Source organism: Carcharodon carcharias, chromosome 11, assembly GCF_017639515.1.
Source record: "Carcharodon carcharias isolate sCarCar2 chromosome 11, sCarCar2.pri, whole genome shotgun sequence".
In the NCBI taxonomy this organism is placed as follows: domain Eukaryota; kingdom Metazoa; phylum Chordata; class Chondrichthyes; order Lamniformes; family Lamnidae; genus Carcharodon; species Carcharodon carcharias.
The window spans coordinates 119,352,229-119,469,289 of NC_054477.1; the positions used below are offsets into that span (position 1 = coordinate 119,352,229).

The window sequence follows — 117,061 nt, forward strand, 5'->3', positions numbered from 1 at the left end:
GAAGATGTGTTTGTGGTGGCATCATGCTGGAGTTGGCGGAAATGGCGGAGGATGATCCTTTGAAAGCGGAGGCTGGTGGGGTGATAAGTGAGGTCAAGGGGGACCCTATCATGTTTCTGGGAGGGAGGAAAAGGCTTGAGGGCGGATGCCTTGGGTCATGAGGACTCGAAACATCAACTCTTTTCTTCTCCGCCGATGCTGCCAGACCTGCTGAGTTTTTCCAGGTAATTCTGTTTTTGTTTTGGATTTCCAGGATCCGCAGTTTTTTGTTTTTAACATTTTGAGTTTCATATGACCCTTGTTCTTCTGCAGTTCTGAAGAGGTTATATTGGATTCAAACTATTAACTCTATCTCTCTCCACAGATGCTGCCAGACCTGCTGAGTTACTCTAGCACTTTGTTTTCATTTCAGATTTTCAGCATCTGCAATACTTTATTTTAATTTTAATCGGATATCCAATCAGTCCGCCATTTCCGCCAACTCCAGCATGATGCCACCACAAACACATCTTCCCTTCAAACCCCCCCCCCCCGGCGGCATTCCGCAGGGATTGTTCCCTCCGGGACACCCTGGTCCACTCCTCCATCACCCCCTACACCTCAACCCCGTCCCACGGCACCTTCTCATGCAACCGCAGAAGGTGCAACACCTGCCCCTTTACTTCCACTCTCCTCATCGTCCAAACGCCCAAACACTCCTTTCAAGTGAAGCAGCATTTCACTTGCACTTCCCTCAATTTAGTCTACTGCATTTGTTGCTCCCAATGCGGTCTCCTCTACATTGGAGAGACCAAACATAGACTGGGTGACTACTTTGCGGAACACCTTCGGTCTGTCCGCAAGCATTACCCACACCTCCCTGTCGCTTGCCATTTCAACACTCCACCCTGCTCTCATGCCCACATGTCCGTCCTTGGCTTGCTGCATTGTTCCAGTGAAGCTCAATGCACACTGGAGGAACAGCACCTCATCTTCCGACGAGGCACTTTACAGCATTCTGGACTGAATATTGAGTTCAACAATATTAGATCATGAACTGTCTCCTCCATCCGCACCCCCTTTCTGATCCCCCCCTTTTTTCCAATAATTTATATAGATTTTTCTTTTCCCACCTATTTCCATTAGTTTTAAATGTATTTCCATCCATTGTTTTATCTCTACTTTTTAGCTTTTCTCGATTCCTTCACCCCACCCCACCCCCACTAGGGCTATCTGTACCTTGCTTGTCCTGCTTTCTACACTTAATTAGCACATTCCTTAGATAATATCACCACCTTCAACACCTCTTTGTCCTTTTGTCTATGACGTCTTTTGGCTATCTCCACCTATCACTGGCCCTCTATCCAGCTCTACTTGTCACACCCTCCCTTAAACCAGCTTATATTTCACCTCTCTTCTATTTTTACTTGGTTCTGTTGAAGTGTCATATGGACTGTGTTCCTCTCCACAGATGCTGCCAGACCTGCTGAGTTTTTCCAGGTATTTTTATTTTTGTTTTGGATTTCCAGCATCCGCAGTTTTTTGCTTTTATCAATCAGTTTGTCTGTTGTGTTCTGTCCTAGGGTAGGTCCCAAATCAGGTCTCACAAACGAGATTCTTAAGCCACTTATTTGGAAGGTAGACTTAACAGGACATGGGGAAAGGGCAAGAGAACAAGATTAGATGGATATGTCTGTGAGAGAGCTGGTACCAGTATGATGGGCAGAGAGGCCTCCAGCTCTTCTGTAAAATTCTACCATAATCAGGAAGGCCATTTCACGTACAAAGTTCCACATCAGGGAGTAAGACGAAAGCCCAGTTAATGTGTTGGCTCAGGGAGGAGTGATGGCCCAGGGCAGCAGGCAAACTCACCGCTCTTCCAATACTTTGCACGGATCTTTAAATCTGCTTGAAAAAGGCAGCACCTTATCTGAAAAGCAGCACCTCCAAGAATGTATCCCAACCTTCCCATTTTTGGCGTGGGATTCTCAAAATCCTTGACTGCATTCTCAATTCATCTAGTAGCCCAAGATGTTAGCTTTAACTTTCAGCTGCAGCTGTCCTCACACTTCCCTAGATCTGTGGCAACACCTGTTAATTCATTGGGCTTTTATTTGTATTCAGGTGATGGTCATTAGCTGGGGATTCTCCCGCACTATAAGACGCAGGCTGAGAATGTGGTTGTTGGATTGGATGGACATGATATGTAATCTGTGTTACCATAATTAAAAGCTTGTATGTGTAAAAAGACCAGGGGCTAGATTTTCCCCTTGAAGATGAAAACAGAGCCAAGTCAGTTTTCCTATGTCAAAAACCTGCCTCTTATGGAAAACTGACTGAGTTTCAGATTTTCCCAGAGGTGAATCCTTAATTAATGTGGAGACAGATTTCCTGTCCAATTGAAGCAAATGAGGACAGGGATGAAGGAGGGTTTCAGACACCCAAGGCAACCATCAGGGGCTACTGGTTGTCCTCAGGGAGGGAGTTTGTGCCAAAGCCTGCACTGCACCCTATGGACCTGAAGTGACACAGGGAAACCAGAGGACTGACACTAATGAGGGAGGCCCTCGACACAGGGGGTGGCAGGGGAAGGCTACCATGTCAAGCAGCAGAGGCACCTCTCAGATCAGTGTCATCTCCCTCTACCTCCATTTCCTCCCCTCTTACCTCCTATTGCTTTTCTGATGAGCTGTTACCTTCTAAATCCTCACTGTACTCAAGGCCCACATGTCTCTGGAGGGCCATGCTATGGAGCACAGTAGACCATCTCAATGACTGAGACTCTTACAGTAAGGTACTGCCAGGCATTACCAGACCACACTGGGCACTGGCCCCTGTGTCTTCTGAGTATGCATTGTACCATCAATTGTGAATCAGATGTATTGTCCATCCTTGGTGAAAAGGCCATCTGTCACCTGGATGATGCACATTGTACAGCCGCTAGTGAGATTCCTCAGAGGACCACACTGACAAGGGCAGAGGTGACCATCAGCCTAGAGAGTTGCAGTCTCCTTCGGCACTGGTTCTTAGTCATCTAAAGTCTCTTTGCCTCTACCTCTAGGTCCTGTGGTCAGGGTAGTGTCTTGTTCTCCTTCATGCTCCTCATTCTTCAGTTCTGGCCTTCCGTTACCTGGCACTCTGCCTTTCCCATGCCAGATTGGGGGTAGTTGGGTCAGCAGGGTAGCTTGATGGATTGGATCATGGGATATTCAGGTTGGGAGGTAATCAGGTTGGTTCAAGGTTTAGATAATATCACCAACTTTAACTTTAACACCTATGTGTTCTTTTGTACTATTGTTGTTGACATCTTTTGATGATCTGCTTCTATCACTGCTTGTTTGTCCCTACAACCACACCCCCACTCCACCTCTCTCTCTCTCTCTCTCTCTCCGCCCCCCCCACACACACACCTTAAACCAGCTTATATTTCAACTCTTTCTTGGACTCGAACTCAAGTTCTGTCGAAGAGTCATGAGGACTCGAAACGTCAACTCTTTTCTTCTCCGCCGATGCTGCCAGACCTGCTGAGTTTTTCCAGGTAATTCTGTTTCTGTTTTTGTTTTGGTTCAAGGGGTAGTTGGGTTGGGTTAGGTGCCTCATCAGGTTGAGTTGTCAGGTTGGGGGAGAGGATAGTCAGTTTTCTAGGTGCCCAGATGTCAGAGTAGGTTTTAACCTGCCTAACATTTCCTGGGTAACTATTCAGGTAAGTACCACAGAACTGTCTGAAGCCTCCGACTCTAACCCAGAGGTACTGGGGAATTGCCCATTGGAAATTGAAACTTCCTGGACAATTCCCATGGCGGTCCATGTATCTGGACTTCCACAGGGTCCTGATGCGCAACTTGGTGTCCGACGATCCGAAGACCAGAAGTTTTGGCCCATAATGTTTCAGTTATTATAGTACTGCCAGTTATAATACAAATCTGCATGTTACCAGTATTTTACCGATCTGTGGAATTTCAGTAAGGTAGCAATAGTTAGTGATAGCTCTAAGAGTGGAAAAACTTTGATTCTATCAGTACCCAACCTTGATAAGGTCAATATAACATTTGTAGAATGTGATTAGCACAAGAGGAAACCTCCAGTAATCCCTCCAAACCCAACAAATCACCACAGCCAGTCCTAGACAGCTCCACATCCAGCTGTTCACACCCCATAAAAACACATCATCTGCTGAAATACCCATGGAGACAACCTTTAGCCACACCCCGTGACAGCGGGTCATAGGTCGACAATGCATACCCGGATGTAATTGTGAAATGACAACTTGTTTGTTGGTGTGCGCTCGGTCTTATTAATATTCAGCTCAGGCTCCGTTCTCGCATTTATTAATATTCAGCTCAGGCTCCGCCCGCCTGTTTATTAATATCCTTTCCCACACCCCCACCCCCGCCCCACTCTCTGTCATGGCGGCATTTGTGCTGAGTCGATTGCGGGGTCTGGTCCGTGTGGGAAGCGCCTTATGGCGGCAGCTACCCTGGTCTCTTCATTCTGTGGGTGAGTTGATGAAGGTTCCTATGGTTGGGCTTGGAGCTGTCGACTGCGACAGGCGGTACAGCAGGGTTGAGAGTTTGTGCTGGGTTTGGTCCCCATACAGTGAGTGTTTTTCAGGAGCATACCCAAACAAATCTAGGGAGGATAGAAACAAAGAAGCAGGAGTAGGTCATTGGGTCCTTGGAACCTGCTGCACGATTCAGTATGGTCATGGCTGATCCTCTATTTCAACACCATACTCCTGCTCTCACCCCACACCCCTTCAGAGTCTAGAAATCTATTTCCTTCTTAAATCTATTCAGTGACTTGGCCTCCACACCCTTCTGTGGTAGAGAATTCCACAGTTCACCACCCTATGAGTGAAGAAGTTTCTCCTCATCTCAGTCTTAAATGGTCCACCCCATATCCTGAGACTGTGACCTCTTGTTTTGGACCCCACCCCAGCCAGAGGAAATATCATCCCTGCATCCAGTCTGTCCAGCCCTGTCAGAATTTTATATGTTTCAATGAGATCCCCTTTCATTCTTCTAAACTCTAGTAAAGACAGGCCTTATTGGCCTAATCTCTCCTCACACGATAATCCTGCCATCTCAGGAATCAGTCTGGTGAACCTTCGCTGGCACTCCCTCTATGGCAAGTATATCCTTCTTCTACGTCAACTCTTTTCTTCTCCGCCGATGCTGCCAGACCTGCTGAGTTTTTCTAGGTAATTCTGTTTTTGTTTTTGTTTTTGGATTTCCAGCATCTGCAGTTTTTTTGTTTTTAAATCCTTCCTTAGGTAAGGAGACCAAAACTGCACACAATACTCCAGTTGTGGTCTCACCAAAGCCCTGTACGGCTGCAGTAAGACATCCTTGATCCTGTACTCAAGTCCTTTTGCAATGAAGGCCAACATACTATTTGTCGTCTTAACTGCTTGCTGCACCTGCGTGCTTGCTTTCAATGACTGGTGTACAAGGACACCCAGGTCCCTTTGTACATCAACATTTCCCAATCTATCACAACTTAAATAATACTCTGCCATTCTGTTTTTCCCACTGAAGTGGATAACTTCACACTTATCCACGTTATACTGCATCTGCCATGTATTTGCCCACTCACTTAACTTGTCTAAATTGTTTTGAAGCCTCTTAACATCCTCCTCACCACTCACATTCCCACCTCGTTCCATATAATAACTGAACTTGGAAAGACTACATTTGGTTTCCTCATCCAAATAATTGATATATGTTGTGAACAGCTTAGGCCCAAGCACTGATCCCTGCGGTACCCCACTAGTTACCCCTGTCAGTCGGAAAAAGACCCATTTATTCCTACTCTCTGTTTCCTGTCTGCTAACCAATTCTCAATCCATGCCAATATATTACCCCCAAACCCATGTGTTTTAATTTTGCACACTAACCTCTTATGTGGGACTTTATCAAAAGCCTTCTGAAAATCCAAATACACCACATCCACTGGTTCTCCCTTATCTATCCGGCTAGTTACGACCTCAAAAAACTCCAGTAGGTTTTTCAAATATAATTTCCCTTTTATAAATCCGTGTTGACTTTGTCTAATCCAGTTGATATTTTCTAGATGTCCTGTTATCACATCCTTTATAATAGACGCTAACGTTTTCCCTACCACTGATGTTAGGCTAACTGGTCTGTAATTAACTGGTTTCTCCCTCCTTTTTTTATATAGTGGAGTTAAGTTTACCACCCTCCAATCTGCTGGGACTGTTCCAGAATCTACAGAATTTTGGAAGATGACAACCAACACATCCACTATTACCATGGTCACCTCTAGTACCCTGGGATGTTGATTATTAGGCCCTGGGGATTTATCAGCTTTCAGTCCCACTAATTTCTCCAGCATTTTTTTTTATAATAATTTCCTTCAATTCCTCCTTCTCATTAGACCCTCGATTCCCTAGCATTTCTGGAAAGTTATCTGTCTTCCTCCATGAAGACAGAATTAAAGTAGTTGTTTAATTGTGCTGCCCCTTTCTTGTTCTCTATTATAAATTCTCTGGTTTCAGACTGTAAGAGACCTAAATTTGTCTTCACCAATCTTTTTCTTCTTACATATTTATAGAAGTATACAAGTTTACTCTCATACTCTATTTTCCCCCTCATAATCAATCACTTGGTCCTCCTTTGCTGAACTCTAAACTCCTTCCAATCCTCAGGCTTGCTATTTTTTCTAGCAACTTTATATAACTCCTCATTGGATCTAATACTATCCTTAATTTCTTTTGTTAACCATTGTTGGGCTTCTTTTTCTGTTGTGTTTTTGCACCAGAAAGGAATAAATAAATATTGCAATGCAGACATCCTTAATTATTAGCCATTGCCTGTCCCCGATCTATCTTGGCCAACTCGACCTCATACCTTCTAAGTTTCCTTTTATATTTAGGACCCTAGTTTCGATTGGACTACTTCACTTTCTAACCTAAGGAAGAATTCTATCATGTTATGGTCATTCTTTCCTAAAGGACCCCGCACAACAAGATTGAGTTAACCCTTCTCATTGCACAAAACCAAATCGAGGACAGCCTGTTCCCTAGTTGGTTCCTCAACGTACTGGTCTAAAAAAAACATCTTGTATATGCTCCAGGAATTCATCTGCCACTATTATTGCTAATATGGTTTGCCCAGTATATATGTAGATTAAGTCACCCATGGTTACTGAAGCACCCTTGTTACATGCGTGTCTAATTTCTTGTCTAATACCATCCCCTACCTTGCCATTGCTGTTTGGAAGCCTGTGGAGAACTCCCACTAATGTTTTCTCCCCCTTGCTGTTTCTCAGCTCCACCCAGACTGATTCTACATTTAGATTTTCTGATCCAATATCCCCTCTCACTATTCTGCTGATTTCATCCTTAACTAACAGTTCCATGCTACCATTATCCTTGGATATTCAGCTCCCAGCCTTGGTCACCCTGCAGCCATGTCTCTGTAATCATCGATTTACGCTGTTAATTCATTTATCTTATTTTGAATTCTCCGTACATTCAGTACTTTAGTCTTGTCTTTTTACACTTTTTTTAGTATGACCCTATTTGCTGTTAGCCCCTATTTCTTTTGCTTTGCACTTTTCCTTTCTACTTTTCTGTCTTTCATTCCTATCTTTGTTTCCCTCTCTTGGGTCTCCCGCTGACGTTCCCATCCCCCTGCCAATCTAGTTTAAACCCTCCCCCACTGTACTAGCAAATACCCCTGCGAAGATATTGGTCCCGGTCCTGCTGGGGTGAAACCCGTCTAGCTTGTGCAGGTCCCAAATTCCCCTGAATCAGTCCGAATGCCTCAAGAATCTAAATCCCTCCCTCCTACACCATTTTTCCAGCCACGCATTCATCTGGTCTATTCTCTTATTCCTGAATTCACTAGCGCGTAGCACTGAGAGTAACCATGAGATTACTACCTTTGAGGTCCTGCTTTTTAATTTATTTCCTTCCTCCCTATACTCTGCTTGCAGGACCTCATCCTTTTTACCTATATTGTTGGTACCGATATGGACCATGACCCCTGTCTGTTCACCTTCCCCCTTCAGAATGTCCTGCAGCTGCTCATCCGTGATATCCTTGACCTTGGCACCAGGGAGGCAACAAATGATCCTGGTGTCATGTCTTCAGCTGCAGAAACGTCTGTCTGTCCCCCTTACGATGGAATGCCCTATCACTATTGCGTCCCACTCTTTTTTCCCTCCTCTCTGCAGCTGAGCCACTCGTGGTGCCACGGACTTTGCTCTCGCTGCATTTCCCTGAGATCCCATCTCCCACAACAGTATCCAAAATGGAAAATCTGTTGGAGAGGGAGATGGACCCAGGGGACTCCTGCCCTACTTACCTAGTGCCTTTACTCTTTTTGGCAGTCACCCATTCACTTTCTGCTTGTGCACTCTTTACCTGTTGTGTGACCACCTCACTGTACATGCTATCCATGAAGATGTCAACTTTGCGGATGCTCCACAGTGACTCCAGCCGCTGCTCCAGATCTGAAAAGCGGATTTCGAATAGCTGCAGCTGGAGACACTTATTGCACACGTGGTCACTGGAAGTGTCCCTGAGTACAAGAGGAGCATTCCACGTGACCGAGCTGCCCTGCCATGACTTAACCTTAAATTACTCCCTTTACATAGAAATTAGGAGCAGGGGTAAGCCATTTGGCCCTTCGACCCTGCTCCGCCATTCATTATGATCATGGCTGATCATCCAACTCAATAGCCTGCTCTCGCTTTCTCCCCATACCCTTTGATCCCTTTTGCCCCAAGAGCTATATCCAATTCCTTCTTGAAAGCATACAATGTTTTGGTCTCAACTACTTTCTGTGGTAATGAATTCCACCGGCTCACCACTCTCTGGGTGAAGAAATTTCTCCTCCTTTCAGTTCTAAATGTTCTACCCCATATCCTCAGACTGTGACCCCTGGTCCTGGACTCCCCTACCAATGGGAACATCCTTCCTGCATCTACTCTGTCTAGTCCTGTTAGAATTTTATAGGTTTCTATGAGATCCCCCCTCATTCTTCTGAACTCCAGCGAATATAATCCTAATCGACTCAATCTCTCCTCATATGTCAGTCCTGCCATCCCAGAAATCAGTTGGGTAAACCTTCGCTGCACTCCCTCTATAGCAAGTACATCCTGCCTCAGATAAGGAGACCAAAACTGCACACAATATTCCAGGTGTGGTCTCACCAAGGCCTTGTACAATTGCAGCAAGACATCCCTGTTCCTGTACTTGAATCCTCTGGCTATGAAGGCCAACATACCATTTGCCTTCTTTACCACCTGCTGCACCTGCATGCTTACCTTCAGCATCTGGTGTACAAGGACACCGAGGTCTCGTTGCACATTCCCCTTTCTCAATTTATAGCCATTCAGATAATAATCTGCCTTCCTGTTTTTGCTACCAAAATGTATAACCTCACATTTATCCACATTATACTGCATCTATCACGCATTTGCCCACTCACTCAGCTTGTTCAAATCATACTGAAGCATCTCTGCATCCTCCTCACAGCTCATCCTCCCACCCAGCTTTGTGTCATCTGCAAATTTGGAGATATTACATTTAATTCCCTCATCTAAATCATTAATATATATTGTGAATAACTGGGGTACCAGCACCGATCCGTGCAGTACCCCACTAGTCACTGCCTGCCATTCGGAAAAAGACCTGTTTATTCCTAGTTTTTGTTTTCTGTCTGCCAACCGGTTTTCTATCCACCTCAATACACTACCCCCAATCTTATGAGCTTTAATTTTACACGCCAATCTCTTATGTGAGACTTTGTCGAAAGCCTTCTGAAAGTCCAAATAAACCACATCCACTGGCTCCCCCTCATCAACTCTACAAGTTACACCCTTGAAAAATTCCAGTAGATTTGTCAAGCATGATTTCCCTTTCATAAATCCATGCTGACTCAGTCTGATGCTGTCACTGTTTTCCACGAGCTCAGCTATTAAATCTTTTATAATGGACTCTAGAATTTTCCCCACTACCAACATCAGGCTGACTGGTCTATAATTCCCTGTTTTCTCTCCACCTCCCTTTTTAAATAGTGGGGATACATTAGCTACCCTCCAATCTGTAAGAACTGTTCCAGAGTCTATAGAATCTCGAAAGATGACCACCAATCCATCCACTATTTCTAGGGCCACTTCCTTAAGTGGGATGTAGATTATTGGACCCCAGGGATTTATCGGCCTTCAATCCCATCAATTTCCCCAACACCATTTCCTTACTAATACTGATTTCTTTCAGTTCCTCCCTCTCATTAAACCCTGTGTTCCCCAACATTTCTAGTATGTTATTAGTGTCCTCTTTTGTGAAGACAGAAGCAAAGTATGTAATTAGTTGGTCAGCCATTTCTTTGTTCCCCATTATAAATTCCCCTGTTTCTGACTGTAAGGGATCTACATTTGTCTTCACCAATATTTTTCTCTTCACATACCTATCGAAACTTTTACAGTCAGTTTTTATGTTCCCTGCAAGCTTACTTTTGTACTCTATTTTCCCCTTTTTAATCAATCCCTTGGTCCTCCTTTGCTGAATTATAAACTGCTCCCAACCCTCAGGTCCGTTGTTTTTTTCTGGCCAGTTTGTATGCCTCTTCCTTGCATCTAACACTATCTCTAATTTCCCTTGTAAGCCATGGTTTGGCCACCTTTCCTATTTTACTTTTGTGCCAGACAGGAATAAACAATTGTTGCAGTTCACCCATGCGCTCTTTGAATGTTTGCCATTGCCTAAACACCGTCATCCCTTTAAGTAACGTTTCCCAATCCATCATAGCCAGCGTAGTTTCCTTTATTAAGATTCAGGACTGAAGTCTCAGAATCAACTATGTCACACTCCATCTTGATGAAGAATTCTATCATATTATGGTTGTTCATCCCCAAGGGGCCTCGCTGCTTACTTAGATCCCAACTCCTTGGCAGAGAAAGCTCTGTAACTGAGAAAGTGGAGTGCTGACCCATACTAGTTAGTTGAGGGCTCTAGCTGACACCCTGTTTTAGTTGTGTAACAGTTTCTCATTATGCAATAGCCAGTCAAGGATGGCCTGTTCTTTCGTTGGTTCCTCAATGTTTTGGCCCAAAAAAACATTCCGTATACATTCCAGGAATTCATCCTCTATGGTATTGTTACTAATTTGATTTGCCCACTTTATATGCATATTAGAGTCACCCATAATTACAGATGTTCCTTTCTTACATGCGCCTCTAATTTCCTGTTTAATGCCATTTCCAATATCACCACTACAGTTTGGGGGCTTATATACAACCCCCACTAACGATTTTTGCCCCATAGTGTTTCTCAGCTCTACCTATTCAGGTTCCTCATCGTCAGAGCTAATAGCTTTCCTCACCATTGCGTTAATTTCCTCTTTAACCAGCAATGCAACTCCGCCGCCTTTTCCTTTCTGTTTGTCCTTCCTAAATACTGAATACCCCTGGATGTTCAGTTCCCATCCCTGGTCACCCTGCAGCCATGTCTCCGTAATACTGACTATGTCATACCTGTTTACATCTATTTGCGCGGTTAATTTATCCACTTTATTGCGAATGCTCCTCGCGTTCTTCCAGCTTAGAGAATATTAAGGTAAGTAGAAATACTCACCAAGTCCTACTTACGAAGGCCGCTGCTCTTCTTTCTGAGGAAAGGCAGAAAATGAAAGGATCACCTCCTTCCCTCTTCACCGAACTCCCTCACTCACCAAACTCCAACTGAAGCACTCAAATGTAGCCCAAGACAGCACTCCTTGCAAACCTGCCTTGTTAGCATTTTATTGCACAATACTGCATCACCTGGTAAGACAACTTTGTTACAGGCCAGTTATTGGTGAAAGAAGCAAACGCTGCTTACTTAGATCCCAACTCCTTGACAGAGAAAACTCTGTAACTGAGAAAGTGGAGTCCTGACCCATACTAGTTAGTTGAGGGCTCTAGCTGACATCCTGTTTTAGTTGTGTAACAGTTTTTACTTTGCTCTCAGTAGCACTGTACCTTTGGAGAAAGTCACCACATCAGATGGATTGTGGTACATCGCTGCTTTCTGACAGCAGATACTTCAATCCAGTTGTGGGCATCAGAATGTGTTTTTAGAATGTCCTCTGTTGTCATAGTTAAGTATTGGCCAGATATTCCTGCATAAGTGGCTACGACAACAAGTTGCACGTGCTTATTTGTTCAGAACAACTACATATTTCCTCATCTTTATCCTTACTATTCATGTGGTAGCATGTGAAATTGTTTGCATTAATACTGTATTGGTCAAGGCAGCTTTGGTTTCTGTAGCTTCTCAGTCTGATTATATAATTGTTTTTGCCTGTAACACCAGGTCCATTAGAATGGTCCTGAAATAACAGGTGCAGAATGAGGCATTGTATTTCTTGATGTACTCAAACAAGCCATATTTGGTGATTGATGATTAGGGCTGGTTGTGCACCATTTGTGCCAAACTACGTTTGTGCCCCTCTTTCTTGAGAATGCCATACTGTGGGGTGCACTGAGATAGGGAACAGTGATTGGCGTGATAGGAGCAATGGCATCAATAGCTAATTTGAAGGAACAGTTAAGCAAATCAGAGATATCAAGGTGACTGGAGGGCCAAAGGCAGGGAAGTTGGGAGTTAGAGTTTGAGAGAACTAACAGAGTTGCTTTGGACAATGAGGGCAATAGGGATGATGGGAGAGAGAGGGTTGTTCATAAAAAAAAAAGAGGCAGCAAGAGGTTAGAGGCCACTTTGTCGATAATTCAGCTTCAAACCAGAGAAACCCCGGAGGATAACTAGGACCTGCCAAGGTTATGTTCAGAGAGTGAATGTGAAGGGTGAGGTTGAGAAGAACATGAGTGGTGAAATCTGAGAAGAGAGGCCTGGAGGAATTAAGGTGTAGGTTAAAATCAAAGGGGAAAAGAGGCTGAAGAAGGAGAGATCAAGAACATTTTGGGAAAGAGGATGACTTTTGATTTGGGAGAACATTAAATTGCGATGACTTTGAATAAGACATGAAGAATAGAAAAGTGTAAGGTGCCTGAATGAAGTGAAGGAGCTAGAAAAATAAAGGACAGCCAGTGGTAAGATAAAGTGGTGATTAAAGCAGTGCAAGTGGTTGAAGAAAGCCAAATGAGGAGACATCAGTAAGACCATTACGGGTGCGGGGGGCTGAAATTTTGATTTCAGATAATCTGGATATGCTGGATTTCTACTTTTTTTTCCCCTTCCCAAACCTTTCTCTTCAAAAATACATTATTGAAAGACATTGGTATGACCTGGTCTGGTAACACTATCTGTGGGAATTTCCTGCAATTCCATTTTACTTAGTTGCACCCTGTGGTACATCTGGCAGAAGTGGGGCTGCTTGTAATTTAGAAGGCCAATTTCCCTATCCCGATTGATTGTGGAAGACTTGCGCGGAAACTAGCAAATTCAGAATCTGACAGTACAAAAATATACACATCTTCAGCCAACATAGCCACTCATCTGAGCTGTGGCAAAGTGCAGCAGTGAAAAAAAATTACCGACCTTCTTCCACCCCTCACTCATCTTTTAAAGTAATGTAGGCATGTTTGTACATTGTGCTCTGCTTACAGGTTTTGAAGGGGGTGGGGTTGGGTGCTGTGGTGGTGGGGGATAGTTGAGGTTTGGGGATATCAAGGATACATCTGAGGTGTGTGGAAGTTCCGATCCACCCCCAAGAGGTAAGAACAAGAATTTCTACTATTGGAAAATTATTTTTTTTTAACATACTTGAATAAATTGTGGAAATATGAATGTTGACTGCCTTTATAACCAGTCAGCACACTGTTAATCTGATAATTTGAGGTGGCTCTTGCTGTAATTTTTGAGTATTGCTTTTTAGTCAGAACGATTATTCAACAGAACTTTAATTCATGTGGATGATGAATTGCCATTCTCTACGCTTTAATTCACTTTTTCTGCTTTATCCATGAATTTCCATAGAAAATGTTCACCTCATTGCACAATCTTTTTTATTGTTTGTATTTCATAAACCAGATTACTATGTTTCCAATGTTTCTGTGCTGTAGGAACAAAGGCAGCTGATGGAAACTCTTGTTAATCAGCCAATTTTCATTAATCACCAAGGAGGCCTCTCCATTGTTGCAAATAACCAAGGTTACATTGTGTTTTAAATAACATACAGTTGCCAAGAATAACACACAGTTGTCAAAAATATAGTCCTAGTGCTATGAAGAGGACTTGTTGTTTCTGATATGTTCTTCCCTTGGAATCTGCAAGTTTGTGATTCAAGTCTCACTAAATATTTGAGAACAAAATTTAGCCTGACTCTTCAGTACAATACTAAAGGAATGCTGCAATGTCACACTTTCTGTTTTTCAGATGAGACATTAAACCAGGGATAAAAACAAAAAAAAAACTGCGGATGCTGGAAATCCAAAACAAAAACAGAATTACCTGGAAAAACTCAGCAGGTCTGGCAGCATCGGCGGAGAAGAAAAGAGTTGACGTTTCGAGTCCTCATGACCCTTCGACAGAACTTGAGTTCGAGTCCAAGAAAGAGTTGAAATATAAGCTGGTTTAAGGTGTGTGTGTGGGGGGCGGAGAGATAGAGAGAGAGAGAGAGGTGGGGGTGGGGGGAGGTGTGGTTGTAGGGACAAACAAGCAGTGATAGAAGCAGATCATCAAAAGATGTCAACGACAATAGTACAATAGAACATATAGGTGTTAAAGTTAAAGTTGGTGATATTATCTAAATGAATGTGCTAATTAAGAATGGATGGTAGGGCACTCAAGGTATAGCTCTAGTGGGTTTTTTTTATATATAATGGAAATAGGTGGGAAAAGGAAAATCTTTATAATTTATTGGAAAAAAAAAGGGAAGGGGGAAAACAGAAAGGGGGTGGGGACGGGGGAGGGAGCTCACGACCGGACTGAATATTGAATTCAACAACTTTAGGTCGTGAGCTCCCTCCCCCATCCCCACCCCCTTTCTGTTTTCCCCCTTCCCTTTTTTTTCCCCCAATAAATTATAAAGATTTTCCTTTTCCCACCTATTTCCATTATATAAAAAAAAAACCCCACTAGAGCTATACCTTGAGTGCCCTACCATCCATTCTTAATTAGCACATTCGTTTAGATAATATCACCAACTTTAACTTTAACACCGATGTGTTCTATTGTACTACTGTCGTTGACATCTTTTGATGATCTGCTTCTATCACTGCTTGTTTGTCCCTACAACCACACCCCCCCCACCCCACCTCTCTCTCTCTCTCTCTCTCTATCTCTCCGCCCCCCCCCACACACACACCTTAAACCAGCTTATATTTCAACTCTTTCTTGGACTCGAACTCAAGTTCTGTCGAAGGGTCATGAGGACTCGAAATGTCAACTCTTTTCTTCTCCGCCGATGCTGCCAGACCTGCTGAGTTTTTCCAGGTAATTCTGTTTTTGTTTTACATTAAACCAGGGTCCTATCTTCCTGCTCAAACAGATGTTGAACCTTCAGCAATAGTCTGTCATCTTCTACCTTCCATAAACCTGAGCTCATCCAAAATTCTTCTGTTCATATTATAACACACACCAAGTTCCACTCACCTACCATCCTGTGCTCAATGACCTACATTAGCTCCCCCATAGTTCACCATGCCTGGATTTAAAATTTTAATCTTTCTGCTCAAATCCCTCCATGGCCTCACCATTCCCTCTCTCTACCCTTACAACCCTTCTAGAGCTCTCCATTCCTTCAAGCCTGGCACCTTGTGAATCTCCTACTTCTATCAATGAAGGAAAATTACACCTTAAAATATAATACATACCTAATAGATATATACTGTTTGAAATGTGCCAATAAGTGGTTTTGCCTAAACAACAATTGCAACCTCTCTTTAACAGTAATGTTTTCTAATTTTTCTTTATTCTAGTACCTGAGCAAATGTGGATAAGACCCTGGTGATTCACATCAAGTATTGTTACACTATCCTAAATTCTAGCATGCAGTGTCAGGTTTCTGAGAGGAAGTCCTTCTGTTCTCAAACTGTATTTGAAGTCCCAGCAGTTTAACAAATACAGAATGTCTGGTACCAGCTGTGGCTCAGTGGTAGTATTCTCCCCTGAGTCAGAAGGCCTTGGGTTCAAGTGCTACTTTGAAACTTGAGCAATAATATAAGCTAACATCTCATTTGCTTCTGGTAGACTGGGAGGAGGAGGCCTGTGATTGGAAGGGCTTGAGGAGTTGGTGGGGGAAGTGAGCTGGCTGTTGAAGTTCAGGGCTGGCAATTGCTGTAGCCTTCCTAGAGGGATCCAGGGGAAGCAATCTAGCTCCTGGCCCATAAATGGTGTTATAAGAACCCGTTACCTTACATTTCACTGGCTAGTTTTCTGAGCCCTCAGGAAAGCCCTAAAGCACCAGTTATTTTGAATTGAGTTCCCAATTCCGCTATAGGATCCTGATTTAAATATGCTAATAAGATTCCTGTCTCCTTGACAGGACACTTAGATGTGCCCGATATGGCATGGGTTATGCATATTTGAACCCCTCACCCCCAACCCTCCCGTTCCTGTTGGGAGTGGAGAGTTCATAGCAAGGCCATTATTTTTGCTGTTGTATACTAATGAAAATTTTCTGCCATGGAAACACTGTTTTCCTTTGAGAAGGCCAAAGAATCCCTTGGAAGATGTCTGTAACTATAAGGATAGCTCACACGGTATGCATTGAAGTCTAGATTGTGTGCTCAAATCCTGGATAAGTCCTTAAACCCACAAGGGTTTGATGCTGAGGTAAGAGTGCTTCCAACTGAGCCAAGCAACGTAAACTGGAGCAAGCTATAACCCCTGTGTCTCAATGGTGAAGCCTGAGGCTTCTCTGATTTTGGACCTTTAGCCTAATTTCAATGAAGTGGGTGAAACAAGTGGGTGTAAGAAGCAGCTAACCAGCAAAATGATGCTCAAGATTGGGTAACTGCTAACATCAAATAAGTCAGAAAATGGGGCCAGTTGATGACTGGGGCAGTGGGTGTTTGCGAGGTGGAGGGTAGATCAGTGGTTTGGTGGGGCTGATTAATAGTCGAGTTATGGGGAACGACCTCCATTCTTTTGTGGAGTCAGTTGGCACCACATTGTGCTATACAGCGGATGGCGAGTGAAGCTCTGGGGCATTCAATTTGTGTAGATCCTTCATTTTAAGTTATTTACGTTTTTGAATGTTCTGGACCTGCATTCATAATGCTAACATAAACACTAGCCAATACAGCGCTGACTCACTTTGTGGGTGCTGCCTAACAGCCATATTGGAGATGGGTAACATTCAATACAGGTGCTGAACAGTTGAATTTCTAGACCCATGATGTAAATTACTAGGAATAGCAGGTTTTAGCGAGAGGTAAACAGAATTTCTTACATTTTAAGCTAGTTTTGTAAATTTCTATATGATGTTACAGATGCATAGACATAATGTTTATTTATTTTAGTATCTATCGGTAAGTTCCAAGCAGATATGTTAAATGTTGCTTGAGTAAATTTGTTATATTAACATGCTTGATTAGCTTGCAGCAGGACCACAGCAAATGCTAGGTATCATTGCACAGAGCACATTTACCTAGAAGCAATACCATAGCAATGTGTATGTATAAATACACATTGCAGCTGTAAAGACAGTGCAACTCAGCATTTGCTGGAATAACTGTGTTAAACTGACAGCAATTTCTGGTGACAGCACTTGCATTTTAAATGTGAAAGTCCGAATTGCTGCCAATGATACTGTGTACTCCATATAGGATGCATTGTTGCAGTCATTGCAGATGTAGTCAACACAGAATCAGTGAATTAATGTGATCACCAACTTTTTACACACTATTGTCACTGCAAAAAACATGTGAAATGCTAAAGCTTGTTGAGTGAGGGGTGACTGAGTTTTAAATGGCATTCTAAGTCATAATTACTTTTGAACAACCTCTCTAGCCCTGAAAAAGTTAATTTTACACATGTATGTAACTCCTTCAAGAACATTAAAAGCTTCCATTAATTTTAAAATAACTTTCTTAATGTTTGTAATAATTCAGCTTCTCCCTTTACCCATATATTTGCCCCAGTTTTTATTTTGCTTTCTGTAAAATGATTAAAATATGAATTATAGCCCTGTTTTTTTTTTACTCCCTCCTTTCTCCCTCTGTTTACTCCTGCCCCATGAGAACTCTTGAGTCTGATTGACTCTGCAGCCTGCCTGCATTGTTGCTAGATGCCACAGGTAATGTCAAATTCAAGTCATGTTGAAGTAGAGGAAATTAACATGGTAGAGTTGTGTGGGAACTTTTCTTGGGTTTCACGGTGAGCACCGTCCCTTGGGCCACTGACTGCAAAGTCCAATCCTTTATGCTCAGTACAATGAGAGAAGAAGAGACTAGGAAGAGAGGAAGTGGGTATTAGAAGTTGGAGATAGTCACAGAGAGAACAATGAGAGAAAGCGTGTGAAAGATGGAAAGAAAGAGGACTTAGAATACAAACAAAAGCCAAGAAGGAAGGAAACTTTAAGGGGAAATAAATATTTTCCTCCTCCATTTTGTGCATGTGTAATGGTCTATCAAGTAATAATAAATGTGGAAAATTCTCCAGCGGTGATTAGTGGCTGCTTAAGGTCCTCATCTGCTGCTGCTGTGATTAAACCAGGGCCAGGAGAGGCTCACACCAAGAGTCCAGCCTGGCAGCTTTCACTGCGCAGGCTGGTGGTGGGCAAGGAACGGGGTTGGATGTGAGGGTGGGGGGAAGCCTCCATAAATGGGTCCATGGATCTCTTGGGCCCATTGAAGGCTTCCCAAGGTTACCTCCTTCCTAGATCCCCTGTCTAGCTCAGCTGTGGGGCGATCTGCCAAAGCTGGGGTGTGTTCACAATGTTTTTTGCCAGGAAGTGGTGACCCCGGTGTCTGGTTAAATCCAGTCCAATGTTGCTTATCAAAGTATTTGAGCTGATTTGTGCCTAACTAGTGTAAAGATTGCCTATGTATGTTGATTCATTTTTTGCTGTTCTAGGATGCCGTAAGAAATCGACCAAATACCTAACTCGTCCAGATCAACCTAAATTAGCATATCAAAAAATAAAAGGCAAAAGCCCAGGAGTCCTTTTCCTGCCTGGTTTTGCCTCAACAATGAAGACACAGAAAGCAATGGCACTTGAGGATTTCTGTAAATCACTTGGCCATTCATTTGTAAGGTACTGTATCGAAAAATTACATTGGAATCTCTTACTGCTGCTTTTTTTAAGCACAATGTTTGTTTACATTGAATGCACGTTATTCCAAAATGGACACTTGGCTAATCTCAATTTACTGTTTGGATACAATATATTTTCCCCTCTGGGATGTATCTTTCCCTCTATACCTTGTTGCAGTGATTTAATTTAGAAATAATGTCTCAAATGTGAAATAAAATCAATGTTTTACAGTATAATTGTGATTTCATTTGCATTTTTTTGCCAAGTGGAAGCAGTGTGTCAGAAACAATATGAATGCAACAAGGTGTCAGCTGTGCCAGCCTCCTTTCTGAATAATTCAGGATTCTGCTTTTTTCAATCCCACTACAAAAATATAAAGATCACTTGTTGCTATACTTCAGTTGTGTGTGCAAGCCAATTTCTTGTATACCTCTAAAACATAATTGCATTTTTTTCTTTCGTTTAGGATTATCATTCCATTTACAAACATTGAGTGCAATCTTATTTTTAATGGGTATCATAGAAACAGCAATAATATCCAAGTCTATTACTTAGTCATTTGGTAGTACAGTACTTGAGTATTGCTGAAAAAAGAGACATGTCTCAGCTTGACGTCTTGCACTCATCAGGACACTCGCAAAAATACCAACATAATGGGAAAACAACAGTTTATACTGTATGTGAAGAGAGTGCTGATTGGCTGGCAAGTGTTGTTGCCATGGAGAATGCAGCACTGATGGTGTCTGACAGTTAACTGGCAAGCATTGTTTAAAATTTAAACCAGGCAGCTTGACCCTGATTGGTCAAGGCATTGCTCTGAGGATTAAGTCAGCAAGTGGCTGTCACTTATTTTGTTTAGCTGAAACAGGCGCAATGTGTATACATGTTCTTTTTGTCTGCAAAGAACAGGGCCCTGTGTATTAATATAGGTAGCTTCCAGTACACAAATGCGCCACACTGCGAGCCCGACTGGCAATGTTAAATTGGTTGTCAGCATAATTCTTAGCACATTAAGTATTATTTAGCATATGTTGCCCAATTGCGGAATCCATCTAATGTTGACAATGTGTTTGGCTTTTGCAAGCACGGGCTGGTTGGATATGGCCTGTACGCTGCCCATTGCGATCAGCGGCTTGAACATGCTGTTTGATACGATCCGCCAGTCTTAGGGGCATACGGCCTACGTACCTAGCATCACACTGGAATTCATACCACCTTATTCATTTGTGTGATAGGCAGAACATCCTTCTGGCTTGACGGCAGCATCCTGGGTAGTGGCGAATACCACTCGTGTTGCAATTGTTTACCAACAGCGTGAAACAGCTAGCTTTACGTGTTGCTCAAATTTTTGAGACACCTTGCCCTTCCAGTGTAATCTGAGGTTGACTGGACACTTTTCAGGGCCAAAAGTGATGGCCGTAGGCCTGTTTATGAGTTTGCGTGATGTACAGCGCAAAATGATCTGATCAGGGTAGCCATTATCCTGCAGGATGCCTTTGATGCACCCTATTTTAACATTAAGCTTGCACGGTGAGCAAATGGCTCGGGCCCTATTTATGATGTTGCCGATAAGACCTAGCTTATAGCGTGTGGAACTGTAAGAATCCAACACATATATTGACCAGCAAAGGTAGGCTTGCGGTAGACTGTGATAGAGAATTCCCTGGCAAATTTCTCAACTAGTACGTCAAAGAAGGGGAGTTCATTTGACTGTTCCATTTCATAATGAAATTGAGCGCAGGATGGAACCCATTAAGAAATGTAAGGAAATTGTTACATGGAGCTGCAGATTTAAATATAGCAAACGTATCATCCACAAATTGGAAATATGCGAGGGTAGGAGGTCGTTGGAACTTGCTGGTCATGTGTAAGAGCGATGAGCTACTGCGTATGTATGGGCTGCCCAAGGCACACAAAGGTGATGTCCCTTTATGCCTCATCTTAACTTTGACCAGTTCTGCATAACATGATTTGGCCAAATTGTTGGGCGAATTGTTACAACCAGTTTTGACCAAGCTTTCCACATACACGGGAAGGACTCCTTCACATTTGCGAAGGCCACACAGGACTTGCATATCAATGGCAATGCTGTGTCCATATGTTCAATTGATATTGCTAGCCTGTTCACCAATGTTCCACTTAAGGAAGCCATAGGTATATACGCTTCTTCACTATATCATGGTGATCTAGACCCGCCACCATTGCGTGAATCCGTATTCATTGAACTTATGAAGTTGGCAACTTGCACAGTTGAATTCAGATTTAATGACACCATGTACGCCCAAATAGATAGTGTTGCCATAGGATCCCCCTAGGCTCAGCTTTTGCAAACATCTTTGTTGGGTTACCTGAAAAATGTGTCTTTGATGGAATGACACCTAACCTGCTGCCCCTTTCATATTTGGGAGAGATGGTTGCATAGTGGTAATATCATTCCACTAGTAATTCAGAGACTCACACTAATGTTCTGGGGAACCGGGTTCGAATCCCACCATGGCAGATGGTGGAATTTGAATTTAATAAAGATCTGGAATTAAAAGTCTGATATGACCATGAAACCTTTGTCGATTGCCATAAGAACCCATGTGGTCCACCTGGTGAAACTCATGTGTCAACATGGTGAAACTACAACATAGGACCACTTTACCACTTGCGTGCCAAACAGCATAAGCTGCATGCCGTAGACAGAGCTAAGCGATCCCACAAATCAATGGATCAGATCTAATCTCTGCAGTCCTGCCACACCAAGTCATGAATGGTGGTGAACAATTAAGCAACTCACGGAAAGAGGAAGCTCCGCAAATGTCCCCATCCTCAATGACGGGGGAGCCCAACACATCAGTTCAAAAGGTAAGGCCAGAAGTGCCGAGTGGATGATGCATCTTGGCTTCCTCCAGAGGCCCCCAGCATTATTGATATCAGTCTTCAGTCAATTCGATTCACTTCACGTGATATTAAGAAACGGCTGAAGGCACTGGATACTGCAAACGCTATGGGCCCTCACAATATTCTGGCAAAATTACTGAAGACTTGTGCTCCTGAACTTGCCGTGCCCCTAGCCAAGCTGTTCCAATACATTGACAACACTGGCATCTATCCGGCAATGTAGAAAATTGCCCAAGTATCTCTTGTCCACAAAAAATAGGACAAATCCAACTCGGCCAATTACCGCCCCATCTGTCTACTCTCAATCATCAGTGAAGTGATGGAATGGGTCATCGACTGTTATCAAGCAGTGCTTGCTTAGCAATAACCTGCTCACTGACGCCCAGTTTGAGTTCTGCCAGGGCCCTCAGCACCTGACCTCATTATAGCCTTGGTGCAAACATGGACAAAAGAGCTGAACTTCCCGAGGTGAGCTGGGAGTGACTGCCCCTGATATCAAGGCAGCATTTGACCGAGTGTGGCATCAAGGAGCCCCAGCAAAACTGGAGCCAATGGGAATCAGGGGAAACTCCCTGCTGGTTGGAGTCATACCTAGCACAATGGAAGATGGTTGTGGTTGTCGGAGGTCAATCATCTCAGTTCCAGGACATCACTGCAGAAGTTCATCGGGTTAGTGTCCTAGGCCCAACCATCTTCAGCTGTTTCGTCAATGACCTTCCTTCCACCATAAGGTCAGAAGTGGGGATGTTCGCTGATGATTGCACAATGTTCAGCACCATTCGTGACTTCTCAGATACTGAAGCAGTCCATGTTTAAATGCAGAAAGATCTGGACAATAACTGGGCTTCGGTTAACAAGTGGCAAGTTACATTCACACCAGGCAATGACCATCTCCAACAAGAGAGAATCTAACCATCACCCCTTGACTTTCAGTGGCATTACCATCACTGAATCCCCCACTATCAACATCTTGGGATTTACCATTGACCAGGAACTGAACTGGACTAGCCATTTAAATACTGTGGCTACAAGAGTAGTTCAGAGACTAACAATCCTGCGGCAAGTAACTCATCCCCTGTCTCCCCAAAGCCTGTCCACCATCTGCAAGGCACAAGTCATGAGTATGATCCACTTGCCTAGATCAGTGCAGCTCCAACAACGCTCAAGAAGCTTGACACTGTCAAGGTCAAAACAGCCCACTTGATTGGCACCCCATCCACAAACATTCACTCCCTCCACCACCGACGCATAGTGACAGCAGTGTGTACCATCTATAAGATGCATTGCAGGAGCTCACTTGGTTTCTTTAGACAGCAACTTCCAAACTCACGGCTGCCACCATCTAGAAGGACAAGGACAGCAAATGCATAGGAACACTGCCTGGAAGTTCTTCTTCAAGCCATATACCATCCTGACTTGGAAATATAATACCGTTCCTCGGTCAAATCTTGGAACTCCATTCCTAACGGATGTACCTAGACAACATGGACTGCAGCGGTTCAAGAAGGCTGCTCACCACCACCTTCTGAAGGGCAATTAGGGATGGGTAATACATGTTGGCCTAGCCAGTGACGCCCACATCCTATGAATGAATTAAAAAATAAATTTGAAAACAAGGTCAGAATTTTAAAATTGAAGCATCGCTTAACTAGGAGCCATTGTAGTACTGGAGTGATCGGTGAATGGGGCTTCGTGAGTCAGATAGTGGGCGACAGAATTTTGTATGACTTCAAGTTTGCAGTGGGTAGCACATCCAAGGCTGGCAAGGATTGTGTTGGAATAGCAAACTCTAGTAGTAACTTGATGGTTTCAGCAGCAGATGAACTGAGGTGGAGGTTGAGTTGGGTAATGTTGCAAAGGTGGAAATGGGTTGTCTTAGTGATGGCATGATATGTGGTTGACAGCTCATCTTGGGGAGAAATATGATACAAGATTGTAAACAGTTTGGTTAGCCCTCAGACAGTTGCTAGTGAGAGAGATGGAATCGGTGGCTAGGGAACGGAGTTTGTGGAGGGGGAGCAATGACTTTGGCTATTTAACTGGAGGATATTTCTGCTCACCTAGTACTGGATATAGGACTAAGTTTGGAGACGATTGAGGGGTCGAGAACAGTGTTGGTGAGGTAGAACTGGGTGCCTTCAGCATACATATGGAAACTTGTGTTTCAGATGGTGTCAGGGACAGCAGGTTGATGAGGAATAGAAGGATGGCAAGGATAAATCATGGGGGACCCCTAAGTAATGGGAAGGAAAGCCATTGCAGACAATTTTCTGACTATGGTTAGAAAGAAAAGATTGGAGCTTGGTGAGTACAGTTCGTCCCAGCTGAACGACAGTGGAGAGACTTTAGAGCAGGATGGTGTGGTCAGCCATGTCAAGAGATGCTAACAAGTTATGAATTGAGAGGCAGTTTACCTTTGTCACAATCCTATGCGACTTTGAGAAGAGTCATTTCAGTACTGTGACAAGGGCAGAAGCCTGATTGGAAGCATTCAGACATAGAGTTCTGGGAAAGAATGGCACAGATTTGAGGGGCAACAACACATTCAGGGACTTTGGGGAGGAAGGGAAGTTGGAGATTTGCTTTGGCTTGCAAGAATGGAGGAGATAAGGCTGACTTTTGAGGAGAGAGATGATGACAGCTGATTTGCACGAATGGGAGACTGTACCTGGGTGGAGAGTGAGCTGTTAACAATAGCAACTAACATGAGAGCCAGGTAGGGAAGTTATCTGGTCCTCCATTTAACGAGAATAGTATCGAGTGAGCTTTAGGTGGGTTTTTTAGACAAGATGAGTTCAGAGAGGGCTAGAGCAGACATAGGAGGAAAGCAGAGAAAGATGCAAGTTCTGGGCTAGGCCAGAGAACCTTGGAGGAAGTTTGGCCAGATGGGCTGGGAAGGGAGGAAGGCAGCTGAGGCAGATGATGCAGGAAGAAACTAGGCATGGTTGCGGCCATTGTTAGGTACTTCTGTTGTGGCATGAAGCGACCACCTCACTGCCACACCTGTCTAACCGACGCAGAGTGCCACTCCTGACACAGGGGCGGGCATTAACAAACAGTCTGCTGTGATGGAACGCTACACTCAACAGCTTGTAAAGCACTAGAAAATCCTCATGAATATCAACCACTTTTTTTTAGCTAAGTTCACAGAATCCAAAGGGCATGTTTGGACACCGACATAATGGTTAGTTGCCACAAGACAACATTTTAGATTGGATACAGGAGTGGGATTGTCCATTCTCTCTGATAACATACCTGCCTGAAACCTGGCTTCCTCCAGCCATCCACCATCTGACTCCATGGCCCAGGGGGCACTCCACTGAAGGTCCAAGCCAGACAACTGCCACTCTTTAATATAAAGGAAGAAAAATGACTAAAGTCCTTTACATCATCAAAAATTGGGAGTCCTCTCTACTGATCCGTGGAGCTTGCACTGATTTGCCTTATTTGCAAGATAGATTGGCTAGGCATTCAAGATAGACCTGACGAGTTCAGGAGAGAAATCTCTAAATTGTTCACTAGACTGAGGAAGCTACAAATAACATATCATATCACCTTGAAACCAACTGCTAAGCCAGTGTGCTATTTGCCCTGCGGAAAGTTCCACACCCTCTCTTATGAAAGGTCAGGAGGGAGATAGATGTCATGCTACACCAGGGAGTGATATCACCTGTCATCCAGCCCATTACTTGCTGCTCTGGTATTGGTGCCTGTAACTAAACCTAACGGTTCTTTGTATATTTGTGTTGACATTATGCAATTGAATAAGGTGGTAGAAAAAGAAATTCACCCCAGTGGCATCTGTGAATGTGAGTTGCCGAAGTTCATGGGCAGCTCAGTCTTCACAAGATTAGATGTCAGCTGTGGCTTTTGACAACTTCCACTGCATGAAGATTCCGAACTCTTAATTACGTTTATCACTCCCTTTAGGTTTTAATCACCTTCCGTTTGGAAGCACCTCAGCATCTGAAAGCTTCCAATGCTTAGAGGGAGTTGAAGATGTCATTTATCATATGGATGACGTTCTCATTCATGGCTCCACCGCGTTGGAACATGATACCAGAATACGGGCAGTACTGTCACATCTGCAGGTCCCTCACTAAACCACAAGTGTGAGTTTTCCAAACTTACCATCAACTTCCTGGGCCATATTGTCACTGCCTCAGGAGTCAAGGTAGATCCCAAAAGACGCAGCCGAAAAGAATTTTCTGCCACACCTTAATGTGACCAAACTCCAACGCTTTATGGGAATGGCAAGTTTCTGCCCAACTGACACACATCAATGGACCTCTGAGATAAATTTTTAAACAGGGCCAGGCTTGGTATTGGGACACACCGACAATGGGCCTTTGACACAACCAAGCACATGTTCATCTCTATCAAAGCCCTGGCCCATGGAACTCCCGACTATGTTTCAGCCGACGCTACCTCCATTGGCTTAAGATCAGTTTATTTCAAACCCAGCGCAATGGCTCCCAGCAGCCAGTCTACTAAGCCTCCAGGGCTTTAACGGATACTGAATGCTGTCACCAAGGAAGTATTCTCGTGGATCTGTGAAAAGTTCTCTGATTATGTCCTCTGACTCAAATTCACCATACAGATGGATCATAAGCCATTAGTAACCTTCATCAATACCAAGGAACTGGCAAGGATGCCACCCTGAATCCAGAAGTTCCGATTATGCCATATGGGCTTTGACACTAGCACAAAATAAGTTTAGAGCAAATTCCAGACCACGGCAGATGCTGTATCTCACATCCCGATGGGCAAGCCTGCATAAAATGGTGCCTCCTTTGTTGTGGATATATCCTTTGTCAACCGAGTTTCTGTCAGCGATCGCTCAAAAATTGGAAAAAATTTGTACAACTCAGAAAGCCGATGCTGAATGCATGCAAATTCAGGACCTATCACTGGCTGGCCTGCATATGTTTCAGCTAATTGTATTTTAAAGCAGTACTTCAAACGTCGTCATCTTAGCCTTCTGGATCACCTGCTAAAATGACCGCATTGTTATCCCCGGTGTCCTCAGGCTAGACATTCTCCAGCACTTAACACCAGGGACAGCTGGGCATTACCAAGTGCTCGGTACGAGCCTGCAACCCTGTCTGGTGGCTTGGTTTATTGAGAGTCATTGAAGACATGGTCGCTATTTGTCTAACATGTGCTATCCATAGGCAAGACTGCAAGGAACCCATGATGACCTCATCTTTCCCATCTTGCCCATGGGAGCGCCTCAGAATAGGTCTGTTTGTCTACAAGGGTAAAACCTTTTTCATTGTCGTTGACTACTATTCCCAATGGCTTGAGGTCAAATGACTACATGGCCCCACCTTGACTTATTGCTATACTTAAGGAGACTTTCACCACACCTGGCATCCAGCATATGGTCATTTTGGATAATGTGCCACAGTGCACTAATGACTTCTTCAAGCACTCCACTGAATCATATGGTTTCATACACATCACCAGCTTGCCTAGAAAGCCACGGGCCAATAGCGAGGCCAACCTGGCCTTGCTTAGTTATCAATGCACATCTTTACACAGTGGTCTGACTCCTTCGAAGCTCCTAATGGGTAGGAGGTTGCGTGTACTCCTTCCAAGTCTCCCAGATACTCTTGAACCAGGTATCACAGACCGGGTTGGATAGAGTCCAGCAGAAGGAGGATCACCATTGTGCAAAGCAGGCTGTCTCCTTTGACCACGGCCATAAGGTGCTGAAGCTGCTAGCATTCCATTCTGTTTGGACCCGGGACCAGAACCGACCTGGCCGAGTTTTGAGTCCAATTGGTCACCCTGTATCTTGCTTAGTCAGCTGAGGCATCCTCAGAAGCAGCAGATTGGCATTGGTATCTGCCAGCAGGTAGCCTTTACAGGCCTGAATTGAGTGCCTTGACAAAGGGGATGATGCCCTGACCAGCATTGTTGACATTCTTGTTCACAGGATGCCTGTGTTCCTACCCCTCTTCCAAAAGAAACGAGGACATGATCAGGCAGATTAAGCCACCTCGTGAGCCCTGACTCGGAGGGCCTGACGGTGACTTTTGGGGGGCGGGGGTGGTGGTGGGCGAGAACAGGATAAAAATATAAATAGTTTGAGTAGCATGAAAGATTTGGGGGGAGGTGTGGTATAAAAAGGTAATAGCTATTATGCTAATAGCTAAAGTGCATTGTCAGTGATGTTAGATGATGCCAGATCACATGTAAACTGGAGACTGAGGGAAGAAGGTTCTAGTGGAATCCTGCTAAAGTCTGTCTCTGTAAAAAGTGTAGTCAATAAATGTTCATTAATTTGCAATAGAATGGTTTCCAGCTCTCTTCTATCGAAGACACCCAGACCCCAGTCATGATAATACATCATCATAGTGAATTTTCTTTGCACCAGGTTAATTTGGGTTGTTTTCTTTAAATGAATTGTGAATCTATCCCAAGATTCCTTTGCTCCCCTCACACTTGTCTGCATTGACATTCATTTGCCATTTACACACTAATTCAGCAAATTATTGACATCTTGTACTCTATTACAGTTTTTCTTATTATTAACTGTGCCACCCAATTTGGTATAATTTATAAATTTTGAAATTATACTCTGATTCCTGAGACCAAGCCATTTTATATAAATGCTACTAAACAACCGTGGTCTCAATGTGAATTCCTGTAGAACCTGACTTTGCACTACTGCTAATATGAATAATTACATTTAACCTCTACCCACTGTGTTCTGTTTTGTAGCCTGCTTGCTATCCATTCGGCTACTTGCCCCCTACACTCTAAATGTTCTGACCTTACTTATGTGTCTATTTGAAACATTTGATAATCCAAGTATATTACATCTACTGCATTACCCTTATCTATAGTTCTTCAAAAGATCAAATAAAGTTGGTCAAGCACGACTTTCCCTTTTGAAATCCATGCTGACTATTCATTATTAAGTTTTTGATTTCTAGGTATTTGCTATTGCATTTTTGAGTAAAAGTTTCATTATCTTTCTTATCACCAGCATTAAGGTCTATGGTTCCTTGGATTTGTTTTATTTCCTTTTAAACAAAGAAAATTACTCCATCGAAATCTTAATTGACAGGAGATTGACCGTGAGATGCTTTGCACGTGTGGGTTAGACATACAGATTTTTACAGTGGAACAAGTGAGTTCTCAACTGGAAAACCCGACTTTTGAAAATCTGAAAAATTATCTACAACAAAAATCAACAAACCAAAGCAGTCTAATGTTCTGTGCAATTTGAACATTGATTTAATTTAAGCAATAGCAAACAGAAATTAGATAGTGTAGGTCATTCAAATTTTAGACGCAAATTTATCCTGAGAGCCGCAATTTCTCAGTAAAATTGAGCTTTACTTACAATCTCACGAGAGGGCTCTAAAATATTGAGATTTTTTTCCAGGCTGTGATGTCCTCGAACAGAGGTGATTGACTGCCTTGATGTCAAGGGCAGTCACTATTTTTAGACCAAGACTGTAATGAGATCAGGAGCAGAGTGACCCTGGTGGAACCCAAACTGAGCATCAGTGAGCTGGTTTTATTGCTGTGTGCGTGCTGCTTGGTAGCATTGTTGATGACACCACTGTCACTCAGCTGATGATCAAGAGAAGACTGATGGGGCTGGATTGGATTTGGATTGCTTTTTGTGGGCAGGACCTACAAGGGCAGTTTTCCACATTGTTGGGTAGATGCCAGTGTTGTAGCTGTGCTGGAACAGCTTGTCTAGGGGCATGGGTAGATCTGGAGCACAAGTCTTTAGTACTACTGCTGAGATGTTGTCAGGGCCCATAGTCTTCGTGAATACTGAAGCTGGAGCAAGATTACTGTTGACATACTTTGTGTGACCATGTGAATAATGGGAAGTTGGGGGTAGGTAGTGATCCAGAATTTGGTGCTGTTGGACCTTGATCTACTAGATCTTTCTTGTTTAAATACCTGATGACCAACTGTACACACAGCATTGGTGCCAAATGTCTTTGAGAATTTGCAGCTTTCTGTAGCATTGCATCCAGGGCACAATGGCCAGAGCCTAATTAGTTTTGAAATAAAAGCTGAAAAGGAAAGGGAACAGTCAACAATAAATGTACTTTACTGGTTCCAAGTTCCACATGCTAAATAGGGCAGTAGACCAGTTATCTTGGAAAGAAAAAATGGTAAAAAGGACAGTGCACAATGAGAGCTGTTTAAACTGGACATGATTAAGGAATGAAGCTTCATGTAATTACAGCTGATAGGGATACATAAATGCACTGACTAATGACACACAGATAAATGCATTTATTAACAACGCACTCACTGGTCAAGTCAGATATCTTAGTGAATAAACAGACACACATGCATGCATTTATAAATAACACACATATAAGTACATTGTTAATTAACACAAATGCTCAGAAAGACATTAAAAATTAAGACTTGCAGCCCAGTTCATCTAAACGTAAAAGATACATCAATCTAACTAACAGATTAATATATAAAAATGCATAGATATGATAATGAACCCTCTTCCTTCAGTACAAAAGCAAAATACTGTGAATGCTGGAAATCTGAAATAAAAACAGACAATGCTCGAAATACTTAACAGGATTGGCAGCATCTGTGGAGAGAGAAACAGAGTTAACGTTTCAAATCTGTGACCTTTCCCCAGATTTTTTGTTGAACGGTCACAGACCTGAAATGTTAAATGTTTCTCTCTCCACAGATGCTCCCTGACCTGCTGAGTATTTCCTGCATTTCTTTTTTGACCCCTTTCCTCTCCCAGGCCATGCTATGAGGCCTGAGTTACACATCCGGTGCCTTTACTTCTGACTCATTGGCCTTGACCAAGAAAACATGACACTGAACCTCTCCTCTGATTGGGCTATTCAGGTCTAATGGGTAGGATTTTTAAAATTTTTTTTTGTAAAATGTTTTAAAATGCATTAATATAGTTTTGTAAAGAGCTCTGGCCTCTTAAAGATTAAATAAGCCACTATTGAGATTTTTAAATCAGTTGTCAATCTATTTACGTTTGAAGAAAAAAATAGCAACTTATGATCTTTATGCCAATCTCTTGATTTTTAAGAGTTTGTCTGATGATTTAGGAGGCGGTGGAGTTGGCATCTCTTGTGGCTATAACTTCCTCTAACTTTGTCTCTTAAAGTGATTCATTAACCTGGTAGTTTGAATCGTTGTGTATTACAACATTTGCTTTGCCTCTACAAGGTTTGATTATACGGGATGTGGTGCTTCTGAAGGATGGTTTGGTGAGAGTACAGTAGGACAATGGAAGAAGGATGTTTTGGCTGTACTTGATGAGCTCACAGAAGGACCACAAGTAAGATTTTATGGCCTAAGTAAATTATTGGGAACAGACTTTCTTTCCAGTAAATTTAGAGATATATAGGAGAACTACCATTGCCTGTAAAGGGAAAATGTTCATATTGCCAACCAAATACAGTCAAATTGGGGGTACAGAAAAAATAATGGCCAACTTCACTTGTGCTTTTGAGTTGATAACTAGGAAAACTGTAAAAACTTCATCTGTTGTGGAGAAAATTAGCTGTTTAACAAATCCCTGCCTTGGATGATCACTACTGTTCATTGATGTAGTTTTCCTGTACCATGTGCTAGAATATGTTGTTCTTCTTCTGAACACATGTTAAACTAGACGATTTGCAACTTGATGTCCTGTTGAGCCCCAAAGTGAGTTTCCTGACTCGCATATCCTCTCCATCTCTCAGATAACCTGTTTCTACTTCAGACCATCAGCTGTTAAAACTACCATCCATGCCTTTGACATCTCTAGACTCGACTGTTCCAATGCCTTTGTGACTTGCCTCCCATCCTGTTAAGTTCAGCTCATGCAATATTCTACTGCATGTATAAAAATAAAGATTTCCATTGATACAGTGCTTCTCGTGACCATCAGGCACCCCAAAGCACTTACAGCCAATGAGTACTTTTGAAGTGTAGTCACTTTTGTAATGGAGGAAACATGGCAGCCAATTTGCACACACCAAACTCACACAAGCATGAGTGTGATACCTGTATTTATGATGTTGATTGAGGAATAAATATTGGCCAGGATACCAGGGATAACTCGGGATGAATGCTTTCAGACTTGAAATATTAACTGTTTATTTTCTCCACAGATCCTGCCAGACCTACTGAGTATTTCCAACATTTTGTGTTTTTATACCAAGGATAATTTCTCTGCTCTTCTTCGAAATAATGTCTTGGGATATTTTATGTCCACCTGAAAAAGTAGACAGGGCAACAGTTTAACTTCTCATCTAAAGGACAGCACCTCCTACAGTGCAGCACTCCCTAAATTTTGCACTAGAGTATCAGTCTAGATCATTGTGTCCAGACACTGGAGTGGTACTTGAACGCACAGCCTTCTGACTGAGGTGAGAGTGCTATCAACTGAGTCATAACTCTATTCCAACCTATACCAATTCCCACTCAGTCTTCATCTCTGCCTTAGAATCATAGAAAGTTTACGACACAGAAAGAGGCCATTTAGCCAGTAGCATCTGCACCGGCTGAAAAATGAACTCCCCAGCCTAATTCCACTTTCCAGCATTTGGTTCATAGCGCTGCAGATTACGGTACTGCAGAGGCATATCCAGACATTTTGTTTTAGTTGAGGCTTTCTACCTTTACTGTCCTTTTAGACAATGAGTTTCATACCCCTGCAACCCTCTGGGTGAATTTTCTTTTCCTCATCTTCCCTCTAATGCTTCTACCAATCATTTTAAATCTACGCCACTTCGTCACTGAGCTCTTTGCTGAAGTAAATAGGCCCTTTCCATTCTCTGCATACAGGTCCTTCACAATTTTGTATATCTCAAACAAATCTTCCTTCAGCTTCCTCTGTTCCAAGGAGAACAACCCCAGTCTATCTAATCTTTCCTCATAGCTGCAATTTTCCAGTCCTGGCAACATCCTCATAAATCTCCAATGTATCCTCTCTAGTGCAATCACATCCTTTCTGTAATGCAGTTACAAGAACTACACACGCTGCTCAAGTTGTGGCTAATAAATGAAAGGATTACATATGCTTTCTTAACCACGTTAACAAACAGTCCTGCTACCTTCAGGAATCTGTGGACATTCACTCCAAGGTCCCTCACTTCCTCTACTCTTCTCTATATCCTCCCATCTATTGTGTATTCCCTTGCCTTGTTTGACCTCCCCAAATGCATCACTTACACTTCTCTGGGTTGAATTCCATTTGTCACTTTCCTGCTCACCTGACCAGTCCATTGATATCTTCCTGAAGTCTACAACTGTCCTCCTCGCTATCAACCCTGCAGCCAACCTTTGTGTCATCTGCAAAGTTCTTGATCATTCCCCCTACATTTACATCCAAATCATTAAAATATACCACAAAAAGTAGGGAATCTAGTACTGATCCCTGTGGAACCCCACTGGAAACAGCCTTCCAGTCATAAAAATACCCATCAACAATTTATCCTTTGTTTCCTGCCACAGAGTCAACCTTGTATTCAACCTTGTATCCACCTTGCTACATTCACCTGGGTCCCATGGGCATTTATTTTTTTAACCGGCCTTCCATGCTGCACCTTGTCAAAAGTCTAGCTAAGATCTATGTAGACCACATTAACTGCACTACCCTCATCAATCCTCATTGTTACTTCCTCAAAAAATTCAACCAAATTAGTCAGACATGATCTTCCCTGAACAATCCATGCTGACTGTCTTTGATTAATCCATGCCTTTTTAAGTGACAGTTTATGTTGTCCCTTACAATTGATTCCAATAATTAGCCCACCACCAAGGTCAGACTGACAGGCCTGTAATTATTTGGTCTGTGCCTTGCTCCCTTTGTAAACAAAGGTACGTTACCAGACCTTCAGTCCTCCAGCACCACACCTGTATCCAGTAATGATTTGATAATGAACCTCTGCTATTTCCTCCTTGGCTTCTTTTAACATCTGGCCCTGGTGATTTATCCACTTTCAAGGATGCTAAGCCCCTTAATACTTCCTCTCTATGTTTACCACATATAATACTTCACACCCCTACTCCTTAACTACAATGTCTGCATTGTCCCCCTCTTTTGTGAAGGCAGATGTAAAGTATTCATTCAAAACCATACCTACATTCTCCAGCTCCACACATAGGTTACCTTTTTGTTCATTTATGGGCCCTACTCTTTTCTTTGTTATCTTCTTACTCTTAATGCATTGATAAAACATTTTTGAGTTCTCAAGTTTGCTTGCCATTATTCTTTCATGCCCTCTGCTTCCTAATTTCATTTTTGATTTCACCGCACCTCTTTCTTTACTTCTCTCAGCTTTCCGTGGTATTGAGTTCTCAGTGTCTGATATAAGCTTTCCTTTTCTACCTTATCCTACTCTGCAAGCTCCTTGACATTCAAGGGGCTCTAGATTTGGCTAACCCACCCTTTTTCTTTGTGGGAACATGTTTACCCTGAATCCCTTGAATATCCCCTTTGTCAGAGCTGTGGGATGCATTCAGTGATTTACCTTAACTGTACTCATCTAACTAACTGGAGAGTATTCCATCGCACTCCTGACTTGTGCTTGAAAATGGTGGACAGGCTTTGGGGAATCAGGAGGTAGGTTACTCTCCACAGAATTCCCAGTGGGTGAATGGTACATGCCAGAATGTAAATGATATTCGGCAATGGTAATACCATTGATTGTCAGATGGAGATGGTTGGATTCTGTCTTGTAGGAGATGGTAATTGCCTTGCACTTCTGAGACACTTATCAACCAAGCTTGAATATTGTTAGATCTTGCTGCATGCAGACATGGACTGATTCATTATCTGAGGAGTTACGAATGGAGTGGTACACTTTACATGAACATCTTCACTTTTGACCTTAATGGGGAGGGAATGTCATTGAGGCAGCTGAAGATGGTTATTGGGTCTCCATTATTTTAATTATGATCCAAGACACAGAGGAATTTTGTAAAATTGTTTGCAAAATTTTTGGAAATCTGAAGTAAGAACAAAAAGGCTGGAAAAACTCAGCAGGTCAGATATCATCTGTGGGGAGAAACAGAACTAATGGTCTGGATTTTCATCTGGATTAATGGCCTGGATTGTTGGTTTGACTCGGAACCCCCTTTAAAAATGGTAGACAGTCCCGATTCCGGGATTCCCAACCCCAATCCTGGGTTGTATGACTTTCGAGAGTGTTTTTAAAGGATGCAGGCTGCTTCCTGTCAGAAGCCCCCATCTGGCACCCCTGACCTGGCCAGCTCCATTGTGGAAATAGGTATCTCCTCCTCCACAATTTCCATGGAGTTTGGCTGGTTTTTAAAGAGCCATGGTTCAGGGAGTCGTGAACTCTAGTGGGGATCTTTTAAAAGGTAAGGTTAAAGGTCCCTCTGATGTTCTCCCTACGTCTCCTCATTCCCCAGTACCAGGTTTGGCCCTTCAACCCACCTCCTACATCCCATCACCCCCCACATACCAAGCTCCACCCTTCCACTCACCCCCTTAAACGCCTCATGCCCCCTGTGCCAAGCTCTGCCCTTCTACCCATCCCCTATGTCTCATCATGTCATCTATGCCAGACCCTGGCACTTTCATACCCATTGATTCTAGAAAGTGTACAATGGGTCAATGAATACCACAGTCTAAAGTGGGATGTGTAAAAAAGCTTTGAAACAATGTAATCCATTGATCACTTTCTCCTATAAAGAAAAGTCTGGACGGCAAGTTAATAACTGTCAATCGTCCAGGCTCTTTCAAGTTTCAAAAACCATAAACACATGAAGCCACTTGTGTTAGGTCAGCAAATACTGTGAAATTGACCGCAGAGATCAGCGAACTTGTGCTGTCAATCAAAGTGTTTTCTGGGAGGGTGCAGGTTTCTATTATTCTAAAAGATATCTGAGCTCTCAGCCAAGCCTCATTATGTACATTTGGCTGAGAGCCAAGCTTTCTGTTAGAATAACAGAACACTGTTTCCTCTGGGGAGCAACTGTTTGTTTCACAACTCAGGCTCTCTAATCTCTGCGGTCAATTCCACAATGTTTGACGACATAACTCAAATGGATTTAAGTGTTTATGGTTTGTGGTTTTTTGAAATTTCAATGGGCCTGGCTGATTGACACTTTTATTATCATATCCAGACTTTTTCTTTCACAGGATAAAATGATCGATGGATTACGTTTTTCCAAAGTTTTTTTTTTACTCATTCTGCTTTACACTACTGTGTTCATTGACCCACTGGACACCTTTTTAGAACCAATGCCAGATCCTGGCATAAGGGCCATGAAGGGAAATGGGGTGGGTGGAAATGCAGAGCTTGGCACAGGGGGACATGGAGTGGGTGAAATTACAGAGCTTGGCATAGGGGATATGAGGAGCCTGAGGAGATGGGTGGAAGGGTAGGGCCTGGCATAAGAGACATAAGGGGACATAGGGGCATTAGGAGTGTTTGGAGGGTGAAGGGGATGTGAGGGGAGAGTGCTGGAGTTCCTTTTTTTTGTCATGGAGACAAAGTCCCATGGTACCGAGGTGGGCTTTTTAAACAGCCCACTTCAGCACCTGGAAACCCCTGTGGCTGCCTCTTCATTTCTTCCCAAGTTGGCTGGCCTGAGTCCAGCTCACACCTGCCCCAGCAATGAAGGTATGAAGGTCCCAGCTTAGCAAGAACTTTCTCTCAAGGCAGGCGGGCCTACCTGATAATTTTCCCGATTTCCCCTTACCTGTCTAGAGGCCAACGTTTCAGGTCGTGACCTTTCATCAGAACTGAACAAAGATGGAAACATGAGTTTTTAAGCCAGTAGAAGAGAGAAGGGGGCAGAAAGAACAAAGGTCTGTGATAGGGTGGACGGCAGGGGAGGTTAAATAGCAAAAGATTTCATGGTATTGGATATAGTAATGACAAAAAGCTTGTGTCAAAATAGATTACAAAAGTAGAGAGGTCATGTTGGAGTTGTATAGAACCTTGGTGAGGCCACAGCTGGAGTACCGTGTGCAGTTCTGGTCGCCACATTATAGGAAGGATGTGATTGCACTGGAGGGGGTGCAGAGGAGATTCATCAGGATGTTGCCTGAGATGAAACATTTAAGTTATGAAGAGAGGTTGGATAGACTTAGGTTGTTTTCGTTGGAGCAGAGAAGATTGAGGGGTGACCTGATCGAGGTGTACAAGATTATGAGGGGCATAGACAGGGTGGATAGGGAGTAGCTGTTCCCCTTATTGAAGGGTCAGTCACGAGGAGACACAAGTTCAAGGTGGGCAGGAGGTTTAGGGGGGATGTGAGGAAAAACAGTCTGGAATGTGCTGCCTGGGAGGCTGGTGGAGGCGGGTTGCCTCACATCCTTTAAAAAGTACCTGGATGAGCACTTGGCATGTCATAACATTCAAGGCAATGGTCCAAGTGCTGGTAACTGGGATTAGGTAGGTAGGTCAGGTGTTTCTCATGTGTCGGTGCAGACTCGATGGGCCGAAGGGCCTCTTCTGCACTGTGTGATTCCATGAAAATAAGGTGTGAATTGCTACATGAAAACCACGTGAAGGGATAAAGAAAGATACAAAACTACACCAACCCAGCAAAACAAAAAAAAAGAAAAAAAACACAGGCAAAGTTGAGGAAAAGGTTATGATCTAAAGCTGTTGAGTAGAGTGCTGATTCGAAAGATAAGGTGCTGTTCCTCAAGCTTTCATTGAGCTTCACTGGAACACTGTGGCAGGCCATGGGCAGAAAGCATGGGAGCAAGGTGGAGAAATAAAATGACAAGCAACCAGAAGTTCGAGATTGTGCTTGCAGAATAAATGAATGTCTAGTCTATGTTTGGCCTCCCCAATATAGAGGAGTCCATCTTGTGAACAGCGAATGCAGTATACTAAATTCAAAGAAGCACAAGCAAATCACTGATTCACTTGGTGGGTGTGGGGTCTTGGATAGTGAGAAGAGAAGAGGTGAAATGGCAGGTGTTCAATCTCTCATACTTACACAGAAAGGTGCCGTGGGGAAGGGAGGGGTTATTAGGGATGACTGAGGAGTAGACTAGGGTGTCGCAGAGGCAGCAATTGATACGTTCATCAATGTACTGTAGAAAGAGATGAGGGAGGGGGCCTAAGTAGAACAGGAACAAGGAATGTTCCACATATCCCACAAAAAGATAGACGTAGCTGGGAGCCATGTGGGTATCGATAGCAACACCTTTTATTTGGAGGAAGTAAGTGGAGTTGAAGGAGAAATTCTTCAGTGAGAACAAGCTTACCCAGGTGGAGAGAGTGTGTTGGTTGGGTCTAGTTGAGCTTCCATTTGAGGAAGACATGGAGAGCTCTGAGACCGCCCTGGTGGGGGAAAGAGGTGTAGCGGAATTGGACGTTGTTAGGTCAATATGACATGAAAAGAAATCCAAAACTTTATTCTTTTGCCATTTAAAAAAAAAATGGACCCTTTGCTGAACCGAAAAGATGGCTGCTATGAGTCACGTAACCACTGGATTGGCCTTTGTTCAGGAAGCTATCAACAGAAGGTACAAAAACAAAAGAATTCTCCTCTCATCCATTGGAATCAGATACCTCATTGCACAGATCTCTTGTAATCAACAAAAGTAGAGGAAATGCAGACGAACTGGCTCCCCAACCTGAACTATCACGGAAGAAAGAGATTGAAAGTCATTATACCAGAAGAGATGCTAATAGCCACCTCGTCTCTTTCCTAATGATTCTCTCAAGAAGCATGGAAACTGATTATTAAGCTGCAATTAACCCATTAATGGGCCAAGTCACATGACCCAAGCCTCTGGCCATTTGGACAGTTTTAACATTACATCTTTGGTCTCATAGGCAGTCTGCTGTTTGATATCCAGTTGGTGAACACCAAGAAGTAGAACTCCAGGCTGAGCAACAGCCTGCCCCTCGAAGCCTGTCTCTGCTGTAAGATTTCCTACCATCACCTGCAGAACTGACGCAGTCTCTGTGGTACCAATTTCACCTTGTGGTATCAGCATCAACTGTAAAGAGAACTCTACAATTCCATTTTCCTACGTGAAAGAACTCCTCATTGGACTCTGACTCTGGACTCTGGAAATCACGTGAACTTATATTCATTTCTGTGCTTCTTGTACTGTTATAAGGCCATAAGATGTAAAAGCAGAAGTAGGCCATTGAGTCTGCTCCGCCATTCAGTGAAATCATGGCTGCTCTGGTAATCCTAAATCCACTTTCCAGCCCTTTCTCTATAATCCTTGATTCCTTTACTGATTAAAAATCTGTCTATCTCAGCCTTAACTATATTTAACAACCTAGCCTCTACAGCGCTCTGATGTAAAAAAAATTCCATAGATTGACTACTCTCTGAGAGAAGAAATTCCTCCTCATCTCTGTCTTAAATGGGTGCTCCCTTACTCAGATTACATCCTCTGGTCCTAGACTCTCCCACAAGGGGAAACAACCCATGTACCCTGTCAAGCCCCCTAAGAATCTTTTATGTGTCAATAAGGTCACCTCTTGCTCTTCTAAACTCACAATGTGTACAGGCCCAACCTACTCGACTTCTCCTCATAAGAGAATCCCTCCATACCCAGGATCACCTAGTGAACCTTTTCTGGGCTGCCTCCAAAGCCAGTATATCTTCCTTAGATAAGGGGACCAAAATTGTTCACAGTATTCCAGGTATGGCTAACTAGTGCCTTGTATAGTTTTAGCAAGCCTTCCCTATTTTTATACTCCATTCCCTTTGAAATAAAGGCCAACATTCCATTTGCCTTCCCTATTACCTGTTACTATCCATAGTTGTAAAACTCTTTTTTTCTACTCCCCCCTTTCTGTGTCTGTGTGTTGTATGTGTGGTGAGAAGTTGCAAAACTCCTTCCCTGGGTTTTGAATGTGAAATAAACTAACTTTTTGAGTTAATCATAAGTTTGCTGTGAGTTATTAGTACATTGGATCACATAAACGGCACCATTGGGAAAACACAGCACACTTTAAAAATAATTCAAAACACCTTCTGCTTACAGACAGTTGGTGAGAGGAAAGAAGTATGGTTTGCCTGTCTCTGTCCTGCCTGTCACTCTGACAAATGCTGCCTTGATGTCAAGGGCAGGCATTCTCACCTCACCTATTGAATTCTGCTCCAAACCAGGGCTTAATGAGGTCTGGAGCTAAGTGGTTCTGGCAGAACCCAAACTGAATATTGGTGAGCAGGTTATTCCTGAATAAATTTTCACTTGATAAAATTGTTAATCACGCCTCCCATCACTTTGCTGATGACAGAGAGTAGGCTTATGAAGTGGTAATTGGCCAAATTGGATTTCTCCTGCTTTTTGTGGACAGGCTATACCTGGACAGTTTTCTAAATTGTGGGATAGTTGCCATGTTGTAGCTGCAGTGGAACAGCTTGGTTGGGGCACTGCTAATTCTCGAGTTCATGCCTTCAGTACTACAGTCTTGAGATGTTGTCAGGCCCCAGAGCCTTTGCTATATCTTGTGCCTTTAGCCATTTCTTGATATTATGTGGAATTAATCAAATTGGCTAAAGACTAGCATCTGTGATGCTGGGGACCTCCAAAGGAGGCTGAAATGGACCATTCACTTGCACTTCTAGCTGAAGGTGATTTAAAGTGTTTCAACCTTGTCTTTGGACTGATGTGCTGGGCTCTGATCGTGATTTGTGTGGAGCCCCCTGTGGTTAATTGTTAAATTGTCCACCATCTTTCAATTGGGTGTGCCAGGATTGCAGACTTTTGATTTGCTCTGTCGGATGTGGGATCACTTAGCCCTGTCTATAGCATGCTGTTTTTGCTGTTTGGCATACATGTAGTCCTGTGTTGTAGCTTTACCTGGTTGGTACTTAATTTTTGGCTATGCCTAATGCTGCTGCTAGCATGTTTTCCCACACTTATTGAACAAGGGTTGTTCTCTGGCTTGATGGTAATTGTAAAGTGAGTGACATTCCGGGCCATGAGGTTACAGACTGGTTAAATATAATTCTGCTGCTCCTGATGATCCACAATGTCTCATGGATGTCCAGTTTTGAGCTTTTGTGCCACACAACACATTGGTGGGCATCCTCAATGTGAAGAAGAGACTTTGCAGCCATAAGGGCTATGCAATGGTCACTCCTATCAGTGCTGTCATTGATAGGTACATCTGCAACAGGTAAATTGATGTGGATGAGGCCATGTAGCTTTTCTCTTTTGTTGATTCTCTCACCACCTGGTGCAAGCCCAGTCTAGCAGATATGTCCCATGGCACTCAACCAGCTTGTTTGGTAATAGTACTACCAAGCCACTCTTGGTGATGGACATTGAAATCCACCACCCGAGTACATTGTGTGTCCTTGCTATCCTCAATGCTTCTTCCAAGGTGTGTTCAATATGGAGGAGTAATGATTTATGGGTTGAGGGAAGGCAGTGAGTGGTAATTAGCGGGATTCCTGGTCTATGTTTTACCTCATGCCATGAGGCTTCAAGTGGTTTGGAACCAATGTTGAGGAGTTCCAGGACCAATCCCTCCTGACTGTATATCACTCTGCTGCCAGTGGGAAGGGCAAGCCCAGGGATGGTGGTGATGGTGTCTGAGACATTGGCTGGAAGGTATAATTCTGTAAGTATGGCTGTTGCATAACTAGTCTGTGGGACAACTCTCCCAATTTTGGCTTATGTCTCCAGTTGCTAGTGAGGAGGACTTTGCAGGGTCGACTGAGCAGAATGTGTCTCATAGCCGGTGCCTTGGTTGATGCCAGGTGGTGCTTATTTGACTTTGTGTAGCAGTTTAATACTTGCTAGGCCATTTCAGAGGCAGTTGAGAAAGAACCACTTTGCTGTGGGCATGGAGACACATGAAGGCCAGGCCAGACCAGGTAAAGAGGCAGATTTCTTCCCAAAAAGACATCAGTAAACCAGATGGGTTTTCATGATGATCCATTAGTTACATGTGCACCATTACAAAAGCTAGCTTTTCCTTCCAGTCTTATTTAATTAATTTTAAATTCCACTTGATGTGATTTGACTCCAGATCACAAGTCAGGTCAGGTCTCTGGATTATTAGTCCAATAACATTACTACTATGCCACCATTCCTGTAAACATTCTCTTGCATTTCCCCAGCATCAGTCATGTATCATCCAAGTTATTCAGTTCATTTATTAGCTCATTTCACATGTTTCCAAATATGTACTGGAAATTGCATGATCTCATCAGCCCTCTAACACAACCTGCCACTGCCCTGACCCCTTTACCCACAAGCTGCCCATAGGCTTCAGTGCCATCTGAAAAGATCATCTTAGCTTTAACTGTAATAATCAGACCTTTATTTAGAAGTGATTCATGAGAAGAAATAGGACTTCACTGAAAAGATCCCACCTTGAAGACTTTTTAAGGGCTCTTAATGCAATGTCACCAGCTGTAAGATGGAATCTGTTGCTCTCTTCTTGATTGTAGCTCTAAACTAAGCTAAGGTGTCCTATAATTGGAGAAAGATTCTCATTCCAGGATCAACTTTTGGGACCGATTATGATGTTGATTCCTCAAGTATGTTTTTGAACTTAAAAAGGTGGTTTCTCATTTGGGTGTCCAAACACACCTAAGAACAAGACTTGGTGGATATTTCATCTAGATGCATGTCGGCAGAGATTAATTCTAACCCCTAATGTGGATTATGGCATAAACAATTTTTCCAAGAAACCTTTCAGCGCACCCTAGCCCTAATGGGCTGTATTTAATTCCCCTAGCTCCTAAGTTGTATCAGTTTGCATACTCACTTACCAATTTGCCCCCAAGTACAGAGAAAATATACAAGTCTCCTTGACCAAGGTATAATTCCATTGTCACTGTCAAAGTTATCTAAATTGTTTTATAGGGCACAGCACAACAGCTTTTTTGCAGATTAAGGGAAAATTCATTCGTAACTGAACAGGTCAGTTAGGGTCTCAGTAAGAAAAATGTTAATCTCTTCTCAATCTACTGGTCACTGAACGTAGCCATGTACCCCACACTAAGGGCAGACTTTTCACTGGCAATTCTGTCTCAGTTTAACAGGGAGCTTGGTGTGTGCAAAGAAGGCTCCTGAAAGATTTTAAACAGTAGAATATAGTAGCCGTATGTTTCAGAACTGGTTTGCCATAGCTGACCCGAGAGATGCATAATTCCATTTCAGGATTGTGGTTTTCTATAGGACGTAAGAATGTAAACATGGATTGAGGAAATGCAAGTTTTGACCATCTAAATCTTGCATGATCCATAAAAGGAACAATGTACTCTCCCAGATACTTTGTCCAATCTATTTCATCTCCTTGAGTAAGGCAGTATGTCCGTTTGATCCCCTAAGGTAAACTAAGAAATGAAATAATGAATTTCTTTCATTTTCCATATTAGTGTTCATCCTTGACCATCTTAGGTATATCATACTTGCTGCATTTCCCACAAGTTGCTGCAGAAGTGTTTACTCTATTTAATCACTAAATTAAATTTTTGTTCATGTACACCTACATAATCTAGCAGTGGAATGTATTTTGAATCAACGTACCTTGAAGTGCATATAATTTAGTAAACTTGCAGTAACCCCTTTCATAGTCATTAGTATCTGTACTTATAGCATGTAGTCAGTCCAGTTAACCTGTCCATAAACCAATATTCATCCAGCTCTTTAAAAGTAAAATCAGCGCAAAGTAAGAGAAGATTCTAACATCTTGGTTGAGGCTTTACTGAAAAGTTTAAATTCTATATTGGAATGTCCAAATTACAGTTTGTCATATCCAGCCCATATATCAAGGCAGAGTCAGTCATTTTTCTATCTATTAAAATTAATAGACAGAAAATGGCAGTATCATGCGTGCAGTGCCCTAACTGTTTGGCACTGGATTGCAGAATCACACTTTTGTTATTAACTGCTGGTTTGTCCTATTTGAATTTTCTGTGGAGGTTTTGGAAGCAATTTTCTTTGCCCTCAGAAAATTATTATTTTATGTCAATATAGATTGGCAAAATATCCTCAATCTCAACGTTTGCTTTATGTGGGAACAAGATATTATAAATCTATCTGAGAACAGAGGTTCAGTAATTACACAGTGGAATGGGACTTAAGGAAATTAATGGTGTGTTCACACTGAAAAATTGCCACCGTTGAGAAGTGATTTTCACTTTGCACTAATATTAAAAGTGTATGATCCACACGCAGTGCCATGCACCGCCGTATGAACACACTTGACCTCTCCCTCCAGCAGCACCGCCGCTTTTTCAAAGCTGCGCGTGTCCCCAATTTCACTTTATTCTTCGTCTCATCCAACACTCCAACAAGAAACTTTTTCTCTTTCACTCAAGTGCTAAGGAACGCAAGCTCCAACAACTCATCGACACCAACACCCATCTAGGACTCTCCACCCCTGCCTGTCCCTCCGTCCCCACCCCATCTTCCAATCCCAGTCCTGGCCGTGTATTCACTATACCCCCTGACCTTCCCCTCTCCGACGCCGAACGTTCAGTGCTCAGCAAAGGACTTAGTTTCATACCCTTACGCCCTCATCTCAATGAATATCGGGCTCGGCATGATGCTGAACTCTTCTTCCGCCGTCTTCGTCTCCATGCTCACTTCTTTGGGCAGGAGTCCTCTCCCCGTTCAACGGATCCTTTTACCCACCTCCAGTATTCTCCCTCCACCTGGACCCCTCCCTCTGGATTCTTACCTTCTCTTGATCTTTTCATTGAGAACTGTCGGCGTGACATTAGTCGTCTCAATTTCTCTGCTCCTCTCATCCATTCGAATCTGTCTCTCTCTGAACTTACTGCATTCCGTTCTCTCAGGTCCAACCCCAACATTGTCATCAAACCCGCTGACAAGGGTGGTGATGTTGTTGTCTGGCGCACTGATCTCTACCTCACGGAGGCTGAGCGTCAACTCGCAGACACTTCCTCCTACCTCTCCCTGGACCATGACCCCACCACTGAACATCAAGCCATGGTTTCCAGGACTGTCACTGACCTCCTCCTCTGGGGATCTTCCTCCCACAGCTTCCGACCTGATAGTCGCCCAACCTCGGACGGCCCGCTTCTACCTCCTACCCAAAATCCACAAACAGAACTGTCCCGGTAGACTGATCGTGTCAGCCTGTTCTTGCCCCACGGAACTCATTTCTCGTTATCTTGATTCCCTTCTCTCTCCCCTTGTCCAGTCCCTTCCCACCTACATCCGTGATTCCTCTGACACCTTACGTCACATCAACAATTTCCAATTCCCTGGCCCCAACCGCTTCCTCTTCACCATGGACATCCAATCCCTCTACACCTCCATCCCCCACCAGGATGGTTTGAGGGCCCTTAGCTTCTTCCTGGAACAGAGGCTTGAACAATCCCCATCCACCACTGTTCTCCTCCGTCTGGCTGAACTTGTTCTCACACTGAACAATTTCTCCTTAAACTCCTCTCACTCCCTCCAAATAAAAGGTGTGGCTATGGGTACCAACATGGGCCCCAGCTATGCCTGTCTCTTTATGGGGTATGTGGAACATTCCATGTTCCAATCCTACTCCGGCCCCCTCCCACAACTCTTTCTCCAGTACATCGATGATTACTTCGGTGCTGCTTCATGCTCTCGTTGGGACTTGGAAAAAATGTATTAATTTTTCTTCCAATCTCCACTCCTCCATCATTTTCACATGGTCCATCTCTGACACTTCCCTTCCCTTCCTTGACCTCTCCGTCTCAATTTCTGGTGATAGACTGTCCACCAATATCCATTACAAGCCTACCGACTCCCACAGCTACCTCGACTACAGCTCCTCGCACCCCGTTTTCTTCCCTTCACCCCCTCCCCCCAGCGGCATTCCGTAGGGATCGTTCCCTCCGGAACACTCTGGTCCACTCCTCCATCACCCCATACTCCTCAACCCCTACCTATGGCACCTCCCCATGCCCACGCAAAAGATGCAACACCTGCCCCTTCACTTCCTCTCTCCTCACCGTCCAAGGGCCCAAACACTTCTTTCAAGTGAAGCAGCATTTCACTTGCATTTCCCCCAACTTAGTCTACTGCATTCGTTGCTCCCAATGCAGTCTCCTTCACATTGGAGAGACCAAATGGAAACTGGGCGACCGCTTGGCAGAACACCTGCGGTCTGTCCGCAAGAAAGACCCAAACCCCCTGTCGCTTGCCATTTTAACACTCCAACCTGCTCTCTTGCCCACATGTCTGTCCTTGGCTTGCTTCATTGTTCCAGTGAAGCCCAACGCAAACTGGAGGAACAACACCTCATCTTCCGACTAGGCACTTTACAGCCTTCCGGACTGAATATTGAATTCAACAACTTTAGATCTTGAACTCCCTCCTCCATCCCCACCCCCTTTCTGTTTCTTCCCCCTTCCTTTTGTTTTTTCCAATAATTTATATAGATTTTTCTTTTCCCACCTATTTCCATTATTTTTAAATCTTGAATGCCCTGCTACTCTTTCCACCCCACCCCCACTAGAGCTGTACTTTGAATGCCCTGCCATCCATTCTTAGTTAGTACATTCGTTTAGATAATATCACCACCTTCAACACTTCTTTGTTCCTTTGTCTGTGACATCTTTTGATAATCTGCTCCTATCACTGCTTGCTTGTCCCTACAACCACACCCACCTCCACTTCTTCCCCCCCCCCCACCCCACCAGCTTATATTTCACCCCTTTCCTAATATTGAATCAGTTCTGTTGAAGGGTCATGAGGACTCGAAACGTCAACTCTTTTCTTCTCCGCCGATGCTGCCAGACCTGCTGAGTTTTTCCAGGTAAGTCTGTTTTTGTTTTGGATTTCCAGCATCCGCAGTTTTTATTTTTGTTTTTATTTTTATTTTAAAAGTGTATTGTTTAACATGGATATTGAGGCCGATACTGCCAAAGTGAAGCAGCTAAAATGCTCTTGTCTGGGGAGTTTTGCTGCGCTTTATTCCAGCATTAAATTAAACTCTGATTCCAAGTTTTGGGTGCATTTACGTATAATCACAGCACTGGTGTAGATTTGAGGCCAATTGGCCTGTTACTGTACTGTTCTATAATTCTATCAGTGCAAAATAAAACCATATTCACTTCAGATGCACCACTGGTATGAAATTGTGATACACTGAAATTACCTTTGTAAAGTAAGTACACCATTTAAGTTAATCTTATTTATGCAATAGTATCCACTACAGCCAACATGCAGTGAAAACCTTTAAACTACTGGAAGGTAGTAACCTGGTGCACAATGCATATTGACACTAAGGATTGCTGTCCTAATTTGCCTGTAGTGGTGAATATTTGCTGCTGTGATCCAAGCTGGCTTGAATATATCGATCTTCAGGGTCTTATTGAAAGAGTTTCCTAGTACTTTAGTATTCTTTACTGGTGCAGTTTAGGCAAATGGTCTAGGTTGTTATATTTATTAATGGAATGTGAATGGTTTTGACAATGTATTGTCCATCCCTAGTTGCTCCAGATTGTCATAGGCCTTCTTTATGGGTGCTACTACAATCCTCAATGTGCTCCAATAATATGTGGTAGATAAGAAATTCCACGATAGTGACCCAGCAACAATGAATATCTAGGTCAGGATGCTAGGGGACTTGCAGATCATGGTACTTCCATAATGCTTCCTGTGGTTTGTGTTTGTAGAGATCATTGGGGATGGAGGTGCTGTCAACATGGTGAGTTTTTGCAGCGTGTTTTGTAGATTAGACTGGAATTACAAAGTGCTTATGGTTGAGGGAGTAGGTTTTGAGTTTACTTGCAAGAGTGACAATCAAGCAATCTAGTTTGCGTTGGGCTTCACTGGAACAATGCAGCAAGCCAAGGACAGACATGTGGGCAAGAGAGCAGGGTGGAGTGTTAAAATGGCAAGCGACAGGGAGGTTTGGGTCATTCTTGCGGACAGACCGCAGGTGTTCTGCAAAGCGGTCGCCCAGTTTACGTTTGGTCTCTCCAATGTAGAGGAGACCACATTGGGAGCAACGAATGCAGTAGACTAAGTTGGGGGAAATGCAAGTGAAATGCTGCTTCACTTGAAAGGAGTGTTTGGGTCCTTGGACGGTGAGGAGAGAGGAAGTGAAGGGGCAGGTGTTGCATCTTTTGCGTGGGCAAGGGGTTGTGCCATAGGAGGGGGTTGAGGAGTAGGGGGTGATGGAGGAGTGGACCAGGGTGTCCCGGAGGGAGCGATCCCTACGGAATGCCGATAAGGGGGGTGAAGGGAAGATGTGTTTGGTAGTGGCATCATGCTGGAGTTGGCGGAAATGGCGGAGGATGATCCTTTGAATGCGGAGGCTGGTGGGGTGATAAGTGAGGACAAGGGGGACCCTATCATGTTTCTGGGAGGGAGGAGAAGGAGTGAGGGCGGATGCGCGGGAGATGGGCCGGACACGGTTGAGGGCCCTGTCAACGACCGTGGGTGGAAAACCTCGGTTAAGGAAGAAGGAGGACATGTCAGAGGAACTGTTTTTGAATGTAGCATCATCGGAACAGATGCGACGGAGGCGAAGGAACTGAGAGAATGGGATGGAGTCCTTACAGGAAGTGGGGTGTGAGGAGCTGTAGTCGAGATAGCTGTGGGTGTCGGTGGGTTTGTAATGGATATTGGTGGACAGTCTATCACCAGAGATTGAGACAGAGAGGTCAAGGAAGGGAAGGGAAGTGTCAGAGATGGACCACGTGAAAATGATGGAGGGGTGGAGATTGGAAGCAAAATTAATAAATTTTTCCAAGTCCTGACGAGAGCATGAAGCAGCACCGAAATAATCATCGATGTACCGGAGAAAGAGTTGTGGAAGGGGGCCGGAGTAGGACTGCAACAAGGAATGTTCCACATACCCCATAAAGAGACAGGCATAGCTGGGGCCCATGCGGGTACCCATAGCCACACCTTTTATTTGGAGGAAGTGAGAGGAGTTGAAGGAGAAATTGTTCAGCGTGAGAACAAGTTCAGCCAGACGGAGGAGAGTAGTGGTGGATGGGGATTGTTCGGGCCTCTGTTCGAGGAAGAAGCTAAGGGCCCTCAGACCATCCTGGTGGGGGATGGAGGTGTAGAGGGATTGGACGTCCATGGTGAAGAGGAAGCGGTAGGGGCCAGGGAACTGGAAATTGTTGATGTGACGTAAGGTGTCAGAGGAATCACGGATGTAGGTGGGAAGGGACTGGACAAGGGGAGAGAGAAGGGAGTCAAGATAACGAGAAATGAGTTCTGTGGGGCAGGAGCAAGCTGAGACGATCGGTCTACCGGGGCAGTTCTGTTTGTGGATTTTGGGTAGGAGATAGAAGCGGGCCGTCCGAGGTTGGGCAACTATCAGGTTGGAAGCTGTGGGAGGGAGATCCCCAGAGGAGATGAGGTCAGTGACAGTCCTGGAAACAATGGCTTGATGTTCAGTGGTGGGGTCATGGTCCAGGGAGAGGTAGGAGGAAGTGTCTGCGAGTTGACGCTCAGCCTCCGCGTGGTAGAGGTCAGTGCGCCAGACAACAACAGCACCACCCTTGTCAGCGGGTTTGATGACAATGTCAGGGTTGGACCTGAGAGAATGGAGTGCAGTAAGTTCAGAGAGAGACAGGTTAGAATGGGTGAGAGGAGCAGAGAAATTGAGACGACTAATGTCGCGCCGACAGTTCTCAATGAAAAGATCGAGAGAAGGTAAGAATCCAGAGGGAGGGGTCCAGGTGGAGGGAGAATATTGAAGATGGGTAAAAGGATCCGTTGAACTGGGAGAGGACTCCTGCCCAAAGAAGTGAGCCCGGAGACGAAGACGGCGGAAGAAGAGTTCAGTATCATGCCGAGCCCGAAATTCATTGAGGTGAGGGCGTAAGGGTATGAAACTAAGTCCTTTGCTGAGCACTGAACGTTCAGCATCGGAGAGGGGAAGGTCAGGGGGTATAGTGAATACACGGCTGGGGTTGGGATTGGAAGATGGGGTGGGGACGGAGGGACAGGCAGGGGTGGAGGGTCCTAGATGGGTGTTGGTGTCGATGAGTTGTTGGAGCTTGCGTTCCTTAGCACTTGAGAGAAAGAGAAAAAGTTTCTTGTTGAGGCGTCGGATGAGCCGAAGGATAAAATGAAACTGGGGGCACGCGCAGCTTTGAAAAAGGGTACGGCGGTGCTGCTGGAGGGAGAGGTCGAGTGTGTTCATATGGCGGCGCATGGCACTGAGAGTGGATTTCAGAATGTGACGGGAACAGCAGTCCGAGAAACGTTTTATGTCCCGGAGATACCTGTAATCCTGGGTGGGTTCGAAACATGAGGGGTGGAATTTCAGTTGAAATCCATGTGGGGTAAGTCGGAGACGGAGACAGTCACTGAGAAAGGAGATATGGCTGTGAAAGCGGGTTTTAGTAAACACCTTGTCAAACACTAGGAGAGAAATGGAAAGCAATGAAGGTGAACAAGGCAACAGAGAAATCCGGAAATCTTGTCGCAGAGAGGAACAGAACTTCTTCAAGGAGGTAGGATTTCTTGAAGAGCAGTGGCAGTCAATTAAACACAGAGATAAAAACAAAAAAACTGCGGATGCTGGAAATCCAAAACAAAAACAGAATTACCTGGAAAAACTCAGCAGGTCTGGCAGCATCGGCGGAGAAGAAAAGAGTTGACGTTTCGAGTCCTCATGACCCTTCGACAGAACTTGAGTTCGAGTCCAGGAAAGAGCTGAAATATAAGCTGGTTTAAGGTGTGTGTGTGGGGGGCGGAGAGATAGAGAGACAGAGAGGTGGAGGGGGTTGGTGTGGTTGTAGCGACAAACAAGCAGTGATAGAAGCAGAATATCAAAAGATGTCAACAACAATAGTACAATAGAACACATAGGTGTTAAAGATAAAGTTGGTGATATTATCTAAACGAATGTGCTAATTAAGAATGGATGGTAGGGCACTCAAGGTATAGCTCTAGTGGGTTTTTTTTTATTTTATATAATGGAAATAGGTGGGAAAAGGAAAATCTTTATAATTTATTGGGAAAAAAAAGAGAAGGGGGAAACAGAAAGGGGGTGAGGATGGGGGAGGGGACTCACGACCTAAAGTTGTTGAATTCAATATTCAGTCCGGAAGGCTGTAAAGTCCCTAGTCGGAAGATGAGGTGTTGTTCCTCCAGTTTGCGTTGGGCTTCACTGGAACAATGCAGCAAGCCAAGGACAGACATGTGGGCAAGAGAGCAGGGTGGAGTGTTAAAATGGCAAGCGACAGGGAGGTTTGGGTCATTCTTGCGGACAGACCGCAGGTGTTCTGCAAAGCGGTCGCCCAGTTTACGTTTGGTCTCTCCAATGTAGAGGAGACCACATTGGGAGCAACGAATGCAGTAGACTAAGTTGGGGGAAATGCAAGTGAAATGCTGCTTCACTTGAAAGGAGTGTTTGGGTCCTTGGACGGTGAGGAGAGAGGAAGTGAAGGGGCAGGTGTTGCATCTTTTGCGTGGGCAAGGGGTTGTGCCATAGGAGGGGGTTGAGGAGTAGGGGGTGATGGAGGAGTGGACCAGGGTGTCCCGGAGGGAGCGATCCCTACGGAATGCCGATAAGGGGGGTGAAGGGAAGATGTGTTTGGTAGTGGCATCATGCTGGAGTTGGCGGAAATGGCGGAGGATGATCCTTTGAATGCGGAGGCTGGTGGGGTGATAAGTGAGGACAAGGGGGACCCTATCATGTTTCTGGGAGGGAGGAGAAGGAGTGAGGGCGGATGCGCGGGAGATGGGCCGGACACGGTTGAGGGCCCTGTCAACGACCGTGGGTGGAAAACCTCGGTTAAGGAAGAAGGAGGACATGTCAGAGGAACTGTTTTTGAATGTAGCATCATCGGAACAGATGCGACGGAGGCGAAGGAACTGAGAGAATGGGATGGAGTCCTTACAGGAAGTGGGGTGTGAGGAGCTGTAGTCGAGATAGCTGTGGGTGTCGGTGGGTTTGTAATGGATATTGGTGGACAGTCTATCACCAGAGATTGAGACAGAGAGGTCAAGGAAGGGAAGGGAAGTGTCAGAGATGGACCACGTGAAAATGATGGAGGGGTGGAGATTGGAAGCAAAATTAATAAATTTTTCCAAGTCCTGACGAGAGCATGAAGCAGCACCGAAATAATCATCGATGTACCGGAGAAAGAGTTGTGGAAGGGGGCCGGAGTAGGACTGCAACAAGGAATGTTCCACATACCCCATAAAGAGACAGGCATAGCTGGGGCCCATGCGGGTACCCATAGCCACACCTTTTATTTGGAGGAAGTGAGAGGAGTTGAAGGAGAAATTGTTCAGCGTGAGAACAAGTTCAGCCAGACGGAGGAGAGTAGTGGTGGATGGGGATTGTTCGGGCCTCTGTTCGAGGAAGAAGCTAAGGGCCCTCAGACCATCCTGGTGGGGGATGGAGGTGTAGAGGGATTGGACGTCCATGGTGAAGAGGAAGCGGTAGGGGCCAGGGAACTGGAAATTGTCCCTTGAAGTAGATGGTTCTCTACACGTATGCATTTTATTGCATATGTTGGACCAGTGTTTCCCAAACTTTTATCTGAGGTGACCCCATTTAATACTTGAAAATTAACATGACCCCAGATGCCAGCAAAAACAAAATACTAAAGCAGCACAGTAGCATTTATATATAATTATTAAAAAGTGCATATTATAGATCTTTATAATACATCGTTATGACTGCTGAACTTTATAAGACTGATTTAAATATTTAAAACTGTCTCCTTTTAATTCGTAGTTTGGGGAGGGGTATGTGACCTCCTGTGAAATCTGCCAAGAGACAAGTCCGTGTGACCTGGTTGCCATGAGGACAGTAGCCCAGGTCAAAACTTATTGAAAGTAAGGTGCAAGTTTTAACACTTGGACACAAAGGAGGAGGTAGCTGGTCTTGCTGTGTACAGATTCTCTTGCCTGGATTTTCACAGAGTCAGGATGACTCAGGAGCTCTTTAAAAACAGCATATACAATTGTTTGCATTACAGATTTTTACAGTGTCACACCACGGTTCCCTAAAGGCCATCCTGAAATGATTGATTTTAAAATAAAACGATTTAGTTCACAAGGTGAGTAACTTATCTGAATGTGGAGCTGTGCTCCTCCCAAACCAGGGAAAGTGAGGCTGTAAAGTGCCTAGTCGGAAGATGAGGTGTTGTTCCTCCAGTTTGCGTTGGGCTTCACTGGAACAATGCACCAAGCCAAGGACAGACATGTGGGCAAGAGAGCACGGTGGAGTGTTGAAATGGCAAGCGACAGGGAGGTTTGGGTCATTCTTGCGGACAGACCGCAGATGTTCTGCAAAGCGGTTGCCCAGTTTACGTTTGGTCTCTCCAATGTAGAGGAGACTGCATTGAGAGCAACGAATGCAGTAGACTAAGTTGGGGGAAATGCAAGTGAAATGTTGCTTCACTTGAAAGGAGTGTTTGAGCCCTTGGACGGTGAGGAGAGAGGAAGTGAAGGGGCAGGTGTTACATCTTTTGCGTGGGCATGGGGTGGTGCCATAGGTGGGGGTTGGGGAGTAGGGGGTGATGGAGGAGTGGACCAGGGTGTCCCGGAGGGAACGATCCCTACGGAATGCCGCCGGGTGGGGGGTGAAGGGAAGATGTGTTTGGTGGTGGCATCATGCTGGAGTTGGCGGAAATGTCATTTTCACGTGGTCCATCTCTGACACTTCCCTTCCCTTCCTTGACCTCGCTGTCTCAATCTCTGGTGATAGCCTGTCCACCAATATCCATTACAAGCCTACCGACTCCCACAGCTACCTCGACTACAGCTCCTCGCACCCCGTTTCCTGTAAGGACTCAATCCCATTCTCTCAGTTCCTTCGCCTCCGTCGCATCTGTTCTGATGATGCTACCTTCAAAAACAGTTCCTCTGACATGTCCTCCTTCTTCCTTAACCGAGGTTTTCCACCCACGGTGGTTGACAGGGCCCTCAACCGTGTCCGGCCCATCTCCCGCGCATCCGCCCTCACGCCTTCTCCCTCCCTCCCAGAAACATGATAGGGTCCCCCTTGTCCTCACTTATCACCCCACCAGCCTCCGCATTCAAAGGATCATCCTCCGCCATTTCCGCCAACTCCAGCATGATGCCATACCAAACACATCTTCCCTTCACCCCCCACTGTCGGCATTCCGTAGGGATCGTTCCCTCCGGAACACTCCTCCATCACCCCCTAATCCCCAACCCCCACCTATGGCACCACCCCATGCCCACGCAAAAGATGTAACACCTGCCCCTTCACTTCCTCTCTCCTCACCGTCCAAGGGCTCAAACACTCCTTTCAAGTGAAGCAACATTTCACTTGCATTTCCCCCAACTTAGTCTACTGCATTCGTTGCTCCCATTGCCGTCTCCTCTACATTGGAGAGACCAAACGTAAACTGGGCAACCGCTTTGCAGAACACCTGCGGTCTGTCCGCAAGAATGACCCAAACCTCCCTGTCGCTTGCCATTTCAACACTCCACCGTGCTCTCTTGCCCACATGTCTGTCCTTGGCTTGGTGCTTTGTTCCAGTGAAGCCCAACGCAAACTGGAGCAACAACACCTCATCTTCCGACTAGGCACTTTACAGCCTTCCGGACTGAATATTGAACTCAACAACTTTAGGTCTTGACCTCCCTCCTCCATCTCCACCCCCCTTCCGTTTCTTCCCCCTTCCTTTTGTTTTTTTTTCCAATAAATTATATAGATTTTTCTTTTTCCCTCCTCCTATTTCCATTATTTTTAAATATTTTTAAATCTTTTATGCTCCCCCCACCCCCACTAGAGCTCTACCTTGAGTGCCCTACCATCCATTCTTAATTAGTACATTCGTTTAGATAATATCACCAACTTCGACACCTATGTGTTCTTCTGTTCTGCCGTCTGTGACATCTTTTGATGATCTGCTTCTATCACTGCTTTTGCCTACAACCACACCACCCCCCTCCACTTCTCTCCCTCTCCCCCCACCCAACCCAACCACCACCCCCGCGCGCCCCCCCCCCCCCAACCTTATTTCAACCCTTCCTGGGATTCACCTAGTTCTGTCGAAGGGTCATGAGGATTAGAAACGTCAACTCTTTTCTTCTCCGCCTATGCTGCCTGAACTGCTGAGTTTTTCCAGGTAATTCTGTTTTTGTTTTGAATTTCCAGCATCCGCAGTTTTTTGTTTTTATCTGAAGTATAAATTGGAGTGCTTCTGAACAGGCCTAGAGCTCAATGTGTGACAGTTACTGGCCACTGAGGCTTCAGCCAAGATCTCAATCTTCCCTGGTGCCAGAAGACTTAGTGAAGTCCCTCTCCCAACCCAACAGCCCCACATAGCCCCTTCTTCCCCTGCCCCTTGCGTATATACACACGCGCAAACACACACACACTCTTTCTCACACACACACACACTCTCTCTCTCTCTCTCTCTCTCACACACACACACACACACACACACACACACACACACACACACACACATTAGTCAGTCGCTCATTCCAGCCCCCTCCGCCCCCCCAGTTCAGCCAGCTGATGGTGGTCAGTAGCAAGGGGCAGCAGCGCTGACAACCCAAGCCCAATTGTTGCTGCAACCCTGCATGAACCATTTTCAGCATTTTTAAGTGGTCTTGAGAAGAAGAAAAAAAGATCTTGAAACTGAAATACATGCAGGGTTGGATGCCATCTGGGCCTTGGTATGGGGCGCAGTCTTGGAGGAAGGGAAATTCATGCCCCCAGTTGCTGTTTCTGCAACCCCAACTGGGGTCACAACCTACAGTTTTGAAACTGCTGTGTTAGATAGACTCTCAGTGTTTCAATATTGCTGCCATCAAGGTAGGAAGAACAAGGCTTCATATACAAACAAATGGGGAGGGGTCATTATCCAGAATTCCTGAAGGGCCCCATCTCCAGATGAATTTTTTTCCCCCACATGTAGGTGATGTGTGTGACAGTTAAAGTGCATTTGAAGATTGAGTGGAATGCTACCTGCAGTTAGTATTGTGATAGTTCAAGAGTGTGTTGGATGGGTGGGTGAACATGTCTTCTGTAACTACTAAATGTTCCTACCTCACTTGTTGAGGCACTGCAACAATGTTCAGATCTATCTCTAAAAATTCAGTTTCATCCTTCTTCCATCATTCCATAAATCTTCAATGGTGTCAGCAGTCTGTATGTAGACATTAGTACTCTTAGTTAAAATAGTTGGTATATTCATGGAAGTTAAGTCACCAAACAGAGGCCGAGGCTGGAGAGGAGAGGCCAGCGAGAGCGGAATAAAAGGGCGTGAAAAATGGAAGCCGAGACCGAAGAAGAGAAGCATAACCTCAGGACCTTCAGACAGTGGAGTTCAAAGTGACATCACAATTCAAAAAGTGACGCAACATAAGGGAGGCAGCTGATTGGTAAGTAGGGTCAGGTGAGTACTTCTACTTTTCCTACTAATTAACCTGCTGCACTCCATTAGCTTAAACAACATAAGGTGAGGACTTTGGACTGTAATGGGAGTGTTTGGAGTGAAATAAGGCCCCTAGTGTAATTAGTATTCTTTAAAGGGAGTAACTAACAAGCTTAATCTAAAGGGAAGTCCTAGCAGCAGAGCTCGCACCCATGACATGCTCCTCCTGCGCTATGTGGGAAGCCATGGACACTTCCAATGTCCCTGACGATCATGTGTGCAGGAAGTGTGTCCAGCTGCAGCTCCTGGCTGACCGTATTTTGGAGCTGGAGCTGTGGGTAGATTTACCGTGGAGCATCCACGATGCTGAGATTATCGTAGACAGCACGTTCAGTGAGGTGGTCACACCGCAGGTAAAAACTGAACAGGCAGAAGGGGGATGGGTGACCACCAGGCAGAGTAGAGGAAGGCAGGTAGTACAGGAGTCCCCTGTGGCCATCCCCCTCTCTACAGATATACCATTTTGGATACTGTTGGGGGAGACAACTTCTCAGGGAAAGCAGCAGGAGCCATGGCATTACGGGTGGTTCTGCTGCACAAGAGGAAAAAGAGTGGCAGGTCAATAGTGATAGGGGATTCAGTAATAAGGGGAACAGACAGATGTTTCTGTGGCCACAAAAGAGACTCCAGGATGGTATCTTGCCTCCCTGGTGCCAGGGTCAAGGATGTCTCGGAGAGGCTGCAGGGCATTCTGAAGGGGGAGGGCGAACAGCCAGTGGTTGTGGTACAGATTGGTACCAACAACATAGGTTTTAAAAAAAAGGGATGAGGTCACAAGCTGAATATAGGGAGTTAGGACGTAAATTAAAAAGTAGGACCTCAAAGGTTGTAACCTCAGGTTTACTACCAGTGCCAGGTGCTAGCAAGAGTAGAAATAACAGGATATATCAGATGAATATGTGGCTGAAGAAATGTTGTAGTGGGGTGGGATACAGATTCTTGGGACATTGGGACTGGTTCTGGGGAAGGTGGGACCAGCACAAACAGGATGAGTTGCATCTGGACAGGACCAATGTCCTCAGGGGAGGGGGGGGGGCAATGTTTGTTAGTGTGGTCGGGGAGGGTTTAAGCTAGAATGGCAGGGGGATGGAAACCTGAGCAGGGAGACAGAGGAGGGGGAAACAAGGATAGAAACAAAAGACAGAAAAGTAAGAAACAAAAGTGGAAGGCAGAAAAGAAGAGCGAAAAACAAATGGGGTCATAGTGCACAATAAAGCTAAGATGACTAACAAGGTTAAAAATGCAAGTCTAAAGGCATTGTATCTTAATGCGCGGAGCATTTGCAAAAAGGCAGCAGAATTAATAGCGGAAATAGATATAAACGGTTATGATTTGGTTGCAATTACGGAGACATGACTTAAGGGTGATCAAGGATAAGAACTGAACATCCAGAGGTATTCAGTATTTAGGAAGGACAGACAAATAGGGAAAGGAGGTGGGGTTAGTAAAGGAGGAAATCAATGCAATAGTGAGAAAGGATATTGGCTCAGAAAATCATGACGTGGAAACACCAAGGGGCAGAAAATGTTGGCGGGCGTTGTCTATAGGCCCCCAAACAGTAATGGAGATGTAAGGGAAGTCATTAAGCAAGAAATTAGAGATGCATGCAATAAGGGTACAACTGTAATCATGAGTGACTTTAATCTACATATAGATTGGACAAACCAAACTAGCAATAATACTGTGGAGGAGGCTTCCCTGGAGTGTGTATGTGATGGGATTTTTAGACCAATACGTTGAGGAACCAACTAGAGAGCAGGCAATCCTAGACTGGGCATTGTGCAATGAGAAAGGATTAATTAACAATCTTCTTGTCCCTTGGGGAAAAGCGACCATAAAATAATGGAATTGTTCATTAGGAAGGAGAGTGAAAAAATTGAATCTGAAACTAGGGTCCTGAATCTAAATAAAGAGAACTACAAGGGTATGAGGCGTGAGTTGGCAATGATGCATTGGGGAACCTTGCAGTGGATAGGCAATGGCTAATATTTACGGAACATATGCATGAATTACAACAATTATTCATTCCTGTCTGGCGTAAAGATAAAACGGGAAAGGTGGCTCAACCATGGCTTACAAAAGAAATTAGATCCAATGAGGAGACATATAAAATTGCCAGAAAAAGCAACAAACCTGAGGATTGGAAGCAGTTTAGAATTCAGCAAAAGTGGGCAAAAAGATTGCTCAAGGAGGGGAAAATGGAGTATGAGAGTAAACTTGCAAGGAACATAAAAATTGACTGTAAAAGCTTCTATAAATATGTGAACAGAATAAGATTAGCAAAGACAAATGTAGGTCCCTTACAGTCAGAAATGGGGGATATTATAATGGGGAACAAAGAAACTGCAGAAGAATTGAACACATATTTTGGTTCTGTCTTCACAAAAGAGGACACAAATAATTTCCCAGAAATGTTAGGGAATCAGGGGTCTAGTGAGAGAGAGAGGAATTGAAGAAAATCAGTATAGTAAAAAAAATGGTGCTGGCGAAATTAATGGGGTTAAAGGCTGAAAAATCCCTAGGGCCTGATAATCTACATCCCAGAGTACTAGAGGAAGTGGCCCTCAAAATATTGGATGCATTGGTGGTCATTTTCTGAAATTCTATAGACTCTGGAGCAGTTCCTCGAGATTGGAGGGTGGCAAATGTAACCGCACTATTTAAAAAAGAGGGAAAGTAAAAAACAGAGAATTACAGACTAGTTAGCCTAACATCAGTAGTGGGGAAAATGCTGGAGTCCATTATAAAAGACATGGTAACAGAATACTTGAAAAGCAGTAAAGGGATTAGACAAAGTCAGCATGGGTTCATGAAAGGGACATCATGCTTAATTAATCTGCTAGAGTTTTTTGAGGATGTAACTAGCAGAATAGATGAGGGAGAACCAGTAGATGTAGTGAATTTGGATTTCAAGAAGGGTTTTGATAAGGTCCCACATAAGAGGCTAGTAGGCAAAATTAAAGCACATGGGATTTTGGGTAATATAATGGCAGGGACTGAGAATTGGTTGATAGACCGGACACAAAGAATGGGGATAAATGGGTCTTTTTCCGGGTGGCAGGCAGTGACTAGTGGTGTACCGCAGGGATCAGTGTTGGGCCCCAGCTATTCACTATATATTTAAATGACTTGGTGAGGGAACCAAATGCAATATTTCCAAGTTTTTGCTGACGACACAAAACTGGGCGGGGTTGTGAGGAGGATGCAAGGAGGCTTCTGGACAATTTAAACAAGGTATGTGTGAGGGCAAACACATGGCAGATGCAGTGGGTAAATGTGAAGTTATATGCTCCAGTGTGAAAAAGAGAAAGGCAGAGTATTATTTAAATGGTGATATATTGGGAAATGTGGACGTACAAAGGGATCTGGGTGTCATTGTATGCCAGTCAATGAAAGTAAATAGGCAGGTGCAGCAAGCAATTAGGAAGACAAATGGTATGTTGGCCTTCATTGCAAGATGATTTGAGTTCAGAAGTAAGGATATTTTACTGCAGTTATAAAGGGCCTTGGTGAGACCACACCTGAAGTATTGCATGCAGTTTTGGTCTCCCTACCTAAGAAAGGATATACTTGCCATAGAGGGAGTGCAGCAAAAGTTCACTCAGCTGATACTGGGGATTGCAAGACTATAGTATGAGGGGAGATTGGTTTGACTGGGCCTGTATTCACTGGAGTTTAGAAGAATGAAAGGGGACCTGATTGAAATGTATAAAATTCTAACAGGGCTAGACAGACTGGATACAGGGAGGATATTTCCCCTGGTTGGGGAGTCTAGAACCAGGGGCCACAGCCTCAGGATACAGGGCAGGCTATTTAGGACTGAGATGAGGAAAAATTTCTTCACTCAGAAGGTGGCCAATCTGTGGAATTCTCTATCATAGGAGGCTTTGGAGGCTGGGTCATTGAGTATATTCAAGAGATAAATTGATAAATTTTTAGATATTAGGGACATCAAGGGGTATGGAGAGAAAGCGGAATATGGCGTTGAGATTGAGGATCAGCCATGATCACATTGAACGGCAGAGTAGGCTCAAAGGGCCAAATGGTATGTGTCTATAAAAAAAGGATAATGGTTTAGTAGAAGATATTTAGTAGGAAGTAACTTGCCATAATACATCGCAGGGTAATTGAGTGGTTAGTTTTGTAATTTGCATTGAAGGATGCTTGGGAAAGCTGAAATAACGTCATACAAACTATTCACCAGCCTCTGTGATTTTGCTCCAATCATCCGTGAGCCTACTGTCCTGTTTAGTAATTGCAAATTCATTTTAATGCACTTGACTTGAAAGAGTTCTTCAGTGCAGGAGGTTTTGCCCATTACTTCAGCTCAAATAAATGATTCTATTTGCTGAACACAGATAATATGTAATTAAGTATGTTTATAAGCTGGTAATTTATTTAAAAACTTCTAAAACTAGTTTGCTGGCTTTGGGGAATGAAACTTTCAACACGCAGGACTGGATTTTCCAAGGACAGCAGGGGTGGGACCGAATGTGGTCACCATTTCAAAATCTTAGCCCCTGAGGTTGTCTCAGAATCCCAATGCCTCTGGGACAGTTTGTAATTTTCCATGGGCCGGCAGTAAGGGGGGGAACGGGAAGACTGCTTACCAACAACTAACAAGCTTAAGCTGCTTAAGGAGATTGCTAAGTGGCCTGGCAATGCAAAATTTAATTTTCAAGCTTTATTTTAGGGAATCTGAGCAGTCACTGTACATTACTGCATAGCTATCGGGTTCACTGTGGGGCCAAACAAAGTTAATTTGTCTCTGTCTTAAAACTTTTCTAATGAATCTACTTGCGCTGGTGCTAGCGTAGGGTCTTCGTTTTTCCTGCATGGCCTCTTTCACCCTCATCAACATTGCTCGTCCTGTAGGGAGCTGCCTATGCTCTTCAGCAAGGCAGCGGCAACCGCTAACATAGGTGCCTCTGCCGCAGCACCAGGCAGGCAGCACCACTAATTAGGCATCAAACTCGCCTTCTGGCCAATTAAGACATTTGAATTTAAAAATAGTGTTGCGAGAATGGCGCATCTGAGGCACAAGGTTAGGATCCGAAAATTATCGGGGCGTCGGGTTCCTGACTCCACTTAAAAAATCCGGCGCCTAGAGTCAGCCTTAGGCATTTCTATGTCAATCATAGGGATCTGTACAGTGGCTTTAGTTTTTCATCATTATATATATATATATATATATATAAATAATTTGAATGAAGGAATAGAAATTTCAGATGGTCTTAAGAGATGTGCAGATTGTATAAAGCGAAGATTCACTGAAACTGTGTCAAAACTGTCCCATATAATTTTGCAATGGATCTTTTACAGCAAACTGAACGAAAGATGATTCCCCTTCTTTCAATCTCTACCATGTTGAAGCACAAGACTAGGGGCTGTACCCCAGAGCCAATTTTCCTGATATTTGTTTTGGAGAATGTTAATTCTCTTGGTGCTAAGATAAGAACAATGGGACATTTACCTGATCTATACTCTGTTACATTGTCCTGAGCTTTCTGAGGCTACACAGCAGAGGGGGTTGTGTATGGAACTGGACCTATGATTGAAACAGGCATAAGGCCATCATTGCCCCCTCCAATATGAGGTGGCATTTTCAATTTCCCAGCTCTTTCTCCTGCTGTGGCAGCAGGGTGCCCAAATATAAGTGCTCCATCAAGTTGGAATTGGTCTTGTGCTGTCACATATCCTCAGACCAAAACATTTGAAGTGGGGGACAGCAGCAATCGTCGGAGAGCCAGGAACACAACCACATTCAAATTTAATTTTCCTGTTGCTGGCAGTAGAGTCTGCTAGGGGGATGTATCAGAGGTTCCTCCAGACTATGTTGTTTCCTTGGGACAGGAAATTCTGGAGCACCTGCATTTGGACCTGGACATGCACATTACAGTTTGAGGGTTTGGCGATGGAGGTCAACTAACTACACTGGGTGGAATTTTTCATGCCCTCTGGCATTAGCCGTGTTCAGCGGCGTGAGCGGACAACATGGCAAGAAGGCCAAAAATCGGTTTCACAACATCATGAAACCAGTTTGTAATCATCTGCTGTGCCCATCAATGACATGCTGCATTTCCTGCCATCAGGCTTCAGGAACCTCATTGTAATGTATCTACATATCATTATAAGCCTAGCTCGCCAGAATCATCCCCCCTATGCTGGATCATCCAGGTACTGTTTCACATATATAAGGCATGCACTTGGCGAGCTGCATTTCGCTCAGGGCTTCAAGGTTGGTTCACCTACTTTGCTTCGGGCAGCACTCGCTGTCATCAGCACCAGGCTTCGCAGACAGTACCACATCACTTTTAGGGGTGCTCACAGGCACGTCTATCTACCAGACTAGCCATAAGGCGTAGGTGGCATTTCAAGGACTGCAAGGGCTAGGGCTTGCTTGGGGAAGGGGGAGAAGTGGCTTCAGGTAAGGGAAGAGGCTGCAGGACGAGGGCTGTAGTGGGGAGGAGGGTATCCCAGGGTATGTGGGGGGGCACATATTAATCTGTGCAAGTGGTGAGGGCTGCGGAGGCACTTTCTAGAGGAGATGAGGCTGATGGATATGGGGGAATGTGCGAGCGAATTGGTGGTGCTGTCCCTTGAGCTTGCAGTGTGTGAGATGCCAGTGAATGTGTGATGGGCTTGAATGTGCAAATTTAGAGTAATGAAATGGTTACCTTAATGTGGCGGCATGGATGAGATCGTTTATCCTCTATCTGCATTGGATAGCCAACCTCTTCTGTGCAGCATTGGCACTGATCACCATTGCCCTCACCTATCAAGCCGGAGTGGTAATGTTGCTACTCCTCCTCTGGCCAGAACAGGGTTAGAGGACACGACAGCGGGCCTCCACCGTGTGCAAAAGGCGCTTGAGGTTTGCATCACTAAACCTGGAGGGCTGCAGTCTTCTTGCCTTTGGGGCCATGTCTTCTTTGCAGCAGTCCTGGGCTGGAGGCCCTGAGAGGTGAATGCGCGGTTATTCTTCAAATGTGCTGCCTGGTGTGATGAAGCAGCGAGGTGATGGTGTGGCGGGCTAATCAGAGCCCACCCACCATCAAAATGGCTTGTTTGCCAGGAATACATATTTAATGTGGTGGGATTGGAACAATACAGCGTGAGAAGCTGCCACTGCATCTGGCGCATAAAATGTTTTTCTCACCCGCTACCGGACTTAGTGCAAATCTGGGACGATTCCACCCACTGTGTTTGAAGAGGACCTCTGGTACATGTTGGGAACCTGGAATATGTTAAGACCAACACTCTATCTGTATTTATTGTGAAAACCCTGAGGACTTCATGTAAAGATATTGAGTGCAACGCTAATGTAACTTATTGGAGACCTTATAAGAGTCACCAAGGGAAAATGAGTGATTGGTGGAATGAGTGATTGGCATTGGGGATCCTATTGGGAGCCCCCCTTCTACTGGAGGAGATGAGGAGGCCTGGCAGAGCAGGACTATTTGTGAGAAAATGAGGAGGACTACAGAACATAAGAAATAGAAGCAGCACTGGGCCAGATGCTCCCTTGGGTCTGCTGCGCCATTAAGTAGGATCATGGCGAATGTCCGACATCAACTCCGATTTCCTGGCCAAATCCTAAATTCCATGATTCTCTTAGTATCCAAAAATTGATGGACCTTAGCGTTGCTTTCACCTGCAAAAACTGCTTACTATTCCAGGAGCATTCCTGGAATACAAACATAACTCCTCCCTTTTTTCTACTGCAGCCTATTTCCTCAATGACAAACCACTGCAGTAAACACAACAGTCCACCAAACATAATCATGGAACAATCCAATGGAAGTTCAAGGTCACTAATGCCCTGTTAGGACAAAATTCCTCAAGGAAAAGGAACCTACGTCCTTTCCTCTGTTACCTCCACCCTCACCACCAAAAACAAGTGTGAAAAGCTAATGGATTTCTTTGTCACCAAGTTTGATACTATTTGATTATCTACCTGTGTGACTTGGCTCCCTTTCTCTCGACTATTGTGTCATACTTCCTCTAAGATTGCCCTCTGCTCCCGCTCTGAACTTGTTTCCTTCTATAGATTTTCTGCTATCTTCTCTCCTGCCGTTTCTGGGCTCATCTTGTCCATGAGACTGACTTTCTATTCTCTCCCACTAAACTACTGGCCACACTTTATCCCTCCATCCTTGCAAACCACTAATCCACCTCCAATCTCCCTTTCCTCTCCAAACTTCTTGAACATGTTGCCTGCCAAATTCTTGCCTATCTTTCCCAGAACTTCAGGTGTGAATTCCTCCAATTTGGTTTTCACCCCAGCTGCAGTAATGAAACTGCTCCAATACAATGTCATCTGTGACTTTAATGCTACTGTGACAAAGGCACACTGTCCCTTCTCATCCTGTCTGTAACGTTTGACACAGTTGCTGACACCATGCTCCTCCAATCCTTATATTCCATTCTCCAGCTGGGTCAGACTGCACTCATCCTGGTTCTATTCTTATCTATCTAATCATAGTTAGAAAATCACCATCAATGGCCCCTCTTCCCATTCCTGCAATTATCTCAGTGGTCCCCCTAAGGATCTATCCTTACACTCCTCCTACTTCTCATCAACATGTTATCCCATAGCGGTATCATCCAAAAACACATCAGTTTCCATGTGTGCTGATGACACTGAGCTCGACCGTGCCATCACCTCTCTTGACTCTTATATTGTTTCTAAATTGTCAGACTACTTTTGTAGCACCCAGTATTGGAAGATCTAAAATTTTCTCTAATTAAATATTGGGAAGACTGAAACCATTGTCTTTTGACCCTGCCACAAACTTTGCTCCCTCGCCACTGAGTCCCTTCTTCTCCCTGCCAACTGTCTTGAGCCTAATGAGATTGTTTGCAACTTTGGTGTCATATTTGAACTGGAGATGAGCTTTCAACCAGACATCCATGCTGTCACTAAGACCGTTCATTTGCACCTTCTTAACATCGCTCGACTCCATCCCTGCCTAAGCTTTACTGCTGCTGAATTCCTCATCCATGCCTTATTTAAATCTGGACTTGACCATTCTAATGCAATTCTGGTCAGCCTCCCACATTCTACCCTCCGTAAACTTGAGGACATTCATAACTCTGGTGTCCTAACTCGCACCAAATTCTATTCCCCCATTGCCCCTGTGTTCACTGACCTACAATGGCTCCTAGGTTAACACCTTGTTTTTAAAACTCTCACCTCGTTTCAAATACCGCCCCCCCCCCCCCCCCCCCCCCCCCCCCCTCCCCCTTCCCCCCCCCCCCCCCCCCCCCCCCCCCCCCCCCCCCCAATGGCCTAGAGCCTCTCTATCTCTGAAATTTCCTCTAGGGTACAATACTCCAAGATATCTGTGCTCCCCTAAGCCCAGTCTATTGAGCACCCCTAATTTTAATTGCTTCAGCATTGGTGGCTGTGTCTTCAGCTGCCTAAGCCCTGAACATGAGTTGCCTTCCTAAACCTGTCCACCTCTGTACCTTTAAGATATTCCTTAAAACCTCCTTATTTGACCAAACTTTTGGTCATCTGCTTCAATATCTGTTTATGTGGCTCAGTGTCATAATTTTATTTTAATGAGCGTACAAAATAGGAGCAGAAGTAAGCCATTCGGCTTCTTGAACCTGCTTTGCCATTCAATAAGATCATGACTGATATGTTTATGTTTTGAATTCCACATTCCCATCATTCTCTGGCAACCTCTGATTCCCTTGTCTAACAGCAATCTGTCTATCTCTGCCTTAAAAATACTCAATGACCCTGCTCCATCGCCTTCACTGGCAGAGAGTTCCAAAGTCGCACAACCCTCAGAGAAAAAAATTCTCCTCATCTCTGTCCTCTAAGGATGATCCCTAATTTTAAAACAATGCCCCCAGTCTGGACTCACCCACAAGAGGAAACATCCTTTCCACGTCCACCTTGTCAATACTGTTCAGGATCGTATATACTTCAATCAAGTCACCCATATTCTTCTAAACTCCAGTGGAAACAAGCCCAGTCTGTCTAAATATTGCTCATAAGACAACCATAAGACGTGAAGCAGTCTGGGAAGAGTGCCCCCTGCAGTCCCTTTGCCGTGAAGCAGTCTGGGAAGAGTGCCCTCTGCAGTCACTGTCACCGTGAAGCAGTCTGGGAAGAGTGCCCTCTGCATTCACCATCACCGTGAAGCAGTCTGGGAAGAATGTCCTCTGAAGTCACCATCGCCATGAAACAGTTTGGGAAGAGTGCAGTCATTGTCGCCGAGTGAAAAAGCACAAAGAGTGAAATCACAGGAAAACCATAAAAGTTCATTAATCTGAAATCAACTTAGAACAGGTAGTTCAAAGGTGACAACTGGGGCCCAGAATCGGAGGCCTAACACTTCAGCTTCAACTCGGCAGAGAGAGCGAGTTCCAGTTGATTTTAAAAAAGTGTATTTTGAATCTCTATTCTAACTTGCTTTCAGATTAAAGGTAAATAGGAGAATTTTTTTTACATATTGATAAATTAAAGACCAGTATGAAATTTAAAAACAAATTGAAAATCTAATTAAATAAAATAGAGATGCAGGGCCAGGCAATGTGTTGTAGCTGCATGATGTGGGAGCTGGTGGACCCCATTGTGGTTCTTAGTGACCACATCTGTAGCAAATGTTTGTTGCTTGAGGAACTTCGGCTCAGAATTGATGAGCTAAAGCCTGAGCTTCGGACACTGCGGCACATAATGGAGGGTGAGAGTTACCTGGATGCTGTGTTTCAGGAGACACTCACATCCCTTAGATTAACTACCTTAAATTCGGCCACTGGTCAGGGACAGGAGGGTGTGGCTATGAGTGAGGCAGGCAGAGGTGGGGGGGGGGGTGGGTGGTGGGGAGTGCGGAAGGAATCCAGTTGTCATGGTTCACGTAGGTACCAACAATATAGGTAGAACGAGGAAAGAGATTCTGCTGAGGGAATACGAGCAGCTGGGGGCTAAATTAAAAAGCAGAACCAAAAAGGTAATAATCTCCGGATTACTACCTGAGCCATGAGCCAATAAGATTAAAGAGGTAAATGCGTGGCTCAAAGATTGGTGTCAGAGAAATGGGTTTGAATTCATGGGACATTGGCACCAGTACTGGGGAAAGAGGGAGCTAACCTGTTCGGATGGGCTGCATTTGAATCAGGTTGGGACCAGTGTCCTGGCAAATTGCAGAATTCAGACTGTAGATAGGGCTTTAAACTAAATAGTGGGGGGAGGGTTCAGTTGCATGGAAATATAAAAAATCAAAGTTTAAGGAGAGGGTAAGAGAGGAGGTTAGTGACAGGCTGATTGTTATCAAAAAGTGAAAGAAAGGGACAGATTGTGTGAACACCTTTTTGCACCAAAGAATCATATAAGAGGGGAATTGTATCTGAATGTGCGTATCTGAATAAAACTAATGAATTAACAGCGCAAATAGAGATAAATAGGTATGATTTGGTGGCGATTACTGAGATGTTACAGGGAGAACAGGTATGGGAGTTGAAATCCAAGAGTACTCAGTGTTTCGGAAGGATAGGCAGGAAGGAAAAGAGGTGGTATAGCTTTGTTAGTAAAGGAAAAGATTACTGCTATTGTGAGGAATGATATAGGTACTGGAGAGCAAGACATAGAGTCAGTCTGGGTAGAAATAAGAAATAGCACGGGAAAGATGTCCCTGGTGGGAGTAATCTATAGGTCCCCAAACAGTAACTCAGCAGTAGGGCACAATATAAACTAGGAAATACTGGGAACATGTAAAAAAGACATGGCAATAATCATGGGTGATTTTAATATGCATATAGACTGGACTAATCAAATTGGTATGGGTAGCCTCGAGGGAGAGTTAATAGAGTGTATTAGAGATTGTTTCTTGGAGCAATATGTTGCGGAACCAACCAGGAAGCAGGCTATTCTGGATTTGGTTTTGTGTAATGAGATGGGATTAATTAATGAGATCAGAGTAAAGCATCCTCTAGGGAAGAGTGATCATAGCTTCCTAGAATTTCAAGTTCAGTTTGAGGGCGAGAAACTTGAGTCCCACACTGGTGTTCTGGAGTTGAACAAAGGTAACTACATAGGATTGCGGGCAGATTTGGCCCTAGTGGACTGGGCAGGAAGACTACAAGATAGGACAGTCGATGAACAGTGGCAGATATTTAAGGAGATATTCAATTCCTCCCAAGCAAAATATATTCCAAAGAGGAAGAAAGATGGTAAGAGGGCGAGAAAGCATCCATGGCTAAGCAAGGAAGTTAAGATAACATAAAGACAAAAACTAAGGCGTACCAAATTGCAAAGGTCTGTGGCAGGCTGGAAGATTGGGTGACAAAGGGTTACTAAAAAAATAATAAAAAGAGCAAAGGTAAATTATGAAAGAAAACTAGTGCAAAATGTAAAAACTGATAGCAAAAGCTTCTACAAGTATATAAAAGGAAAGAGAGTAGCTAAAATGAATGGAGGATGAGACTGGGGAGTTAATAGTGGGGAACGCAGAAATGGCAGAGACGCTTAATCAATATTTTGCCTCAGTTTTCATGATGGAGGACACTAGTACCACCCCAATAGTAACATGTAGTGCAGAGGGTATAGAGAAGGAAGAACTTAGAATAATCACCACCACTAGAGAAAAAGTACTGACCAAACTATTGGGACTCAGGATGACAAGTCCCCAGGACCTGATGGCCTACATCTTAGGAAATGGCAGCGGAGATAGTGGATGCATTGGTAATTATATTCCAAAATTCCTTGGACTCTGGAAAGGTCCCAGTGGATTGGAAAAATGCTAATATGATGCCCTTATTCAAAAAGGCGAGGAGGAGGTGGGTGGGGAAGGCAGAAAGTAGGAAACTATAGACCAGTTAGTTTAACATATGTCGTTGGGAAATTATTGGAATCCAATATTAAGGAAGTAGTAATGGGGAAAGTCAAAATGCAATCCATCAGAGTCAGCATGGTTTTATGAAGTGTAAATCATGTTTGACTAATTTGCTAGAGTTCTTTGAAGATATGAAAAGCAAAGTGGATAATGGGGATCCTGTAGATGTAATATATCTGGACATCCAGGAGGCCTTTGGTAAGTTGCCACACAAAAGATTAATACACAAGATAAGATCACACGGAGTTAGCAGTAATATATTAGCTTGGATACAGGATTGGCTAACCAACAGAAAGCAGAGAGTCAGGATAAATGTATCTTTTTCTGGATGGCAAGCTATAACTAGTGGGGTGCCACAGGGTTTGGTCCTTCGACCCCAACTATTTACAATCTATATTAATGACTTGGATTCAGGGATAGAGGTACTACAGCTAAATTTGCTGATGACATCAAAATAGGTGGGAAAGTAAGTTGTATTAAAGAAATAAGAAATTTACAAATAGATATGGACAGGTCAGGTGAATGGGCCAAAATTTGGCAGATGGAGTTTAACGTGGATAAGTGTGAGGTTATCCAATTTGGTCAGAAGAATAAAAAGGCGACTTAATATTTAAATGGAGAGAAACTTCAGAATGTTTCAGTGCAGAGTGATCTGAGTGTCCTCGTGCATGAATCACTGAAAGCTAGTATACAGGTACAGCAGGTAACAAGGAAGGCAAATAGAATTTTAACATTTATTGCTAAAGGAATAGAGTACAAAAATAGGGAAGTGTTGTTGCAACTGTACAAGGCATTAGTGAGATCGCACCTGGAGTACTGTGCAGTTTTGGTCCCTTTACTTGAGGAAGGATGTAGTTGCATTGGAAGTGGTTCAGAGGAGGTTCACTAGATTGATTCCAGAGATGCGGCGCTTGTCTTAGGAGGGATTGAGCAATTTACACCTATACTCGCTGGAGTTTAGAAGGATGAGAGGAGATCTAATGGAAGTATATAAGATGTTAGAGGGGATAGACAAAGTAGACATGGAGCGGGTGTTTCCCCTTGTGGCGCATTCTAGAATGAGAGGCCATAATTTTAGGCAAAGGGATGGTAGATTTAAATCAGAGATGAGGAGGAATTACTTTTCTTAAAAGGGTCGTGAATCTGTGGAATTCACTACCCTCAGAGTGAAGTGGATGCCGGGACGCTGAATAAATTTGAGGAGGCGATAGACAAGTTTTTAATTAGTAACAGGTTGAAAGGTTATGATGAGAGGGCAAGAAATTGGAGTTGAGGCCGAAATGAGATCAGCCATGATTGTATTGAATGGTGGGGCAGACTCGAGGGGTTGAATTGCCTACTCCTGCTCCTAGTTCTTATGTTCTTAACCTGCTCACTCCAGGTATCAATCTAGTCAACCGCCACCAACGCATTTACACCCTTCCTTAAACAAGGAGACCAAAACTGCACACACTACTCAAGATGTGGTCTCACCAATGCTTTGGAAAACTGAAGTATATCTTCCTTTTATGTTCAGTCCCTCTCGTATTAAAAGGTAGAATTCCATTAGCCTTCGTAATTACTTGCTGTACCTGCATACTAACTTTTGTGACTCATGCACTAGAACACCTGGACTCCTCTGCACCTTGGAATTCTGCAGTCATCCTCCATTTAAGTAATACTCTGCTTTTTTATTCTTCCTGCTAATGTGAACAACTTCACATTTTCCTACATTATACTCCCATCTGCCAGATTTTTGCCCACTCACTCAACCTATCTATATCCATCAGCAACCTCTTTTTAACATGCTTTCCTACCTATCTTTGTCTCATCTGCAAATTTAGCTACCATGCCTTCACTCCCCTCATCTAAGTCATTGTTATAAATTGTAAAAAGTTGAGGCCCTAGTACAGACCTCTGTGGGACTCCACTCGTTACATCCTGCCAATTAGAAAAAGAGCCATTTATGCATAAGATAAAAGAAAAATACCGCGGATGCTGGAAATCTGAAACAAAAACAAAAAATGCCGGAAGAAAGAAAAACAAGAGTTAATGTTTCGAGTTCATATGACTTCTTCATTTATGCATTATCTGTGTGCTGTCAGCAGGCCAATCTTCCATCCATGTTAATATGTTACACCCTCGACGATGAGCTTTTATTTTCCACAATAACCTTTGACATGGCACCTTATCAATTGCTTTCTGGAAATCCAAGTACAGCACATTTACAGGCTCCCCTTTATGCACAACACATGTTACTCCTTCAAAGAATTCCAATAAATTGGTTAAGCTTGATATAATGAGTGGATTCCCACAGAGGTCTGTACTGGGGCCTCAACTTTTTACAAGTCCTAAGTGACTGATAGCTTATCTTGAGACTATGCTGCCCAGTTCTGCTCCCTGATTGAAGAATCAACTTCTCTGTCTCTAACTTGTCAATGTTTCAATGCCCATGTTGACTTTGCCGAATCATATGATTATCTAAGATCACTGTTATCAAGATTTTCATGATAATCAGTGTCTGGTTAATTGGCCTGTAGTTCAGTTTTCTTTCCGTTCCTTTCTTGAATACTGGTGTTACCTTTGCCACCTTCGAATTCACTAGGCTTATTCCAAAATCTAGGAAATTTGGAAGATCACAACCAATGCATCTATTATTTTTGTGTCCATTTCTTTTAGAACCCAAGAATGTAAGCCATCAGGTGTAGGGGATTGGAACTTGTTTGCTTTTAGTCCCTGTTCAACTTTTAGCTTTACAGATTCTTTTGGCATGTTTCACAATCTGAGTGATTGTGAGAGATCAATGTCACCACCAGCAATTGTGCCAGAGATTCAAGCTCAGAAGCCACAAGAGGAGGAAAAAGAAGATGAGGGTGACCAGGGGTAGCAGCAGAGGGTTCCAGAGCACACTTAGGAGAGACACCCAGAACCATCGAACTGAAGACCACTTTTGAGAGACATACCCACCATCAGACTTTGGTGCACTGCTGTTACATAGTGGACTTTTTGATGTGGAAAGTAAGCTATCTACTTTCAATCTTTTTAGCCTCTTCCCCATGAAGAACACAAAGACATTGTGGGATATGATCCCACCCTACCTCAGGCTGCACCATCTCAGCATCGGCTTGAGCAGTCTGGGTCATCTGGCTGATTGGCATCTTCAAGGGCAGTGGTGGAGTATCAGGAGAGTGAGCAGAAATGCTGCCATCTGAGAGGCTAGTTGGTTACTATTCTGTGATTCCTGCACCACTACCTTGGAGTGCCTGTTCAGTCTGCCCAGTGATTTGGTGGGGAACAAATCTCTCAACAGCTGAGACACTGCACACCACTTTCAACTAAGGAGCCCAGAGCCACTGTGGAAGTTGCCTGAATTTCCATTGTAGTACTTCATTGTTCCGTGAAAGATGCTAGTAGTGCAGTGGAAGCTGTTTGGGCTTTTATTGCAGTATTTTGGAAAGCTATGTGGCATTCCATGGAAACTGCTATAACGGCAGTGGAAGCTGCAGCCTCAGCCATCAGATGCTGCAAGATGTTGGGCTCCACAGTTTACTGGATGGAAATGGCCAGCCTTTCCACGCTGGAGAGAGTGGGTTCAAGGCTTTCCGTTGAGCCACAGGTCAAGCTGACGGCATATTTCTTCATACTGCTAGCCACGGCCGATAAGCATATGGAGAAGCTGTCCATTGCTCCAAACGTTTGGTTTGTTAAAACATCAGCCGTCTTCTGAATCCTAGCTTTGCAAGGTCCACATCTGACTCTACATCAGGACTAATATATGATCGTTTGCCTTGGCAAGCTGGCAGTTATGGTGTCCCTTCCACCTAGTGTGGCTGCTAGTGCTCAGTGCATCTCATTGTGAGGATTCCTGTTCTATTCTAACCTCTTTGTCTCAGCATGGTGCTGGCCTCTGAGCTGTTCCCTGTGATAGTGGTAGTGATTGACACAGTATCTTCTATCTTGCTGTCCTCATCTTATTCCTAGGGGTTGAAGTGGCTCTTCCTCCACCTCCAGTTATTCTGGTGGTCAAGACAGATATTGCTCCTGGGATTCTCCAATGATAAATCTAGAAGGGTTAGGATGTGGTGCGTGTGGCCACTGTAGGAGGATTTGTATGATGAGATCTTATGGAGCTTGTGAGTGAGGATAGGTTTGAGAATTAGGAATAGTTGTGAATAAGTGAGGAAATAGGAGTGACTACATTCCTCTAGGTAAGATGCTGTGCCTGTGGCCATGGCAAACACTATTTTTTTTTGAGTCAGGTCTTGCTGCTGCCTGTTATGAGCTATCTTATCCTGGAAGAGAGGATGGTGATTGTTAATAAGTATTGACAGGTGTGTGTTTTGTCTGTGATGTCTCACATGGTTGAAGAGCCTTGAGATGCATCTGAAGTATGAGTAAAACCTCTGAAGGATATAATATTATTGTGTGTGTGAATGTTAATGCATACTTAGGTGGTAGAAGAAGCGTGTTGAGATTGTGATGCTGTTGATGGTGCATTTATTGAGAAGTGTGTTTAAGATGGGATCTTCCCTTGACCACTTGTGACAAATGATTCAATTTTTCTGCAACATGAGAATGGACCCTGGGGGCAGGGCTCCTCCTGTCACCTCCTCAGTGATCTCCACACACACACACACACACACACACACACACACACACACACACACACACACACACACACACACACCACCACCACACCCCACCACCATTCTACTGCATCACTTACCTGTATGGCCTCCTTGCTTGCGGTAACAGGACATCCCTCCTCCTCTGTACCTGCTCCACCAGAACCTCCAATGCTACATTGAAGAACCTCTGAGTGTCCACCTTGGTCCTTGAGCCATCCTGAAACATGTCATTGTCTCTCAGCTAGTATATTTCACACCTTCAGTGGAAATGTGCAATACAGTTCCATGAAAATTGTTCCTAGTCAGCAGTTGGCTGCTAAATCTGCAGGTGTCCATTTCAGCACCTCCTCAATAAGTTTAAACATGGAAATCGTTAATTATCCCTCAAACTGCATGCTAAAACCAGACTTTTAAACAGATGTGACTTATTAATATAGCATCCCCTTAAGTGGTTCTTTACATTCTTTCTCAAAATATAAATACTCTCTTTGGTAATTGGGCGGTTGGGGGGAAAATGTCAACATGTCCCATTCATTCTGAATAGTAAATATATTTCTTTTTTTTAAGGTTGTGGTGGGTTCCAGTATAGGTGGATGGCTGATGCTCCTAGCTGCATTAGCACGCCCAGATAAGATAGCTGCGCTAGTTGGCATAGCCACAGGGGCTGATTATTTGGTCAGTGCTTTCAAGCAGCTTCCTTTGGAGGTAAGTGTACTGCATTCTTAATTTGTCCTATAATTATTTTTAATTCATGTGATCATTTGAAATCCGTAAACTATAATATGCTTTAACCTTAACAATTCATCTTTACCCTTTTTTCTTCTTCCACGCCACCCACTTCACCCAAATCACCCAACTTAATTGTTGGTTTTTCAAAATGAAGAAGTCTGAATAATCTGTAACCTTCTACTATAACAATCATTCATTCAAAATAGGGAACTGTTGATGGGGATAACTGCTACTGTGAATTCTACTGGTGAGAAATCTGCAAACATCTGTAATTCTATCTTCTATGTTTTTGTGTCTCATTTTAAAAAACAAATAATTTAATCTTATTTTCAGAATTGATTCACCATCTGTACACTTTTTTTAAAGAAAATAAGTCTGAAAACTTACTTTTTAGATCCATAAAGCAGTTAAAAATTAAGAATGTTGACACAGAGGAAACTGAATTATAGAAATAGTTGAGTGTATGAAGTATTTCTACATAAAGTTGCCTGATATTGGCTCCCTCGCTTAACTGGCTAGTGCCAAACACAATGGGCAGGATTTTCCGCACCCGCCCGCCGTCGCAATCTTCCAATCCCGCCACAAGTCAATGGATTCTGGCTGGACACTGCCTCGCTTGCGGTGGGTCCCACCCACAATGGGGCTGGAAAATCTCGTTCAGGAAGCTATTAATGTATGTAACGTTATTGGAAGTTAGTTTTTTTTTAAATAGAGGGTTAGCTTGTGGGGGTGTCTTAATTGGATTAAAGCCAGCTGGTCTGGGTGCTTTGATGTGTACTAGTTTTGAGATGTAAGAGAGGTAGAGTGCATTTGCATGTTTTTGAATAGAGCATTAAAGAAGTGGGTGAAATCTGGCACCTAGCTATCAGGGACTAAGCAATATGTTTATATTGCTAATAAAATTGGTACTACGAAAGGAGTTTTATTGTTAGTTGAGGTGGAGTTCAAAGCGGCTGGTGATACAATGAAAATTTACATTCAATGAGATGCGCTAGGCATATCAGAGGGAAGTTTTGTGAAGGGCAGAGGCATGTAACAGCAAAGTCTGTAAGCCTACCACTGTGTCTGCAAGGAACCAAAGTGAAATGAACCTCATTTTGAATTTGTAAAGTGAAAATGCTTTGCCTGGCATCTGCTAAAAACCTATGGAGTGCTGTTGCCTTAGTGGAGATTAGTCTGGGAATTTGTTAAAAGTTATGACAGTAATTTGTAGCCATGTGTATGTGTTTAATGTATTGTCACTTAATAACATGTTTCACTTAGTTTAAAAACCTCTCGAGAACTGGTGGTCTGATTCCTGAATTTAGAGCTGCATCTCAAGCATACCACTTAAAAATATAGGTTATGACAGTTAAAGTTTCCCTCTGGGATTTTTAAATAACTCAGCTTTACCAACTGCTGGGTCATAGCAATGACAAGTTCTTAAACATGTGTACAACACACCAGCCTGTTTAATATTTGCTCTTTCAGGTAGAGTCTCAACACAATATACAACTGAAATAAACAGATCAAAAGACTAAAATATCCCATTGGAATGAACTTCAAGCTCATTTCCACTGGGCACATCAATAACTTCTCCCAGATAGTCATGAGTTGCGGCTGGCTCTCATTGTTAGTAAAATATTGTTTTTCTTTCTTTGAAAACTCAAAAGAAAGACAAAAAAGGATATTCATTAATTAAGCTTTATATTTTGAAAATGTTATCATAAATTCACAAAGATAAAGAGAACATTCAGATAATCATGTTATATAGTGCATTCTATAGCAGTGAGCAGCTGCAGGACACTCTGAGGAGGGAGGGTGAACAGCCAGAGGATATGGCCTATATCGGTACCAACGACATGGGTAAAAAGAGCAATAGGGTCCTGAAAGCAGAATATAGGGAGCTAGGAAATAAATTAAAAAGCAGGACCTCAAAGGTAGTAATCTCAGGATTATTCCCAGTGCCACGTGATTGCGAGATCAGGAATAGGAGAATAGACTAGATGAATGTGTAGCTGGAGAGATGGTGTAGGGGGGAGTGATTTAAATTCCTGAGGCATTGGGACTGATTCTGGGGAAGATGGGACTTGTACAAGCTGGACAGGTTGCACCCTAGCAGGACCAGGACCAATATCCTTGCAGGGGTATTCGCTAGTACTGTGGGAGAGGTTTTAAACTGGAATGGCAAGGGGTTGGGAACCTGAGCTGGGAAACAAAAATAGGGATGAAAGGTAGAAAAGTAGAAAGCAAAACTGGAAGGCAGAGGAAACAAGAGCTAGCAGCAAATAGAGCCGTTATACAAAAAAATGTAAAAAAATGTTAAAAAGACAAGTCTAAAGGCACTGTATCTGAATGCATGGAGCATTCGCAATAAGACAAATTAACAGAGCAAATAGATGTAAACAGGTATGATATGATTGCAATTATGGAGACATGGCTGAAGGGCGACCAATGTTGGGAACTGAATATCCAAGGGTACTTGATATTTAGGATAGACAAGCCAAAAAGGAAAAGGAGGTGGCGTGGCATTGTTAGTTAGGGGTGAAATCAGTGCAATAGTGAGAGAGGACATTGGTTCAGCGAATCAGTCTGGACAGTCAGGGCAGACAATATTAGCAGGAGTTGTCCATAGCCACCAAACAGTTGGGGACAGCATTAAGCAGGAAATTAGAGATGCATGTAACAAGGGTGCTACAGTAATCTTGGGTGACTTTAATCTATATATAGGCCTGAATCTTTTGGTCGGCATGCAGGGGCGGGCCCCACACGCCGACGCATAAAATGATGTGCGGTGATGTCAGATGTGCATCCCAACGTCACTGCACATCATTCCGATCGTCAGTTCGGCAGGCGCACACCGGAGTCAGCTGTGCGCCCACCGGACTGTGAAAGGCCTCCTAAGGCCATTAATCAGCTAATTGAGGCACTTGTCAGGGCTGCCCGTCCAACTTTAAGATTGGCGAGCAGGCGAAGAGCCCAAACAGTCTTCTCATTTTTCAGGGAATCTCATCCACGGGCGGGACGAGGTTTCACAAAGGCTTTATTAATTTAGTAAATTGTTTCATGTGAATTGATAAACATGTCCCACCTCATGTGACAATGTCACATGAGGGGAGACATGTTTGAATAATTTTATTATTTTATTTATCAAATTTTTATGGCTTTCCTTAATCCCCCTGAGGCAGCTCCATGAATGAGCACAGGCCCTGACTCTCCGTCTTCCCCCTACCTGTACAAATAGCGCTGAGCGCTTCCGGGTGCGCGTCACGTTCGGCAGACCAATCTCGGGCGGCGATCAGCTGTGTGCCCACCCTCGCCTGCTTCAGCCCGACAGTGAGAAACTGGGCAAACTAAGTTAGCAATAAAACTGTGGCAGTTCCTGGAGTCTGTACAAGATGGCTCTTTTAGACTACTATGTCGAGGAATGGACTTGGGAACAGGCTTCCCTAGATTTGGCATTGCGCGATGAGAAGGGTTTCATTCATAATCTTGTTGTGCAGGGTTTCTTTAGGGAACAGTGACCGTAACATGCTAGAGTTCTTCATTAGGATGGAAAGTGAAATAGTCCGATCTGAAACTAGGGTCCTAAATCTTAACAAAGGAAACTACAAAGGTGTGAGGTGTGAGTTGACTAGGATAGATTGGGGAGCTTCATTAAAAGGCATGATGGTGGATAGACAATGGCTAATATTTGAGGAATGAATGTATGCAATGCAACAATTATACATCCCTTTCTGGCTCAAAAACACAGCAGGAGAAGCAGCCCAACCGTGGCTAACAAAATAAATTAAGGATAGTATTGGATCCAAAGAGGAGTCATATAAAATTGCTGGAAAAAGTAGCAAGCTTGAGGATTGGGAGCAGTTTAGAACTCAAAGGAGGACCAAGCGATTGATTAAGAGAGGAAAAATAGAGCATGAGAGTAAACTTGCAAGGAACATAAAAGTGGACTGTAAAAGCTTCTATAAGCATGTAAAAAGAAAAAAATTAGTGAGGCCAAATGTAGGTCCCTTACAATCTGAAACAAGGGAATTTATATTGGAGAACAAGAAAATGGCAAAGCAATTAAACAATTACTTCAGTTCTGTCTTTACAGAGAAAGGCACTTAAAAACATCCTAGAAGTCTTAGCGAACCAAGGGCCTGGTGAGGAGGAGAAATTGACAGAAATTAGAATTACTAAAACAATAATGTTGGAGAAATTACTGGGACTGAAAGCCAATAAATCCCAGGGCCCGATCATCTACATCCCAGGGCACAAAAGGAGGTGGTCATGGAAATAGTGGATGTGTTGGTTGTCATCTTCCAAAATTCTGTAGATTCTGGAACAGTCTCAGGAGATTGGAGTGTGGCAGAAGAGATCCTGCTTTTTAAAAAAAGAGGGAAGGAGAAAACAGGGAACTACAGACCGGTTAGCCTAACATCAGTAGTAGGGAAAATGCTAGAGTCTATAATAAAAGACATGGTAACAGAACACTTAGAAAATATCAATGGGTTTAGACAAAGTCAACATGGATTTATGAAAGGGAAATCATGTTTGACAAACCGACTGGAGTTTTTTTGTCAACATAACTAGCAGAATAGATAAGGGAGAACCAGTGGATGTGATTTCAGAAATCTTTTGATAAAGTCCCACATAAGAGGTTAGTGTGTAAACCTAAAGCACATGGGGTTGGGAGTAATAGATTGGTACGGATTGAGAATTGTTAGCAGACAGGAGACAGAGAGTAGGAATAAATGGGTCTTTTTCAGAGTGGCACGTGGTGACTAGTGGGGTACCGCAGGGATCATTGCTTGGGTCCCAGCTATTCACAATATATATCAATGATTTGGATGAGGGAACCAAATGTAATATTTCCAAGTTTGCTGACGATATGAAACTTGCTGGGAATGTGAGCGATGAGGCGGGTGTTACGAAGCTTCAAGGTGATTTAGATAGGTTGAGTGACTGGGAAATTACATGGCAGATGCAGTATAACATGGATATGTGTGAAGTTATCCACTTCGGTGGGAAAAACAGAATGGCAGAGTGTTATTTAAATGGCAATAGGAGTAAAGATGTCTTACTGGAGCTGTACAGGGCCTTGGTGAGACCACACCTATAGGGGAGGCAATGGCCTAGTTGTATTGTCGCTGGACCAATAATCCAGACACCCAGGGTATTGCTCTGGGGACCCGGGATCGAATCTCACCATGGAGTTCAATAAACATCTGGAATTCAAAGTCTAATGATGACCTTGAAATCATTGTCAATTGTTGTAAAAACCCATCTGGTTCACTGTGTCCTTTAGGACCTGGCTTGGACTACATGTGACTCCAGACTCTTAATTGCCCTCTGAACAAAGGCAATAAATGCTGGCCTAGCCAGCAACGCTCACATCTCAGGAACGGATAAAAAAAACACCTGGAGTATTGTGTGCAGTTTTGATCTCCTTACCTAAGAAAGGATAAACTTGCCAGACTGATTCCTGGGATGGCAGGATTGTCGTATGAGGAGAGATTTGGCCAACTAGGCCTGTGTTCACTGGAGTTTAGAAGAATGAGAGGAGACCTGATTGAAAAATATAAAATTCTGACAGGGATGGACAGATGATATTTCTTGGGCTGTTGGGTCTAGAACAAGAGGTCGCAGTCTCAGGATACGGGCTAGACCATTTAGGGCTGAGAGGAGGAGAAACCTCTTCACTCAAGGGGTGGTGAACCTGTGGAATTTTCTACCACAGAAGGAGATGGAGACCAAGTCACTGAATATATTTAAGAAGGAAATAGATAGATTGCAAGACTCTAAAGGCGTCAAGGGGTATGGGGAGAGCACGGGAGTATGGCATTGAGATAGGATCAGCCATGATCATATTGAATGGCGGAGCAGGCTCCAAGGGCTGAAAGACTTACCCCTGCTCCAATTTTCTATGTTTCCATGAAACACAACATATAACTGCATTGCAAAGCAGAACAAGGATACATATCTGAACTAAAAACAGAAAATGCTAGAAGTACTCAGCAGGTCAGACAGCATCTGTTGCATGAGGAGCAGAATTAATGGGTAGGATTTTCCCCCCATTGGGTTTGTGTGGTGGTGGGTGCGGGCAGGCGTGGACCCAATCGGAGTGCCCGATAGGGTCCGTGCCGCCATTTTACGTGGGCGGACCAATTAAGGTACAGAGGTGCCTCAGGGAGATTAATTTTAAGTTTTAACAGTTCAATAAAGTGTTGAAAATTTTTTTATGACATGTCCCCTCATGTGAAACTGTCACTTGAGCTGGGACATGTGCATTAATTTCAATAAAAATTTTTGAGAAAATTTAAAATCATTCATGAAACCTCATCCCGCCCGAGGATGAGATTCCATGAAAAATGCGAAGGCCACCTGGGCTCTTCACCTGCCCACCAACCTTAGGGTTGGATGGGCAACTCTGTTAATTATTTTAATTGTTAGCTAAATGGCCTTAATAGGACTTTGACAGTTCGGCAGACGCATGGCCGACTCGGCTGTGCGTCTGCTGAACGGAAAATCGAAATGACGCCTGGTGACGTCGGGACGCACTCCCAACGTCATCCCGTGTCATTTTATGCCTCGGCGAGCGGGTCCCACCCCTGCTCACTGAGCTGAAAATTCTCCCCAATGTTTCACATCAATGACCTTTCATCACTTCTGATGAGCACCAATGTACAGAAGGAAATGTGGTCTCAAAAGGTGTGCTTAAAATTGATCCATTAAATATGAGAGCGACCATGGGATATACAGTATTATTGAGAGAAAAACATCACAAAGGCTCAATACCTCTTGTTTATATAAGTTGTTCATTTCAAATTACTACCAAAAACGTGTGTTTGTTCAGTTTGAATTCCCAGATTGCCAATTTAGGTAATCAAAGTAGAAGATGATGGATAGACTTTCTCATGCTATTTTCTTCAGAGACTGGGCTAGAGAGGATACTGGGAGGGAGAAGGCTGATATGGTTTGAAAGACATTTATTGAGGGACAGCAATAATGCACAGAAGAGAATGTGGTCTCTGAAAAGATGTGCTTAAAATTAATCCATTAAATATGAGGATGATCCTGGGATATACTGTTTCTTTGAAAGAGAAAAAAAATGACCCTTATGTAATTAGAATGAATCAGTGATTGTATCCAGTTAACTTGTGTTCAACTTGGGACAGTAAGAGGTCTGGAATATCCCTACTAATTCATGTATGCTAACCTAGAAAACTGGCAAAAGCTGGTTGACAAAAAAATGGATGTTTGTCTGTATTAAATACTTGCTTTGGATTCTTTCTGGCTAGAAATACCATGTAAGGAGCTAATGCAATAATGTAGAGCTGTCTTGGCTAGTTAATTCCAGTCAGCAAATCATGAGGGTTTCCTGTCCTATAGATGTTTAAGTACTCCAGGTAGTTACATACAGATGGATAGATAGATACCAATAGACTGTAGGTATTTATGTTATGTGACATAAACAATTATCAAATGATGAGAATCATGACTGATGGCAATCTATTGTGATAATCCGTTGTGATATTTTGCAGTAGTTTCTAAATTGTTTGTTGTTTCTCATAGACGCAGAAAGAAATCGAAACAAAAGGTGAATGGTATATGCCAAACAGCCACAAGGGTGCAGGATTTCACAAGATCCCTTACAGCTTTATTAAAGATGCTGAAAATCACTGTGTGTTGCATAGTGCCATTCCAATAACCTGTCCTGTGAGGCTTATTCATGGTTTGAAGGATGATCATATTCCTTGGCAGGTCTCGCTGAATGTGGCCGAAGTTGTTCTTGCGAAGGATGTTGACATTATCCTTCGCAAAGATAGTCAGCATCGAATGAATGAGAAAGACGATATCAAATTAATAGTAAACACAATCGACGATCTTATAGACAAACTTACGACAATGGCCTAAATGGCTAGAGTTAGAATTGGTGACATAGATGTATATAATTAACAGTACACTGAACCAATGGAAGCTGTCTACATCGCCACTTCCTGTGATGTCAGTACTTTATGCTGAATCATTTTGAACAGGTGTTTTTGGAGTATGTACCTGAGAGCAAAAAAATCTGTTATCATCAACAGAAAATGATGCCAACATTTTGGTGAATGTCCAACATGAGGCATTGAATTATCACATGCAATTTGAGCAGTAAACACTGTGTAACATTTAACCAGTTAGTAAAGATGTACTGATAAACCTGCTCCTTTTTGCAGCTGTACTAAAACTTGCTGCTGTACAACGATTTTAATTTTCCATTTTCTGGTCACTTAAATGTGTGTGCCTGAACTGTATGCCTCACATGTGATTAATAGGATATGTCTCAAAACGCTGTATTTGTACATAGATAATGTTAGGTATGCTAGCAGTCTCAATCAGAAGGCTCCTTACTATTGCCAGACATGTTTGCCAATTACAATTCAGTATTATTCAGTATTATATTTCTCTGATCTTGTGTACATATAATATTTTGATAAAGTAACCTTATGTGACTGACTTCTATAATATCTATGCTGTAAGTTTCAAAATTTGCATTGTATAATAGTTGTGTTTTCTGCTACAGTATGCTAGGAACACCCATGAAAAAAAAACTGGTAATGCTGGTATCCTGTAAAACTGATTTTAGAAGCTGCCTGAAAAACACTCAGTATTTCATAAATTCTTTATTGGAAATGTGCATTAGGTTGGTGCCTCATCAGGAGTGTTATATTGAGGAACTACTGAATTGAGAGGAAATATTTTATCCTAATGGATTCTCTGTTCCATAGTTTAGTAGTTTTATGAAAACTCTCGTGTAACATCAAATATTGCAGCATAACATATCGCCTGTATTCAAAGGCTTAGATTCTGTTTTTTACCCGAGTACAGGTAAGTAAACAACTCAAGGGTTACCCATTGTTTCACTTTGATTGAATAGTCTTCATTGTAAAACTGTCAGGTCAGTCCTGAATGCAAGTATTTTTTTCCTCTGTGTATTTTTCAAGGACCTCTTGTTTCATAACTTAATAGATAGTAATCAATGCCATTTTAAGCACATTGTCAAAATAATAATTCAGTTTGTTTATAGTTTAGATTTAGCAAGTTTATTGTTACATCTCCCTGGTAATTATGATGTTTTGCTACTATTTTCAAATAATTAAACTGGAGGAGAGACCTCTGAGTTGCACTGATGCTGTTTTTGTTTTCTTCTGTGGTCAGTTTGCCTTGTAGCGCATTGATTTTTATTGGTTCACAAATGAAGTATGCCTTCATTTGATCAATCTGAGAAGAGTGTGTCCTACTTTAAAATGTTTTACACCAGGACAAAATTTGGACAAGCTACAGGAAAAAGTCAACAATTATAGTTTTAGTTGTGCAGAGAACAGCAAGTGATAAGAAAGCTAAAATTACAAAAAGAAAACACTGCAGTGTCTCAAAACCAGCTATACAAAAACCGGCAATGCCTGAAAACCAGGTTTTTTTTTAAGCTGCCATGCATAATTTATTATTATTATTGGATAAGAAAAATAACTCACCAGCTTGATGGGCTAGGTGCTACATTGGCACGGTGGCACGCCAACTTCGCAAGCTTGTCATTCCCCATGCTACGAATGGTCCGAGCAACCCTTGATCCAACCCGACCTGGCCCAAACCATCCAACCATCCAGGATCCAAAATCTGGCAGGGACTCAGTCCTGAGGTTGCTGATTTTGAGACACCACCTGTGATAACATTGGAATTTCAATTGTTAATGGAAACTGCAGTACAATTATGTATTCTGCTTTTGAAATGTTAATTTAAGAAAATTAGAATCCTAACATTCACCATTGTGCAATACAGCAATTCGTTTGGGTAATTTTACTATTGGTGATGCTTTCAAGGTGAAATTGTTGTAATATATTTTAATTAAAAATGAACAGTCAAGCATTTAATGGATCAAATGGAAGATTCAATGACCTTTGCCCATTTATATCCAGATAACCTTGATACTGTTCCTAAAAGCATCAGACAACACGTGCAAGCTGAGTAAACATGTGGGACAAGGGCAAATCTGAATGGAAAACACCGCTGCAGTCTATCTGGTTGGTCCTAGCACGCCAAACAATACCACTGCCCATGAAAGGCATGGGCCAGTTACTAGCAGTGCCTTGACTGAAAAATACGGAAGGAACAAAGAGGAAAGCTGCAGATTTCCTTTTGTCCTTGACTTTTTGAGAACAAACCGTAGAGAGCCCCCAGGGCCAAAATCCATGAGGAGGCTAGAAAAGAAGGGTAGACAGTTTTGTAGCCTGGTCCCTTCAGACCCTCTGATCGAAGCAAGTTCCAGGTGCACGGTCAAATGCCTGTTCCTTAGGGTGCTCCAAAAACGGAAGTAGTAGCAAGGTGAGAGGCATGAGGTGCCTGGAGTCTCCAGCAGATCCTTTCATTTATCAGGTCAGCAGGGAGGTACAAATGTGCCTTGGAAGGGAGGAGGAGTAGCTGCCTTCTGCATCTGTGGGCTCTTCTCAGAGTGCCCAGCCCCCTGTCAGTGACATCTCTTCTCTTAGCCACAACAACAAAGAAGGGTCCTGCACCTGTGCAGGAGGCCTCCATGTGCCTAGGCCCTCCAGACCTGGTTGGGGGGGGTCAGAGGAGGACCACCAATATCATCCCAAGCCACAGGTAGCGAGGTCAGCAGCCTGCCTCCACCTCAGCTGCAGGCAAGGGGAAATTCTAGAAGAGCATGCATAAGAAATTTAAGATTACATGGCTGCAATTGGGGTTCACAGGTGAATTGAGTATCTAAATGTTAAGCCTTGCATCTGTTGCACTGTAAAATAAAGGATTAACATGTTTTGTGTTAAATCTACTTACAATTCTTGATGCCCATTGGGATTTCAGTTATAACCTGGCTCCTTCAAGGGGCTGGTTTCGAGAGTCCATGCCGTGTACTGTCAATGCCTCACCCTTGGCTCAGGGCAATAGAATGGAAAATGAAGGAGGGAGCAGCAAGGTAAGGCTTTAATGATATAGACGCAGCAGATAGTAAGCATTATATAAAATATCCGTGTATTAACATGTCCCAAGGCTCCCTTGCACATATCTCATTGCCTCTTGCCTGTGATCCCGCAGTGTGCATTGCCTGGTTAGGAGCCACTTCCAGATCCTTATCGCCATGCCCATGTGCAATGTCCATTCTCTATGCTGGCTGCATTGGGAGAATGCAGAAACTAAGACATCAATCTTGCAATGCAGTGGCTTCTGTCCCAATTTTATACCTGTCATTGCTGTCTCCTTTCCCAAAAGAGCTTGTTGTTAGGAAATCCATTGATCTGTATGTCCCTGTGGACATTGGAACATCCTGTATCTTAAAAGTTACAATGCTATTACAGTGATTCCTACCTAGTATCAAGGATGGGATTCTATGAGAATGTGGCCACCCAGATCATTTCAGGGGTCAGTCAATTTTAGTCAATCAGAGTGAGTCAGGAACAGTCGGAAAAGAAGATGGCTAGCTTCACACAGCTGAAGTGCTGTTGTTAGCTTTGAGAAGCTGAGTTAGCAGGTTCTGGGCAGAGAGGGTTTGGGAGAATCTCTGGGCAGCTGAAATTACACCAGTAATTAAAGGCTTGAGTGCAGAACCGAGAATCCGGAGGAATGTAGTCTCGGGAGATGAGATTGAAACCCCGGGAAGTAGGCAGCAGTTGAGGTAGTCCAAGTCGGAGTGGCTTTGAGGGACTTCTGAGGCTAGATCTTTGAAAGTACAGAATTGGAATCGCTTGTGAAGAAGACAGAGTTTAAAGAGATTGTGCAACTCACAGTGAATGCTAACGTCTGGGTGGGTTCTTGAGAAATGCATTGGTTGCATCTGTCATTTACAGTGTTGTGTTCGACCACAGTTTGTCTAGTAATTCACATATGCCTCATACTTACCCTGAATGTTGAGAGTATAAGATAGATATTGTAAATTGTTTTATCTTTCTGAACTTGTATAGTAACTTTGATTTGGTTTGTTCAAAATCTGTGGAATCTTGTGGCTTTATTCCAAAAGCTGGTGTCTGGAATCTCAACCTTTATTTACTTGAAACAAAGCGTTACTGGTCCCTAACCGGATCTCTCCCCATGACCTGAGATCTGGCCAAGGATCATAACCCTAAAATTCTGGCCTAAGTTTCTGTGCAATTTAATAATTTATTCCATAATCTTTATACAACAAAAGATCTGCCTATGATTATCTGTTTTTCTAAAGTTGATTGAGGGATACATATTGGTCAGGACCCTTCTTCAAATAATCCCACAGTATCATTCATGTTCAACTGAGAAGGCAGATAGAGCCATGGTTTAACATCTCATCCAAAAGATAACACCTTAGAATGTGCAACACTCCTTCAGTGCTCAAGTGTCAGCCTAGATTTTGTGTTCATTTCTCTGGTGTGGAACTTGAACTCTCAATCTTTTAACCCACAATTTCAGCTATCACTGAGCCATGGCTGACACATAGCTGGAACTATTTTAATTCTGGGTACAGGTAGCAGAGGGCCATTATTTGCCTTCACCACTTGAGCAGTAAGCTGATGCATGGGGCAACTATTATTGAACTTGTCTGATTCTCATGGAAAGGAAAATTGGGGAGGATCTATGATGGATTCTCCCATCGCTTTTACAGATGAATGTTCAGCAAAAATAGATCGGTTTACAGCCTAGGTTGATGTCGTCTCGTGTGACGTTAGTTTAAGTCTCAATTTGCACAGCCGATTTCAAATACTGCATATTAAGTCAGTGTTGGAGGGATGGATGAAGGCATTGGCTTTGTGCCATGCTTGCTTGAGAGTCTCTCACTGTGCTTGGCGGTTGAATGCCATTTTGTTATTTATCATTATTTTTGACGTTGTAGGCTGATAATTCCTGTCTGTACACAAATGATGAACTAATGATACATTGCTTGTTTGTAATGAGCTGTAATAAGCACCTGCGCCCATGTTCTGCCCATTTGTTTCTGCTCAATAGTGCCTGCACTTTAGTGCTTTCACAAGGCAGCCACTTAGATGGTGGCTGTAATTTGTGTTTCATCAGCAATTCAAGGAGCTTAACAGATATCTTCAGTCTATTTAAGATGCAGGCGCTAACAACACTTGATTACGGTTAGCAATTTTGAAGTGCATAACGGATGATTACCGAGATTTGGTATTCCCAGTGGGGAGTGTTATTCAAGGAGAACACAGCTGGTAAAACTGAAGACACATGGCTTATGGTTTTCTACCCATTGATTTTAATGGATAGAGCGTTATAAGCTGCAAGCCCCAATTGTACAAAATATGAGTGCCTGATTGCAAAATCACCCCAGGGAGAGCAGAAAATGGAGAAAGAGCTTTTAAGGCTAATATGTTCTGAGGGTACTCTTGCAGGTGATGGAACAGATAGGGTTGCCAACTCTGGCTGGATATATTCCTGGAGACACCAATGGGAGTGACATCATGGAAAATCAGGGCTTGGTGCGAGCAGGTAAATTTCTTCGCTGGTGTAATTTCATATCCACCCCACCATCTCACCCCACTTCCCTTGGCCGTTCTCCCAGACGATGTTTTTTGACATTTATTTCTTTTTTTGGTTTCTCCTTTCTCTACCCCACAACAACCACTTTAGGGACTTTTAAATGTCTAATTCTATTCCACCACAAGTTGTATCCAATGTCTCAAGATTAGAAAGAAACAAATAAAACAAAACTGTGTGAAAAATTGGCGACACTCCTGTCCGCTGTCTCATAGGGTTGAGGAAACGCACTTAAACTTTAATGACGGATACAGTCGGAGGAAAGGCCCAGGCTTTGAACAGGGCCTAGGTCACCATTTCCTGCTCATTCACTGCCATTTAACCATGGCCCAAAAAAATTACCAAGTCAAACATTTTTTCAACAAAATTAATGCGGCTCCTGATTCTTCTAGAAAGGTAACAAAGACTTCATAGGTTGCATCCATCAATGAAAAGATGAATCATTCTCTAGGACCTCAAGCTCCAAGAGATCACTCAGTACTGCAAGGGATTCTTCCTCATCACTCTCTAAGATAGGTTTATTCAACCTTTTCACGTAGGGAGCTACATTTCAATTTTTTTCTCACTCAAGGGGCTGATGAGCAAATTTCGGAAAGATAAGGTTTGGGACAACATTAAACGTGAATTTCAAAAGAAAAGTATGAAAAGAAACAACTTGCTGAGCAAAAAAATATCAAAGCAATGAATTGATAATTTAAATAAACATGAGTAATAAATAAACATGACCATTAGTGGGCGAGAGGGCGTGTGTCTGGCTGACTCCAATCTCAGGATGCTCACTCACTCACCTTCACCCACTGTAAAAGTGGGTGCAAGTGTGTGTTGATGTGGAGGGAGGGGGTGGTGGTGGTGAACGTGTGGGAGAACCATGAGACTAGGAGTGAGCCAGACTTATACACAGTCTTGTCCCCATCTCTCTCTCTCACACACTCCATCCTCTCTCGCACACACAAGCTCTCTCTCTTTCACTCTCTCAAACACTCTGGGCAGGATTTTCCTCTCAGTGCACTAAGTGTGGTGGTGGCTGTGAAAAAGAGCATTTTACCTGCTGGCCGCAATGGAAGTTTTTGTGCCGTCTCATCCGCTTTCCGCCACATTAATTATGCACGCACAGGAAACATGCCGGATCATGGGCTGACGGCCTCTGATTCGCCCATCCCACCGCGAGTTCACCGCTTCCTCATTCTGGATGCCATATTTAAATGGCACCCATGCAGAGCTTTCTTTAATGTCTACAGCCCAGGACTGCTCCATGGAAGACATGGCTCCCAAAAGGAAGAAACGTGCTGCTCTAAAATTTAGTGGCGCCTCATTGAAACACCTTCTGGGATGCAATTGTGATCTGCGGCAATGTTCTCTACCCCTGTGATGGCTGGAGGAGGGCCACCCTCCTTGCCACTCAGGTTTTGTAGGCAGTGGCAGCGGTGATCAATGCCAATGCAACACAGAAGAGGTCACTCATCCAGCAGAAGGAGGATGAATGATCTCACCCGTGCCACCAGGGCAAGTCAACCATCTCATCACTCTGAACTCATGCTGACAAGGCCATCACACATTCACTGGCACCTCACATGCTGCCAGCTCAAGGGACATCACCATTCACTCTCTCGCAGACCTTCACACCTCCATCTAGGCTCATCTCCTCTGGAGACTGCTTCCTTATTCCACCCATGGCTCTGCTCACCACCCACACATCCCAGGCATCCTTATCATCTACCCTGACATGCATCCTCCTCACACGCTCTATCTGTCCTTATGCAGGACAAACTCACACACAATTAGAGGAATAGGCCCCAGAGAGGAGTTGGAATGCTGGAACTCAAGGTCTTGGCTGGTTTTGAGAATAGAGACCTTGAGCTGGTTGGAGAGATGTGGACCATGCCTACGGCAAGGTCAGTGGCACACACCCACGTGAGGATCTTGCACCAGCTCATCCCTCAGACAATCGAACTGCATTGTCCTGTTTTACAGTTGCCTGTCATGCACTAATTACCTACTTGCATAGGCACCTTTGCCAAGCACCCGAGGCCCCCAACCAGTCAGACCTTAGCTGAAGCCTCAACGATACCTCAGATGAGGAACCTGAGGACAGCTCTGTTGGACATCCATCACAGCGCTCAGCTACACCCTCCAACAGCACAGAGACTCCTACCTCAGTGGATCCTAGTTCTAGAGCAGTCTTGGGGTCACAATCAGGTGAGCACAGCACAGAATCTGGTCCACAGCAGGTGGAAGCATGGACATCTGAGGTCGCTGGCACTCAGAGGACTGTTGGAGGCCAGAATCTGCAGACACTGAGTCAGATGACGAGCCTCTGGACACAGTCCTAAATCAGTTGCTGGAGCTGCCATGACAGTTACAGGAACAACAGGAAGGGATTTGAACTGCATTCCTCAGATTGCAGCAGACGATGTAGGAGCCCATCCGCATTAGATCAGAGGTGATAGTGCAGGTATGCCAACGCGCCAAGGTCAACACTGATAGGAAGGTGGCTGACATGTAGACCTTGGTCCAGGACATCGGTCCTGCACTGCATTGCGGTAGCTACTGGTGGCATCCATCAATGGATACTTGAGAGAGGGGGTGGGCACCTGGATCTCACTCTAGTTGGCCCTTCTCCTGAAAGAGTCAGCCAGGGGCCCTTGGATACCCATGGGGAAGAGGACCAGCATCTGGACACCCTGGGACTATTCACCCAGGTGAATTTGGGACTGTCCAGCCGACCCCAATCCCCTCCTCCTGTGACCCCATCACCTTCAGCTCCACAGGCCGAGGAGGGTGCACCTGTCCCACAGCAGGACGCCCAAAGCAGTCCGGGGCCTTCCGAGTTGCAACCATCCAAAGGAAGGCTGCCAAAGTCATAAACAACAGGGTGTAGCAGTCAGCAGGTTGCTTCCACCTCCGCTGTGGATTCAGGGATGCACCCAGGCCTAAATGGTAGGGCTAGGAAAGTTTAAAAAAAATTAGGAGCACAACGTTGGCACTGGTGTTCACAACATATATATAATGTTCACAACTATAAATAATATCGCACCAATTTCACATCTCTTGTGTATTTCTCCTTTTTGTGATGAACTTTGTTGTTGTCATCAGGTGGGAAACCATGGTCCCTCCCCCCAATCATCGCTGATGTCCCTATCATGGACCTCTTGTCAATGTAGTGTGCCTCCATATCACCACAGTGTGTGCCCCTTTCTCATATCATTTTCGACATCAGTGCTGTCTCCACCTGAATGTCAAGTATGCTTGTGGAAGGAACCTTGTTCACGTGCTTTACAAGGTCATGTCATGTTTGTTTTGGCTGTGTAAGATTGAGACAGAGGTGTTCTCCAATCTCTCTGCATTCTTGAAAGGTGAAGGTGTAGCGTACAAGGAGAGATATGTTAACGCATGGAGAAGGGTCAGAAATCATGCAAATTCAGATGCTCCCTATCATCCGGCAGAGTTTTCATGTTATGAGCCCATACTCTGAACTCAAGTGCTCTCCTGTCTGCCGGCCGTGTTTCTGACTGTCCGAGTGTACAACTGCTAAGCCCACCAATAAGTGGGAGCACCTTGCCACTTCAAGGTGCTAAAGTGCTGCGACTCTCAGCCACATTATTGCCCTGGCGCTCCAACCTACAACCTTGAGTGTTTCTCAACCTGTAATTGTCCGTATTGCGGTCAAAAAGCTCTTGTCACAATGTTGGGAATGCAGCACGGTGTGTCCCATTGCCTAAACGTTTGCTGAGACGTGTGATGCTAATTGCAAATAGTGAATGTTGGTGGTCAATACAGCCTTTGAACATTCTCTGGAAGCACACATCATAGCTTTAGACAATTTTGAGGGGAGCAATGGGATAGGAGCGAGGATGTACTGAAGCTGAAGTCTGCTTTTTATTAGCAACGATTCGTCACCTTGAATGCCTCATGGTGTCTGAGCATTTTGGAGTTTTCAAGGAACAGGGCTGGCCCTCGGCACAATTTGTATCTTAAAGAGGAGGCATTTTATTATCTGACATGCAAGTGGCTGAATGTTGTCATCTTCAAGTGCATAGTGAGGTGAGGATAAAAGTAGGCCAACATCCTTAACTGAGAGTGCCGGATGTTAATGTGATAGAGAAGAAGGAAAACTGAGACTGAGTCATCTCTGGTTAGAACACCTTCAGCAGCCTTGGTCCGAGTATCACCTAGCAGTTTCATTATCAGGTTACACAGATAGCGTTGTCCCGTTGCTGGAGATGGATCTCCTTGAGGAGCTTTGTCAGATTGAGCTTGACAGGGTAGATGCTGAGAGGTTGTTTCCCCTTGTGGGAGAGTCCAGGACCAGAGAGCATAATCTCAAAGTAAGGGGTTGCCCATTTAAGACAGAGATGATGAAGAATTTCTTCTCTCAGAGGGTGGTGAATCTGTGGAATTCTTTACCGCAGATGTTGGGTCATTAAATATATTCAAGGCTGAGATGGGCAGATTTTTAATCAGTAAGGGAATAAAGGGTTATGGGGAAAAGGCAGGAAAGTGAGCTGAGGATTATCAGATCAGCCATGATCTCAGTGAATGGCGGAGCGGACTCGATGGGCCGAATGGCCCACTTCTGCTCCTACGTCTTATGGTCTCATTGAATGCATACAGCTACAAGCCCACTGAGGGTTGTGGAACAACTCCTGGCTCTTTTAGGCTGCCGTTGCAGCTGTAATGCTGGAGAGATGCTTTAACAGGCAGCACCTTCTGATGCCTGATGCCGGACTCCCTTCTCCACTTAGCACCTCACCTTCACAAGGACACATTCTCCCAAGGCTGCTTCATCTTTCAAAGGATCAGGACAATGTGAGACTGATGTGTAAGTATTCACTCTCATATTGAAATGCATAGTTGAAATGAGAGGAATAGGAACGTAGGTGTCCATGTTGGCCCATGATGGAGGGCACTTGTCCAAGAGGGTACTCACTGCAACTTGTCATCCTCCTAGTGGAATCTGGTGGCTATGAGGGCCTCATGCACATGTCTGCCTCATCTGTCCCATGCTATGACTTCTTCCCCTGCAGCCTTGGCTTCCTCAAACTCAACGCCCTCATCCCCTTCGATTTCCTCCTCATTAGAGGAGATGTGCAGCTCCTCTTTGTCAGCATCTAGAAAGTCCTCCCCACTTTCCAGCACCAGGTTGTGCTGCGCACAGCAAGCCGCGGTGACCTGTGAGACCTTCTGGGGAGTGTACTGGAGTGCTCCGCCAGATCTGTCCAGGCATCAGAATCACATTTTTAAGATTGCCTATGGTGTGCTCCACCAATGCTCAGGTAGCACCATGAGCTTCATTGTATCTTCTCTCTGCAGGATCCTGTGGCCTCCGCACAGACACAATCAGCCACGTCCTTTGCAGGTGCCCTTTGTCACTGAGGAGCCAGCCCTGGATCCTGTGTGGTCCCTTGAAGATGTCCAGGAGCTGCGAAACACTCGAGTTGTGGACACTTCCTGGGTGTCTGGCGCAAACCTGCATGTTCAGTTTCTTATGGTCACAGACCAGCTGCTAGTCGAGCATATGGAAGCCTTTCTGGTTTATGTATTGGAGTGCCTGTTGCCAGGGAGCTTTTATAGTCACATGAGTGCAGTCTACAGCACCCTGCCCCTGTGGGAATCTGGAAATCTCAGCAGAGCCCAGTGCTCTGGTGTCCTGGCCTGCTTGATCTCTGTCAAAATTGACATAATTGTGGGCCTTGGCAAAAAGAAGCATCGGTCACCTCATGTAGGCATTTGTGAACGGATGCTTGAGAGATCCCACAGAGGCCTCCAGTGGAGCCTGGATGGAACCATTCGTGTGGAAGTTGAGTGCATCGGTTACTTTCACAGCAAGTGGCAATGGATGCCTTCCCAGTCTCCATGGTGCCAATTCCTGGAGAATGTGATAAATGTGATTCACCAGATCCCTGGACATGCGGAGGCATTGGCGACACCATCTCTCACTCATCTGCAGATAAGACAGGTGAGTTCTGTACACCGTTGGTCTTGCAAGCCGCCGACGCACGACATTGCTGTGAGCCTCATTCTCTGCATCTGGAAGGGGCTCTGCTGCCCCTTGGTCTTCAGGGTTTTGCTCCTCCCTTTGGCGAGCCAGGCACCTCTGTCGCAATCGTCTCCTGATTCTCCTGCCTGTATACAATTATGCAGGCAGCAATAAATCCAGGTTCTATCTTCCTGATAGTCTCCTCCCTGCAGTATCAATGAGAAATAGACAAGTCAGCATTAGCATTCTGTCAATGACTTATCAGTGAATATGCGTCCAAGAGCTGTATTCCAGTGTCGGCAACTATTCACCGTGGAAATGCTGACTAGCGCAGGTGCTTTTCAAGGTGCACCTCCCTACCAACCACCCCCTACCTTTACATGATCCACTACTATGAGATTGCTCTGGCCAGGTGCTTGGATGTGCTGCTTTCAGCCCAGGTGCTAGGATCCTCATTTACTGCACTCTAGTACTACAGTCTTTGGAATTCACATGAGGGAAAATGTCTAGTCAGGAAATGAGATTATTTGAGGGGGCCATGAGGCTTCTTTTCTGTGAACCTGCCACCGACATGGTTCTAACATGCATCTGAAGCTCATCCAATCGCCCAATTACCCTGGAGTTTGTTACCGGTCTGGGGAATTTCCATGCTGCAAACAAGGGGTTAATACAAGGAGATCAATTAGTGCTACTGTGGGTTGGTCTTGCATGAAATGTGCATCATTGCTTCACGTTCCTGATTCCCTGCATTGTCATTGAAAGGCCCCTTTAATATCTCAGCTATGCATCTCTCCTCATTTGGAAATGTTCAGTTGGGTGCTCTTTTAATTGGTCCCAGTGCATGCACCTGCCCTCGAATCTGCCCTCAGATACCTCACCAGCAGAGTTTCTTCTTGTTTTAATTTTATACTACGCCATGGCTGCAGTTTGGGAGATGCTGATGCTAAGGTTTCAGTGCCAGACTAGCTTGGACCCTTGCAGTGTGTGTGTGTGGAAATCCCTCCCATCATCCTGAAGGCACTTAATGTTCGGGTTTCCCTCCCTCCAAGATCTCTCAATCTTCACCTCAATCTTCCTCTATATTCCTTGATCCCATCGTGATTGTGGTGGATATCCGTTTGATAGACCCGTGCCTGTGCCTCATGTGGACCTCACCCTCCCCACCTTGAGGCCACTTGCACAGCTAAACAATTATCCCTCCCCGCACACCCCCCACCAACCCAACACCTATGGATATGCCCATAATTCCCATCTGTGATTTGTCAAAAAGGTGAATTGAGTCTTCAAAACCTGTAAGACAAGAATGCAAGAAAGAAATGACAGATTTAAACAAATCAGCAAAAATAGGTCCACAGTATACTATCTGTGTCCTGGGCTGCTAAAGCATAGATTAATGTTAACTCTAACCATTCTTTGCAGCTCAGGGTGTCACAAAGCATGAGTGAAAATGTGCGATATTAGCTGGCTCAGGTCATCTGTAGGTTGAGGATGGGATCTGTCATGCTATAGTACTACCTGTGGATGCAATTCTTACATGACATTCTCAATTAGGGAGAATGTGATCTAAGCGAGATTCACACTGTGCCCAGGACACAGCTAGTACCTTTTGCTGATTTATTTGAAGCTGAGTTATTTAAAATGGCTGAAGGCACTAGATACAGCAAAGGCTATGTGCCCTGACAAAATTCTGGTGATAGTACTGAAGGTTTGTGCTCTAGAACTAGCCAAGACCCTAACCAAGCTGTTCCAGTACAACTACAACACTGGCATCTACCCAGCAATGGGAAAATTGCCCAGCTATGTCCAGAAAAGCAGGACAAATCTAACCCAGGCAACTACAGCCCCAATTAGTCTACTCTCGATCATCAGCAAAGTGATGGAAGGGATCATCAACAGTGCTATCAAGCGGCACTTACTCAGCAATAGCCTGTTCACTGACATTCAATTTGGGTTCTGCCTGGCCCACTCAGCTCCCAACTTCATTACATCCTCGGTCCAAACATAGACAAAAAAGCTGAACTCAAGAGGTGAGGTAAGAGTGACTCCCTTTCATATCAAGGCAATATTTGACCAAGTGTGGCATCAAGGAGCTCTAGTAAAATTAGACTCAATGGGAATCCGGGGTAAAGCTCTCCATTGGTTGATGTCATATCCAACACAAAGGAAGATGCTTGTTGTTGGAGGTCAACCATCTCAGTCCCAGGACATCACTGCAGGAGTTTCTCGGGGTAGTGTCGCAAGCTCAACCATCTTCAGCTGCTTCATCAATGACATTCCCTTCATCATGAGGCCAGAACTGGTAATGATTGCACAATGTTCAGCACAATTCATGACTCCCAGATGTTGAAGCAGCCCATTTCCAAATGCAGTAAGACCTGGACAATATCCAGGCTTGGGCTGATAAGTAACAAGTAACATTTGTGCCACAGAAGTGAGCCACTCAGGAAATGACCATCTCCAACAAGAGAGAATCCAACCATCTCCCCTTCACATTCAATGGTATTACCAGTTCTGATCTTATGATGGAGAGAAGGTCATTGGTGAAGCAGCTGAAGAAGGTTGAGCCTGCAACACTACCCCAAGGAGTGGTATTACCATTACTGAATCCCCCACTATCAACACTCTGGGGGGTTATTATTGGCCAGAAACCGAACTGCACCAGCCATATAAATACTGCAGCTACAAAAGCAGGTCAGAGGCTGGGAATTTTGCAGAGTAACTTGCCTCCCGATTCTCCAAAGTCTGACTGCCATCAACAAGGCACAAGTCAGGAGTGTGATGGAATACTCCGCACTTGCCTGGATGCGTGCACCTCAAACAGCACTCAAGGAACTTTTCATTGTCCAGGACAAAAATGCCCACTTGACTGGCACCCCATCCACCACCTTCAGTATTCACTTTGTCTATCACAGATGCACAGCGGCAGCGGTGTGCAACATCTATAAGATGCACTGCAGCAACCCTTCAAGGGTCTTTCAACAGCACCCTCCATACTCACGACCTCTACCACTCAGAAGGACAAGGGCAGCAGACACCACCAACTGCAAGTTCCCCTCGAAGCTACACATCATACTTACGTGTAAATATATCGCCATCCCTTCACTGGCGCTCAGTCAAAACCTTGGAACTCTCTTCCTAACAGCATTGCAGGTATACATACACCACATGGACTGCAGCGGTTCAAGAAGGTGGCTCATCACCTTCTCAAGGGCAATTAGGGATGCACAGTAAATACTGGCCTTGTCAGCAATGCCCATATCCTGTGGAAGAACTTATTTAAAAATTTCTTTCTTGCATTCTTGTCTTTCAAGTTTTTGGAGACTCAATTCACTTTTTTGACAAATTTTCATGTCTGTCAGCCCAAGTTCTTCTGGAGAGAGAGCCAGGAAGACTGCAGTGTATCTCTCTGCCATATACCCTAGCCCTCTGTTCCATGACCTGGAAAAATTACCTTAGGAAGAATTTTCCTGCCATGTTACAGGAGGGTGGGGCAGGGCCAGAAAATGCGGCGAGTTATTCAAACATCTGTTGCCTTCGGTGGGACCGGAAGATCCCACCGGCGGGTTTTGGCCCCTATCTCCATGGAGAAGACATTTCAAGATCTTGCAACCAATGCAGAGGAGTCCACTCTAATCTGAACAGCTGTGGAGGAGTTCCACACATACAGGAATGAATAGCTTTATTCAGATGACCATAATATTCTTCTGTGTAATAAAACAACAAGAAAAGGTCAGACAATTAATCAAGCCTGTTGCACCATTCAGTTAGATAATGGTTGATCCTTACCTCAACTTCATTCATCTAGCTTTGTTCAATATCCCTGATACCCTTACTGATCCTTCTTTACGTATCGCCACCTTGACATAGTGGAGAGACTCGTGCTTTCTGACGATCCCTTGAGCTCCTTGCTCCTGATAGGGCCATCCATGGCAACAAGATCAGGGGGAGGTGACAGACAAAGTGCAGTACAAAAGTCCTCAACTGCAGAACACACAAAGAAAGTCCATGTGTCTCACTAATTGCGAAGGTGGAAGAAGGCTGCAGCAGTAAAAACATCCCAATCATCATGGTTTGAAACATTACCAAAATTTGACCATCAACCTATCAAGATTGTGGGTACAATGGCAGTGCTCCAAGGTTCCCATGCTAAATGAAATCATGTCCAGGATTCCACCACCGTCCATCAACCTAGTCTTATGACAATGAAAGACTGGCAATGGGGACAGGGCTGTGAGCATGGGTATCTCTAGTCAAGAATCTGCACATAGGTGACAGATGGATGAAGGTCATTGCGCACCTGTGTTAGGGTAGAGGCATCTTTGGACAGCAGCATTTGTGACTGAGCAGTCTTTTTCTGGATACTCTCTGTTCCCCAAATGGGGAGGGGGCTAGAAAAGACCCTAAAAATAAGTTGCCCCGGCTTCTGCCAGCTGGGAAACCACATCCAGCAGAATCACTAGCTTTATGGTCAAAAAAAGAAAACTTTAAAATTTGGAACGTTAGAACAATCATGGATAATATGAAGAGTGTCTGTCTGGAAAGAACACATTTGGTCTTGCCGTTGCACCATGTGAGCTATCAAGACTCCTAACTGACTTCACCAACCTCAGTGAGACCTGAGGTGAGGCAGCTGAAAAAAAAGGTAGGAGAATACACCCTGTACTGCAAAGGAAAATTTGACTGCAACCCTTGTGTCCACAGAGTTGGCCTTGCCATCCAGGATAGGATCTTGGATGTGGTCCCCCAACTCCCCAATTGTATAAATGAAAGACTGCCTACAGCTCAGCCTGACCCTTGACACCAATGAAAATATTAAAGAAAAATTGTACCCTGACTTTGATGACATCCTCACCACCATCCCAAAAGAAGGAAAGACCATCCTTTTGGGAACTTTAATGCCAGGGTTGGCTGTGGCTTCAATGTCTGGAATGGAACGATTGGGAAAAAACAGGGTGAGAAAAGCCAGTGCAAATGGCATTCTCCTGCTGACAAATGTAATCAGCATGGCATCATTATAACAAACACCCTTTTCTACCAGGAGGACAAAGGCAAAACCACATGGAGGAATCCTAGATCGAAGCATAGGCACCTCCTGGATTATGTCATTGTTTTAGTCAAAGATCCAAATGATGTCTGTATCACTCATACACATTTGATCAGTGATGAACATCCACCTGTTACCAAGACAACAAAAACCCAAAAGTCCAAGCAGAAGATCAATGTCTCAGTCCTAATTTAGCCTGACCGAAGGTGCAGACCAATGTTTAACCCAGAGTGTGTACGGATACTTAGGAGTCATGTTTTATTACCTTTGGAAAAGCATGGAATATTTATGTTGAGCTGTTCCTGTACAGGTTATATAGGTGGCTTGGAATCTGATTGTACACAGTGTGTTTTTATTTATGTGTTTGTGTGGCCTGATGCACAAGAGTTCATTCCCTGAAATATCTTTTCTTGATCCTGATGTTCCCACATAAAGCAAAACATGTTACACAAGCAAAATTGGCAGAATTATTCTACGAGAGATTGCTTTAAAAGTCCACTGACGGGAGGATAAAGGAAAGCACTGGGTGAGCACACCCTCCTTTCATCTCTTCAATCTAAATTATAATCTAGCCAATATTAGGAGAGTGAAGTCCTTAGCCTGTACTCTTCTCAAGCATTATTGTGACCTGCTCTTTGACTGACATGCAAATAGTGCAGTTTTTATCTTTTCATTTCAGAATTTAGTACAGAAAGGAGGGAAAGAGTTTGCACATTCACCCAAATTTGACCAAACCAGTGTAAAGATCAAGGAACTTCAAATGCAAGTTATGCCAAGCACACATTGAATTTCCATGATCATTTATGTTGATTTAAAAAAAAACTGTCCCTGTCACAAAAATGGCCCTATCAAATTAAATAGCATGGTGAGGTTCCACTGATTGCATTTGTTTTGAGGCCCTTTGAGGAGGGTCTTGATTTTAAACTTGGAGTTTCTCCAGGGTTATGCTGTTTTGATTGTTGCAATTTGCCTGAAATTGGCCAAAACCAGATTAAAGGAAGCAAAATTTTAAGCACAAATTATGTTCAATGCAAATTTAGCATCCACGATTTTTAGCACTAGTTTAGAAAGCATTGCACTGGATGCAGACCTCAACTCACAAAACCGGCCATGCCCCCAAATCGAATTAATCACGATTGCAAGTTTCTAAAAATTGCACCCCTCTGAGACTCTAAAAACTAAGTTGCTTCTTTTGAGCACAAGGACACTAATATGGATGACATCAATTTTCTGGTCAAATAGTAACCCCCAGGATGTTGATAGCGAGGAATTCAGCAATGGTAATACCACTGAATGTCAAGGAAAGATGGTGAGGCCTGTAGTTGGTTTAGGTCACCCCCCAAGGCCAAAAGACAGTTTATGTGGAGTCAGGAGGCACATTACTCAATGTAGAATCCCCAGCTTCTGACTTGCTCTTGTAGCCATAGTATTAAGTAGCTTGTCCAGTTAAGTTTCTAGTCAATGGTGACTCCAGGATGTGATGGTGGGAGATTCAGAGATGGTAATGCCATTAAATGTCATGGGGAGATGGTTAGATTCACTCTTGTTGGCAAAGGTTATTACCTGGCACTTATGTGATACCAATGTTACTTACCACTTACCAGCACAAGCCTGAATGTCTTGATATATATAGAAACAGACTGCTTCAGTGTCTGAGGAGTTTTGAATGCTTATGGTTTAGGGAATATCAATGATGAAGCAGCTGAAGATAGTTGGACCTAGAACACTACCCTGAAGAATTCCTGTAGCAATATCCTGGGGCTGAGAAGATTGGCCTCCAACAAACACAATAATCTTCCATTATGCTAGTCCATTAATCTGAGTGGGGACCTTGCCTCTGATTACCAGTGACTTCAATTTTACAAGGGATCCTTCAGGCCATACTCAGTTAAATACTAGCTTGATATCAAGGGCAGTCACTCTCACCTCAATCTGGAATTCAGCTCTTTTGTCCATGCTTAGACAAAGGGCAGAGTGTTCTGTTTTTAAATCTAAGTGCCATGACAAGTGGTTTCACGGTGTGTATCCCGCTGTTTGGAACGTGGGAAATCAAGCTTGATTCTCTGCTTGCAAGCTCATTAACTATATGCAGGTGAGTATCTCACCAAATCATCTGGCGTTTCATGAGCTGATTCGTCTGCCTCGCCATTAGCCAATGGGTTCGAAGGTCTGGGCGCCATATTTAAACACCAGCTGAGCACGCACATCTCACTCCCTTCAGCCCACCTGTCTCCAGGGCACGCACAGACATGTCTTCCACCTGGAAGCAGAAGCCGCAAGCCAAAAGAAGGCAGCACCCCAATTCAGCCACGATGACCTCCAGGCTTTGATTCAAGGAGTGTGGTTGCATAGGGATGTGCTCTATCCCAGGCATGGCTTGAGAAAACATACCAACCTCACCTCTCTGGTCTGGGAGGCCATCTCTAAGGATGTCAGAGCAACTGGCTGCTGCACCCAAAATCCATCTCATCCACTCCACCAGGGTAAGTCATCCTTCAGCTCCCTACAATATCAGACTCTTATCATGGCGTCATGTAATCCAAGGGCTACTCTCTTCGGGGATCTCACGTAAACATTACTAGGGGACAGATATCACCATTGATTGTCTCTTGGAAACTGTCATACCACTGCCATCCCATCTGATGTGCTGCGCTCGATCTTCAGCCCCTTCCAGGTAGGGCTCACCACATACAGAGGGCTTGCATCTTCCCAACCTAAGCACTGTCAATTCTCATTGCATGCCTTCCTGTTGTCTTCATCGGGGCAAGCTGGCCCAGAGCAGGTTGGAAAGAGCACAGACTGGGGGAGGGAAAGCTGACATTGTGACACTCAGGGAATTTGAGGAGGATGCTGCTGAGATTGCTGGGAAGGACAGGGATCGCTCCTGTGGAGAGGGAGATCAGATTGTCTCAGTAGCCTAATGTGGATGACACCTTCATCAGTTCATCACATCCTAACAACAACAGTGAGTGACATGCAACCTTGTTAGCCAAAAACCTCATCAACTAAAACTCTCTTCTCTCTCTTATAGGCAGGAGAAGATCAAGGCCCACAAAGTAGGCTGCCATAAGTCCTAGACTCCAGACCACATTCAAAGAGGAAGCTGAGGAAGAACCGTCACAGCACTCACCCTCACCCTCCACCAGTACAGAGACACACACCTCTGTGAGGCTTAGTTCTAGATTAGGCTCGAGCTCACTTTCTGGAGAACACCTCATTGACACATCCCCACACCAGTTGGAGGCAGGGACAGCCTAGTTCTCTGGAACTTGGAGGGTTGCTGCAGACCAGCTACGCACTCAGTCCAAGTCAGATGATGACCCTCTGAAAGCGACCGCCAACTCAATGCTGGAGACACAATAACAGGCAGCAGAATATCAGGCAGAGATTTGACAGTCACTCAGCAGATTAGATCGAAGGATGGAGGAGTTCATCCACATTCTATCTCGTGTCATATCTCCGACATGCAAGCACCACAAGGTCACCATGGGAAGGTTGACAATCGCCATGGACACCTTGGTCCAGGAGGTTTTGCCGTTTTTGCGCTCAGCCCCAGGCTCCATGGCCACACACACTGTAGGACACCATCAATATGTAGGCGAGAGGGGGATGAGGCACTTTGACCTCCCTCCAGGTGCACCTTCTCCTCAACAAATCAGGACAAGGCCCTCAGGCACCCACAGAGAGGATGAGCACCAGACACCCGGGGGCCTCCTCTCAGGACACTCCAAGGATGTGCAGCCACTCACAGTCTGTTCTGCCTGTGACCCCATCCACTCCAGCAGCTCAGGCCGAGGAGCGGAGCAAAATGCCCTTATCAGGCTTGGGCCCTCAAGGCCTCAGGTCATTACAGACATCAGAACGTTGTAGTCAGCACGCCACCTCCACCTCTGCTCCGAATGTTGGGGCTGCACCCAGGTGAGTCATAGGGTTAGGAAAATTAAAAAATATTGAAATCACATCTGAATCTGAGTCACGGGTGTACAACCAATGTGAGGATATTGCACTTTTGTAAATACAGTTGTCTATGTGAATGGCTTGGTCAACTGAAGGCATTGTGATTCTGTACGTTTGAATCCTCTTAGTTCGAGGTTTAGCCACCCTCCCACTCAGTCTCCCTCTGTGCGATTCCCAATCATGTGATATCAACCTCACTGAAAATAGTTTCTGCACTCTTGTGTGATGTCATGGAGATGTGTTAAAATCTTTATTGAATATCTGTGCTTAATGTGCTTATAAACCATTTTCCTCATGACACACCATTGTGTGAGAACAGCTCAGCAGCCTTGAGGGATTAGCAGCAGTTGTGTCTCCTCTGTGGTAGTGCCAAAGGATATGACATGGACGGGAGGAGGAGATCCCCAACCACGTCCTTGTCTCACTGGCCTCTGTAGCTTCTTATTTATGTGGTGATGACTGCTTCAAGTAACTTTTCACATTCTTGTTGTTGAGTGGACTCTCACTTCCCAGAGCGAGCACATGCAGAGAGCACCAGGGTCTGGTCAATCATGAGGCTAGAAGGTGTAAATGTAAAAGCTGAACTTGCTTTCGATGTGACTAGTTGGACATCCCTTTCGATGAAACAGAAAGGCATTCAGGGAAAATGTGGCCATTCCCTGTTGCCTTCACTTTATTCCTTCTGGAATCTGGTAGCAACTAAAGTATCATGGGCACCTCTCCCTTGTCTTGTTCCTCTATTGCTTCGTCATATTCAAACTGACCCTCATCACCCTCTTGAGGTTCCTGGGCCTCCTGATCTTCATGCTCCAATCAGCTTTCATCCTCCCTGGCAAGGGATCACCTCTTTACAGCACCAGGTTGTGAAGGGTGCAACACTCGGCAATGATGAAGGATACCCTTTTGGGAGTGTACTGTAGTGTGCCATCTGAGCAGTTCAAACATCTGAAGCACATCTTCAGAATGCCAATGGTCTGCTCTATTAGGGTCTATATGGAGCTGTGAGCTGCATTGAACCTCTCCTGCAAACAACTTTGAGGGCAACGCACCAGTTTCATCAGCCTGCATTTCAGTGGGTACCTCTCATTCCCAAACAGCCATCCCTGCAGACATTCAGGCCCTTCGAAAATCTGAGGCACCTGGGAGTGACTCAATATATATGAGTCACAGGAACTCCCAGGGTACTTGGCACAAAGGTGCATTATGTGCTTCCGATGATCACACATCAGTTGAACATTGAGCGAATGGTAGCCTTTACGGTTGATAAACATTAGGAGCTGCTGCCATGGGCTCCTTAAAGCGACATGGCTGCAGTCGATTGCACCCTGCACTCTTGGGAAATCTGAGATAGCTGCGAAGCTATTGAATCTTGCAGCCTAGATATCTTTGTCCACAGAAAACTCACATAGTGATGTGCCTTGCTGGATAGGGCATCTGTGACCTCCTTTAAGCATCTACGTGTTGCGGACTCCGTGCGCAGGTTACTGCTGTGCAGGTTACTAGCACTGTCTACAACGCTTTCCATCACTTTGATGGTAATTGAGGAGACTGATGGGACAGTAATTGGCCCGATTGGATTTTTCCTGTCTTTTTTGGATAAGGCATACCCAGGCAATTTTCCACATTGTTGGGTAGGCACCAGTAGCTGTGATGGAGCAGCTTGGCTAAGGGTGTAGCACAAGCTTGCAGTACTATTACCATGATGCTGTCAGGACCCATAGCCTTTGCTGAATCCAATGTGCTCAGCTGCTTATTGATATCACTTGGAGTGAAACAAATTGGCTGAAGAATGGTATCTGTGATGCTGAGGAAGCCAAGGTGGATTAACCATTCAGCATTTCTGGCTGAAGATTGTTGCAAATGCTTCAACCTTGTCTTTTGCACTGATAGCCCAGCATAAGCTCCACGATCATTGAGGATGAGGATAATTGTGGAGCCTCCTCATGTGTTATTTAACTGTCCACCATCATTCATGACTGGATGTGGCAGGACTGCAAAGCTTTGATCTGATCCATTAGCGTGGAATCGCTTAGCTCTGTCCATAGCATGCTGCTTCCACTGTTCAACATGCACATAGCCCTGTGATGTAGCTTCACCAGCTTGGCATCACATTTTTAGGTATGCCTGGTGCTGTTTCTGTCACTCTCTCCTACACTCTTCATTGAACTGCACTTGGTCCCGTGGCCTGATGGTAATGACAGAGGGAGGGATATGCCAGACCAGGTTTTTACAGATTCCGTTGGCAATTCTGCTGCTGCTAATGGACCACAGTGCCTCATGGATGTTCAATTTTGAGTTAATAGATCTGTTTTGAATCTATCCCATTTAGCAAGGTGGGAGTGCCATACAACACAATGGAGGGTATCCGCAATATGAAAACAGAACTTTGTCTCTACAAGGACTGCGCAGTGGTCTCTCCTGCTAATAATATCATGGACAGATGCATCTGCAACAGGTAGATTGGTGAGGATGAGATTAAGGAATCTTTCCCTCCCATTGGTTCTCTTACCACTTTCCAGAGGCCAGTCTGACAGCAATACCCTTCAGGACAGGTCAGTCAGTAGTGGTGTTAATGAGGCACTCTTGGTGATGGACATTGAATTCCCCTACCCATGGGGATTTTCAGAGCTCTTCTAAGTGGTGTTCAACTTGGAGGAATACTGATCAGGAAGCGCAGCAGGTGGTTATCAGTAGCCCACATTTGACCTCATGGCATGAGACTTTATCGGGTTTGGAGTCAATCTTAAGGATGCTCAGGGTCTCTCCCTCTTAACTGTAAACCACTTTTCTGCCACCTCTAGTGAGTCTGTCCTGCTAATGGGATGTTACATACCCAGGAATAGTGATGGAAGAGTCTGGGACAGGGGCTGTAAATTTTAGTGAGTATGACTATGCCAGGATGTTTCTTGACTAGTCTGTGGGTCAACTCTCCTAAATTATGCGCAAATACCCAGATGTTAGTGAGGAGGACATTGCATAGTCAACTGAGCTGGTTGCCTGGTGCTTAGGTTGATGCCAGGTAGTGTGTTCTATTTTATTTGTATTAGGCTTTTTTGTAGCAGTTTTATACAATTGGTTGCACACAAGTTCTGCTGCAGAGGACTCAGATGAGGACTTTAATGGGTTAGGCTACAGAAGAAGGCTTGATGAACAACAAAGTGTTTGGGGCATTGCAAAGTTCAATGTCAAGTAGTCCAGAATCAATTTGGCATTGGGCTTAATGCAGAATGCAGAGCCCATCCTTTCCAGCAAATCCATTAGCACATTTGTGGCCTCACCCATGATACAGCCTCTGATAACTGATGGCTTAGCTTCCATTGCATAACAAGCAACTTTCATGGAAAACCTGAGTGCTGCAGTGGAAGCTCAGGTTGCTGCCATCATGGCCGTGGATACGACTGTTCAGAGAGGTTTGCAGGGTGTTGCAGTAGTGCAACATTCTGTTCTGTAACCAATTGCCGAGTTACTGTCTTGGGAGAGTGGCAGTGATTCCTTCAAGCACAAACCTCCTGTCCTCTCTCATAACAATATTCATCCTCACACCCTTGACACTCTGCAGTTCCCATGTTGATGCCTCTCAGGCAGCCAGCCCAGACTGCTGCCACCCAGTCCAGACTGCTGCCACCCATGCAGAGTTGATGTAGTCTGAAGCCAACCCTTCTAGGACTAGAGCTACTTGATGTCACCCTGCAAGGCCACCTGCAGTCTCTTCCATTGAATATTAGCAGTCATGCTGCAGTCACCCTGGTAGTGTTGCCAAGAAACACTGGGGCAGGCAAATACACACAGAAGACAGGAACTAAATAAATGCGCAAGTATGTTTAAGTTTGTATTTTATTTTGTTTTATTTTATTTTGTTGTGACTTCAATTTTTGCATTGTGGTGAAAAGGACAATGTGATGGTCATTGACAGACGAAACATAAGGAGTTTGGGGCTGTTGGTAAATGAGGAATTAGGATTGTGATTACTTGTTCTTCACATGCACTCCAAGCAGAAAGCGAATGTCCACATTGCTGCCTCTCTTCCTCTTCCTCCTCTTTCACCTCCTCCTCCTTCTCCTCCTCCTGGTCATCATGCTCCTGCTGCTCAGCTTCTCATCTGGAAACTGATTGCAAGAGCTGTCCTCTCATGATGACAAAATTGTTTAGCATGCAATAGACAATCATGAATCTTCAGATCCACTCAGCTGCATACCGCAGGGCTCCTCCAGAGAGGTCCAGGCAGCAGAATCATTGCTCCTTCTCGCCAACAGTTTGCTCTATCAAATTTCTTGGGGCAACATGGCTTTAATTATGTGCTTTATATGGCCTTTGCTCATTCTCTGTCATGCTCGATTCCAAAAGGAAAGTCTACTAGTGCATCCATGTCTGGGAGCAACTGGTTTGTGCAGAAGCCTTGAATTCTGTAGAAAGTATTTTAGTACCTGCCCATGTAGATTTTTGAAACTTTTAACAAGTATGGAAAGCAACAAATGGTTGTAGAATCATTCCAACAACCGGAATAAATCAACAAGCAACTAATCTGCACCTAGCTCATGACCTCTTTAAATAGCACTGATGCGAGGGGCTGCCTGCTGCTTTATGCACGTTCAGCTGTAGTGAATTTAAGAGAACGTGACAGCTGGAACTCCAAAATGATAGCGCTAACATCAAGCAACTTCTCATGCTGACTGACTTGGATCCCAAAAAAAGGGCACTACAGAGCCCAGTTTCTTGCTTCCTGTGTTTATAACTCACAACAGGAAACGCAAGCAGGCAGTGTACACTCGTAATTATACATTAAAAGCACCTGGCAATGTATGTAGTAAAGAAAAGTAGCTGGAAAAGAAACATATGCCTATATTCAGGCATCAGTAGATAGAAGCTTTTTGACTTATTTTCTATGAGCAGAGGGATAATTATTTGAGTTCAATGCCATTTGGTGAACTCTAGTGGCTAATTTGTATGGGCGAGTGATAACTTGGCAAAAGATGTGATTTTTTTCTGAGCAAGTTTTTCCAATAAAGATACGTTGTGATTTCATGCAAAAACCGTTCTGCTGCTAAGCTGTCTTGATATAATGACAGTTGCATGCTCTCAGGAGCTACTTGCATTGAACCCTTGATCCCCAGGCCAGCTTGCTGCCATCATTCACATCATCAGTTGACTAAAATAGTCATGATGAGTCAGTAACAATTCAAAATATCTTGATGTAATACCGTATCAATTGAGAGAATCCATTTTTGTCTTATGCAGTCACCTAGTGTTAAAATGTTCTGATGATAGATCATTGACTTGAAATGTGAACGCTCTCTCCACTGCAACTGCCTGACCTGCTGAGTATTTTCAGCATTTTCTCTTTTTATTAAAATATTCTTCCAGGTGTGCACTGATGGCTGCTGGACATAAATTACTCTCAATTGTTTGCCTTATGTATATCAATGTTAACACTTCTACAAAACCCAAATCAATTAATCAGTTAAGGAAAATATTAAATAATTACTCATCGTTGCACTGACAAGATATTGGCCTCTGTTTTTCTTTGACCAGGTGGACAGAAGCAATACACCATGTTAATCAAAGTCATACACAGAGAAGCTCTGATAATATAGACCAACATGCCAGCTGGCCAGCAAGCCACCATCTGGTATAGATTATGTAAATAAAATCAATGCCTGTACGTGACACGACAAAGGCAGGTTGTGGAACAACTTGGAAAAACCCAGTATATTCTCAATGCCTAGTTAAAACATAATTAAAGAACATATTTTCCTTGCCTAAGTAGGACGGGCTCTTGTGCACTACATTTTCAAAAGAACCATTGAACACTACAGCACAGAAAACAGGCCATTCGGCCCTTCTAGTCTGTGCCGAAATATTATTCCCCTGGTCCCATTGACCTGCACCTAGTCCATAACCCTCCAGACCTCTCCCATCCATGTATCTATCCAATTTATTCATAAAACCTAAGAGTGAGCCCGCATTTACCACGTCAGATGGTAGCTCGTACCACACTCTCACCACTCTCTGAGTGAAGTTCCCCCTAATGTTCCCCCTACACCTTTCCCCTTTCACCCTAAAGCCATGTCCTCTCGTGTTTATCTCTCCTAATCTAAGTGGAAAGAGCCTACTCGCATTTACTCTGTCTATACCCCTCATAATTTTGTAAACTTCTATCATATCTCCCTTCATTCTTCTACACTCCAAGGAATAAAGTCCTAACCTGTTTAATCTTTCTCTGAAACTCAACTCCTTAAGACCCTGCAACATCCTAGTAAATCTTCTCTGCATTCTCTCAATCTTACTGATATCCTTCCTGTAGTTAGGCGACCAGAACTGCACACAATAATCCAAATTTGGCCTCACCAATGTCTTATACAACCTCACCATAACATCCCAACTCCTATACTCAATACTTTGATTTATGAAGGCCAGTATGCCAAAAGCTTTCTTTACAACCCTGTCTACCTGTGACGCCACTTTCAGGGAATTATGTATCTGAACTCCCAGATCCCTTTGTTCCTCCGCTCCCCTCAGTGCCCTACCATTTACTGTGTATGTCCTACCTTAGTTTGGCCTTCCAAAATGTAATACCTCACACTTTTCCGCATTAAATTCTATCTGCCATTTTCTGGCCCATTTTTCCAATTGGTCCAGATCTCTCTGCAAACTTTGAAAGCCTTCCTCGCTGTCCACAATGCCTCCAATCTTAGTGTCATCAGCAAACTTGCTGATCCAATTCACCACATTATCATCCAAATCATTGATATAGACAACAAACAACAATAGTCCCAGCACAGATCCCCGAGGCACACCACTAGTCACAGACCTCCAATTTGAGAAGCAATCATCCACTACCACTCTCTGTCTTCTCCCACACAGCCAATTTCGAATCCAGTTTACAACCTCTCCATGGATACCAAGTGTCTGAACCTTCTAAACTAACCTCCCATGTGGGACCTTGTCAAAGGCCTGACTAAAGTCCATGTAGACAACATCCACAGCCTTTCCTTCATCTACTTTCTTGGTAACCTCCTTGAAAAACTCTACAAGGTTCGTTAAACACAACCTACCACGCACAAAGCCATGCTGACTATCCTTAATCAGCCCTTGGCTGTCCAAATAATTATATATCCGATCTCTCAGAACACCTTCCAATAATTTACTTACTACTGACGTCAGGCTCACTGGCCTGTAATTACCTGGTTTACTTTTGGAGCCTTTTTTAAACAACGGAACAACATGAGCTACCCTCCAATCCTCCGGCACCTCACCCGTGGCTAAGGACATTTTAAATATTTCTGCCAAGGCCCCTGCAATTTATACACGAGTTTCCCTCAAGGTCCGAGGGAATATCATGTCAGGCCCGGGGGATTTATCTACCATTGTTTGCTGTAAGGCAGCAAGTACCTCCTCCTCTTTAATCTCTGTATGTTCCATGACACTATTACTTGTTTCCCTTCCATCCTTATGCACTATGCCAGTTTCCTGAGTAAATACTGATGCAAAAAAACTGTACAAGATCTCCCCCATCTCGTGAGGCTCCACACATAGACGACCACTCTGATCTTCAAGGGGACCAATTGTGTCCCTTACTATCCTTTTACTTTTAATATACTTGTAGAAACCCTTCGGGTTTACTTTCACATTATCTGCCAAAGCAACCTCATGTCTTCTTTTTGCCTTCCTGATTTCCTGTTTTAGTATTTTCTTACATTTTCTATACTCTACAAGTACCTCATTTGCTCCTTGTTGCCTATACCTGCTATACACCTCTCTCTTCATCTTAACCAGATCACCAATATCCCTTGAAAACCAAGGTTCCCTATGCCTGTTAACTTTGCCTTTAATCCTGACAGGAACATGCAAACTCAGCACTCTCAAAGTTTCGCCTTTGAATGCCTTCCACTTACTGAACACATCCTTGCCAGAAAACAACTTATCCCAATCCACTCTTCCTAGATCCTTTCTGATTTCCACAAAATTGGCCTTTCTCCAATTTAGAATCTCAACTTGAGGACCAGACCTATCCTTATCCATAATTAGCTTAAAACTAATAACATTGTGGTCACTGGACCCAAAATGTTCACCTACACATACTTCTGTCACCTGACCTGTCTGGTTCCCTAATAGGAGATCAAGTATTGCATCCTCTATCGTTGGTACCTCTATATATTGATTTAGAAAACTTTCCTGAACACATTGGACAAACTCCAAGCCATCCAGCCCTTTTACAGTATGGGAGTCCCAGTCAATATGTGGAAAGTTAAAATCTCCTACTATCACAACTTTCTGTTTCTCACATTGGTCTGTTATCTCTCTACAGATTTGCTCCTCCAATTCTCTCTGACTATTGGGCGGTTTATAATAATATATTAGTGTGGTCACAACTTTCCCATTCATCAGCTCTACCCATAAGGCCTCTGTAGACGAGCCCTCTGGGCTCGCACAGCTGTGATATTTTCCCTGACTAGTAATGCCACTCCTCCCCCTTTCATCCCTCCCCCTCTATCACGTCTGAAACAACGGACCCCTGGAACATTGAGCTGCCAGTTCTGCCCCTCCTGCAACCAAGTCTCACTATTAGCAATAATGTCGTAATCCCACGTGCCATTCCATGCCCTAAGCTCATCTGCCTTTCCGACAATACTCCTTGCATTGAAATGGATGCACCTGAGAACATTTCTATCATGTACAGACCCTTGATTTCTGTCTATACATGTATTCCTCTCTTGACCTTTATCCTCCTCCACCTCACTATCTGCTCTAACACTCTGGTTCCCTTCCCCCTGCAAATCTAGTTTAAACGCCCCAGAGTAGCACTAGCGAACCTACCCGCAAGGATGCTAGTCCCCCTCCAGTTCAGGTGCAAACTGTCCCGTCGGAACAGGTCCCAGCTTCCCTGGAACAGAGCCCAATTGTCTAGAAACATGAAGCCCTCCCTCCTGTACCATCTCCTTAGCCACATATTTAGCTGCATTATCCTCCTATTTCTAGCCTCACTAGCACGTGGCATGGGTAGCACTCCTGAGATCATAACCCTGGAGGTCCTGTTCTTCAACTTTGCACCTAACTCCCTAAACTCTCTTTGCAGGACCTCCTCCTCCTTCCTATCCACGTCATTGGTCCCTACATGGACCATGACATCTGGCTGCTCACCCTCCCTCCTGAGAATACTGAGAACTTGATCCGAGATATCGCAGACCCTGGCACCAGGGAGGCAACAGACCATCCGGGATTCTCGATCTCTCCTATCTGTCCCCCTAACTATTGAATCCCCTATCACTACTGCTCTCTTCTTTTCCCTCCCTCCTTTCTGAGCTGAGGGTCCAGCCTCAGTGCCAGAGACGTGACCACTACAACTTGTCTTTGCTAGGTCGTCCCCACCAACAGTATCCAAAACGGTATTCCTATTGTTGATGGGAACGGCCACAGGGGTGCTCTGCTCTTTCTGTCTATTCCCCTTCCCTCTCCTGACATTCACTCAGCTGCCTGCGTCCTGACTTTTAGGGGTGACTGTCTCCCTGAAACTCCTGTCTATTACTGCCTCTGCCTCCTGTATGATCCAAAGTTCATCCAGCTCCAGCTCCAGTTCCCTAACTCAGCTTCTCAGGATCTGCAGCTGGATGCACCTTTTGCAGGTCTAGTCATCAGGGACAATTGTGCTGTCCGTGACTTCCCACATGCTGCATTCGGAGCACTCGACTGCCCCAACTGCTGCCTCCATTACTTACTCCTAATTTACTTAAAGGACTTTACCCGGACCTACCCCACCGGGAGCAAGCTCATCCTCAGTCTCTGCTCGCCAAAGCCTTTCGAGTCAAAGCCTCAAAGCTCCACTCCTTCACTGGGCCACTCACACACTGGCTGCTCCTCTTCAGCTTCCCCTCCTTTTATTTTCGCTCTCCGCGCTCTTTTTCATCTGACCTGCCTTCAAGATCCGCGCTTTTTCAAATGACATCCCCCATGCTCTCCGCACTCTTTTTCAAATGACCTGCCTACAAGATCTGCGTTCTTTTTCAAATGACCTCCCCCACGCTCTCCGTGCTCTTTTTCAAATGACCTGTCTTCAAGATCCGCACTCTTTTTCAAATGACCTCCCCCATGCTCTCCGCACTCTTTTTCAAATGACCTGCCTACAAGATCCGCGCTTTTTCAAATGACCTCCCCCATGCTCTCCGCACTCTTTTTCAAATGACCTGTCTTCAAGATCTGCGTTCTTTTTCAAATGACCTCCCCCACGCTCTCCGTGCTCTTTTTCAAATGATCTGCCTACAAGATCCGCACTCTTTTTCAAATGACCTCCCCCACGCTCTCCGCGCTCTTTTTCAAATGACCTGCCTTCAAGATCCGCGCTCTTTTTCAAATGACCCCCCACACACTCTCCGGGCTCTTTTTCAACTGATCTGCCTTCAAGATCCGCGCTCTTTTTCAAATGACCTCCCCCACGCTCTCCGCGCTCTTTTTCATGTCTACAAATACTTGCATTGCTCCTGGGATTAATTGGGTCTGAATGGACACAAGGCAAGCATAAACTCAGACCTAGTACAGGACCCACTCCTGTCTCTCTTGTTGTAATGTGCTTTTAAGGGATTACATCACTAGAATGGGAGTGTGTCATGTGATCCAGATTTAGTTTCAATTTTGCTTTCAGCAGAGCACACACACACTCAGCTCTGCACCCTGATGTCATCAAGCTTTATGCCTCTGTATAAATGTTCCCATGTGCCTAGTCTCAATAAATGAATCCATCATGCATTTGTACCATCCCTTATGAATGATTGGTGTCTTTATATCATTATAAAACAAAATATCTCTGAGGAGATGAAGATGCCACAAACAAGTTGTCTGCTTCTCAAGCTCCCGGCTGAACAAGCTGGAGATTTGTATGCAATATTTAAATGGCAGACCAGTATCAGGCCAACCAGCAGTCAGGAAATATATGGGAAAGGCTGAAAAGAGCTACATGAACTCTCAAGAAACTTTTGAGGCAATAGGATCCTTTCCATAAAATACGCATGAAGCAGATTCATTCTGACATCTACCAACCTTTTGGATTTGTGAATCTCAAAATTAATAAGTTATGACAGTTCTCCTTAGGAGTGAGTTGGTGGCTGTTAACACCTCTTCAGGTATAATGATTTTCAATGTCTCTCTCTTTGTTATCGGCCCAGCTGGGGTATTCAGTTTATCTGTTAGTCATCTATTTTATTGATTATAAGGTGGCCTTACAATGGGGTGTGAGATTCCACAAGGATGAGAATGGAACTCATTTGTTCTGTAATCTCTGTTGGAAGCTTCTAGAACAGATGGCCAATCTTGTGAGTCAGGTGACTCTTTTGGTTCAGCAAAAGTCTATTTTAAATTAGAAACAAAATTAAATTTTGATGTACACAGTTTTGATTTCTTTTCATGTCTTATTCACATCACGCTAACCTTATCCAGAATATCATGGGGAAGCTCAAATAACTAACCACATCCAGAATATTGTGGTGCAAGTTGAAATAACTAACCACATCCAGAATATTATGGCGCAAGCTGAAATAACTAACCATATCCAGAATATCATGGTGCAAGTTGAAATAACTAACCTATCCAGAATATCATGGTGCAAGCTGAAATAACTAACCATATCCAGAATATCATGGTGCAGGCTGAAATAACTAACCACATCCAGAATATCATGGTGCAAGCTGAAATAACTAACCACATCCAGAATGTCATGGTGCAGGCTGAAATAACTAACCATATCCAGAATATTGTGGTGCAAGCTGAAATAACTAACCATATCCAGTATATCATGGTGCAAGTTGAAATAGCTAACCATAGCCAGACTATCATGGTGCAAGGTGAAATAACTAATCCAGGTTTAATGACACGTCACTGGAGTGCCATTTAGATGCTGTGGTGTCCTGTAACCCTGCTCAAGCCGCAGGATGAGCAGCAGTATTACCAATCCAGCATGGCAGGCGATGGCAGCAGTGGTCAGTGCCAATGCTACACAGAAGAGGTTGGCCACCAATGCAAATAGAGGATGAATGATCTCATCCATGCAGCCATGACATGGCAACCATCTCATCACTCTAAACTCACACACTCAAGCCCATCACACATTCACTGGCATCTCACTCACTGCCAGCTCAAGGGACATCACCACCCATTCTCATACACATAGCCTCACATGTCAATCTGGTTTCATCTCCTCTGCCCTCACTGTCTCGAGGCCACTTACACATACCCTAGGATACCCTCCTTCCTCAATACAGCTCTCATCCTTCCCTTGCTTGAGGTCACTTCTCTCCCTTTCCCAAGCAAGACCTTGCCCTGCAGCCATTGTAAAACCTTCCACCTTTGGCTGATCTGCTAGGTAAAGACCTACCCATAAAAGTGATATGGTGCTGCCTGTGAAGCCTGGCGCTGTTGGTTGCGAGTATTAACCGAAGCAAGGTAGGCAAACAATCCTTGAAGTCCCGGGTGAAGTGCAGCTCGCCAGGCCCATGTCGCATATGTGCTGTTGTGAAACACGTCGGCAGGAAAACATGCCGACGTGGGCAGATGATCTAGCTGGGTGGATGAGTCTGGCCTTATAAAGATATGCTGATGTACCACAATAAGGTTCCTGATGCCATCGGCGGGTTGAGCAGACAATCACAAACCAGTTTCATGCTGTCGTGAAACCTATCTCGCTGTATTGTCTGCTCATGTCACCAAATACGCCCCAACATCAGTGGGCGTGGAAAATCCCAGCCCTTGTTTTAAACAGATGGAGAAAATACAGGACTATACGATTCTCAATAAAAAGAGCAGAAGGACTGTTTTACATTTTTAAATTTATTCCTCACTCAGCTATCTGGTTGCATTATCAAATGGTGGACCACTAGCTGCAAGGACATTTCATGGGAACAGAAGAACATAAGACCTGGAGCAGGTCATTGAGCCACTTGAGCCTGCTCCACCATTCAGCTAAATCATGGCTGTGGCTGTTTTGTGTATTAACTCTACTTACCCACCTATGGTTCATATATCTTAACCCCTTTACCTAACAAAAATCACTTGATCTTATTTTTTTGTCAACTGGTCTAGCCTCAACAACTTTTTGGGGAGAGAATGGCTGGGATTTTCTGTGCCCATCAGCATCGGGTGTCAATCTGTGATATGAGTGGACAAAAGGGCATGATAGGTTTCAGGATGGGGTGAAGCCAATTCGCAATCGTCCGCTCAGCCCACCGGCGTATCCTGCCATCGGACTTCGGGAACCTGATTGTAATACATCAACATATCATTATTAGGCCAACCCGCTGGAATTGTTCCACACTCTCCCCGCACCACCCCCCCCCCGCTGGATCATCCATCCACGTCGGTGGGAAAACACGCTGACGTGTTTCACAGCAGCATATAAGTGACATGTGCTTGGCGGGCTGCACATCGCTTGGGACTTCAAGGTTTGTTTGCCTACCTTGCTTTGGTCAGCACACACAGTCATCAGCGCCAGCCTTCACAGACAGCACCACTGAATTTTAGGAGGGCTCACGGCAAGTCTGTACCCACCAGCTCAGCCATATGTGGGTAGCTTTTCAATGGCTGCAGGGCTAGGACTACTTGGTGAAGGGAGAAAAGTGGCCTCAGGCAAGGGAAGAGGCTGCAAGACAAGGGCTGTACTGGGGAAGGAGGGTATCCCAGGGGCTGTGTGGCCTCAAGATGATGAGGGGTGAGGAGGCAGTGTCCAGAGGAGGTGAGGCCAGATGGACATGCGAGGGTGTGTGTGAGAATAGAGGTGAATTCCCTTGAGCTGGCAGTGAGTTAGATGCTAGTGAATGTGTACTGGACTTGAGCGTGTGAGTTGAGAGTGATGAGATGGTTCCCATACCCTGGCTGCACGGATGAGATCATTCATCCTCCATCTGCAATTATTGGCCAACCTCTTCTGTGCAGCATTGGCACTGATTGGCATTGCCTACCAACACGTTGCTGCCCTTCCTGCGGCCTGAGTGAGGATAGAGGACATCACAGCGGGCCTCCATGGCATCTGAAAGGCGCTCAAGGGCTGCAGTCTTCTTGACTTTCGAGGTTATGTCTGCTTCACTGCAGTCCTGGCCTGGAAGCACTGA

General features: G+C 44.2%; 1 protein-coding gene across 1 annotated transcript; it reads left to right on the top strand.

Annotated features, from left to right (window-relative positions):
* The first annotated feature begins 4,223 nt into the window (after positions 1 to 4,223).
* Positions 4,224 to 83,657, top strand: LOC121284451 (palmitoyl-protein thioesterase ABHD10, mitochondrial-like). Its single transcript, XM_041199922.1, has 5 exons — positions 4,224 to 4,476; positions 18,971 to 19,151; positions 31,239 to 31,350; positions 74,356 to 74,493; positions 82,057 to 83,657. Exons 1-5 carry the CDS (start codon positions 4,386 to 4,388, stop codon positions 82,396 to 82,398), a joined length of 864 nt encoding a protein of 287 aa, XP_041055856.1. The 5' UTR covers positions 4,224 to 4,385; the 3' UTR covers positions 82,399 to 83,657.
* The last annotated feature ends 33,404 nt before the right edge of the window (positions 83,658 to 117,061 follow it).

Excerpts from the sequence above, each read along its gene's own strand:
- LOC121284451 (XM_041199922.1), top strand. The coding sequence starts at position 4,386 with ATGGCGGCATTTGTGCTGAGTCGATTGCGGGGTCTGGTCCGTGTGGGA. Across the intron at positions 19,152-31,238 it reads CTTGGCCATTCATTTGTAAG|GTTTGATTATACGGGATGTG; the intron begins GTACTGTATCGA and ends TGCCTCTACAAG. Across the intron at positions 74,494-82,056 it reads TCAAGCAGCTTCCTTTGGAG|ACGCAGAAAGAAATCGAAAC; the intron begins GTAAGTGTACTG and ends TGTTTCTCATAG.